Raw genomic sequence first — 134,239 nt, 5'->3', positions numbered from 1 at the left:
TTCACCATCTTCCTCTGATCAGCTCTGCTCAACAGGGTCAGGTTGCAGTGCTGTATTAGGGGAAAAAAGCTAGACATGCTTAGGCAAAGGCACAAAAATTTAAAGAAGTGCAAACTTCCCAGCCTAGCTGGCTAAATCTGATTTTTCTAGGCTTTGGTAACCAGTGAGCCCTTTGTTAGAAGGTGAAAAAAGATAACTGTAAAGGAGGACAGCTCTGAAGACACAACTGGAAAAAGGAAAACCCCACACTTTTAACAAGGTTTGGCGCACACCAGTGGGCAAGCCTCAAAGAAAATAGCTCCCAGAAAAACAGACCTGGAGCAGTGGAGAAAGTGAAGTGAAGGGTTAGGGAGAAGAAAGCTCTGCCTCTGCCCCTTGGCAAACAGCAAAGGACCTGCAGCTATGAACTGAGGAGAACTGTGTGTCTCCATAGCTGCTAAATCCTTTGTGTCTAAAAAACAGACACAGAGGCCACCTTTCCCCCTTGTTCATTGGTGTCTTCGGGAGCAGTTGAAGCCCTGGCTGCTGACCTGCAGGCAGAAGAGTTAGTGCAGCAAAGGCTGCTCTCAGCTGTAGGCAGCACAGCTCCTGTCCCACAAGTACTCTGCCCAGCAGTACCACTCAAATGTACAATTTCACATGAATTCTTCCCTGCGTTATACCCTGCAGAGTCATTTACCAATGAGAGTGAGCTGAGGTCCAATCTGGTTCATAGTTATCCATAGAAGCAGAAACTATGGTAATTCCAGTGCAGAAGCTTGCAGATCCTGGGGTGCCGGCCAGGCTAGCAGTTGAAAAAAAAGCCTTTCAGTCTCAGATGGGATTCTTCAGCACCTCAGTTCAAAGTGTTTCTAAAAAAAAAAAACCTTCTGGACTGAACTTATATACATAAATTGTTGTTTATGTCACATAGAAACACACCTTTTCCGTCTCCTGCTGCAAATCCTAGGCTTGTCCGTACTCAGATGCCAGGGCAACCTGTAAGTCAGCCATAGCATTGTTCCTCTGTTGTTCTCTCCATTAAGAGACCAGCCAGATCAGTATCCGCAGCAACAGTTATCAAGCTGATATGCAGGTTTTCAGCCCAGGTGAAGAGCTCTAGAAATGCTCTTTTTAGTCTTGGCCCAGTCCTGCAGAGTATGTGTCCATGACTGTGTATCAGTGGAACATGGCAGATCACAACCAGGAAGAAAATACGTGGAATTATTCCCATATTAGTTTTGAAATCCGCAGATGAGTCTTACTCCTCTCAAAATTGTTCTCCAAATCAAAACTGAAAATAGGACCTTGGGAAGAGTGAGGGAGCCCCGAGTTTCTGATGGTATATGGCAGGAAGGTGAAACTGGCCACCTGAGCCCAACAGATGTACCCTTTCCATCACTCACTGAGGCAACAGAGTGGCAAGGTCATCTGTCCTGTGGCAGCAGTTATCCCAGGCTTGAACATGACCAAAAGATTGCCAAGTGTAGGAATACAGAAGATAGGATTTCATATAACACATCAATATAAACTCTTACAGTCTAGCATCCTGCTGCACAACAACCTGAAGTCCTAAACTTCAGAAAAGGCAAACAAACAGAAACAACTACACAGCAAAATCCACAAGCTACCACCACCACCTTGTCCACGAGAAAATTTCCGCAGGCAATGCACTGCCGTGGGCTGAATGTATCGTAACTGTAAATCTCAGTGGTACTTCCACCGGTGTCACGGAAGAGGCATGGTGTCCATCTCTAGCTCTCGCATGACTCTGGATATCCCAGACCTGTTGTAACAAGCTTCTCCTAGCAGGACAGAACCCCTCTCCTTGAGTACTATTATGCACTGTAGCCTCTGGCATTGGAGGCAGAAGATACAAATTCACAAATGGCTTTAAATGATCTAACTACAAACCATTGCCGAAAGCAGCAGTCCTGCCCTAGACTCACAAGAAAATGACTAGCTGTTCTCTGACATGCAGTTGTGCTTAAGCTGGATCACGTGATCGAAAAGTAATTTCTACCTTCACCCAGCGTTACTTGGCTTCTAGGGCTGTGATTTGATCTGGTTCTCTTTGAAATCACTCATGCCAATGCAAAGAAACAGGCTGGAGTAAGCCCCACAGCAGAGGACAAAACCATCTCTTTCACTGTCAGCCTTGCCTGGAAATTCACACAATGCAAAGAGGAGCACTGAGGAACTTCCTAAGTTGCATTTCAGGCTGCCTGGAGGCATCTCAGAGAATGTTCTCAAACCTGCCATTCACCAGCAAAGTCTGCTTTGTGAAGGCAGAGCCAACAGCCAAGCCCCAGAGTCCCCTGGTGCTGAGCCCACCTCCTCTGCCTGCAGCACATGCTCACACACCCAGGAGTGTTCTCAGAGCTGAGCCATATTCCTCCTCACCAGCTCTGCCAGGTCTGACATCTCCTTGAGGTACTTCCTTCCTTCCTCTCTCGTTGCCCCCCATTAGCTTTTACTGTGCCTTTTCTCATACTCTCAGTCTCTATTTGGCCCTCTTTAGCCACTCACCGCATTGTCACCTGCCCCTTCTGAAGCTGCCTGGCAGCAGCAGGCTCTGCTGGGGCTTGTGGAGCATCTCTTCCCCACCTTCTTGCCCCTCTTTGACTGTCTGGGTGGCAGATGCCCAAAGTAGCTGCTAGAGCTCCTCACACAAATCCAGCATTTTTCTCTGCCGCAGAGGTGTGCAGAGGGGCTGGATTTGCAGAGGGACCCTAGCTGCAGAAGTCCAGCAGTGGCCAAACAAGTTGGAGGGTCTCTAACAAACCCCACAGTGTCACGTGCCCCCACTTCAAAGAGATCTTCCATTTCTGGGGTCCTTTGCCCTGTGCTGAATGAATCAAGTCCAGGATTGTCACAATTTCAAAACCTCAGAGAAGTAACTTTTAAAGTGACTTGCTCTTGTTCTGTTAGATGTGTTTAAAACCAACTTAGTCTGAAAAACTGTTATTCTTTAAATAAAGCCGGAATTGGGGGTTTGATTTTTTTACTTTAAACTTAATGGATTTTTCTACAGGAAATAAAGGTATTAATGGACATTTCAGTGTAAAAAGATCAAAACCTGAAAAAAGTATTGGCAGGTTTTACAGATTCACAAAGGTCATCTTGCTGTTTTGCTGATGTGGCTTTCCTTTGGTATTTACCACCCCATCTTCTCTCATACTCCCATTTTTCTTTTGAAGGCTTTTGCTGGTTTTGGTGCAAATGTAAACGTAGCTGACCACACAGCTATGAGCCGGGGTCGGGGGGGAGGGGGCGGGCGTGTCACACTGAGAACCTCAGCCTGCCACCACCACCATGTGGAATGCAGGAGACAAACTTGAATACCAAGACCCCTTGACCAAAATGGTCAAAAGCTCCTCCATCACCCATCAGACTCATCTTCCCCAACTCCCCTCCCTGAGACACGTTTCTGGAGTGAACAATCTCAGCGTCTTGCCCCACTTCAGGCTCATTGGCCATGCTGATCTCAGCAGGAGGCTGTGGGATTCGCATCAGAGGCAGAAAATAAAAGAAAGGGGTAGACCCAGACCTTCAAGCTCAGTTCTAGGCTGGGAAGCTGCTGAGCTCCGCCAGCATTGCAGAGCTCTCTATGGGATATTGACGACAATGACTGGCCAGTTGTGGAATGGTTACACAGTCAAAGAGAAACAACAGGAGTTTTTGGGGCAGAAATCCAGGCCATGCTGACAGCCATAGGTAGGCCCCAAATTGTTCATTCCCATGTTCCCAGCTTGCTAAATGCCTTCTTGGGCAGTTTGGGCTTCCATGGGTATTTGAGTGAGCACCCTAGCCGTGCTAGTCAGCCTGGTCATATCTCCATCATTTGCCACAGTAAATCAGAGACTTCCATGTTATGCCCTGGGTTTACCTGTCAGTGCTGCGAGGATGGGCTCCTGTGAATCTCTCCTCTGGCCTTGAGAGCACCAATAAATCTCCCTTGGATGCATGTCCTGACCAAGAAGGCAACGTATATTTCCTGTAAGTGGCTGAGAGAGGAGGAACAAGGAAAGAATTAGGATATTCACACATGTCATTACACCTGCTTGCATGGAAAGAGAAATCCTGGCACCTGGGTCTGGCTCCATTTTCCACCCAGCCATTGCTCCTTGCTCCAACGCCACGGGCTGCCCTGCTCAGTCCTGCTGCATGCCTGCTGCCCTCCCAGTGCCGCCCAGGCACTGCTGTGCTGGGGGTCCCTGCTCACCCCTGCACCTCCTCATGTGTGTACAACCCTGCCGTGGCTGCCTCCTTCTGCGTGGGAGCTCACAGAAGAGGGCCCTGGGAGCTGCAGGCACAGTGTTCATTCTGCTCCCTGCCACTCTTAATTCCCCAAGTACTTTTTTCAGAGAGACAATTTACCTCCATACCACACGCTCACCTTCTCCTCTTTTCATCCCCAAGTTGTTTTATCCCCCTTTCATCCTCCTCAGCTGTATGAATGGTAGTTTTCTAGGGTCAGCTGCCAGGTCTTCTGTGCCTTTGTAGCACTGCCCCAGGGGGATCTGGCCTCGCTTGGGGTTTCTGTGCTGCCCTGTTGCACAGGATAATCCCGGTAAAGCTGCAAGCCCGCTGCTGCAGAGGAAGGAGGAACACTGTCACTGAAAAGCAGGTTCAGGTGAGGAGCAGCGTTTTCCTCGAGGTCTCACACTGACTTCAGAAGATGCGCTGCTGGCTCCCATGACTCCCGTTCATGGAATCCTGTCCTTGCAAAGACTGTCCCCTCCCTTGCTGCAGAGCTGGAAGTCAGGCTGCATTAGGGCACGAGCAGCTTTCCAGAGGTCCCTAGGACTGCAGCACTGACTAGCCACCTGCTGTCAGCAAGCTTTTGGTGGCTTCATCCCCAAAGCCAGCTTTGCCAGTCCTGCAGGCTGTAAGATACCTGTAAAAAACCCCAAAAGCGACCAAAACATGTACGCATGCACAGCCATTTATTCAGTTGTAATTTCACTTGTTCTCAGCTCAGCCTGGTCAGGTCCCCAGGGGACATGAGATGGGAGGCCAGAGGTGACACAGCCACTTCCCTTTCCTCAGTCTCAGTGCCAGGGTGACAAAGGGCAGTAAAGTACATGACTGTTAGAGGACAGAGGGCAAGAGGTACACATGAGCGCAAGGGGAGGGGTCCCACCAGGAACCCCCCAGGGATCTGTGCTGAGACCTGAGCAGCTCAACACATGTAACCTGAAAGAGTCAGACCTGGAAGGGACCTGGAGGAGCTATTCAAAGCATTTTGACCAGCACAATCAAGTAGAAAATAGCTTTTTTTTAATTTTTTTTTTTTAACAACAGAGTATCTGAGATGCTCCAGCCTGGAAAAGACATGGCTGTCATCTGAAGCCACCAGTGATCTGGGGAACAGGAAAGGGCTGGTTGTTCTTGTCTCTCCCAGCACAAGAACAGCGGCACCCCAAACAACGCTAGCCTGTGACAGCTTCAAAACAAGCAAAATGACTTCTCCACCCAATGTGTAATTGGGGACTCAGTGACACAGGAGACTGCAGGTGCTGACAGTTTACAGGGGATCAGTTGAAGACTGTGTAAATCACACATGGATCCACTGACGTTTATTAAACAGACAAAACCCCTCTCTCTTAGGCAGGAAGTTCTGGTGCCACAAAGGAAGGAAGAACCTTAATGGATAAGGGACATGCAGCGCTCGGAGCAGCCTCACAGTCAGGGATGGAGGGGTGGTGCATGCTGCCGTAAGGATTTTAAATTCATTGTTGCTGAGGGGTCACAGCCTGGGGTCAAGGTGAGGCAAAGAATCTCCCAAAGTGGGCACATCCCTGGAAAGGCATTCCATCTGCATGTGGACTTTGTGAGTGAAGATCAGGGCCTTGCATAATCCGGAGATTATGGCAATTACCAAATCCTTTGGACAGGACACCTCCCTGGCTCCCCTGACTATCACCTCTTTTGTCCCACAATGGAACTGCTTTGCTGAACGAGTGAGAGACATGTGCTTGAGAGCTGGAAGAAGCAGGTGGCCTGCTTCCATAAGGTCTTACCTAGCACACAGATGGCTCCTCACTACACCAGAGAGACCGATCCAGTTCACACAGCCCAGTGAAACACAGAATATTGCAAAGCATTTGATTTTTGCTGGGGTGGGCAACAAAGCAAGCCCTGTCAGTGCACCTGAGTGATGCAACTACAGCACTAAAACCACCAACTGCAGCACTTTTTAGCCAAGGGAACAAAGCCACTTTTAACACCAGCCTGGCATCCGAACCCTATCCCTGCAGGCATCCCTGGTGTAAAGCTGTTACTGGGCTGCCTGCCTTTTGGCTGCAGCCAGCAGCTCTACCGCCTTTTGCAGGGCAACAGCACACAACACAAAAATCAGGGGAGTAAGCAAGCACTGATGCAGTGCCCATCCTGCAGCAGGAGCAGGCTCTGTTACACCTGCTACCTGCATGCTCACCAGGAGCAGTCCTTATCCAGGAAATACCAGGGAAAGCACCATTTTCCTGGGCTGGCTTTTGGTTGAGGACATGCCACACCAATCCAGCACCTGCTCCTAACCACCTCCAGCCTTGCACAGGGCCAATGGCCAGGCCCAACTCCTGGGATAGTCCACCTAAAGCACCTCATACAGAGCAGCCAGTGGGTCTCCAGAGGGCAGGGGAGACTTCAAGCAAATTCACAGCATCTGGCTACCTCCAGAGAATCCTACCTCCTATCACTGTGGGATTTTAACATTCTTTTTCCAGGTTACTACAAATTCTCAGACATTTCACTGAGACTCTTCCCTGTCTAAACCAAGTTCTGGCTACAGCTGTCCACTCCACCCATGGCCATCTGGGTCTCAGGAGAAATCCCTTCCCCAGCCCCAACCAGTACACCAAGGCCCTTCTATAAACCAGCCTGTGTTGTGTTATGGGCCAGCTCAGCTCTTTTGGATGCTCCCAAGAGTGGAAGTTGTCTTTCCTTGCCTTTTTAAGCATCTCTGCCAGCTCAGCAAGCAGCTTCATTCTTGCTGTGTTTGGACAGTGACTAAACCATGGATAGCTTGGACAGTGAGCTTGGACCACAAGCTCTTACATCTCTGCCCAGATGTATACAAAGAGAGCAGCTGCTCAGAGGGATGCTGTAGGATCCTCCAGGTGCCCAGAAAGGTGAGGCAGAGCAGGCTGCAGAGACCAGCCAAGATCAGGCACCCAAGTAACACTCAGCCACAGAGCTGCCCCGGCCCTGGCCTGTCTCCACTCAGAGCAGCACAGCAGCAATGGGGAAACCAGCAAGGCCAGGCTGGGCTGGGAGGTTAGTGCTAAACAGTTTGATAAGTCAGTTATCCAGCAAGTGACCAGGGACATCTCAAATAACACAATGAGATGGTTTTGCTGTGATTTGCCTGCATCAGGAGTGTCCCAAGGGTGTGTTGCCAGGACACCGCCCTAGGACAATGCATGGCCTGAGACATGGAGTGTGGGGAAGGTGAGGATGCCCTGTGCATCCAGTAAGCACCGGCTGGTGCACACGCTGCTCTGTGGTTAGTAAAAGGCCATGGCACATGGAGCATGAGGGGTTTACACTGCCTGCCACACTGGTGGTTTAAAAACCTCTATGGTGAGAAACTACTAATCTCAGTGAGGTCTGTGGTGTAGGTGTGCTCTTTGAATGTGTGTGATTTCTTTGCCCAAATGAATCTCAGAGAGGTGTGTCAGCACTACCTGGTTGGAAGTGCCATGGCACTGGTCTGGGAAGGTCACTTGCCAGGTGTTTTTTATGCATCCAAAATCTTTTGGTGTCATCCATGACTTCTTGTTCCCTCCACAAGCAGGGAAAGAGGGGACTTCAATCAAGGACCTGGAAATGCAAATTGTTGGCTAGAGCAGAAGGCCAGGGAGGACAATGCAGGCAGTTTTGGTGCTGCTGCTTCTTACTGGCTGTGCAGAGGTGCCAGGCAGAACTGCACTCTCTGATCCCACGTGAGTTCAGGTGTTGCAGATGCCCAGCCTCTGCTGGAGACACTCAAATCTCATTCCTGGAGTTTAGGTTCGGCTCTTGGACAGGGCACCACAGCTCTGCTCCGAGCTGTGTACCGCGAGCCCAGTCCCATCTGCAGCATGGCAGGGAACCTGCAAAGGCTGCAGGGTGGCTGGGAGGATTGTTCAAGAGCAAAGTGGTGTGAAAGTGATGTGACATGGATGAGAGCATGAGAACTCTCATTTTGTCCCCATCTACAGCTGGCCTGCAAGCTGCAGATGCAATTCCTCTTTGCTTCAATCCTCACCTCCCTCCAGCCTTGTTTTCTGCTTCTGCAGGCTCTGGCAGACAAAATGGCTCTTCCATGCTGCTTTTTTATTGCAGTTAGCACCCTGGCAACAACAGCTGTGTATGAGGCAGGTCTGGGGCTGTGGGGCAAAGGCTGGCTCAGAGCAGAAGTGAGACAGAAATACCCCAGGTGTTAGTGTGCTGAAGGTAGAACTGAAAGCAAGAGGCCAGGCTGCATGGGCAGCAGGGCCACCCAGCTGCTCGGGGACCCACAAGAACAGGGCTGGGGAGCCAGGCATCTTCTGCCACTGCACCACAGGAGCCAGCCAGAGCTGGTCAGTGAAGCTCGCTGGCAGGGACAAGCCAGTGCAGGAGGAGGAAGTGATTCACTTGAAGTTGTAGCCAACCTTTGTTTTGAAGAAACAAACAACTCTGTTTGCTATATCCACACACACAGGCTAGGAACACGGGTCAGATGCCCTGTAAAGTGGGTTTTCTGGGGTTTCTAAGATACCACTGAAACAAACTCTGACAACCTTGAGATGAGCTAGCACACTGCCAGTCTCTATGGGCATCTAGCCCTTCCACCCTCTGGGTTTGCAAACGCATGAATTAAATGTGACCTGTGGGCACATCTGAATCAAGATCCTTATACTGTGTGCCTGCTGCAGCCTGCAGAGACTCCCAGCAAGATGCCTGTGGGTCTGGGGGGACTGTGAGGGTCTCTTGGCAACCTCCCTGCATCCACAAGCATTCCTGGACAGAAAGAAATTGGACCCAGAGCCCCTTCTGGACAGCTACCCCCTTACCCAGTCTGGCTCTACATGGAGGCTGTAGAAGACCATGGTGAAAGCTCTGCTGAAGGGAAGGTTCTCCCTTCACCCACGTGGCCAGTTACCTTCTCCCGTATGGCACCCAGGCTGGTCAGGTGTGATGTGCCCTTTGTAAGTCCCTGCTGGCTGTTCCCTGCTTGTCCTTCAGGTGCTTGACAGTGGTTGCTGGGAGGATTTGCTCCATCATTTTCCCAGGGACAGAGGTGACACTGGGCAGGCTGTAGTTCACCAAGCCCTCCTTCTTCCCCTGCTGGAAGCTGTGTGATGTTTGCCTTCTCCCACAAACCAGGAACTTCCCGACTGCTACAATCTTCCAAAATTATGAGAGAAGAGCCTTGCTGTGGCTCCAGCCACCTCCCCCAGCATCTTCATGTGCATCCCACCCGGACCCATGGGCTTGGGTATGTGTAGCCTAAGACAATCTTCCCCCAGGGTGGGTAATACCTCACTGCTGCACTCTGCTGCTAGGACAAGGGCCCTGCAAGGCTTGAGGGCAAACCTCAGCAATAACAAGAGAGTCAAAGAAAGCTTTGACTACCTTGGTGGCTCTGGCTCTGTGGTCACTAGGACCAGGGCTCTGAGAGGCTCGAGGGCCTCACTGGCCAGCAAAAGCCCAGCTGCAGGAAGTCGCTGCTGTGTTGCCAGTGCCCATGGGCACTGCCTCCTGAGCCAGCATCTCCCAGAGCTGCATGGGGTGGGGGGATCCACAGTGCTGTGAGTCACCCTCTTTGCTAGAAGGAATTGCTTCTGTTTTGCCCCTGGAAAACTGCTGCAATTAAAAAATTAAATCTCAATATATTCTGGTTTCCTTCCTCATTCCAGCTCGACTCCACCCCACTATGACCTGAAGATACCTTGGGGCTTTCCAAGGGTGTGAGCTCATGGATGTTGAAACCTGCCACGTCCACCCACTACTGCCCAGTGCCTGGATTTCCTGTGGGCTGAGAGACCTCATGGGTGCCCTGTGTGGGAGGGCTTTAGTGCCTTCTGCAAGCCGCCTGCAGCTTTGATAGCTACTTTCATTTTCATTTTTGTTTTCCTTGGTGCTGGGAACTGTGCCGCTCCATCCGTGGCACAAAAAGCCTATGCAGTGCAGAGGCTCCAGTCTCTGTCTGTGGCAGCAGCCTCCAAAAAGAGCTGTGGCTGCCTGGGCTGGGGCGCAGAGCCCATTAACCGCAGCGCAGGAGACCCAGGCAGCATCCAGTCTCACAGCTGGTAACTGCTCTGGTGAGTACGGCAGGAAAAGCGATGGCCCTGTGGCTGCAGAGCAGCGGGGCTGGCGTACGGTTGACATCGATTTGGGGATGGGGTGGCCAGCCAGGCTCTGTCTTGCCAAGCCCATTTGGGCACGGGGGGCAGCCCGGAGGTGGCCTGGGCAGCACACAAGGATGCCACCTCAGAAGTGGCTGCATTTCAGGAACTTGCAAAGGAGTGGCTCTGTTGTGTGCTTTGGGGTGCTCAGTGAGCACTGTGTGTGCATGTGTGCCCCACTTCTCCACTCCCTACTGTGCTGCTGTGGTCTCTGGGGACAATAGCTGCTGCTGACCCACTCTCTCTGCCACAGATGTGTCAAGAATCACGGCAGCCAAGCCACTCCACTGCCTTGCTCATCCCCAAGGCCCAGGGAAGGCGAGCGCAGTGTGCCATGTACCTGCTCCTGGCCCTGAATGCCACAGTGCTGTACCTTGCTGAGGAGCCCCTTGTGCCCACCACCCGTGTCTTCACCTTCCACTTTGTGGCTCTGGAGATCAAGGAGCTGCTCAAGGGCACCTGCTACCTGGCTGAGGAGATTTTTCACCTCCAGTCCAGGTGAGCTAGAGCGGTGGTGGCTGTCTCTCTGGCTCCTGGGACCACCCTGGGGACAAGGACACAGCAACCTCTGGGTGTTGGGGGGGGGGGGGGGCAGGGATCTGCTCCTTTTCTCTACTCCCACACCTGTCCTCTGCGGCACAGGGTGTTGGAGACAGCCTCCCCTTGCTGTCCAGGGTGACTTTGTATCTGCTCCCCTCTGATGTCCATGGGTGCTGCAAGAGACCCAAGTCCTCTCCTGGCTGAGGGCACCCAGGGTGCACTGAGCAGGGTCCCACAGAGCTCCCTGGCTCTGTACTGCTCTAGAAAGTCAGTGGCACTGGAAGGGAGGTGGGCTGACCAGTGCCCTGTGGGCTGGTCAGCCTTTCGCTTGTCTCCCTCTCCCATCCAGGTACCGCGGAGCCTCTGGAGGGCCCTGAGTGCCTGCCTTCCCCTGCACTGGCATGGGCCCATGCTGCTCATCTGTGGCTCAGCCTGCATGGCTCTTCTCGATGGAGACGGGCAGCAGCTCAGCCTCCACTTCAGCCTGGCCGGCCTGTACCATCTCCTTGTCCTTGCTCTGGGGCTCCATGTAAGACACCAACACCTCTAACCTGGCCAGCTTCCTGAGGAGCACTTCAGCCCTGGGCACGTGGCCCGGCTTTGCACGGCCCCTGCAGTACAGCCATCCACACGCAGCCCTGCAGCGGGAGAAATGCTCTCCTTAGCTCAGCCCTGAAGAGCTGATCTCCTCAGCCCCACATTGCCACACTCGGCAGGAGGGCCAGGCTGCCTTTTAATGAGCACAGCCACCCTGGGGTTCTGGCAGCAGCCCCGCCACAGCCAGAGCCCCGCTGACACAAAAACCAGCTATTTTTAAATCTGTCAGCCAGGCTGATGCTTGAGGGAAAAGGGTAGCCTATGCGGTCTACAAAGGGTTAATTATCAGGCGTGCTGTGGGAGGCAGAGCCAAGCTCTAGGTACCTCTGCAACACTGGAAGGGCTCTGCTTTACCCCAGCAGAGCTGGAAGGGGAGAGGGGTCATGCAGGCTTTGGGGAGGGCAGCCATCAGGTGCCTCTGGGGACTGAACACCCATTTCCATATAAGTGAACACACAGAGCCACTGGTGACCCTGGAAATTCCACCATCAGGTGCAGAGATGTCTCCTCCCACATGTTTGCAGCGCTGGGCAGATGCACAAGTTGCACAGGGACATGCAATCCCAAAGGAGGGTGCAGCCAGAGAAGTGCCTAGCTTGCCCCAGCATCAGCTTCCTTATCCACAGGAGCCCTGCTGCCTGACACGGTGGTGTGAGGGGGCAGCAGCAGGGCTGCTCACTGTCCAGATCTCTTCAGAGAGGGCAGCTGCTCTGCAGTCCCTGTAGAGAACTGACTGCTGCAGAAGAGCCCAGGTGGCTGCTTTCATCCCCACTGGTCTGTCTTTCCTTCCCTCTGCAGAAGTCCTCAGCAGTGGAAATGTCTGAGATGTCTGAGAGGTCCAAGCAGAATGTTGCTCATGGGCTTGCCTGGTTTTATTACGTTGGGTACCTAAAAATAGTCCTGCCACATACGTAGCTGCTCCCCTGCATTATCGTGCCTACAGCTAGAAATAGCTCCTAATAACAATCCTCCCACTTTTACAGTGTTTGCAGGGAAATGGGGAGCAAGGTAGAAAGCATCTCTACTCACGCCAGGCACCTCTGCCCAATGCTGTCTTCCACCAGGGGTGAAAGAGTCAATGGAGGAATTCAACAAGGCCAACTGCAACATGCCAGCATGCAGGAAGACCTGGAAGCTCCACATATTGGTCCCTCTGAGCTGTGAAATCTATGATGACCTGGAGAAAGCTGACAGCAATATCCAGTACCTGACAGACCTCACTGAAACCACCCTGACCCGAGCTGGCACCAAGAACTGGGTCTACAAACACAGCCTCTACACAGTCAGGGATGAAGACAACAAGGTATACTGAGTGCAGAGTCAGAGGAGCAGTTGGCATGCCTCAGCCCAAAGGTCTTCCCGGCCTCACACCCTGGCCGAGAAGTGGCCATAAGGGCAGGACAGTGTCCCTTCTGTGAGACACTCCCAGCTTACAGCAGGCTTCCACGAGATGGAGAGGTCCTATTCGTGGCAGCCAACTGCACCCCTTCCTCTTAGCTGCCTCCTCCCAGGCTCAGCCCTTGCAGGGATGCTGGGCTCACTTAACCGCTCCTGGAGTCGATTTAAGTCCAGAAAACAGCAGAAAACTCAGCAGAAAAACAAAGCATATGTGGGGTACAAGACCTTCCCATCACTTCCCATGAGACAAGTGAATATTTCCTTCTGTTGGGAAGAGGTGCTTGAAAATGTCTGTGTGTCACTATATAAATTGACTCTTGCATTCCCCCAGTCACCTCTTCTCTGGGCTGATGAGCCCTAAATCTCTCCATCTCACATTGCATTCATCTCCTTCCACATCTCCAGACAGATGGGCTCCTGCCCCTGCACCCTTGGAGGAGGGAACACACTGGTCCTGCCAACACGGCTGTGGAAGAAGGCATCAGCAGAGCAATGCTTCTCACCTGGATCCGCCTAATTTGCCTTTTGATGGTGGCTTAGGGCTGAGCCGCTGCTTTTAAAGCCCTGTCTACAGGGACTCCAGAGACTCTTTCCTGGCCCTGCTCCTGGGGAAGTACAGTCAGCATCAGGTTTTTCCCACTACGATGCATGCACTGATGCTGTGTTTCACCTGCCAGTCTCCTGCTGAGTCACTCACCACCAAGTGAGCTCCGGCAGCTCTGCAACCTGGACCCGTCCAGACCCCCTGCATCTTATCAGTAAAATCTGTCCCTCAGCTTGCTGCCCAGTTGCTAGTGAACACGTGCATGGCAGCGATGCCAGCTCCCGTCCTTGGCATCTGCTCTGGGTCATTGTGGCAACTGCCTGCCAAGGCCGGTAGCTCTTCCTGCTGCTCCACATTTACCCAGGGATCCCATCCCTCTTCCTGTTAATACACTTTAGCAAGCTTTCCAGTTTACCCAGTATAAGACTTACTGGCAACACTGCTCCTCCTTGGAATTTTTAAGGACTTAACAAATCCCTCATTTGTTTGATCAGCCTCCTCCTAGCTATGCGTTCATCTTGCCAGCGTTTATCCTCTTCTCTGTTCCACTGCCCATAAGAATGCTCAGATTCCCCTTGTCTAGCAGAAAAGCCACCAAGGTGTGATCAGACACCGGCAAGGTGTGTCTCCATAGGAGACCAAATTCCATAGAGAAAATTACCCCCAGGTGGGGCGCTGGCAAAGCCTGGGGCCCCACAGGGGGAAAGCAGCTCCCCGAGCCCACCCGGCACACGGGGCACGGCTGTACTGGCCAGTGCTGCTGCTCCTTTCCTGCTCAACACAGCGTGGGGGGGTGCTGGTGCCAGAACTGGTGCTCCTGTCCTGGTGGCCTAGCACAAGGCACCAGTGCAGGGCAGGCCAAGGAGCCACCAACGGGTCCTGAGGGCTCTGCCCAGTGCCAGGGTTCCCCAGCAGCCCTTTGCCGGGTGTTCAGCCCTCCTGCCCCCATGTCTTTTACTTCCATCCCTGCAGCTCTGGCACTGCGCAGTGGAGTATGCCACCCCACGGTAGACCCTCTACGCCATGTCCCAGGATGAGTGTGCTGCCTTCAGCCGGGAGGACCGCCTGGAGCAGGCCAAGCTTTTCTACAGGACCTTGGAGGAGATCCTGAAAGGCTCCAAGGAGTGTGCGGGTGCCTACCAGCTCATTGCATACAAGGGTGAGTGAGGAGGACAAGAGGGTAGCATGGCAGCTGTACACTCCCAGCTTCTTGAGTGGCCTCAGATCAGGGCAAATGAGGGGAAGTCAGCAGGATCTGTGCAGCACTTGGCTGATATGCCCACTCAGATGGCCATGGGGGTCCCTGCTGCAGCGGAAGGGGCTGCCTCCTGACACAGAAGGACCTTTTGCTGTGCGTCTCAGAGGAGCAGGGAGGATGCTAGCAGAGGTGGTCTCTGTTGAAGTCTCCAAAGGCACTTCAGACAAGCAGTCTTCCACATGGGCAGCCAGAATGCTCCCTTCAGGGATTAAGTATAACGATGGGCTTTCCAGGGGAAGCAACAGCTCCCTTTGTGGCTGGGGCTGCCAAGTCTCCCCAGCAGTGGGATGGGGGTACAGGTGTGTGCTGGCTCAGTGGCATTCCTCCTGATGGGATGGGAAGGAGCGAGGCTTTCCCTTCTTCCCATCTTCCTTTCATTTCCCTTCTCCTCACCTCCACCAGAGCAGCAGGGCTTGAAAACAGCTTGCTGATGCTTGCCAAAATGAATCTCATTGTTTTACAGAGGAAATTCAGTGCTCTCCCTGATGGGGAGAAGCATTTCTATCCATTGAGGTAGTTCTCATCACAACAAGCACTGCTGGGAACCCAGCACATAGTGCCTGTATTTTACTCTCCTTCCTGCACTGTGTGCTTTAATTTCTTTCTTATGGCATGCTGAAGGGGGGAAGAACGAACCATATTTTGACTTCTTGGGAAATTCTGCATAATTTGGGGCATCTCCCAGAGTTTTCTTCCTGCCCAGACCCCTGCCTCAGGCCGGACCAGTGAAGGTGGGTTTTATCTGTGTTCTGTTCCAGAGTCAGGAGAAGCAGAGACCCACTTCTTGTCCAGAGAGATCCTCTGGCACCGCCAGCAGCAGCGTCACGAGGAATATGCTGTGTAAAAGGGAAACCACCTGCATGCTGCATCCACGACCCTCAGCTCAACAGAGCTCAGCCTCCAGATAAGTGAGCCAGACCTGCCGCAGCCTCTGTGAAGTGACTGCTTCTAAAGCACCAGCACTGCCCAGCCCTGCACCTCCACCCCCGAGGTGCTCCAGACCCCTTCACCAAGCCCCCTCCTCCTGCAGCAGCAATCCCCAACCTCCAGCAGGAACTGCCCATCAAAACCTCCTGTGCATTATATTTACTGGTAAAGCAGCTGACTCAAACCACAGTCCTGTGACATGCTTCCCATTTTCTTTGTCATGTATATCAAATATTAACCAGTGGGTATCTGGGTTCTTTTTATCTGCTTCAATTTATGTCATATAAAGCATCTTCCTCTGGGGCAAGTTGCATTATCCTGAATCTTGGGCACGATGTGCTGTCTGCCCTTGGACATCCTGTGGTGTTGGATGGGGCTTTGGAAATCCCAGCCACAACTTTGTATGTGTGTGCTTGGTCCAACGCACCCAGACAGTGTGGCCTGACTAACCCAGTGGCTTCTGCAGGCACAAGGAGTGTGTGCAGGACCTCCAGGGTACCCTCCAGCCTGATGGACCCACTGTACAGTCATACACAAACATCCTCACTTTCCAACCATTTGGGATGCAGAGGTGGAAGGAGAGGTCAGGCCTGGGCATTCAGTGGTCCCACACCGCAAGAAACCTCCCCGCCTTTGCTCCATCCGGTAATTTCACACTGAGAGCCACCTGCGTTGCCTGCTGATGCCCTTCATGCTCACATTCCTCCCAGGCACTCTGCAGAAGTGTTTCTCCAGCCCCAAAGAACGTGCCAGACTGCCTGCACCTCTGAGAAAGGGGCAGGGAGCAGTCCTGGGACAACTTGCATGGGGTTTTCAACACAAGACATCACATGCTGGGCTGCTCAGCCCTCCATGCCTGGGGGTGAGGTACCCCCAGCCAGCCCAGCAAGCCAGGCCCTTCCTGCCTACTTGGGCCCCTTGCGGTCAGGCAGAAGCAGGGCAGAGGATGTGCAGCGAGTCTGCTCAGCATGGCTCGGAGATGTATGATTTCTTGGCTCTGCCCACCTACCTGCTCCTCCAGGATCTGCCTGGAGATGCCTAGGCTGAAAAAGAGGCCGTTCCCGGGCCAGCCCAATGCCTGGGCACCCCACACAAGGCCACACTTGCTGAAGAGACCCAGCTTTCAAGAGGATGGAACCTGCTTCCAAGGGGCTGCCAGGGCCAAGGAAGTGGCTAAGGAATACAGTCCCTTTGGTGGGCTGCTGCCAGGAGCCTTCCCAGCCAGGAAGGCAGCAAAAACCCAAAGGTGCCCTGTATGACCTGGGCCAGCCACAGGGCCAGCAAGCCAGCCAATCCCTCAGGCAACCCAGCATGAGTGACACAGTGTGTGCCATGGGGCAGGATGGTGACCACAGGGCTTGTTGCTTGCCAGGTTACCAGAGACTGTGGCAGAGCTTTGCTGTGGTGCAGCTCGGCATGGCCAACCCAGACGACAGCACTGCTTCAGCCTTATTTGTTCCACAGGGAACTCCCTGGGCTCATCTCAGAAGCCCAGCCACACCACCCAGTAACCCCCTCTGAGTGGAAGAAGAAAAATCTGGGCATACTGTTTTGAACAGTGGGATGAAAGCTTGGCTGACTGCAGTTTCTGTTGGAAGGAAGGCAGTCTGGAAAACCCTCACCCTATAGTCAGCCACCACAGGCCACCAGTGGCTCAGCCACGTGAAGCCTGCGGAGCCCAGTGCTCCCCAGCCACCCAAGGAGACCCGACAGCTCAGCTGGCACACTGAGGCACAGACAGCCTATGACCCAGCTCCTCAACCACCTTTTGAAGCCTCTGGGATTCAAAAGGCCCTGAGGACCTGCTCAGACGCCCAGGCAATATGCAGCCCAGGGCCAGCCAGCACCCAGATGTCCTTCCTCTCACACAGTGCCAATGTAGCAAGGCTCCAGGGATGCCTGAGAGGCCTGTAGGACAGCATTTGCTGGCCCTCACGGGCTGGTACCACTCTCCTGGACTGGAAATGCTCTCTGTGATGAGACCTTCTGCCCTCAGTGTGACCTGAGTAAAGAGGGATCAGCTATAGCTTATTCCTCTCATTTAACTAAAGTCACTCATGAAACAGCTCCAGTTCCTTGTGTCTCTCCCAAGCTTTCCTTCCCAGCATAAAATTGTTGTTACGTGGCAAAGCACCCCAGGGCAAGTATCAGGGCTCCATCTTTTGTGTATATGGAGAACAGAGTGGGAAATGCCTCTCCCCAGCTCTAGCCCAGCAGGCTTTCAGAGATTTGGCTGTACATTTGTCCCGCTGGGACTGGGAGTTGGAACCCATTTCGGGATTCAGTAAAACCTTAATCTGCAGCCTAATCTCTGAGTACTGCATCTGCACAAAAGACAAAAACAGTAGATGAAAGGGCTGTTAAGGGAGGGTTTGTGACAGCAAAGGCCACTACAAAGAGCCAACTCCTCTCAGGCTGCTGGTTTGCAGAGGTGTCAGGGCTCTTTGCTGAGGCCTCCAGGATGTGCTGAGTGCCTGGTGCTGCACTGGCTAGAGCAGGGAGAGCTGTGCTGCTGTAGGTGAGGGACCTCCTGCTCATGGTAGGAGATGCATACCCCTGGGTGCAGGGAGCCAAGCACTGCGCCCGAGGGATCTGGCCCTGGGGCACGGGCAAGTGGATGTGGCTCCTGATCACCCACCTCGTGCTTTGGAGCAGTGTTCCCAAGGGCACCGAGCAAACACTGCAGGCACTGCTGAGATTCAAGGTAAATGTATGGCATCAGGGCTGAGCTCAGCAATATGGAACAGCCAGAAGCAGCTGCATGAGCAGCAAAGCCAATTCCGCTGTAGTCCCTGAGGGCTTCCGCCTCCAAATCCACCGGAGATCCTCATGGGGCACAAACACCTCCTTCCTGGCCCCCTGCTCCCTTCCCATGTGAGTCCTTCTTATCTTGCCCATCACCACCTTCACTCAGGTTTGGCTGAAGAAGGCTGATAAGTTCAGCTTATATTAGCACTGGACAAGTAGAAAGACCGGCACAAACCCAGTGGAAACCTGACAGCACAGCCTTGTTCCAGCAGAAACCGTGCTGCCAGCCAAAGGCTTAACTCCTGCCACTGGTCAAGGGCAGAGCCAGGGCCGAGCAAACAGCAAGGTGAAAGCCTTTGCTAGCAGAGTGAAATCCAGGCAGAGCTGAATCAGAGGCAGGAAAGTCAAGCCTCAGAACAAGTTGAAGCTTGTCACCCAAGCTAGCAAACAGGATAACCAGATTCCCCTTGAGGTCCCCCAACAGCACACATAAGCTCAGTTTTTGCACTAACTGCAGCATCCTACATTAGACGTGACTTAGGTCTCTCCAGCTTCTGGGGCAATTGAAGGTGCCGCAGGGTGTCAGCAGCACAGGTGCAGCCTGGCCCACTGCTGGCATGCACCAGCAGGGCAGTGGCATCCTTCCCGCAGCCCCATGCCCACTGCCATGAGCGGGCAAATGCCCTGGATGTCCCTGGCCATCACACAGTGCTCAGGCACAGCCTTGCTTCAGCAATGCTCCAGTGCCACGGCTGCCAGCAGGAGCCAGGGGTGTGCAAGTGACACGGGCACTACCCCAATCTGGAGCCCAGTGTGCAGGGACCGCCGGGCCCATGAGGGGTGATAAGCAGATTTAAAGGGCATCTTCAACACGTGCCCCTGGAGCACAAGCTGTGGGGGACAGCAGCATGGCCCCAAGCTGACCATCACATGTGTGACGCCTGACACAGTGCTACAACCCCCAGCTATTGCTCACCGCTAAGGCAAGCACAGAGCCACAGAGGGCACCCTTAGCAGTGAGAGGTGGCACTGCTCTTGCCCTACCTTTCCTTCCCTCCACTGCTCCTCCACTCAGGGAAGATGTAAGGGATGAGGAGCTGAGCTTTGCAGCCAGCTCTGCAGTGGGATTGATGGGTCCCAGACCTCAAAGAGCTAAAAACAAAGCTAGCCACAGCCATCAGTCCCATCAGCAGCAGGGTGGTCTTGCTGAACATTTTTCCCCAACACTCAGACTGCTCCAGAGCCTGAGAAGCTCTCCCCTGCCCTCAGGATGTAGCAGAGGCGTTAGGGAGCAGCATATCCATATGTGAGCCACAGAGAGCAGCAATGCCACCATACCTCAGTAAGGTGAGCTGAGCAGGTCCAAGGTCCATCACCATGCAGTGACAATGAGGTAGGTCCAAGCTCAAGCAGGGAGGTAGGTTCACAGTCAGGGTCCAGGTGAGCAAGGCAGAGAGCCAGCCACAGCATGGCTGTGCCCTCCCTCCAACCAGGCCTGAGGCCAGGGCTGAGCTGGGATGTAGCAAGAAGGAGGCTTCTCACAGCAGTTCCTCACACCTCAGCTCTCTGCCCATCAGCTTTTGTTAGTGCCATTTGGATGTAAATAAGCCCAGCTCCTGTTCATTGCAACTACAGACCTAGCCAGGTCAGCGGTCCTTTCTGAGGCACACATTGGTCTTTTCTCCTTCCGAGTGACCAGAAAACACTATCACTGCCTGTAGTGATGCATCCATCCTGCTTCATACAGCAGACATTTTTTGACCTCAGGGTGGCTGGTATGTGAGTTGTCTCAAAGACCCACTGCAGAGCAGGTGCTTGGGCTTTTGCCATGAACTTAGAAAAACTGATCTTCAGTTCTTCTGCGTGAGATGCATGTGCCTGTTACAACAGTGTCTTTACCCCTGCTCTTGTACATCTTCTCCTTTACCTGGAATGAAAAGACACCAGTGCAGTCTGACGCACTGCACAAATACAGCAATTGTCTGGGTCAGATGGATGGGGAGGATGGAGAGAGTGCTCCCAAATTCTAGCCTTTTGGTTTAGGAATTCTTTTTATGGAACTTGCATTTCTATTACAGCCCAAAATCTCTCTGGATGGATGCGTATATCACTGTACTGGAAGTCCCAGAAATTTTCAGGCTGACTTCAGCTACATGGACCAATATTTAAAGAAGAGAATGGAGCTGAAAGCTGCCTTGCCTTTGCTAGGTTTAGGATGAGAAATGTTTTTGGCTTAGGAGCCATTTCCATCCCACAGGGGCATGGTGGATGGCAGAAGTCAGCAGGAGTGCTGGGCACTCACCACCAGCCTGGCATCAGGCACATGAGCATCCTTTGGGAGGACAAACACATTGCCCATGAGGCTGCAGTCTGCCAAAAGCAGGGCAGCAGCTCTAAGGAGCTGCCTTTCCCAGGTGTTCTTTGGTGGTTTTTTTTGGATCCTACCTCTTTTGCACATAACTCCCTGCTGATGCTGACATCTTTGTGACTCTGGGTTTAAGGCTAAAGGAGAGTTCCTCTGTTATACTGCTGCATTTTGGGGTTGAGAGGTTAGTGTCTATATCATTACCAAAAGCCTGTCCCTGTAAATGACAGTGGCAGCAGGCACCATCATTCAGCTCATCGGAAGCTTGACAAGAGCTAGAAAGATTTACCAGGACTTACTTTTATTTGTATCTGTAAATCTTGTATCCATGTAATTCCCAAAGAGCAAGTCAGTCCGGTTAACTGTGCAGAATACTTTGAGCATGATGATGCTTTACAACAGACTTGTGCAACGGTGGTCACTTCATGAGGCTGAACTAAACCAAATTATCGGCAAACAGGCGTGCATGCCAGCCAGGCAGGGTTGCGTGCCTCAATGGAGAAAAATCCGCACATGGCCTTGCTGCAGAAAAGTGCTTGTGAGGTTGGCACTTTCCCGAGGAAATAGCTACAGCTGAGCAGCAACGACTGTTCAATAGTGCTACGCTGCCCTCAAGTGTTGCTTTTTAGCACCATTCACATTTACGAAGCCAGCCTGCACTTCCCAAGTTTTGTGGTTGTGCTCCAAGACAGACCCTTGCAATCACACCAATTATTTTTTTTTCCTTTCATGCAGTAAAACACCTGCTTGAAAGTGGGCTTGTTTGAAGTGACTGAGGAAAACGGCAGGTTCACGAAGTTCACACTTATCTATGGTTAAATCTTGGCATCCTGCAAAGCAAGGAAACCAGTGACGGTGGGATGCTCACATCTCTTACTTAAACTGGCTATTAATTAACTGCCTCTGCTTCATGCTGCACCTGCTACTGACTGCACAGTCCCTTTCATTTCCTCTTCTCAGTGGGAGCAGTATAATATAAATGGGGAATGTGTCTAAATTAATTTTGAGAGCCAGCAGCCCAACAGCCCAGAAGCCTTCACAGGGCTGTCTTGATGCTCTTGCACGCTTCCTGTATTAGTGCACAGCTCTGAAAATTCACACCTAAAGGTGCAGCATCCATGGGGGTACCATGTACATAAAACCCAACATCCCAATTTTTAACAAAATTGTTACCCAAGCATCTGAAACATGCATTTGTCACAATTCCTGCGGAGTGGCAAGTCCCAGCAGCCTGGGGGCACAGCTGGGCCCTGCCAGCCTTGACAGTGCTTCCTCTGAACCGCAGCTCTGGACTTTCTCTCTCACTCAACTGCCTTCACTCCATGTGGTTCCCTGGCATTTTTCTTTACATATCCCCTCTTCTGACAGCAGCCCCTGCCCACAAGCAGATGACAGCATCTTTGGGAGGCTGTAGGTAGAGGCAAACAGACCAGCAAGGGATTCCCTCAGCCACAGCCCTGTACAACTTGCTGTCACCTCAGCTAGCTTCTGAGCTATGCTGAAAAGCCACAGCAAAGCACTCACAGGCATGAAGCACAAGGGCAGAGGAAGACTAAAGTTTCCATCATCAGGGACCCCCCATTGCTTCCCTCTTCAGCTCAGGAAGCAGGAACAAATGAAAGGCAGTGGCCCTACAGCTGGGCTCAGCCCGCTCCTGGCCCTCTGTGCAGCAGATAAAATGTTCCTGCAGCAACCTCTGCTTGCCAGAACTGTCCCTGTAGGGCTCACAGAAGGCTGTTCCCACACCGTGCTGCAGCTTGTCCCCAGGGCAGCAGCATCCCATCATCACTTCTTTCTTGCACCCCTCACAGGCCCCGCCCCCGCTCATCTTCTGCTGCTCCCTCCTCAGACCTGAACAAACTCAGCGTCAGGGTATGTCGTTCCCACTAGGGTGTGACTGGCACCCCAAGGCAGAGCTTTGCCTGGGTGGGGAAAAGGGGCAGGTGGGGTAATCAGAAGTGCAACAATACGTGGGGCTGCCCCAGTGCCGCAGCCAAACCCCAGCACCACGGCAGCACCCCCTGGGACAGAACCAAGGGAGCTCCCAAACACCGAGCCCAGCTCAGGCAAGTCACTGGGGTCCCCTCTGCCAGCCTGCTGGCCCAGGGCAAGGAGCACACCCTGTGCTGGCCAGGGCGAGCGCCAGCCCGACCCACAGGCCCTGGCAGCGGGGGTCACGTGGAGCGATCCCTCTGAGAACGGGCATGCATGTGCACACCCACCCAGGCCGAAGGCCCCTATGCCCCAGCTAGGCCAGGCCACGCACCCCCTGCGCCTCCCACCTGCTGCTCAGGGCACAGCTGGGCCACAGGCACAAGCAGCTGCCCCCAGCCCCACTCCAGGGCCACTGAGGCCGTTCCCTCCCGCGCACACGGGGCCCAGCGATGCCCTTGGGGTCTCCTTCCCCAGCACCAGGCACCACTCCGTGGGGCAACATTAGCAGCAGACAGAGCCACCCCACACGGCGGGAAGGCAGCCGGGCCCTGAGGAGCCCAGACCGCGGCCGTGAAGCTCGGGGAGCTCTCGCTGCTCTGCGAGACCCGGGAGCGGCCCGGGGGCCAGGGCCGGGCCTCGGGAGGAAGGCGGCAGCCCCCACCGTGATGGCGGCAACCCACCCGCCCCCGCCCCGCCTCAAGATGGCGGCGGTGAGGGGTGCGGCAGTGTCAGGTGACCGCCCACCGCCCAATCAGCGGCGCCTGCGCGGCGAAGATGGCGGACGATAAGGTGAGCGGGGCAGCGGGGCAGCGGCGCGGCGGGAGGGGCTGGGCCAGGGGCTGAGGGGGCGCCGGGTGGGTCCCCGGTGCCGGGGTGCTGCCGAGGCGAGACCGGGCGCAGCTTGCGTGTCTTCCCCAGGACCCGCTGCCCAAGCTGAAGGACCTCGCCTTCCTGAAGGACCAGCTGGAGAGCTTGCAGCGCAGGGTAGAGGACGAGGTCCACGCTGGTGTGGGGCAGGTAACGCGCGGCTCCTGCCGCTCGGCCCGGCCCCCCGGCGTGAGGGGGCTCGGTAAAACCCCCCGCGCTGTGCGTGCCCCGCACAGGCCCGCCCTGCCCAGCAGCCTCCTCACTCTGCTCTTCTCCTCAGGATGGTTCCCTGCTGGCCTCGCCCTTTCTCAAAGGCTTCCTGGCGGGCTACCTGGTAGCCAGACTTCGCTTCTCGGCTGTCCTGGGATTTGTGGCTGGGACCTGCACCGGGATATACGCTGCTCAGAACTACAGCGTTCCCAATGTTGAAAAGACAGTCCGGGACTATTTCAATTCACTGAAAAAGGGTCGGGACTAGTGAAAAGCCCTTTGGCAGCAGCGATTGTAGGAATGGCACTCCTTAGTTACAGGTGCGGAAGTTCCTAGGGCTTTCAGAGGCACGTCACGTACAGCGTTCTTTTCCACTGGAAAAGGGCTTTACACCACTTCGTTGTGAGACACCAGTGGGTCTGGTTATGGGTATTTATTAGAGCATCGTGGCAGTGGATTACTCTGATAACTCACAGTGGCTTGGAAGCGCTGGTGGCTGACAGTTTGCCAGCTGCCTTTTCCCCTCATCTCTCTCCCTGTGCCGCTGCAGACTGAAAGGACATGCCTGGGACATGCCATCATGCTCACCACCTGTACGCCCTTCCGCCAAGTGCGTGCTTTGCCTTAGGAACATGCTTTGTGTGGCTTCCTGGGGAGGCTTGTAGTTCTCTTCCTAATGAAAGACAAAACCATTCTCTTCTGCAGCATCATAAATGTAGCAGGTGACATCCTGTTTTAATCAGGCTCATTAAATTCATGGTATTTGGTCTCTTCTTGAATGTTCTAGGGTGCAAGTCTGTCTGGCTTCCTCTGCACTGATAGCAGCTCACCCTTGCTGGCTACTGCCTGAAAATGGTGATGTTTGGTAATGCTGCTGGCTCTACAAACTGGGTGCTGCGGAGGGGGCTGTGGGGACTGATGCTGGTCGCATCCATAGCCATATATGGCTCTCATGCTCCCCTCCTGACCCGATGCAAGGTGGACGGGAGGATCCCCTTCAGCTCCACGTCTGTTGTGGTTCTCGTTGAGCTGACAAAGCTGGTGTTCTCCCTCGTGTTCCTGCTGACCTGGGACCGGGAGCTGCTAGGAGTTACTGTGTCATGGCACCATGTTGCCCCCTTCGCCCTCTCTGCCCTGCTCTATGCTGCCAACAACAACCTGGTGGTTCATATGCAGCTCTTCATGGATCCCAGCACCTACCAGATCTTGAGTAACTTAAAGATCGTCAGTACTGCGCTCCTCTACAGTCTTTTCCTGCGACAAAGACTGAGCATGCGCAAATGGCTGGCTCTTTTCCTGCTGGTGGCTGCTGGGGTGAGCTACAGCTGTGGTGGCCTGCAGGATCCTGGCAGCCCCTCCAAGATGCAGCTGCACATCACGCTGGTGGGTTTGCTGCTGATCTTGGTGTACTGCCTGATATCGGGCTTGTCAGCTGTCTACACGGAAGCCATCCTGAAAACCCAGGCACTGCCTCTCAGCCTTCAGAACCTCTTCCTTTACTTCTTTGGGGTCCTACTCAACTTAATCGGCTACTTCTGGAGCAGCACAGAGGGCAGTTTCTTGGAGGGCTTTTCCTCCTGGGTGCTGGTGATTGTGGTCAGCCAGGCCTTGAACGGTTTGATCATGTCCGTGGTTATGAAGCACAGCAGTAACATCACCAGGCTCTTCGTGATCTCCTGCTCTATCCTGGTCAATGCCCTCCTGTCTGTCACCCTCTTCAATCTGCAGCTCACCCTCCTCTTCTTCGTTGCTGTCTCATGCATTGGCCTTGCTGTTCACTTGTACTATGGGGTGACGTAGCTGCTGCCTTCCTGCCCCTGCATGCTCCAGGGCAGCCTTTACTTGTTCCTCAGGGGTGTTTAGTGTTTGTGCTGGGGCTGGTGTTAGAAGCAGGGTGGTGCCCAGGCCACCGGCCTCCCCACACTGGTGTTCATGGGGAACCATTACTGGTGGGTGCACGCACAACTAGCAGGGACCTCCCAAAGGAGGAGGGCTGAGGAGGGGGGTGCCCTGGCCCTGTTTCCAGGGGGTAAGCTGGGCCCTGCCCCAGCCCAGCCAGGCTTTGTGCCCAGTCTCAAGGGTGGGTCCTGAGCCCCTTGTTCATATGGCGTGTTACATTCTCAGGCTGTTTCCCCCCTCTTCCCCACACCAGAGTGCACCTGCTCTTGTGGCTGTAAATGCTCCAGCAGCAGTTAGCTCCACTGTGCTACAGGCTCATCTGTGTGCAGGCAGCCTTGCATTGGTCTGACACCTTTTTGGCTCTTGTGGATGGTGCTTCCCCCCACTGTCTGCACGAGGCCAGGTGCTGCCGCCTGGAGACCCTCGCACTGTGTCCAGGACTCTCTCCCACCTCTGCAGTTTTCCAGCCCTCTCCTTGCTGCAGCCTCTGGCTGAAGGGCTACTGTCTTCAGGCTCCGTTTCCCCTTCTTGGGCATGGTGTCATTGCCCTGTGTGGAGCAGATGGGGAATGGGGGGATGTGGGAACTGTTTCAGTGGGAAATGGCACCCAGATTTGTACTGATGCTGAGCTGGTGAGCTCCTGGCAGACAGAAGTCACTGCTGGTTCTGGCCAGGGTTATTAAAGTTACGGTTCAACAGCATGTGTGTGTGTCTGTCCTCCCTGCAGGAAGGCATCTGTTGCACTTGACAGAGGTTTGGGGGCCAGGGGCACATCTGAGACTGACAACACATATTGGTGAGAGGCACCTGCTTTATTCCACATGGCAGCAGCTGGGGGCCACCAGCCCTCCCACTGTGCCTACCTTGCTGCTCCTGCAGGGCTGTACCTGAGCCTATGCTCCTGCAGGCAGGTGCCCAGCAGCAGAGCGTGGTTTTTCCTGTGGGAGCAGAGGGGTGAAGCGCTCCCCTCTCTTCTGATAGCAAGCCCCCTCCCTGGGGCCAGATTTCTGCAGGGATCAGCTCTCAGCAGGCAGGGTGGGAGGCCCTGCCCTGTGTAACTGCTGTAGCTGGGCCTGGCTGGTCCCCTGACATCAGGGCTGGGGCTAGTGGCTCACTCCAGGAGTGGGGGTTGAGGTGGCAGGGGTCTGCAGGGATCCCAGCCTGCCTGCTAGGGCAGCTGTCCCCACCACCCTGGGATGCTGGCTCAGCGTGTCTGTGAGGCAGCATTGGCCAAGTCCAGCTGTTGGGCATCCTGCAGCTGCTGGTTGTGTGCAGCAAGGTCTGCAATGTCCTGCAGCAGCAGCCTGGGCCTGCAGTCCAGGGCATCCCTCTGCTTCTCTGCCAGGCACTGCTGGTCCCGAAGCACCTGTGGGGATGCCTGGCATGGCCCCAGCAGCTTGGAAATGAGTCCCCAGCCCTCCCCTACCACCTGCAGCAGGTGCTGCCTGCAGGCCTGCATCTTCTGCTGGTGACCCTGCAGCAAGGACTTCTGGTCCCACTTGTCCTCCTCCCACCTCCTCTGCACTGCCTCCAGGCTCTGGCCAAGTACAGCCACCTCCCGTTGGCAGTGAGCTGCATCCCACTGCAGGGAACAGGGATGAGGAAAGGGCAGCTCTGGGCTGTCTCTGCTCCCTGGGGTGTCCTACATACGGAGAGCAGTGCCAGGGAAGGAGGGGAACCTGAAGCCCACAATGATAGGCTCTTTTCCTGTGCCCACCTCTCCACTCATCTCCTGGCCCGGCACTGCCCAGTACCTGAGCTCTCGCTGGAGGAGCAGGCAGCGCTGAGCCTGCAGCTGCTGCTTCAGTGCCTTGGGCAGGGCGTACTGGGCCTCCAGCGATGGGCACAGCTGGCACAGGCTCCCAGTCTGGCAGGGAGCAGAGTGGGCTCAGACAGCATCCAGGGACACGGTGCAGAGGGCTGCAGGCCCTGGGCACTGCTCTCGCTCAGGAGCAGCAGGCAGGAACCCAGTGAGCCCCCACTCACCAGTGGCTGTGGCGCTTCGCTTGCCGAGGGCTCTGCCAGCAGACCCTGCCCTGTGCTCGCCAGGGCTCAGCTGCCCCCCGCCCTGGCTGCTCTCACTGGGACACTGTCCCATGGGGGGAGAGGGAAGGGGAATGATCATGACGTGGTGTGGCTGAAAAAAGCAGTTTAAACAAAGGACTGAGGCCTCTTCTAGCCCAAGGGAAGCCTTTCCCCAACATGTGAAGTGATGCTCTGTGCCCACATATCAGCCACCCCGGTGTGGAGTGCATGCCTGTCCCCATGCTCCAGACCTGCTGGCTCCAGGCTGGCAGTGATCAGGGGCTTTTGGGTTCCAGGCTGCTGGCCCAGCACTGTATTCCCTGCAGAGACCCGGTCCTGTGGGAGAAGGAGATGTTATAGGGATGCAACCAGGATTCAAGGCTTCTTCACCTGGGTTGCCCCTGGATGAGGGGTTCATGGCCTGACCTGTGCCCACCTTGGTACTGGGTTGATGCATCTGGCACCTGAGCACCTCTGCCGCTGCCTGCTTCTTCTCCCGCCTTTGGCTCTTTAGCACCTGGAAAAGGGGGCTAGGGGTCCTTGCTGGGCTGACTGAGACCTCCAGGCATAGCACAGCTCCAGGGACACATCCCACCCTCATGATCTCATCTGCCAGCAGGCAGCCCCCAACGCCTGCCCTCAGTGCTGTACAGGAGCTTTAACACCAGGACAGAGCCCAGAACTGATCTGACTGGGGGATATCTGTGCCATCCTGGTCCCATCTGGTGGCCAGGGGCATTCTCCCACCTGCAGCTCCTGCAGGGCTCTCCGCAGCTGGGCCACGGCCACCTTCTGCTCAGGGAGGCCAGCTCTAGCCAGCAGCTCCATCTGTAGCCCTCAGATCTCCCTCCAGCGTGCTGCCATCTCTTGCACAGGGTCCCAGAATGTGGCTGAGATGGTCTTAGCCAGCCCCTTCACCCGCTCAGCCAACCCCAGGGCCGCCAGGATCTCTTCTCTGGAGGTGTCTGGGAGAGCAGCAAGCCCTGGGCAGGGGCCACAGGGGTCCACCAGCACAGGGACATGCCGGTGCCTGGCCCAGGGTTAGGGCTGATGGGGATGAGTGGAGCTGGTGTCCAGCCTCCAGTGACTGCAAGTATCCCTGGGCAGCAGCCAGGGACCAAATGCCAGGCAGGGGGTGGGATGGGGGAAAACCTCAGGGAGGGGGCACCCAGAAGCAGTGTCCCCATCCCTGGTGCTACCTGGCAGCACCACACAGGGCAGCAGGAATATCAGGCTGTTCCCCTCCAGTAGCCGCTTGACAATCCAGGGCAGGCAGCCAGTGTCAGGCAGCGGGTGGCCGGTGGCTGGTGCCCTTGTGCATGGGGTGAGAGACAGCCCAGGAGAAGGATGGGGCTGGGACCCATGTGCCAGGCAGCTGAGCCCCAACCCACAGGAGCTCGAGGACAGGTTGGCCATGCTAGGATCAAACCCACATTCCCAAGGGGTGGTGGCAACCCCTTGGCTCCCAGCCATGGGCTCCCACTGGGGTGTCAGGGTCCCTCCTGCTTCGCCTCTGGGTACTGAATCCCCCCAATTCCACAGCAGGTACTATGGGGGTGCCAAAGAGGTGACATGGCTCGGTCCCAGCTCAGAGCCACAGCTCTGGTACGTACAGCTTGGGACAGAGCCCGGTGGCCCCAGGGGATGCCAGGATCCTGAAGGCTGAGCGCTGGTACCTGCCACCCTCCAGCTCCCACTCCACGGTAAGAGTGAAGAGGCTGCCAGTGCTGGGGAGAGGCCAGCGCAGGAGTTGGGTTGCAGCGGTGCCTGGAAGCAGCCCCAGCACTCCATGGGCCAACCCTTCCTGACCCTGCAGGATATCTGCTGAATCCCTCACCCCTGCATGGCTGAGTGCCCATCTGCAGGGGGCTGCTGCACACACCCCTGGAACAGTGCTGGGATAGCACCAGTTGTGGACACTGGTGGCAGCTTGGGCATCAGACATGGCAATTTCTGTTGCCTCCTCCACTATCCTGGAAGCAGAGGGAGACAAGGGTGAGCGAGGAGGACCATGTCCAACCACCTCCTGCATGCCTGGGCTCCCTGGCTGGGCACCATGCTCCCTGCCCAGCCTCACACTTGACATTGGGGTACCAGCCCCCTAGGAGTACCGGCCCGACCATGGGGCATCAAGTACCTACAGGCCCAGGGCTGTGACATCCATCACTTGCAGGGCTCATCCATCAGGATGGAGCAGGTCCCAGGCTTTGTCATGGGCACAGACCTGGAACAGGGCTGTATTAAGCAGGGGGGCAGAAAGAGGGGGCTGCTGGCATCCCACGCTCACCAGGGACCCAGATTGCTCATAGCTATCTACAAGTAAGGCCTGAGAAGGGAGAGATCTCAAGGTCAGCTCCCAGCTTGGTTGGAAAACACCCAAGCCCTGTGTAGAGCTTGGCAGGTCTCTGGCAGCATCCTGGGGCCAAAGGGCAGGGCCCAGGCTGCTGACAGGGGCTGGCATTACTCCTGTGCCAAGCAAGGACACACTGGGGAGACCTTTAGGTCACAGGGAGCAGTGGTTGGCAGGAAAAGCCCAGCCGTGAGACGGGCAGGAGGGTGTTAGAGGGCTCCCCTGTTCCCACCGTGTTGCTGGAGCCTGGGAGATGCCCCATGGGCAGCCGAAGCTTCCCATGCCTGGGAAGTCCTGCAAAGAGGTGAGAAAACCTGGGATCCAAAGGTCTCCAGCCCCTTGTCACCCTCCGGCATAGGGGACTGGATGCTAGTACTGGGGCAATATATGCCCCTCGGCAGACCAGGGCCTGGCTGGTGGCAGAGAGGGAATGGGACCCCCACCCCAGGGCACCCTGGCCTGCCCTGCTCCTGCCCTACCTGGACCAGGCTAACAGTCTGCAGGCTCTGTGCATCGCCCCGCAAGGCCTCCAGCTGTTGGAAGATGGTGTTAATCACCTGGGGACAAGCCAGTCAAGCTGGCAGCCATTGGTTCTTGGCAGCTGTGGCTGGGTCTCACACCCATACCAGCTGGAATGGGGTCAGCTGGACAACCCAGGAGCCCAGCAATGTGCGGTTGTACTGTCACCTGTGCCCTACCATGCCCTGTGCCCTCACCTGCCAGACGATACTCTGGAAGGATAGCTGAGTCGCAGGGCCATGGGGGTCCCACAGCAATAGGGACATGCTGTAGCCAAGGGGAACCAGGGTCAGCTGGGGTCTTGCCAACCCCAAGACCTTCTCCTGGTAGGAGAGACGTAGCCAGCAGAGCAGGGATGGCATGGCACAGACAACATGGTGCAGATGGCCCAGCACAGAGGGCATTGGCATGGATTGGGTAGCACCACACAGGTAGTATGGCATGGGTAGCACAGCACAGGTAGCCCAGTGTGGATGGCATGGTGTAGGTGCACAGCATGCATGGCAGGGCAGGGCACAGCACAGTGGTGCACAGCATGCCACAGAGAGCACAGCACAGGCAGTAAGGCACAGTGTGGCAGCCATGTCCCAGCACCCAAGAGGAAATAGGGAACAGGTGAACAACACCAGCAGAGCCAGACATACAACTCAGCCCCGGGTCCCCATCGCTGCCTGTGGCACCTGAGGAGCTGGAAGAGGTGCCCAGTGTCCCCAGACAGCAGCGGGGTGCCCCAGCCCACAGCTTGGGCCAGCATGTCCCTGGCTCATCTGGCTGGGGACAGGTGTGCAGAAGAAGGACCTGGGGCCCACAATACCTGTCCTGCATCCAAGCAGAAGATGCCATCAACAGTCAAGCAGCTGTCCTGGCACAAGGGAAGGAGAGTGATAATGCTCAGCTTTCCCCTGTCCCAGTCTGACCAGTGCAAGGTAGAGGTGGACTGGGCACACTGGGGTGGAGGTGGCAGGGTGCCATGAAGGACTTTGTATAGGCAGGGTTGGGGGAAGATCCCCACCCTTCCCCTGCTATCTGGTAACCCCTAGGAGCCCCCCACAAGAGAGGGGCCCATAGGGGTGTGGGGCAGGATCAGCTTAAGACCTCAGCACCCATCAGGGTCCCAAGCATGGCAGGTGGCTAGGACAGAGCCCCCTGCTTCCATCTGCTTCCCCAGGGACCCTCATCCCATCAACACCCACATCCCTGCCACTCTCACCTGGACCTCCTTCCCAGCAAAGAGAAGCTGCATGGGGTCTTCACTGCTGCCCACCCAGCTTTCTCCCAGCCCTAAAAACACTGGGAGTGGGGTGGTGCAGGGGGGTCAGCCCCACCTGCCCCAGCTCTGTCTACTCCCTGCAGCCTGCGGCCAGGTCCCAGAGCTTCACATCATCCCCAAGCCCTCTCACTATGACCACGGTCCTCAGAGTCACCAGGGCGGACAGGACACCCTCTCCCCGTCAATACTGCCCAGGACAGGCCCACCAGTGTGGCCAGTGGTCCCAGTGCTACCACAGCTGTGGCTGCCACCCTGGCCCGGTTCCCTGGCATGGGTGTTCAGGCTGAAGGCACTTGGGATGCTGTAGGTGCCTGAAGCTCCATTGCTACCTGCTGCCTGGTGCGGTCCCACAGCTGCTCCTGAGCAGATATCCTGCTTGGCCTGCTGGGACATGGGGCAGCAGGGGAATGAGCCATGTCCTGCCCCATGCACCCAGCACCTGCTGGGAGCTGGACAAACCCCTGGGCATTGCAAAGCCATGCCGCACTGGAGGCAAGGGACAGATCCCTCCAAACCACCCTGTGACGTCCCCCATGATGGCACTCACCTCTCCAGCATCCATGGCCAGCTCAGCAGCAGCAGCCCTTAAGCTGCTGTTTCAGACAGGGCAGGGGATGGGGTTACACGGGAGGATCCTGTTTCCCTGTATTATTAATGGGTGTTGAGCACAGTCATGTGGGCAGAGACGGGCAGAGACAGGCCCAGCCTGGAGGCACCGTGTTCCAGAGGATGAGCCCTGCTGGCCAAGGAGTTAGTGGGACCATGGGAGCCAGGTGGGTGCCTGGACCTGCTCACATCATTAGCATGCTCCTGGCTCCAAGAGGGACATCTTTACAAAGCGGGGATGGGAGATGAGGGACCTCGGACTATCACAAAGGTTTTCTATGCACAAGAAGCAACCACAAACCACAGAATCACATTTACTACTGATCAGTCATACCAAGAAAGCACAAAAGGAAATCCTGAAGCTGAGGATCTCTGGTCTGTAGAAACACAGACTGTTGGAGACAGGAGGTGCCAGGACAGCCCCTGCCCCTTGCACTTGGACAGGACCAGGCACAATGAGGAGATGCACGTGTCCCTCTGTCTGCCACCATTCCCTCTATAGAATGAGATTATAACGCTGCCCCTGCCTCCCTGAGCCCCTGCCTGCCCAAATGTCTTCAGGCACGAGGGTGACACCAGGCTGGACATGAGTTGTCATTGCAAATGGAGCAAGCCACACTGGGGGCTTCATCAGGAGCAGAGCAAGGGGTGAGGTTGTGCTTCACATGGGTGCTGCTAAGGGAAAGTAAATCCTATGATTCAGAGGGACAGGGATTTCTCCTTCTTCATCTATTAGACAGGAGAGAGCAGCTGCTGCTCCCTCTTCCCAGGTCCAGCCAGTAGCACGGCTGAGCGCAAATTCCCAAGATGCAAATACAGACACATGGTGTACACATGTCCACACATGTCAACACAAGCAGAGCAGCGCCTTTGCTAGCACTGTCTAACCACCAACGGTGCTCTCATGAGCACAAGCACACAGGCAGCACGGCCCCATCCCTCCTCTCTAGCTGGTCAGGGCTGATGTGGGCTGGTGGCACAGCCCCACAGCCCCAGCCTTGGCCCAAAGGCAGGTGCACACACGTGTGCCCTCGAACGCATGGCAGACCCCAATGCCATCACAGACCCACAGCTGGACCCTGGGCCCTGTTTAGCCACTCTCCAGCTCCAGCCTTGGGTCTTTCCACACTCTGGTTTCTCATCCACCAGCTAGCCCAGCCGGTGTTTGCTCTCGGGTGACAGGTACACGTGCACAAACAGAACAGAGAGTGAGCTGACACAGAAAATACCCAGGAATAGATTTTAATGAGAAGGCAAGACAGACCATGGGGACAAAGTGCAGGGCTTGGCCAGGCAAGCATTGCCTACCTATGACCAGCCCCCTTCTCCCCCATCCCTGTTTTCCCATGCTTGTTCCTTCCCCACCCACCCACTGTGATCCTCCCTTTGATCCTTCCTGTAAGCATTCCCCAGTAAGGTTTGCATGCCCCCGATCTCCCTCAGCATCACATAATCAATGCTCTCTTTCCTATGAGACATTTCCTGAATCACCTGAAATGCAAAAAAACCTTTTCTTCTTATCACTTAAGAAGTTTCTAGCTAAACCTCTTCAAGGTCACACTTGGGGAGTTCATCCGCCAGTGCCTTGAGAGCTCAGGTCTTGGTTGCTGCCTCTGTTACCTCCCGCTCATTAGCATTTGTGTACGGGGGTGTTTCATTTATTCTTGTTCCTGTCTTTTGTGGGTGTTCTCTTATGCTGAATAGCTGTTAGGCAAACACCCTTGCAAACCAGACATCCTCCCCACCCATGGCCCCAGGTGAGGATAGGTGGAGGGTCAGCAGAGAGGCTGTGGAGGCTGCAAGGGTGTCTGGGCTTGGGGGCACAGGGATACAAGGCTGCGGGGTGCTCTGGATGGGGACCACCAGACCCCAGTCAGGCCTGGGGCATCTGAGTGCTGCCTGCAGTGGTGCAAATATGATAGAGCTGAACTCCTCCTGTCCAGGGCAGATGATTCACAGGGGCAATAGGTGCGTGTTCAGGCTTGAGGAGTCATGGATGGCCATAAGGAAAAACCCTCTGGGAGGGTGCAGTCATGGGACAGAGTATGGCAAGGGGCTTTGCTTGGGGGTTTCCCCAAAACTTGGATGGGCAAAGCCACATCCACCGTGGGATAATGCTGGGAGACAGTCCTGCACCACAGGGGAGTCTGGGCTGAGGGGTCTGAGAGAGCTCCCCACCAGCACTTGAGGGGTCTTGTGAGACTTCCCATGGAACTCCTGGCCTTGCAGCCCCTGGAGCTGAGCCCCTGTGGGGAAGCCCTGGTGGGAATGGTCACATGTCCCCTTCACACTCTGCATCAGGGCCGGATGAGCCTGGGCCTGGATCTGAGCAAGCAGATGACCCCAGCCACACCAAACAGGGCAAGGGCAATGCATACAGGGGCAATCACTGCAGCACTGTTACACTGCAGCACCGAGACCTGCACGTCCTTCACCAGCCTGCCCTGGTAGTGAGGTGGGGAGTGACACGTGTAGTCCTGGGGCCAGCCCTGCCCAAGGTGCCCCATGCTCACCAGTGCCTGGAGCCCCCCGGCCCCGGAGCATGAGCAGTTGTAGGGATTGTTAGCCACAGCCACATCCCGCAGCTGTCCCAAGAGCTTCACCTCATCCCACGGCAGCTCTCTAATCGAGTTATTGTCTAGGTGGAGGGTGTCCAACATGGGACAATTCCTGATGGAGGGGGCAGCCTGCAGCATGTTTTGGCTCAGGAATAGCTTCTTCAGGGAGCTGAGGGAGATGTCTACAGCATGGAGGTGGTTGCAGCTCATGTCCAACACTTCTAGACTGGGAGGCAGAGGTGTGAGGACTTCATCCAAGCCAGTGTTGGACAAGTTAAAAATTTGGAGGGACACTGGCCACTGACAAGAGGCAGACAGGTCTGCCATGAGCTGGTTCTGGCTGAGATCTAGATGCTGGAGCTCATGCAGCAGTTGAATGCTTCTGCACACACCATGGTAGGACGTTAGGTTATTGCGTTGCAGACTCAGTACCTGGAGCTGAGGGAAAGCCCCTTTACAGAAGGCGGGCATCAAGCTCTCATCCCCAAGGCTGTTTTGTGCCATGTTCAGGTACCGCAGAGCTCTGAACACCCTTCCGATGCCACAGGGCAGGCTGGTGACATGGGACCCAGTGACAGCCAGCTCCTGTAGGGTCTCCAGCCAGCTGCTCAGACTAGAGAAGTCCTGCTCACGGCCTGTCAGTGGGGCAGATGTCACGTTGTGGAAGTGCAGGGACAATATGGGCAAGTTCTGGCCATCCATTTTATCCCAGTTGCCTCTCCCATCGAAAATGCAGTTCTCAAACACCAGTTCTTGCACCTGGGTGTAGGAGAAGAACCTCAGGACTTGGGCAAGGAGTACCTCAGGCACCAGGAGATCACCAACAATTATTTTCCTGATGACAAGGGAGCCCAGCATGTCAATGGCGGAGGGGTCCAGGTTTCTGATGGGGAAGTCTACATATGTCTTCAGCTCTCCCCCGTAAAACTCCACGACAGAGGCTGGGAGGCACCGGATGATGCTGCTTAGGCTTTCCTGGGACAGGCTGTAGCACACACAGTGCTCCTGAGTGCGATTGAAGAAGCACCTGCCTTCTGCCTCCAACAGCCACAGCCACAGGACAGGGAGAACAGCCACATTCATGGTGAACAACCTAAAAAGGAGGAGAGCAACGGTGAAAGGCAGAACTGTTGTGGAAGCTGAGTGGACCGTTCAGATCTAGCCAGCTGGAGGGCTGGTTTGGGCAGGTTCAGCCCTGGAGAGCCACCCCTCAGGGACACAGTGCTGCCCTCATGCCTCCTGTCCAGCTGCCCTTTGTGTGGGTTCAACGCACACCATCGGCACCTGCCTGGCTACTCAGCCCTGACTCAGGACAAAGTCCAAATCAGCAGTGAAACACCCCAGAGCTACACCTGTCACTGCTCCTCGGCACAGAGCCGGTGGCACTGGTGTTTCCCCACCCCAAAAGCAGGGTTTCAGCAAGGCAGGGTGGCTCCTCCTGAGGCAGCAGCCGCTGGGCTCTGCGCTTTCCTGCCGGTGCTGCCTTGCTGCAGACTCCCACTCCTAAGCAACCAGGAAATCCCACAGATGAGGAGAAACTAGAAATGTTGAGTTGCAGACAGTAAGCCTGATATATCCGTCTGACCACAGGATGTGAGAGCCACAGCTCTGATTCTCTGTGCAGCTTGCTCTGTAATCTGGGACAGGAAATGGCAACAGAGGACTTCATATTTTCCTTTTTCTCAGCCAGTGACATGATTCATTACCAGCCTCCAAAGGGACAGTAGAAAATAATTTCTGAGGGTCTGTAAGCATTCCTGTCAGCACCAAGTACTGCTTTGCTGTCCAGCTGATGGGAGAGTCTATCACCAGATTGCAAAAAAGCAGCAAGCAAAAATTAAAGGCTTCTAAGAACGTGCTGACTCAACTCTGCCCGAGCACCCAGGCAGGGCAGCGGTGAGGAGTCTTTGGGGGTCTACAGCCCAGCCTCCTGCTTCGAGCAGGTCTGTTGCCAGCAGTAGCCCTGATCAGCCACAGCTCTTTCTGGCCTCACCTCAGAAACCTGTGGGGACAGAGGTCTCCCTACCTCTCTGTACCGTCACGGGGCTGCACCACGCTCCCAGGGAGAAGCTCACCTCCAGCACTTGCAGAAAGTCCCTCTCCCGGGGGTGGCAGCACAAAGCAGGGGTGCGTTTGTCCAGTGACTCACCAGCCAGCTCACACCAAAACGTTTCCTCGCCCCAAAGCTGCTTCCTCTAGCTGCTGCCAAATCCAGGGCTTAGGTGCCAAAGGCTATGCAAGTGCTCAACTCTCTCCTGCGCCTGATCCTCCCCTGCCTCCAGCTGGGGGAGACCTCGGTGCCTGCAGGTGTCTTACAGCTGCCGTTGGAGCTTCTGCAGCCCGTCCTGCTTCTGCTTATTAGATCGACGGGGTCGGGGCTAGTGGGGACCTGGAGGCAGGCTCCCAGGCACTGCCTTGCTCCCACTGCGTGACTTCCCGAGCAGCACGGGGCTGGCTGTGCCACAGGAAGCAGCATGCCACGCAGCAACCACCCAAGTCACTTCTGCTTCGCTTCTCTGCAGCAAGGGCTCTTGCGGCTGCCTGTGGCTGCAGGCTGGGAAGGATTTTGGTCTAAGTAGCAATGCTGCTCGCTTTCCTAGGAAGGATGAGGTAAGACAGTGTAAGACAGGGCCCTAAATGCACCCTCAGGACCAGCCTAAACACACCTTTGCTTCCAGATGCTCCGGGTTTGTTGTGCCTCAGAGCTGACTGCGTGCTGAGCACCCTGCAGGAAGTAATGCAGAGGGGTACAAGACTGTCATACTGGTATCCAGACCACCCCAAGATGCCTGTGTCCCATTTAGGATGGGGACAGGACAAATTCCCATCCAGTGTGTGCTAAGCTCAAAGCTGCAAAAGGCACTTTTTCACCCAAGGTCAGCTTCCTTGGCAAGCTGGCTAGTTTGCCTGGCCAAGGAACTCACATCACTTGCCCTGTGCTCCTTTGGCAGGTGGTGGCTGTGCCTACACCAAAATAGTAACACTCCTTGTCAGCAAGTGGAAAGTACCAGGCATTTGGAAAGATCTGTCAGGGATTTTTTTCTTCCCTGGGGATTTCTCTGCCTGTGTTGAATTTCAGGGAGGGTTTCAGAAAAGCAATGTAACTGTATGGCTAGAAGATGCAACTCCCAGTTTGTGGATGTTAATGCAGCATCACAGAGAGACACTATCAGTGTGACAACAGCTGGGGCTGGAGCTGCCTGTCCCCCGCACCCTGGCACGCTGCTGCCAGGCTGGGTGAAGGGAAGGTCTCCTTCTGGTCGTTACATCTACTACAGCTCATTTTCTTGTTCCTGGTGTCTCAGGTGGCATGCTGCACTGCTTTGCTGCCTTTCCTTAAGCAATTCCTTGTGCAGAGGGTTTCAGCAATTCCGTGATTCATCGCCTCCATCCTCGGGTTACACAAAACTGCTGCTGTGTGTACAGTGGAGGAATCAGCTTTCCGAGTTCTCCTCACCACTCCTTTTGATGAGGCCGGTGGCCCTGTCTGGGCCTGGTGCCTTTTGATTGTTCATTCCTGGCCACCACCAGTAAGTTCCCCAAAATGCCTTTCTGTGGAGAAGCAAGCTCTTCAGCCAGCCGCACCCCACTTCAAAGCCACGTGGTTTTGGAATGATCTTTCGGGTGATGACTTTCTTGTTCTCATCGCCACCATGGAAGATCCCAGGATACCGAGACCTGTTGTCTTGACGTTTCTGGGAGTCTCTGGCCTTTTTCGGCTTCCACAGACAAGCAGGCCAGCCCGCTGGCTCTGGGTTCGTCCCCTGCCCGGTTTGTGTCGCTGCGCCAGGGCCGGTGCCCGCGGCGGGTGTCACCGTGTGCTCCGGCCACCCAGCCGGCAGCTCGGCCTGCCCCGGCCGCGCTCCCCTGCAGCTGCGGCGGCAGCGCGGCGTGGGGTGCCCGGCACTGCCCCTGCCCCACCGAGGGCTGGTCCCGCTCCTCCTGTGCTGCGAGCAGGGGGGACCGGCCCCGAGGCTCCCCGGGCGGATACGCCGGCCGGGCCCTCTGGGGCACAGCACGCCCCGGGCCTCGCTGCCGGGGGCTGCTCACCGCCCCCGCGATCCGGCCCTGCCCGCCGCCCCGCCCCGGGCCCGGCCTCCGCCCGCCCCGCCTCTCCCCGGCCTCCTCCTCCTCCTGCCGCCGCCATGTGGGGCCGGCGGCGGCGCGGGGCCGGGCCGAGCGGCCGCGGTGCGGAGGAGCTGCGGGCCCGGCGGCGGGAGCGAGAGGCAGGTCCGCGGCGGGCCCGGGCCCTGGGCCCAGGTCTCGGGGCCGGGCGGGTTCATGGGTGGCGGGGCCCCAGGTGGGAGCCCCCATGGCGGCCACGTCCGCCCCACAGCGGGGCCCGAACGGGCCCCGGCACCTGCGGGCTCCCGGCGCGCTCGGGGAGCCCCGTTACGGCCCCTTTGTTTGCAGCCCGGCTGGGGATCCCGCCCTGGCTGCCCCGTGTCCTCGGCCGCCTCCCTGTGCGTTGGGGTCTCCGGGGTCTCGCCTATGCAGAACCAGGCTTGACCCCCGCCCGCGGGGCCGCCCCGGCCCCCCCGGCCCCCGCCCCGCCGGCTGGCCCGGCCGTGGCTCCCTGCGTGCCCGACCCGCAGCCCTGCGGCCGCTGCCGCCCTCGCTGGCTCACTGGGGGTCTGGCAGTTCCCCTGTCAGGGCTCTGTGGTGGGGTGGAAAAGCTTTTTGACCCAGGCAGGCGGTGATGGGGACCGATTCAATCGCAGCTCTCAGGAAAGCCCGGCGGCAGGAGCAGCTGGTCAGCAAGCGGCTTCTGCGGGAGGACGTTGCAGCAGAGGAGGGTGGACAGGATGGAGCGGTGGTTGTGCCGGACCCTCTCTCAGTGGATGAGGTGAAGAGTGGGATGTTGTTCTCCATGCTGATGGAGGTCCCTGGAGTCTTCCCCAGCCTCTGGGGCATGCGGAGGAGCCTGGGTGGAGGTGGGTTTGGGAATGTTTTCTGAGTTGCTGCCAGGCATGGTGAGAAGCAATAAGGTTCTTTGTGACCATCTTTGCACCCTGGGTTTCTTTGCCTCCAGGATTAACGAGATGAAATTGTAACGTGGCTTTATGTTCACTCATCTTTTAATTTTCGGGTAGGTTCTTGAGCTGCTCAGAGACGTGCAGAGGGGCTCAGAGGACAGGAAAAAATCGCTCAGCCGCCTCCGCTGGGCTCTGCAGAACAAGGAGACTCAGCAGAAGTTTGTCAGGTCAGCCCAAGTCTGGCACTGCATGGCTGTTATCAAGTGCATGTCCAGAGTGGCCCTGTGGCCCAGTCATGTGGGTGAGCGGGTGTGTGGCCAGGGGTGGGGAGGCAGGAGGTGACAGTGCCCTTTGGATTCCACCAGGCTGGATGGCAGCATCCGGACACTCATCGGGCTCTTCACCAGCAGCCTGGCTGACATGCAGATGGAGGCAGCCCGCTGTCTCCATGAGCTGTCCCACTCCAGTGACCCTGATGTGGCTGAGGCATGTCTGCCAGTGACCTCCTATCTCCTTACCTACCTCTCTGGACACAGTGTTGAGCTCACAGTAAGATCCATGCTTGCGTTTGCCGGGGCTTATACTTCTGTAGTAGTTGGGTGTTGATCTCTTTTGGCTAGTCTTAGGCTAACATGGCTTGCATAGGAGTGCTGGTGGGAAGGGGCCCTCTGGAAGTCTCTAGTACAACCTTCCCCTTGGAGCAGAACTGTCCCCAGTGCTAACCCAGGGCAGTGAGATGCAGTGAGGCTTTGTCTTGTCAGGTTTTGCAAATACAGAGAGCCCTTTCGCTGTGCCCTGTCCTGACACCAAGAGAAATTTGGCTCCATTGTGTTTGCACCTCTTTCCAGGTAGCTTCATGTTGCTCTTAAATGCTGCCAAAGCTCGCCTGGGCCAGAGCAAACCCTCCTGCCGCAGCCTAGGATGCAGTGGTTTGCCCCATTTGTAACGGGTGCTTCCTCTTCAGCTCCATGCTCTCTTTGGGGAAGTGGGGATTGCAGGCTGTGGCAGTTGCCCTCCATCATCAGATGTGTGGTCCAGCCTCTCAGCACCAGATGGGCCTGCACAAGGGGGTGCCTTGGTGTCTGTGTGGTGAGTAAAGCAGAAATACTAGATGCAGGTCAGTTTAAGTGTTTTAAAAGATCTTGGAGAGGTGAAAGAAATGAGCAGCTGCAGGCTGGGATGCGGGAACAGGTACTTTGTCAGCTTACTTTCAACAAGCAACAAGCAGGCAGGCTTTCATCCAGGCTGGAAGGAAGAGCACTTGTGGCTCCAAGCTGTGCAGTTTGATCCGGGCAAATGAGCGAACAGTTGGAGTAGCTCTGGAGCGCCTGTGTGTCTCGACTTGTGCAGCACGCTGTGCACCTTTGAGAAGCAGACAGGATCAGAACTCAGGAACAAGATGGGGAGTAATCCCAAGGTGATGATCACATTTTAATGTAGCACGAAGAGAGTCTCCAGAATACTGTGGAATTAGAGAGGTCTCAGGGAAGCGTCGTAGCAATAATTAGAAGACTGAAAAACCTCCAAAGCAGAAGGGATCAGATCCCAGCCTCAGCCAGATAGAAAAAGGGTAAATTGAAGCTGATACAGCTGGAATGGGGGTAGCTGGAGTGTCCAGCAGTATCCATCCATGTTTGCCCCTCTGAAGAACAGCTTATGCCCTGCTCAGGGGAAGTGTGTGCCCCAGTCCCTGGAGTGCAAGGATCTAGAGGCCTTGCTGGCTGCCCAGGCTGGCCAGAGTCCTGCTGTGGAGTGCGGAAGAGGTGACCTCCTCTCTCGGGTGTATTTCAGGAGCTGTGTTTGTACACACTGGGGAACCTGGTAGTAGAAAGTGAAGCTGTGAGGAAGCAGATTCTGCCTCAGGGCATCATTCCAGTGCTGACATCCTGCATCCAGGTGGGTGAAATAGCTCAGCCATATTCTTCCCTTGCTCTGCCCCAGAAAGGCACCTTTTCTTATGCCCTTTAAGACACTGGCTGACAGCACTTGAGTTATCAGCCTTCCTTCCAGCTGTGGCCACAGGCAGAGACCCTCTTCAGAGTGCTCTTCCCTTGAGAGTGAGGGTCTCTCATGGATGCTCCTGCACTCCATTTTTGGGGCTCAGGTCACCACCTTGTGCTCTCCTCCACCTGAATCCCTCACATCTGTAACTGCGGCTTGCTGTTAAGTGGTCTGTAACATGGGGAGCTGCAGGCTTCTCCCCTCTGCCCAGCTTGGGTCCAGCAAGCATACGAGGCCAATGCAGTGAGCAGAGCTGTTGTTTGTAGATCTGAATGCTCAAAGCTGCACTGCTGCTGCGTTTGGGCTCCTGGATCCCTACAGCTGCAGCCCATGTGAGTGTGGGGAGGGGGGACAGCTCAGCTTTGGTGTGGCCACGGGTTGCTGTATCACTGCCAGTCTGCTGCTGTGTCCCCTCTTCTCCAGGCATGGAGAGACTGCGCCACGCAGCTGCTTGGTTGGGTCTTACAAAGAGGTATCACCCCTCTCACCAGCACAGCGGCTGGCACCCTGGCGTCCCCTGGCTCTGTCATGTGGGATTAGCTTTGTTCTGTTTGATTGCAGTCCCCACACGAGGCTGTGTTGGAAGGTTTGGGCTACGTCCTCTCGCAGCTCCTCCAAGCCAAGGAAGCCCCCACAGAGATCATACCGTGAGTCCAAGCCTCTTAACCCTGCATCAGGATAGGCCCTGGGGTCTGGCGTGGTATTTGCATGCCAGGGACAACAACGCCTATCCCATCCCTGTGATACTAATAGTTCAGAGCAGAATCCTACCAGAGCTACAGAGGTTTTGTTGCAGATCAGGGTGCAGGACTTTACTCTTTTCCCTCAGCCTCATCTGAACAGACAGCTGTGGTATTTCAGTAAAGGACAGTGCTGAGCAGGGTAGGCTTACAGGGAAATTCTGACTGTATTCCTCCTGCGAAGGAAAAAATCAGCCTGACAGTCCCTAGTGCCAAAAATGTGACCCCAGCCAAGGTGGCCTGAGCGTCCCCAGGCCCTGCCACAGACAGAGCTTGTGCTAGGCCTTAGTGGGGCCTGAGACTGTAGCCTTTTAATAGTCTCTTCAAGGTGCGTTTTTGGAGCACACAGCCCCCACAACATGGGAGAGCAGCTCCCTGCTCAGTGACCAGGGCTAGTGTCTCCCTGTCACTTGTCTGTCCTGCTTGTGCTCTGGCCTGTGCCTCCATTAACTCTGCTGTTCTGACCCTAGCTTGGTTCTGGACTCTGTTCTCCCCCAGTACATGCTTCGACTGGTTTGCTCTGGCCTCCAGGCTGGGGTAGGAGTGGCTGTGGAGTTTGCATGGTGCCTCCACTACATCGTTTGTAGGTAAACACACTTTTCTCCTCATTTTGAGTTCCCTTGGGGCAGCCAAACAGAAAGGCACAAAGGCTCAGGGTCCAGTGAGGGGACCTGGATTGCCTCCGTTGCCCCTTTCCCTTGGGCAAGCAATTTCCCTGCTATCCTGGGCATTCCCACTCTTGTATCTGAGCACACACATGCTGTTTGCAGCATCACTGGGATCCTTTACAGGGTAGTAACAGGTTATGAACCTGAGGAGGGAGTTCCTAGTCCTCTGAACCCCCCCCAGTTGCCTCTCCATATCTGGAGTTGTCCCCCACACTGCTGAAGGCAAGTTCCCTCAATCCTCATGCTTCTGGGGTTGGCCCAGTGACACCTGGCAGGGCTGGCTGCTGTCAACAATCTGCCTGCCTTGGTGCGGCTGCTGCAGTGCAGTGCTCTTTCAGCAGCCCCAGCAGAAAGAAACGTGTGGGTACCAAAGAAGGATCCAGGGCTGTTACTTCCAGACCTGCAGAGATAATTCCAGCAGATCTGTTTTCTATGGGCTTTTAAACTTTCTTGTCTGCTCAGAAGCAAGCTGCTAGTTAAACGTGAAACAAGCCCTGTGGTGGTTCAGGAGAGCACTCTGAATTTCCAGGCCCCATTGTTTGGCGGGGGCTGCAGCAGTTTTCCCTCTCTGAGTGCCAAGAGCAAGCATGCTGTCCCTTCCTTTTGCAGCCATGCAGCCAATGCGGTGCTGCTGTCGCTGGGGGCCTTGCCAGCCCTCACCTCACTCTTGTTCGACCTGGCTTCTGAAATCCCCCAAGATGCTCCTGAGGGCCTGGAGCTGGTAAGATGTGGGCAGGGTGCTAGCCATTCTTCGCATTGCTGTGGAGATGCGGTCTGGTTAGAGGGCTGTTTCCCATCGTTGCAGCTCGTCTGTCCAGTGCTGCGGTGTCTCAGCAATCTGCTCGCAGAGGAGACGGGCTATGAGGTCCAGATCCAGGACGAGCGCCTGCTCATCGCCCTCTTCCTCGTCCTTCAGTGCTTCCTCCAGCAGCACCCGTTCATCGTACAGGAGTGTCTGTGGCTGCTGAACAACCTCACGGGTGAGTGTCCTGTGGGGCTGTCAGCAGAGGCAGAGCTACTGCTGGGACCTGCCTTGATGGCTGCCAGACTTGTGATGTCTTGTCTATAGAGACCTCTGAAACTGGTTTTATTGACACATTCCTTCTCTGCCCACCCTAGCGGACAAGTCCTTCTTCTGCTCTGCTCTGCTTTCCCTGGACTTGCTCCCAGCCCTGCTGCAGCTCCTGCCCTGCTCCCAGATGGCCAGTGTGTTGGTAAGATCTCACCTCGTGCCCCAGGGCTGGGGGGAAGCACTGGACTTACCAGGAACACGAATCCCCGCCGCCCCCCCCCCCCCAGTGATAAAGCTGGAGGATGACTTGGGGCAGTAGCAACAGCTTGGTGGAAGGTCTTGTGTTGTGGTAGTGTCAACATCCACCTCCCCTCAAGTCGCTATGTCTGTATTTACCCTTGACAGAGTCTTGTCCTGGCAGAAGAGGGGTCCCAAGGTAGATGTTAACTTGAGACCAGGCCTGCTGGCACCTGGAGCAGGCCTGGGGAGGCTGCTGCCAACTTTAGGGAAGACCCCAAAGTTTTAGGGGGTCCTGGGGGGATGCTTTGACAAGGGGTGCATGGTACAGCTGTGTTTGCTTGGCACAGGGATGACCAGCACCTTGGGGTGGGGATGGAGGTGGCTTTTAAAGAGCACTCAAAATCCAGCCAGCTGGTGGGCACATAGCTTTGGGGAAGCGCCTGGCAGGACTTCCACGGAGGATGTGGGGAGTTCTGTGGAGCTCTCCTAAGCCTGTCAGGAATTGGCCCACTAACAAAGTGTTCATTGCTCATTCCCCTCTCATGGCTTCTCTATCCAGGTCCTGACAGTTCTGTGCAATATAGCAGAGAAGGGGCCAGCCTACTGCCAGCAGCTGCACTGGCAGCCTGCCCTGCCCCTGCTGCTGCCTACCCTCACACTGCCCGACCCTGAAGTGGTGGGGCAGTGCCTTGAGCTGCTGCACCTCCTCTTCCTGCACTGGCCAGAGGTAAGAGAGGGGAGTGCCTGCCCCAGAATCAAGCATGAGATTTTAAAGCTGGTGATGATTACTATTATTGCTTAAATAATACTGCCTTCAGTCATTGGCAGGCTAGTCCCCTCCCCCTCAGCACCAGACACATGCCTGTAGGGAGCCACTTGTGTGATGCAGAGGGTAGAAGCCCTTCTTAGGTCTCTGGGGAAGCTCCTTTTCATTGACAGTGAGTGTTTTTTGGGCAGGTTGTTTGTATCCTTTTGAGGTTATTATGCAGGGATTCTTTTGGTTCAGTTGTACTTCAAATTGACCTGGCTTGGGACTTTAGTGTCTGATAGTGCTCTGGGGAGTTTCTTCAACCTCATTCCCTGGGCTGTACAGTGGTGTACACGACAAGCTGTAGCAGCTACTCAGATGGCAGCCAGCCAGCTCTCACCCCTCTCCTGTCACCCAGGCTGCTGCTGACTTCCTCAGGCAAGGGGGACACCATGCCCTTGAGCAGCACCAGAGCACCCCAGAACTTCAGGAGCGGGCACGAGCGCTGCTGGACATGATCGGGCAGCCCCTGGGAGCCTCTGCCTTCAGTCCCTGCCATGCCACACTGTCTGCCTTCTCCTAGGCCACACCACCTCCTTTCCCTGCACTCCAAGGAGTAGTAAACATTGTTCACCCTGTGCCCTGCTTTCCCAAGGGCTAATTAGGGGTCTAACTGCCAGTTACGCCCCAGCGCTAGCTGCACGGGGATGCTGGTCCTTGGCCAAGATACAGCTGTTTCAGTCCTTTTCACCACCTCATAGCTACCAGCAGGCTGCCCTGTGCCTCCCCAGAACTTGGCGCAGGGGCAGAGCTGAGCTGCAACCCAGCCAGACGGGCTCTTGGTGCGAAAAGATGATGCATAAATGCTGCTGGATCGGCTGTTCCCCCCAGCATTTCTTTTCGGCTTTATACTCAACATGTGAAGCTCAGGGTAAGCACGTTGCATTTATGTAATTGATAAGTTAAAGATACACATTTTACATTAAAGATTATTAGTCAAGTCTTCGGCACATGCGTGTTTACTGTCTTTACACCTTGCTTTTCACAATGTTCTCCAAGGCCTTGGCCACTTCATCCACAGTAAGGTTGTTCAGCGGCACACTTTTCTCCTTGCCAAACTCTGCAGGAAAGATAGAGGGTAAGAGAAGGGTCAGGTGCCTCAGTCTTTTTCTGGTGCAAAGACAACTCAAAGCTCTACTTCAGGTTTCCCAGGTGGCACTGGCATCCACAGCCCAGGCTCCCATCACCACCCTTTTGCATCCACCGCTCCCCAGTGAGCCTCCCTGTGCCTAAGCTACTGTTTCCACCTTCTCTTTATTCTCAGCCTTTCCACTGGAAATAAACCAATGTAGCCTACCACGTTTCCTTGCCTCTTTTTATTAACTTCTGCTGCACAGCAGCTGGACAGAGGCCATGGCCACATTCCAAAGCAAGCTGGTGGCCTTCAGCCTGCTCACATCAAGATGCTAACCAACACTTCAGTAAAATAATGCTGAAAAACTGCCTATTCCTACAGCAGCCCCTACGCAGGGGTGTATTTCCCTGCAACATACAGATAGAAGACAGGCACTATACCAACTGCTCTACTGGCCTGTGTGCTTGCACTGGGAAACTTGTGCTTAAAGAGTCATTTAATCTCTTTGACAAAAAGTTTCTGAATTTTTTTTTGTCCAGGCCAGGTGGCTTTTAGGAAGAAAACAAGGCCTTTACAGGGGAGCTTTTTCTACTCCCTTTTTGGCATTTTGCTAAAGATGCCGTAAAAACAAGCTAAAACCAGAAATGTATTTCTGTATGGGCATCCTCCAGGGGTGGGAGATGACAGCCACAAGCTGGCAAGCCACCTTCTGAACGGCGGGTCCCTTTTTTTGCCTCCCACCGGGTCACGCAGCCGTAATGCTCTCCGGAGTCAGCCCCCACCTTGCCCCCGGGGCAGCCGCCTGCCTCCGCCGCTGTCCCCCCTCGTGTCCCCACCTGCCTCCCCGCTGCGGGCCGCGAGGCCTGGTGCTCGCCCCCTGCCGCTGCTGCCCGGCGGGCCCCCTACTCACCGTACCGGGCCCAGAGCTTGGGCTGGACGCCGGAGCACTCGCGGATCAGGATGGGGAAGTCGGGGTTCGCCTTCTTCAGCGCCACGTAGTGCTGCTCGATGAACTCCCTACGGAGAGAGGAAGGAACGGCAGATCCCCGCCGGGATGGGGCTGGCTGGGGGCGGGCCGATGCCTGACTCCCGGTGCCGCTGGCTCACCTGACGCCGCGGCTGCCCGCGGAGCTCTGGCAGAGGTGGATGCGGAGCTCCCGCAGGCTGCGGCCCAGCCCGCCCCCGATGCCCCTCACTGCCGCCGCCGCCGCCATCTTCTCTCTGACCCTGACAACAACATGGGGGCGTGGCTGCGGCGCCCGCCAATCGCGGTGCCCGCTGGTCGTCACCTCCGCCAATCACAGCGCCCGGCGCGGGGGTTCTGGGAAGGGAGCAGCGGTGACGTGGGGCGGCGGAGCGGAGCGGAGCGGAGCGCGGCCGAGGAGCGGGGTTGGGCGGCGGAGCGGGGCGCGATGCCGGAGCGCGACAGTGAGCGGGGCGGGGGGGCTGCGGGACACCGGGGGGCTCCGGGACGTGCCGGGGGACAGGGCATCGGGCCCTCGGGCGGGGCGTGCCGCGGTACGCAGGGCAGCGGCCCTGGCGGGGGAGGGGCGGCAGTGTAGGCCCACCCTGGCCTTGGGGTAGCGACAGGGGCGGGGAAGCGGAGGTTCCCTCGGGGGGGCACAGGCACGGGCACATCCCCAGCCTGGTGACGGGAGCAGCCCGGCGCAGGGAAGGTGTGCGGTGACGGCCTTAAGAGGCTGAGGCGGGGGACATCCTGGGAGGGGACCCCGGGACAGCCCGGCGGGAGGGGTGATGCTCGGGGGACTGCGCGGGGGCTTACCCTAGGGTACGCTCACGGCACTGGGACATTTCTGGGAGCGGAGGGGATGTACAGTCAGTCCTGGGGCGTGTAGGGGACGGGACACCCCCGAGGAGGTACGGAGGCCACGTCCTGGGGGAAGCAGAACATCCACCGAGAGGCTGCGGAGTCGGGCTAGGGGGTGGCACAGTCTTGTGGTGGGCAGCGACACCAGGACCCGTTCATGCCATGTGCCCTGGCAAGGCCACCCCAGGGTGTTAGCGGCCTGGGCTTGGCAGAGGAGCAGGGTGGTGGGTGACTGCTGCGCCCATCCCTGGTTTTGAGCAGGGATGGGGGCTGGGAGGATTGTGGAGGTCGGAGAGGGGCTGAACCCACTGCAGGCAGGCTCTGAGGGCTTTCTTTTCTCCTGTCCCCCAGATGAACCGTTCTCCAACCCCCTGGCCCCTGATGGCCACGATGTGGATGACTCGCATTCCTTCCACCAGTGAGTATGAAAGTGGGGTGCAGGGGCAGAACTGGAGCAGGACTGTGGGGCCCAAGGCTGGTTCCCCCATCTAGAGGCTGGGAGTGACTCGTGTAATGCAGCCTTTGGGCTCCCTCCACGGGGACCCTGTGTCTAGCTCCATTGCTGGAAAACCCTCTGTCTCTTCGGAAGCCATTGGGCTGTCAAAGCTTGTTGGGGGATTGTTTCTGTTTCCTCTCTTCCTTGCAGGTCTAAGCTAACCAATGAAGACTTCAGAAAGCTTCTCATGACCCCGCGGGCTGCGCCAACATCTGCGCCACCATCCAAATCTCGCCACCATGAGTGAGTAGGACTCTACACTGTGGGACAAAGCATGTCCGCTTTCCCTCTGGGGCTCTGTTCCTGCCTGACTTTCTGTCTCTCCTCCTGCGCTTTGCAGTGGGTTTATCTAAAGGGGCTTTTGCTAGTGAGCATGCAAACAGGGCCTGAGGAGCAGACCTTGGCCTTGCTTTGTGCTTGGCTCCATGTAAGCTATATATGTGTGTGTTAAGAGGAGAATCAAGTGGGTCAGGCCTGCTGTAAACAATAGAGCAAGTCTTGCATGACTGTTAAGACACTTTGTGCAGGAGGCAGGTTTTGTTCTGTGAATATCAGTGCTTTTCCTTCCTTTCCCTGCTGATAGAGTGGAACTAGGGACAAATGGGCCTGTACTGTTCCCATCTTTGAGCCTCCTGTGTCTGGGGGACTGTTCTGTCTAGCTGCCTGTGTTTTCATGGTTCTACGTGTGGTTTCTTGCTCTTTTCTAGGATGCCCCGGGAGTACAATGAAGATGAAGACCCAGCTGCTCGCAGGAGGAAGAAGAAAAGGTAAATGGAGAAAGCAATGCATCAGGGATTGTCTTCATAAATCTTGTCCCTCCCATTGAAGCAGCTGCTGAGCTCCTGGGCTACCAAAGAGGACCCTGAGGGGCCTGGATTATTTGGGGGGTTTGAAGCTGAGCAGACTGAGGAAGATTCAGACTGAGTGACTGTCACTGCTTGTGGAAACAGATGTGGGAGGGTGGCAGCAGGTTGTGGGGGTGAAGCTTCACCTCTGAAAGAAGCAGGAGAGGCTCTGCAGGTGTCTGGCAGAGCAGGGCAGTGCTGGGACATCTGCACACAGGTGACTGTCTTTTGGGGCACATCTGCACAGCAGGACTGCGCTTGACCTCTTCCCCTTGGAAGGGAGGACTGAGCTCCTCTTTACTTAACCTCAGTACAGCAGTTTCATCTTGTCTGGTGTCCTCCAGGCATGTTGTATCCCATGGTGCTTTATTACATTTTTGGGGAAGGGGTTGGGACCAGGACAGGTATGTGTGGGGCCTCAGGGGCTGTTATTTGACCAGTGCATCAAAAGTGTGGACGTGTCATGCTAACACTGAGCTGTTTTTCCAACCCCAGCTATTACGCAAAGCTGCGCCAGCAGGAGATAGAACGTGAGAGGGAGTTGGCTGAGAAGTACAGGGATCGAGCCAAGGAGAGGAGAGATGGTGTGAACAAGGACTACGAGGAAACGGAGCTGATCAGCACAACTGCCAACTACAGGGCTGTGGGTCCAACAGCAGAGGCGTATGTGAACCTGCAGCATGGCCTTGTCTTGCCAGCCTGCTCCAGAGGGACTGTCCTGTAACTGGCTCCGTTTTTGTTGCACAGGGATAAATCTGCTGCAGAGAAGAGAAGACAGTTGATCCAGGAGTCCAAGTTCTTGGGTGGTGACATGGAGCACACTCACTTGGTGAAGGGTCTGGACTTTGCGCTGTTGCAGAAGGTGAGCACAGATGTCACTGTGCTGCTGCCCTTCTACCCTGTCTGCTCGCACAGGTAGAGAGGGTGGGCAGAGGGTAGTAGCTGCCACTTAAAGGGTGCTTCCGTCTTGTCAGCATGGGTTTCTCTCTGGGAAAGATTTATTAAGGACTGGGGAGCTGGTGGAAGTGGGTGTACTGGTTCTCATGGGCAACAGTGGCACAGATTGGTCTGGTCTGTAATGCATGGATTTACTCTGTGGCCAGGTACGGGCTGAGATTGCCAGCAAGGAGAAGGAAGAGGAGGAAATGATGGAGAAGCCCCAGAAAGAAACGAAGTGAGTGGTTGAGGATTTTGCACTCTCCTGTGTACAGCTGCCTCCCAGGAAGGGGGGTGCAGAGGATGCAGGCACTTATCATAATGCTTCTGTTTCTTTTCTGTTTCTGTTCAGGAAAGACGAAGATCCTGAAAACAAAATTGAATTTAAGACCCGGCTGGGTAAGACTGTGTGGATGTGGCTATTCCCTACCTTGTGTTGTGCCGTGAATGTGGGAGAGATCCTGGAGGGTGAATGGAGAAATGAAAACCTTTAGTCATTGGAGGGGGGAGAATCTGAAGTGTAGGCATTCTGAATTTGAGGGCTGGAGGAAGCGTGTCTCTTACGTGGTGGTTTTGATGTTTCTGATAAACCAAATATGCTTCTCTATGGGTGTGTCCATTGCTTTTGTAAAAGCAGCTCTCCCATGCGTTTACTTCCTCTTCAGGTCGCAACATCTACCGCATTCTGTTCAAGAACAAGGCCTATGAGCGGAATGAGCTGTTCCTGCCAGGGAGGATGGCCTATGTGGTAGATCTGGATGATGAGTATGCTGACACCGACATCCCAACCACTCTGATCCGGAGCAAGGCTGACTGCCCCACCATGGAGGTACCCAGACAGTGTCCAGGTTGCTTGACCACATTGGTCTGAATTGGCGAGAGCGAGTCTTGCCAGGAGGGAGTCAGACAATTCCTTGGGGACTTCTCTTTCAGGCGCAGACCACACTGACCACCAATGACATCGTCATCAGCAAACTGACGCAGATCCTCTCCTATCTCAGGCAAGGGACCCGCAACAAGAAGCTCAAGAAGAAAGACAAAGGTAGGAGCTGAAGGGAGCCAAGTGGTAGGACTTAATGCTTGAAGATATCCAGAGAGAATAAGATGCGTTTTGATTTGCTGCATTCCCCTGTACCATGAGGACAGCTTCTCAAGCAGTGCCCTGAAGGCAGGCTGTTCTGTGGCAGGACCACAGGGGACTGGCTGCAAGGGGTGCCTTGTGCTGCTCTACTCTTCCTGGTTAAGGCTCAGTTTCTTGGGGAAATGTCCCCTGTTAGGGAGGGATAAAATGGCTTCCTGAGGGAGCTAGACGTGATGTGGTAACCAAAGAGGAAGTCAGGACATCCTCCAAGCCTGCCACTCTTGGGGCTTGGAGACCAGATTGTGGACAGGGAACAATGCAGGAAGCAGAGTGGATGAAGTGCCTCTCACTGCTGTTGTGTCCTTGCAGGGAAGCTGGATGAGAAGAAGCCCCCTGAAGCTGATATGAAGTAAGTGCCCCCCTGCCTAGGCTATGGGATCACAGCTGTCTGCCTTGAGATATGTCTTTTTGGCCCACCACATTTGGAGAGGGCTGGGTTTAGTGCTTCTGGAGTGAGCTGCCTTTGGACCTATGGTTTGTGGGACAAGGCTGGAGGCAAGCTCTGATTTTGACTTCAGGATTGAGGCAGGCAAGGGTTTTCTGTTGTTCTGGACCACAAGGAGCAGGTCCAGGCAGCAGAAGAGAGCCGAAAGGCAGTGGTACTTCTGACAGATGTGGAAGCCAGTTCTAGTGGGCATCCTTAGCTCTCTGTGTTGGCACTGCATGACCCTTTATCAGATTCCAGTTCAAAGGGAGGTGGTTGCAGTCTCTTTTCTTGAAGCACCCGTAACTGCAGGTTCTTTCCTTCTTCTAGTATCTTTGAAGACATTGGGGATTATGTGCCCTCTACCGCAAAGATGCCACGGGAGAAGGAGCGGGAGAGGTACCGCGAGAGGGAGCGTGACAGGGACCGGGAGCGTGACAGAGACAGAGAACGTGACAGGGAGCGAGAGAGGGACAGGGAGCGGGACCGGGAGCGGGAGGAGGAAAAGAAGAGGCACAGCTACTTTGAGAAGCCCAAGGCTGATGATGAGGTGAGCCTTGGTTTGTGAAGCCTGGACTGCCCCACCTGATCTCTTCCCTTTGGGGAATGCAGCTGTTGGGTTGGTGGGGTCACACTGGTGGCTTTGGGGATCTCTGGTCATGCTCCCACACATACTAGTGTTCAGCTCTTGCTCAGCTTTGTCCCTCCAGCCAGGGGCTGGTAGGTGGCTCTGTGCTTGTCCTCTCCTTTAGCAAGTAAGGCAGGACTAGCACAAGCCAGTAGTTTTTGTGGTTCATCCCTGTGTGCTTGCCACAAAGAGTCTTAAAGTGGAGCTGTGAGTCATGCAGCACTGTCACTTGCCTGCTTTCAGCCCTCCTGGTGACATGGTATCTCTCCCTCTTCTTTGCAGCCTGCAGACATCGACAAAGGTGAGTCAGGTGGTTTGGACACTTGAATGAGGCTGGATGTTTGAGTGAGGCTGTACAGGGTTGCAGATTTCAAAACTGCTTGGCTTGCTGTCCTGCATGAGTCGCGTGCTCTAGAGACTACTGTGACAGGGTGAATTGCTTGCTGTGAGGGTTTTGGGGTGAAGAGTCTTGCACATACAGGCAGCTGCGTGCCAGCCTGGGTTGAGTGTGTGTGCAGATCTTTCCCTGGCAGCAGACTAGTTCAGACAACCTTATGCTGGCTGTAAATGGAGGAGGATTCAGGGTCTCATAGGATCAGCCTGCCTTTTCTGTGCTTGAACTGTTTTGCTGCTCCTCAGTGTTCTCCTGGCTCCTCCTCTTCTACCTCATATGCAGCCCATCCTTCTGCTTGTTACCCCATCCCAATGAATGGGTCCTGCAGAAGGGGGCTCTGCCCATCCCAGTGTGTATTGCGGTGATCTGTTCCTACCCCAAAACTCAACTTGCTGCACTCTCTACTCCAGGACCCGGCTCAGCCAAGGAGCTCATCAAGTCCATCAACGAGAAGTTTGCTGGAGCTGCTGGCTGGGAAGGAGCAGAGTCATATCCTTGTTACTGTCTGTGCCAGCTTGGTTGATTGCAAGGATGGGCTTCCCTTGCAGGCAGGCCTTGCCCAAGCATGGCCATGTGGCTGTCCTCCCTCACTTGGGAGGGCTCTTCCTCCTGTAGCAGAGAAATGCCGCCCAAACCATGCAGATCATATGCAGAACGTAAGCTCTGCAGCATCCAGTTCAGTTGTGCTGAGGCAGGAGATGGCTCTTTGGCTGGCTGTGCTCAGCCCTTAGCTGTAAGGCTACATGGTAGTGCTTTCCTTGACCATTGTCACATTGAAGAAGCCAGAAGACAAGAAGCAGCTGGGGGACTTCTTTGGCATGTCAAACAGCTACGCCGAGTGCTACCCTGCTACGTAAGGAAGCAGCAAGAAGCTGTGGGTTGGGAGTAGGGTGTGCAAAGGAGCACAAGAGCTGTTCTCTGGCAGCAAGAACGCGAACGTCAGTCCCACTACTTGTTGGAAGGAGTGGGCCTGACTTTGGGGTTGCATCCTACTGTTACAATGCTCCCCCAAGTCCTTGGTTCTGACAGACCTGCCTTTTTCTTAGCTGGTCTCTGCTATAAATGGCTACCTGGAGTCAGCTACCCCTCAGTGCTAGGGGAGAGGGTGAGCGGGCTGGGAGTCTGCCGTGTTCCCTGGTAATTCATGTGCTTGTTGAGCTCTGGCCACAAAGTAGTCCCTTGGCAGAAGAGGAACAGCTTTCAGCCTGCCATCATCTTGTAAACATTTGCAGCCTTGGATGCCCTTGTGGTACAGCTCACCTGCAGGCCTTGCAGCTGGAGGAACTTCTCTCTGGTCCAGGAACTGAGTGTTTTCAGTCTGAGGCCACAAGAGGTGGCTCCCACCAGCCTGGCTCCAAGGCCGTGTCCCATGGACGCACTCTTTGCTTGCTTTTCTTTACAGAATGGATGATATGGCTGTGGACAGCGATGAAGAGGTGGACTACAGCAAAATGGATCAGGTATGCCATCACCAGCTTTTAGGACCGGCCAGTGAAGTAGACATTGGTGCAGGCTGAGAGGATCCCACTGGAGAGAAGCAGGCTTGTGCAGAGGGGTTGTGTGCCCCAGGGCTGGGTGTTGAATGTGTTTCGGAGTTTGCTCATCTGCTCTGTGCCTGGGGCTGGATGGGATCCATCGTCACAGGGAGAAAATGTGCAACTGGCACTTGACCAAGAGGTGCTGGGGAGGTGTGCTAGTCTGTCTCAGCTCCCTCTTCCACAGAATCTCCTGTCTGGGGCTTCTCGGGGAGGGGATTTCTGAGCCAAGGCTAGACTGGGGGCTGATGGAGAGACAGATCTTGGCTGGGTGCACAGGGCTGCATGAGAAGCCCTGGCCAGTGTCAGCTAAGGAGCTGCTCTGGGTTCTTTTTGCTGCAGGGTAACAAGAAAGGACCTCTGGGCCGCTGGGACTTTGACACCCAGGAGGAGTACAGTGAATACATGAACAACAAAGAGGCTCTGCCCAAGTGAGTGCGGCCCTTACGAAGGGCTGAGCAAGGATTCTGTGTGCGGGTGGCCGTGCTGGCCAAACGTGCGCCCTGGGGGTTGCCTGATGAGGACCTGAAGAGGAGCTGTGGATCCTGGGTCTTTGCTCTTAGTATCACTCTTGAGGACTCCTGCTCAGCCGCTGCTTTCAGGGGCCCGAGCCAATGCTGGAGTACGGGCTTATGGCTGGGGCAGATGTGTCCGTTCCCCCGGCAGGCCGTGGATCCCCAGCAAGCACTGAGCTCTGTTGTGTTCCTTCCCCAGGGCAGCCTTCCAGTATGGGATCAAGATGTCTGAGGGACGCAAAACCCGTCGTTTCAAGGAGACAAATGACAAGGCAGAACTGGACCGACAGTGGAAGAAGATCAGTGCGGTGAGTGCTGGTACTGGCGTGTTGTCAGCTCAGAGCCTAAACAGACAGCATAGCCCAGGAGAGCTCCCACCTACCTTATCCTTCCCTTGCTGTCCTAGTCACAGCTTTTCAGCTCAGCCTGTGTCCTGGCAGCTGGGCACCGCTGGTGTGCGTATGCACCAGGGCTGGCTCTCTAGAAGAGGCTCCTTGCAAGAACATTGGCTGAATACTCAGGGCTTCAGGACTGCAGAGGCATCTGGAGCTGCATTTGGAGCTGTTGCCTTGGGAGCAGTCCCCATCAGGGGCTTTTTGCTCTGAGCTCTGCAGCAGATGAGCGTGTCCAAAGCTGGCAGCTCAGAGCCATCTAAAGAGGCTGGGGGGGACAGGGCATATTTAGTGGTTCCCTGTTTTATAACCAGCAGAGCTGGGGGTTGTCCTGGCAGGGTGAGCTGGCCATGGGCACCCCGGTGGTATGGGATGGGCCAGGGGAAGGTGAGAAGAAATGGTCTTTGGTGGCCAAAATGGAGCAAAGGAGGAAGAGGCCAAGCTTCTCCAGACTTTGGGCAGTTTGTGGACAACTGTAACTCGCCTTAGCTTGCTCTGGCATGGCTACAGCTCTCCCTGGGTGTATCTTGCACCCTACAGACCCTCTGCTGCGATTATGGGCAGCCAGGTACCCTGAGGGTAACTGGACTTTGTGCTTTCTCTACAGATCATCGAGAAGAGGAAGAAGTTGGAGGCTGATGGGTTAGTGACATTTCTGCTCTTGGCAGAGCTGCAGTGTGGTACTGGGGCCTGGCTGTCTCCTGCCACCTCCCGCAGGGGCTGCAGGGGGCAGGGACCTCCCTGCCAGCCCTTGGCAGAGTGGCTGGGAGTGGAGAACACTTGGTCCCATGGGGGTGCTCCTGTCCTGCTCTGTTCAGCTAAACCTGCTGGGCACCTCTCCCCTGGGCCATAGGTGGTGGGTGCTGAGCAGACCCCAGGACCGTCTTGAGGCTCTCCCTTGGTCAGGTGGTTTTGCCCCAGCTGGCTGGGTGTCCCAAGGAGCTGTTGGGGGGGCCCCCTCACACTGGTCTGTGGGGTGAAACTGTGGAGCTCAGGGTCGAGCTCTGGATGGGAGGGTGACAGAGCTGTCTGCCCTGCATCCTCACCGTTGTCCTGCCCCTCTGTGTCTTCCAGGGTTGAGGTGAAACGTCCCAAGTACTGATGCAGTTCCTGGAAGCCTGGTCTGTTTTCCCCGAGCTGGCTGGCGTGCTGCCCTTGTCCCCCACGCTGTCCCCTCTCTGCTCTGGGCGGGGCAGCACAGCACCCCCAGCCTCGTGCTGTGGGGTGTGCCGAGGCGCTCTCCTCCAGTGTTGGTTGTATAGCCTGTGACGTGTAAATGTTGTAGCTGTAATAAAACTGCATTAAATTTGCATAAATACCCGTTTGTGTGGAAGGAGAGGAAGCTGTGTTCTGATTAGCAGAGGTGCCACCTCCTGAGCCCCCCCACCCCCGCCTTGGGTCGTTTATTGGGGGAGCGTTCTGGGGTGTGGGGCAGCAGCCTCTGTCAAGACCTGGATAAAATTTGCAAATGGGCCTGTTTGAGGGAAATGAGCCCGCTCCACTGCCTGTGCCTCAGACTTGCCGCGGCCGGGGGCAGGTGGGGCTGGCGGCCAGCAGAGCTCGTCGCCAGGGTCTGGGGACATGGACCAGCCCCTGTGGGTCCGGACGGGGACGTTGCGGGTGGCCCCTGGCTGGGCGGGGGCCGGGGGCAGGACGTCGCGGGGCCCTGCCCACCCGAGATCCTAAAACTACCGGAGCAGTGCCGGGCAGCCGGGGCGAGAAGCGGAGGAGCCTGCGGGGAGAGCAGGAGGAGCTGCCGGGCGAGTCCCGGCGGTACGGGCCACGGGGGCCCGCGGGATCGAGCCCCTGGCGGCCGGTGGCGCCGCGCGGTGTCGCCGGGCTGGGGCGGGCCCGCGCGTGACGCGGCGGGGCGGGGCCGTGCGCCGGAGCGGGGCGGAGCACGCGGGGGGCGGGGCCACGCGGAGCACGCGGCGCGCAGGCCCAAGCCGCCATGGCGGCGCCGGGAGAGGGGAGCGCGGGCGGCGTTAGCGCGGCCCGGGCCCAGTGCCCCGCTTCCCCGCAGGGCGGCCCGGGGCCGGCGGGGCGGGAGCCGCGGCTGCGGGACACCCCCGAGGACATCTGCTTCGAGGCGACGGCCAACGCCATCGCCCTGCACCCGGCCCGGCCTCTGCTGGCGGCGGGGGACGTGGACGGCGACGTCTACCTGTGAGTGGGGCCGTGGGGGCCCAGCCGGGGCTGGGGGCGGGTCCCGGCGATGGGAGCCGCGGGGCACCGGCCGTCGAGGCTCCCTGCGAGCCCGGCCCGGCCCCGCAGGTACTCGTACTCCTGCACCGAGGGGGAGAACCGGCAGCTCTGGTCTTCGGGGCATCACCTCAAGTCGTGCCGCGACGTGGCCTTCTCCCAGGACGGGCAGAGTGAGTGCGGGGGGCGGGGGGTGGCAGCGGGGGGCGCCGGGGCCGGCCGGCTGACACGGCTTTCCAGAGCTTTTCACCGTGTCCAAGGACAAGTCCATCCACATGCTGACGGTGGAGGAAGGACGGCTGGAAACGCGCTTCCCCAAAGCCCACGGGTAGGTCAGCACGGGTGGCTCGTCCCGGCTCTGTCCCCATCCCTCTCCGGCCACAGCCATGCGGGTGGAGGCTGGAGCATCGTCTGGTGGCCGTTCACTTGCGATGTGAGCCATGACTGTGCCGGCGTGGGGCTGGGGTCTCTGCAGCTCGGCCCTCAACTGCGTGCTGCCCATTGATAACCACGTCTTTGCCACGGGTGATGATGCTGGCGCGCTGAAGGTGTGGGACCTGCGCAAGGGGGATGCCATCTTGGAGGCCCGTCAGCAGGAGGAGTACATCAGCGCCATGGCTGTGGATGGAAATGGGAAGATCCTGCTGACCGCCAGGTACTTGGAGCTCTGGGGCCAAGCTCTGCCATGCCCTTGTGGGCCTCCCCTTAGAGCTGGGGGAGGCACACCGTGCCGTGCCCCTTGCTCACAGCGTGCCCATTCCATCCCCTGCAGCGGTGATGGCACCCTGGGCGTCTTCAACGTGAAGAGGCGGCGCTTTGAGCTGCTCTCAGAGCCACAGAATGGGGACCTGACATCTGTCGTGCTGCTGAAGGTTGGCACCTGGCGCTGCCACAGAGCAGGGTCCAGCGGATCCCTCTCCACGAGCGAGCTGGGTTCCCTGCTGTGCCTCTGCCTTACTGCCCTCCGGCTTGCCTAGAGGGGGAAGAAAGTGGCATGTGGCTCCAGTGAAGGCACCATCTACCTCTTCAACTGGGACGGCTTTGGGGCTGCCAGTGACCGTTTCGCTCTGAGGGCCGAGTCTGTTGACTGCATGGTCCCAATCACAGACAGCATCGTCTGCGTGGGGTCCCTGGATGGAGTCATCAGGTCAGGGGGTGGGGGGTGTGGAGGGGGTGGGGGGGCTGGAGGGGGTGGGATGACATCGGCCTGGTTAGGGCCAAGGGACCCCTTCCCTTCTGACATGGGCAGATGGGCTGGTGGTGGAGCAGGCCCTGCAGGGTCCCCACCAGCCCCCCTGTCCCCAGGGCAGTGAACGTCCTGCCGAACCGGGTGCTGGGCTGTGTTGGGCAGCACCTGGGGGAGCCCATCGAGCAGCTGGCGGTGGCCCCGGGTGGGCAGCTCCTGGCCAGCTGCGCCCATGACCAGAAGGTCAAGTTCTGGGACGTCTCAGCCCTGGGAGGGCTGGTGGTGGACGACTACCGAAAGAAGAAGAAGAAGGGAGGGCCGCTGCGGGCCCTCAGCAGCAAAGCGGTGGGTGGTGGGGAGGACTTCTTCGCCGACCTGCAGGATGAGGCCGGGCCAGAGGCAGCAGCAGCAGGGACCGACAGTGATGGTGACAGTGACTGAGGGGCCGGGGACGCCCTGGGAGCAGGGCACAGCCGTGTGGGTGGGCGCTGCCACCACTGTCTGCAGGTGGGGGGGTTGCCCCACCGTGGGTCCCTGGTACCACCAGGGTGGGCAGCACATACGGGGTGTCAGACACCTGGGGGGAAAGAATGCGGGGGTGGCCCCAGGATGGGGGGCAGGCTGGGAATGGTATGGCTGAGGGTCCCAGGGGAGGGGGGGTGTTTCTGACATAGGGGAGACCCCAGTATGTGGGAGGTCCTTGGTGGGAGGACTTGGCTGGGGGTTCCTGGTGAGAGGCACTGGCAGGGGGTCGTGGCTGACGGTCCTTGGGGTGGAGGGGGCCCAGGGATGGGGGCATGTGACTGAGGGTCCCTGGTGGAGGGGTTTGGGGGGCGTCATGACTGAGGATCCATGGTGGCTGGGAGGGGGCTGAGATATCTGGGTACCTGGGGGCAGGGGGGCTCTGAGGTACAGGGGAGACATGGCGGGGGGGGGGGGGGGCGGCTCTGGGTTATCGGGGGGACATGGCTGGGGAACCCTGCTGGGGATAGAGCTGGGGGGCAGGGGAATGTGTGTGTGTGGCTACAGCTGGGGTTTGCTGGTGTATTTGGGGGTGCTGGGCTGGGGAGGAGGCAAGGCAGGGCGTTGCTTAGGGGGTAGGGGGTGTGACATGGGCTTCTGGGGTGCCTGGCCTGGGCAAACGGGTCTTCATCCCTTCCTGAGGGCCTGCCTGGCCCCTGCTGTGCCTGCACTGCTGTCCAAACCGGTGCATCAATTAGCCTTTGTTAATTACTTTAGACATCAGCTCTATTACAAATAAACCCAGTGCCTTTCAGTTCCTAGCGCCTTGTGCCGATGCTTTGGCTCATTCCCACTTCCCTGGCACGCCTGGGCATGTCCAGGACCCTGCAGGGCACTGGGGATTGGGGGGGCCAGGGGGGAGAGCACCCTGCACTGGGGTGTTGTGACTTGTGGCTGGCGTTGGGAGGGAGCCAGGGCTCTTGCCCAGGTGGTGGGGGATGCCCAGCCTGGCAGAACAGCCAGCGCTGGCTGATCCCTGCTGGGCTGGGTGGCTGGTGGCCTGGGACAGGCTGCAGGCAGCATGGACCAGGGCAGGGGCCCGACACCCCCTCCCACTGCCATGGGGAAGCCTGTGGGCTGGGTGACATCTGTGCCCATGGTGTGGCCTCGGCCAGATGCAGCACTTTCCCCACAGCCCCTTGGCACAGCATCATGCCACCTTCGAGCAGTGCCCTGGGCAGGGGAACCACATGTGCCCAGCAGTTGGGCATCTCCAGGCACCTCCAGCGAGGGGGTCACTGCCAGCACCCAGCTCTCCTGCTCTCCCCCCCTCCCTCGCAGCCCACCCCTCAGTGGCATTGACCTCAACCCTGCAAGGGTCTGGCACACGTGGGGAAGAGCACAGTGCTAGTGTGAGCAGTGAGAGCAGCCAGCGGCATTTCAATGCCAACATCAAGCCCAACCTGTCCTGGCGTGAGGCAGGGACCCTGGGAGACCACAGGTTAGGGGGTGGCAGAGGGTGGCCCATGTGTCTCACTGCTGGCTGACTGGCAGCACGGACCAGGAGAAAGGGGCACGGGCGCGCAGGGCTGCAGCATTCCCACGCTGGCTTGTACCTCCCACAGCCTGTCAGTCCTGGCTGAGGGCATGGCCACCTTGGCCTGGGGACCCCTGACTGTGTCCTTGGTGGCAATGAGGCACCTGAGTGGCAAAAGCCCACTGAAACCCCCAGCATTGCTGTGCTGGTTGTGGCTGGGCTGCAGTAGTACTTAGTACGAGGCTATGCTTTGGATTTGTGCTAAAAACAGAGTTGGTAACACAGGGATGTTATAGTTACTGCTGAGCAGCGCTTGCACGGAGCCAAGGGCTTTTCTGCTGTTCACCCACCCCACAGCGAGCAGGCTGGGGGGACACAAGGAGCTGGGAGAGAACACGGCTCGGACAGCTGACCCCAGCTGAGCCGGGGGATATCCCAGACCATATGGTGTCATGCTCAGCATATAAAGGTGGGGAGCTAGAAGGAAGGGGGAATGTTTGGAGTGATGGTGTTTGTCTTCTCACATCCCTGTCACACGTGACAAGAGCCCTGCTGTCCTGGGGATGGCTGAGCACCTGCCTGTGTGGGGAGTGGGGAATTAATTCCTTGCTTTGCTTTGCTTGCGTGTACAGTTGCTTTGCTCACTTGTACGGTTTTTGCTTTACCTATTCAACTGCATTTATCTCAAACCACAAGTTTTCTCGCTTTTTCCAATTCTGTCTCCCATCCTGGTGGGGGGAGTGAGAAAGCTGCCAGGGGGCCAAGGGACCACACTTGTCCGGGCTTGTTGGTGCCGAATGCAGAAGTCAGTGGCAAGCAGCCGGGTTTGACTTGAACACTGTGCTTATCTTGCAAAATAGTCATGATGGGTTGCGGTCTAACGCTGATATTGACTGAATGATGCCCGGGATTAGGCAGGGACCTCACAGCCCCACGTGGCTGCAGCAAAACCAGAAAGACCCCCCCATATGTCTGCACTGCACTCCCTGCCCGTGCTGAGCCATCGGGCCCTGCTAGCCTTCCAGAACTGAGAAGCCTTGCGAAGGGCCAGCCGGCACACAGTAGCTGACAGTCCCACCTCGCCAGGGGTATAGAAGTGGCATTTAGAATCATCCGTTCTGAGGATGAGAGCTCCAGCCACCGGGCGGGTGGGCAGCCCTGGGCTTCCTTCCTCCCCAGGCAGGGATGCTGCTTCAGTTAAGACTCACGCTTCTGACTACATCAGATGTTACCTGGGAAAGTATCATTAACAAAAGGGCTGAACTGTTTAACTCGAGCTCCATTTTTGCAGTAAGTGTATTTTTTTACAGCAGTTCCAAATTTTTTTGTATCTTGCCTTAATCATCTATCTCTTTGACTTGGTGAAGCTGTCTCGGTGAAAGTCCTTGAGAGGGCTGACAGGCAACCATTGACTTTGGTCAGTGGCCATGCACGTAATCCTTTAGACCTAAACTGTTGACCAACTCTGGGACTAGGATTGGATCCAGCTGCACCCAGGCTCCTCTCTGAGAAGGCATTAGAAAGCAAGGGGGTCCTTTCTGAATCTTGTGACTCAATGGTACGGCTTCTCCCCCCCTTAGCCATGCATCAGACTCATACCTGTACTGACAGTAAACTGTCATCATGGACAGGGTTGCCGTGGATAAACTGCTGCAAAAGCTTAAGTGTACACCATCCCAAGTGGGGATAGAATGGGCCCAAAAATACTGGAAAGCTGAGGAGGGCCAAAGTGGTAGGGCAGACAGAACAATGTAGAAGTGAGCAGAGCAAAACATTAAAAGAGGTAAAGGCAAAGGCTTTTGTGCCTGCAGGTACTCCAAATGCCAGATCACACCCGAGATCAAGGACTCCCCTAGACCACTCTGGAGTGCCCCAAGGACTGCTGAATTTTGTTTGTTGGGCATTTCTATTTCTAATCCTCATACTTATCTGGAACCCAAAATTTAATATGGCCACAGCTAAGAAACCTGTGATATTGTTTGGGGCCATAGCTGAAGTAACTTGTGTGTATTAAGATGTTGATTTGAAACTTACTCCAGGCTTAACTGTACTTGCTGCTGTTGTTCTGTTTGTACTATTGATTGTTAAGTCACAACTGGAGTTCTGATCAACATGAGCCTATTATGTTTGAGTAGTTTTAGGAAGATACATGTAAGTTTAGTATGTATATGTGTGGTAATAATAATAGTTGCAAGAAATAATCATAATGACAGATTTTTTAAAAATAAAAAGGGTATCCCTGCTACCAGTAATAATATGACCTATGCCGTGATACAGGGATTTTGTAAAATGATGAGTTGGAGACAACGCACGCCTTGCATGTCAATGCCAACTACCTGAGGAAGAAATTCCTATTTTTGTAATTCCATTAAACATATCAGAAGCCCTTTTAAAACTATGGGAAACAAATCGCACTGTAAGGGAAGTTAGTGTGATCCCTGTGGTGCCTGCTCTCCTTCACTGATGGCCCACCAATTTGACATATGAAGATATATGGCATAAAAATTGCTCTGTGTACTCCGCAACCATGAACAATTCACCAACCCATGTATCGTGTACCCTCACTCCATGGATGACCAATCTGGATCATAGACCACACTGGGGAACTCCGATTACTTTCAAACACTTTGGTGCCATTAACGTGGAATGGTGCTTGGAGTTCCCTGCAAGATGTGGTACAGGTTGTCCCATTGGCAGCAAAGAGGCCTCTTGCGTTTGGTCTTCAGCTGCACGAAAACAAAATGCCAAATGGCTCAAGAGCCCTCTGAATACCTGGGCTCCGACTCCCGTTGAGAGTCGGAACTGCACAGTTGTTCTAAATGGCACCAACATAAACGAACACCCCTGGGCGTGGATGGCTGCTGGCAAATATTGTGCTCTAAGGACAATCTGTTTATGCCGTAACTGTAGTGCCCCCATTCCCAGTAAATGCAACCAGCCCAGCTGCAACCCCTCTCTCAACCAGACCTCTGTAGGTACGTGGGCGATACGGAATGGACGAAAATGTCACTTCCCACTGAATCATTATCATCGTGGCCACTGGAGTGTGGGAACTTTTAATGCCACGTGTAGTTAAGTTCTGATTCCTGCACCACTGTTTGGGCTTGCTCTGACGGCAGAACCTGTGACTATATTGAGCTCTTCTGGGATAACTTATTGTACTTTAGGACTCCCTAGTTTATGCCCTTTATATGCTTTTGATTATGTTCAAGGGTTAGCTGATAGAGCAGGGCACAGAAACCAAGAGCAGCGTACTGCCTCCTGTGCCATGGCTAAATTATTATACCCCAGGAATGGAAGTAAATTCAGCAGTGAAATCATTTGGGGGGTTTTGGACACAGATAGTTTACAATCAACTATATAGACAGAATTTGACAGGGCAAGTGGAATCTTTGTCAAACTGAACAAGAATATTTGTAAGTGCAATAGATGCACAATTGCAAGGGACTGCTAAAATAGTTTTACAGAATAAATTAACACTAGATATGGTATTATGAAATAGACAAGGTCTTTGTGGGTGGCTGAATACCACCCATCCCAAGGAAACCTGTTGTGTGTCAATTCCGAATGTGGCTGCTACCTTGTATCATGCCACAAACCAAATGTGAAAAATTGCAGCCCAGACCCAGGAGCTCCGTGAGCAGATGAAACCGAGACACGACAGTGGCAACAGACTGGGTGGATTTCAAAGGTTTTCAGTTGGCTTGGATTAGAATTAGTGGATGGATTCAGAATCTAATCCTGCATGCGTTAATGTTTATCATACTGATTGTTATTGTTAGTATTGCATTGCCTTGTGTGAAATCTACAAATCTCTGACTCTGGTCAACGGCTGCAGGCATAATCCTTTAGACCTAAACTATTGACCAAGTCTATTACTAGGACTGATCAGCTGCACCTAGACTCCTCTGAGAAGCGTGTTTAGAGAGCAAGGCGGTCCTTGGTGGGAAGAAAAGACCTGGCTGCTTCGGGAGCTGGGGTGACCCTTCTTCCAGCCCTGCTCCTGGGCACGCACAGCCTCCCATGTTGCCCCGAGCTAGGACACATCCCCAGGGCCAGCATAGCCCCTGAGGTCTTTGGGGTACCTCAGACAGCACTGGTAGATCTCTGGGGGGCACAGACACTCACATGGAGGTCCCAGAGGAAGGCGTCACCAGAAAAGGCACACTGAAGCTCCTGCAGTGCAACAAGAAACTCTCTGAAGACACCAAAATTCACTTGGAGGCTCTTGCAGGTGCACAGACAGAGATGGTGAGGGTACTGGTGTGCATCAGGAGGGACAGGCAGATCTCTGGGAAGTAGAAGAAAAGCACCTGGCAGCACCTGGGGGTGCATCAAAAGGCACTCAATCCTCTCTGGGGATCACCAAAAGCAGTAAGGATACCACTTAGGTGCTGCCAAAGGGACTTGGTGGGTCCAGGTGTGTGCCAGAAGGTACCGGTAGAGCTCTGGGAAGCACAGATAGGTGTGCAGGCCATGCAAGTTGCACCAAATGGACTGAGCCCCCATGGGCCACATCCCAAAGCTCTGGGAAGCACTTGGGCACTGCAAACAGCACTGGTTCATCAGTACTGAGTGCAGAATGACTGTTGGAGGACACCTGAAGGCACTGCAGAGTCTGTTGTGCTGCAGTGCAAGGCACCTGGAGGCACCTGGGCAGCATAGAAAGACATGTGAGTCCCTTAAGTGCATCAGAAGGCACCTGGGACCATAACAAGCCCCAAAAGGCCCTTGGAGACCACTGGTGGCAAACAGCAAAGCACCCAGGTCCTTTGCACAGAAAGGACTACCAGAGCTCTGCGCTCAGGAGGCACCCAGGTATGCCCTGAAACACACTTGGAAGCCCCGCAGAGCTCATCAGAAATCACTTTTACATCACTGAGCATGCTGAAAGGTGCTTGGAGGCCCCAGAGAAAAGCATGATGGTGTTATGATGTCCCAGAGGTGCACCCCCAAAGACCACTGGGGCATCATCAAGGGGGGCCTGGAGGAGCCTGGGGCACACCAAAAGTCAGGCAGAAAGACTCCCATGACCCCAGTGAGAAGCTGGGGACACAAAGCTCTGGGTGCCAGGGGCTGCTGCTTCCTACAGGAGTGACCGCTGTTTCCAGGGGCCCAGCAGGCTTTGGCTCCGGAGCCTGGAAGCTACAGGATGGATCCAAGTCCCACACTGTCCCTTCTCCTGCCACTGGAGAAGACAGGCTGCCTGGTGTGGGGGGAGAGCATCGAGCAGGTGCTGGAGAGGCAGGGAGCCAAGGATGTGGGAGCAGAAGACAACACAACACAGCCAGTCCCTTCCAGGCTACTTTAATACCAAGTGAACAGCATGCGGCCGGACCTCCTGGTCTCACGGAATCATTCATGTGCAGCCAGTAACCCCACAGCTACTTCCCCGCAGCCCAAAGAGCCCTGCGCCCCCCAGAGCCTGCAGGCACTCCCCTCATTAGAAACAGCTCCATCAGCCCACGGAATGTCCCCTGTCCACCAGGACAGTCCCCACGTGTGGCCTCGTCCTCACCTGAGGCTGTTCCTCAGGAACCAGGCATGCCAGCAGAGGTGAGATGGCCCCCAGAGGTGCCCAGGTGGCCCCCACTGTCCCCTCTCCCTAGCCACTGCTGGCAGTCTTTCCTAGCAGCTTCTCCTTCTCCCAAGACCTGCACCAGGCCTGTCTCCACCACAGCAGAACAACACAAACCAATGTAAAAGCCAAACTGGGCAGGTAAACCTTTGTCCCCAAAAAACAGAACGAACCCCAAAGGCTGGCAGGGGACAGGCAGCTGTCACAGACCAGAGTAGCAGGCCTATCCTCCACACCCAGCTCTCAAAACAAACTCAAACAAACTGAAAGCCTGGAACAGGACCGGGTCCCCAGCAGGGCTCACACACTGCTCCTGCAGCTGGCGACACTGAGGCTGGCAGCTCAGGTTCAGCTCCTGGTTTGGGCAGGACACAGCTGCCTATGTCAGCTGGCTCTCTGCAGCGGAGAAGAAAGCATCAGGCTCTGTGCAGTGCTGCAGGGAGCAGCACCCCAAAACCCCCTCCCCTTGTATCCCCTGCTGCCAGCCACAAATCCCACCCGGAGCTCAGAGCCACTGGGGTCACATCCAGCAAAGGAGTGACTCCTTCAGCCCTGCCCGCCAGGCTGGCTCCCCCCATGCACTAGAAGCACCATAGCTCCACACTCCCAGAGACACTCCAGGACTTTGGGAAAGGCAGGGGGTTGGCACTGGCACCGCTCAAAGACTCACCTAGCATCTGAAGAATGCGCAGCGCCGCTGCAGCCTTCGCCTCCTCGTGCCTGCTCCTGCCTGGCCCATTCTGCCAGACCCACGTGAACCCACTGAAGGGCACAGAACACCCTGGGATCACCACTTGGCACCAGAACCTCAGCCACCCACTGGGGTCTGCCTGGACACACTTGGTGAGGAACATGGGGGTCCCCCGGTACTGCCTCCAGCACAGCGTGTTCAGGCGGTCCACTGCGCTGCACAGCAGCGGAGACAGGGGTGCCTGCGTGGGGACTCCCAGGCACTTGTCCCCTTGGACCTGGCTGAATGATGGCTTCTCCCTGCATGACTGCAGTTTCTTCTTCAGGTCGGGGTTCAGCCAATCCACCCTCACATATGGGCCACTGAGCCTGTTCCCTAGGAGAGATGGGCAGCAGCTGGCAGATGTTCAGACACTAGCCATCCAGTACCACCCACCCCCCACCCTGTCCTGTCCCCCACCACTTGGCACAGCGACACCCTGCCCACGGGTGGTCTGGCACCGACCCACACTGTATGAACTGCACAGGACCCTTTCCCCTGCCTGCACAACCACTCACACAGCCACAGGATGGTTGCTTCTCCACCCCCGGCTGCTGCCAAGGTGGCCTTGGGGCTGCAAAGCTCAGGGAATTTTAGGGGCAGCCTGATTTTAGGGACAGGTGCAAAGACGTCAAAGCCAAGCACTTCTCTGCTGGGGCAGAACCAGGTACAAACCAGGACTCTGGAGGTTCTGGTTCTGTCTGGGAAACACATCCCATCACAGGGCTGTGCAACCGCCGGACGGGGCACTGAGGGGTAGGGCATATCCCCGAGGAGGGTTTAATAACTTGGTCAACACTCTGCATGCACTGGGCTGGTATTGGTGATGCTCCTGCTCTGAGCAGGCAGCTGCCTGATGACCTCCAGCAGCCCCTTTACCTCAGCACCACTTGGTCTGCAAAAGGGCTGCCGGGGATCTGGACCACTGAGGACAACGGGCCTCCCATGGGACACAGGGAGAGAACAGGGGATGTCTCAGGGCTGAAATCACCTCACAGCTGAGTCTGGAGGTGGGATCGGTCCTTCCTTAGAGATACCAGGAAGACCAGCATCCCAAGCAGCGTCCCACAGCACCCCAACCTCCCACTTACCTTCCATCAGGGTTTTCTTGGCCATGGCAGCAGCCTGGTGTGAGCTGTATTTCAGCACAGCAAGCTGTGCCCATTTCTGGCAGGGGCTGGTATGCAGGGTGACCTTGAGAACCCCCTCCGTGACCTGCCGCAGCATGGCCTCCACCTCCTTCCGGCTCACCGAGGTGGCCAGGCCATCCACGCTCAGCTCGCACTTATCCGTGCTCTTGCACACCATGATGGCACAGCCCTCCCGCACCTCAAAGTTGTTGAGGGCAGCGATGGCCTCTTTGGCGCTGCGCCGGCTACTGTACTTGGCGTAGGCAAAGCCCCGGTTCAGCCCACTGAAGGTCATCATGAGGCGGAACTCGTAGAGCTTCCCCGCGCTCTGGAAGAGTGGGATCAGTGTGTTCTCATATATGTCCTGCGGCAGCTTCCCAATGAACACTTCCGTGCCCGCTGGTGGTGCGTCGCCCACCCAGCCTGCAGGCACACAGCAACACAGTGCACGTGGGTGAGATCCACCTCACCTCCGTGCCCGCCAGGCACCCTACGTGCTGTGCTCCCAGGGCACCATGGTACTGAGATATTCTTCTCACATACCTGGAGGGGGGCCACCATACCGCCTCTGCCCGTTGGTCTGCACCAGGTTGATGCCGGTTTCTTTCGCCCAGGCAAGCAGGGCCATCTTGTTGGCCTTATTAACACTGGTAATCCATGCCTGAAGAGGGAGATGATACTGGGGCTTGCTGGGGCAAAGAGTTTCCAGCCTCCCAACTAGGGGCATCCCAAACCCACGAAGCAACTGCAAGGCCTAGCACCGACCGGCACGTGGAGAAGCAAACACTGAACCCCTCTGCCCTGAGGAAACCTGAGGGGCCTCTCAACACTGCACATCCAAGGAGTACCATGCCCACTGCCCAAGCCTGCTCCACGTGACTAAGTCCAGCAACTTCAGCAGAGCACAAGGACACCAGCAGCTCCCCTGTGGCTGCCTGCAAGGGCTCTGAGAGCCAAGGCCCAGATGGCTGCTCACTGGTGCTGCAAGAAGGGGCTGGAGCATGGAGTCAAGGTGACCATCAGGCCGTGAGATCCCACACAGGCTGGGACCCCAAGACAGCCAACTCTCTTCTACCAGCATCTCCTCAAGCTTCTGAGGCCATCACAGAGGGTTTGGAGACACCATCTGTGTGCCAATGCCATCAGGGTTTAGCTCACTAAGGTCTCATCAGGGCCTGTGAAACCGTGCCTTCACCTCGCCCATCACCCCCGCATCCCCAGGCACCTCTCCCCCTCCAAGGGGTTTCATCTTTCCTGAAGACAAAAACCCACCTTTGGATGACAGTGGGGGTCAAACCGAGGCAATCTTGCTGTGAGGAGCAGGAAGGCCAACAGCATCCCCCGCCACGGCCCTGGGCTCCCAGGGCCGGGTCCCAGCACAGGGCACCACCTGGCCCCCCCGGTACCGGGGGCTGCGGGGGGCGCCAGGGCTCTGGGGGAGGCATGACAGGGCCGAGCCCAGCTCAGGCCCCACCGATGCGGTGCCAACACCCCCCCGGTCTCCAAGCGGCACGGGCTGCCCCGGGCCACCGCGGCGGGCGAGGGGCCGGACCGGGCTGGGGGCCGCACCACCCGCCCGCGGGTCCCACAGCCGGGGCTCGGGGGCTCCGGCCCCCGCCCGACAGCACCGAGGGGAGCCGTGCCCCGCACCGCGGCTCCCCTCGCCTCCGGGCCGCCCCCCAAGGGCGCTCACCGTCTCCACCGTCTCCATCGCCGCTGCTCCTCCTCGCCGCCCGGCCCGCGGCTCTGGAAGGTTCCAGCGCCGCCGCTCCGCCCCCCACGCCACGGCTGCCCCGCCCCGGGCAGCGCGGGAGGGACCCGCCGGCAGCGCCCGCCCCGCTCCCGCCGCCCGGCCACGGGAGGGAGCCCCGGGCTTAAAGCTGCCGCCTACGGGGAGAGGGAGCCGGGGAGGGCGGCTCAAGTCGCCCCCGGGCGGCCTCGCTGGCTGGCGGGTCTCTGCTCTGCCCAGGGCGCAGGGGCCGGCAGCGAGGGGGGCGCATCGCAGCTGAAGAAACGTCCCCCCGCCCCCTCCAGGGCAGCTCTCGCCCCACAGCAGCCGAGCAAACCCCTGCCCTGGGTGGGAAGTAGGGACAGGAGCCACGGCCTGGGAGGGACAGATTTATTGTGTTTCTGGGAGCAGCGCCTTTACATTTTACCTTGGATAAGGTCACCTCCCCGCAGCCAGAGCAGCGAGATGGGGTGGGATGATTATTCAAAGCGACGGGAACAAGAAGCTGTAGCCAAGACCCCGGGGCCTGCTGACAGGACCGGGCTCCATGTGTCACCACAGTGACAGCGGATGGGAGGCCAGCATTTGCCAGAGCCACTTGCAAAACATCTTTGCAGCGAAGTACTAGAGAGTCAGGGCGTGTCCCAGGGCTTGGTGCTGCCTCTCTGCTCCCACCAGGAAAGGAGGGGCATGAGACAAGAATAAATACAACTTTCAAAAGCCCCCCCAACCCCGTGCCCACTGCTGCGTGGCCTGGTGAAGGCATTTACAGAAGGAAATCTGTCATCCAGAATCCAACAAACAAGCAGACATGTCCAGAAGGGATTTAAGGCTGGCTCGTTCGCATCCTGATCTCCTCAACCAGGCTCTCCCTGCGAACGTTGACCTGCACAGGGGGAGCACAAAGTTGCTTCAATACAACACAAGCAGCTTGACATAGCACAACCTTCTCTGATGCCCAAGGGATGGCCTGCACGTTTGTGGCCCTGTCTCTTGGGAGATCACAGCAGTGCTGGCAGCAGTCCCTCTGTGAGGACTGAGTGGGCTGCAGCACTTGTGGAGCTGAATCTGTGAGCGCAAGAACCTGCCTGCAACCCTGCCAAGCACTTTCCTGCCCAATCATCAGGAGTAATACTCTTCCCACTGTTTCCTACTGGTTCCAGAGCCAGGACCAGTATGTAGATCAGTGCTGGTCCTGCACCCTGGATGGAAAGCACAAGCAGCCATACAGCCCACTGAATTGCCCCTCCATGTTCCAGGCTCCTGAACTGAGGAATAGCTAGGGATTCAAGGAGGCCACACAACTGGAAACTCTCCAGAACTGGAGACAACCATGCTTCATGGCTCCAGGAAACCGCATGGCGTAAGGAACCGGAACATGAGCTGTTACAGAAGTTCCTGAGGAGACCACTGCTTGAAAAGATCAATGAGCAAGCCATACTGAGAACCTGTTATAAGGGGTCTCGGTGGCAGGCTGACATGAGGGCATGTGCTCCACAGCAAGTCAAGATGGGCTGAGGAAACTCGCCTCGCCCAGTCTCCAAAAGTGCACCCACAAGGCCACCACCATCAGTCTACAGGCTTCACCTCAAGTCTGTCAGCCCTGGTTTGTACCTCTCTGCCTACAGCGTGGAGAGCTTTCCCTATGCCACACCTTCTGTATGAGCAGCTTTGTTATGCCTTGGAGGCTTTTCACATCAGGTGGAAGTGCCTTACTCCTCTGATCTCCCCTTTGGGCACTACACTGAAAATGTGGGCCAGCAAAGCCACCTTGCTGTGCACACCCTGACGGCACTGCTTCAGAGCACAGCACAGATGGGTCTGGAGGGCTGGGATCAAGTAGCCAATTCCCCTCACGCCATGATGAGCCTCACCTCCTCCCTGGTTGCCACGACCCGCAGCTTGACAACTCCATCCTTGAGCTCCTGCTCACCCACAATGGCCACAAGAGGGATGCCCGTGTCCTCACAGTACTGCAGCTGATTCAGCAGCTTGGGATTCTTCTTGTACAGCACCTCTGCCTGGAAGAGAACCAGAGCATACCACCATGATCAGCAATGACCTGTCTCTCAGCAGACTGGCTCAGCAATGCCTGGTTGGGGGAGTGCAAACTGCCATCTGGTGAGTGTGGTGGTGCACGGTGGAGGAGAAGATGGGCTAATGGAGAAGGCTGGGCATTACAGCTAATAAGTAATGCAACTCAGCTCAAAGATACTCACAAGCCACTGCTTATCCTCAGGAAATAGCAGGTCATTAGTTCTAGTCCATGTCAGACCAGGGCCAAACATCTGTGGTGTCCCTACAGGGTCAGGAGCCCGGCAGAGCACCCAGGCACTCTCCTCCATTCAGCCATCACGGGAGTCTGCCCGCAGCAGGCAGGGAGCAGGGCCCTGCCACACAGCTTGCCTTCAGCCTGCAGAAAACAGCCCAGGCTCCTCCCTGGCCTCACTCTCCCCTCCTTGAAAGGCTCCATAGGGTTTTTTTGCTTTTTATTGGAAGTGGCATGGTATCCCTGGTGCCACGCAGCAGGGGCTGGAGTGTGGCCTGCTTTGGGAATCTGTCCTGAGATAACAGAGTAGCCACTGCAGTGTTACAGAGATAACCAAGCCATGCTGCCCAGCCCTTCCTGGAAAACACCTGACTCAGGACACTGAGAAAAGGCAGGCTCCATTCAGGAGGGCAGTCTGCTGCCCACCTTCTCCCCGTGACTCCTTCCTCCCAAAGCAAAGCCAGATCTCATCCATTCCTTGCACACAGTGCAGGCCAGGCAGCCCCTGACTTTGCTATCACCTGGTCATACCTTGATTCCAGCATCCCACAGCTCAGAGATGAGCTTCAGCCGCTCTTCAAGGAGCTTCTTCTGGGCAGAGGCCACCAGCACCTGTGTCTCTGTTGTCCTGATCTTTTCCTCAGAGGCCTAAAGAGGGGACAAGACTCAAAAGATGCCATGGACATAACAGAGATATCCGATACCCTACAAGCAGGATGGGTCACCACCCCAGGGCCATCAATTTAGCGGTGAAGACGACCAGGCTCAGTGGGATGAACAGCATAAACTCAGTAGATTCAGGGAGGCGCCCCCCCCCCCCCCCCCCCCATTGAAGCAGAATCATCTTCTGCAGCTGTTCTATGACAGGGGATTAACAGAGCCTCCCTCCTGTGCTGCAGGTATGTGCAGATTAAGACACGCTGAGAATGAGCAATTTCCCTGCCAGCTTCTTCCTGGAGGCTGTCCCTCCATACCAGGGGCCTCCCAGAAATCTGCTCCAAGCAGATCCAAGAAGCTGGATAGAGGCAGTTGCCTATTCTACAGCTGAGCTAGCAACTGTGGGTTAGATTAACAGCAGCAAGCTGAGATGCTGCAGCACTGTCAGGAGCTACCTGCTCCCATGGCAGATGCTGGATATTGAAAGCAGCATTTTCCTGCTGCCCCTTTCGCTGAAGGGAGAAGCCTTTAAAAGGTCACCTGCAGAGAAACAAACCTAGCCAGAACTGCAGGTGGTAGGGAAGAATACATTCTCCATTTAGAAATCCCAGTTGTGTCTAGATGCTAAGAGAGGACTCCACACAACAGGTCTCTGGGGGACAGAAACATGCAGCAGTGTTTTGCAAGCCTACAGAGACCTATTTAACATCAATTGAATGGGACAGAGGACAACACATTGGTACAGCAACCCTAAGGAGGGAGGAACAGGAGAAAAAAACCAAAACAATCAAAAGGATCTGGGACACTTTGAACATTTGTTCCCCATCTGGTCTCTGTAGCACCTTGGGCAGGAAGACTAGGTGTGGGGGGCTGCCACCTCGCCAGCCTTGCAGAGCAGAGCTGCCTTGCCAAGGAGCATGTGGCGTCACGCGATGGCTAATGCAGTGGGGAACACTAAGGCACCTGACCTGGGTATCTGGCACTGCTGAGGATTAAAGTGCCCCCTCCAGCTGCAGCTGAACAAGCCGTGTCTGAGGGCTGCTGGAAGAAGGGTCTTGTCTCCAGTGCGAGTCACAGAGACCATCCTCCCAAGCCAGAGAAAATTGGAGCTTATATCCTGGTTCTGACTCCTGCTGCAGAGCACAGTAGAGGCCCAGCTGGCTTCTCCATCAAAGACTGCAGCAAGGAAAACTCACCAGCATCTGCTGGACTGGGGGTACATGGGGAAGATGTAAATTCTTGCTCTTTCTCCATGCTTAGTTGAGCACCAAAGGCACCTACCTGCACTCTCTGCTCTAGGATGGAGAAGATCCGCTCAATCCCAATGCTGACTCCCACGCAGGGCACCTTCCGTCCTTTGGGATCAAACATCCCCACCAGCCCGTCATAGCGACCACCTCCAGCCACGCTCCCAACGCTGACTGGCTCCTCCACATGGTCATTCTCCTGCTGCAGCAGGACGGCCTCAAAGATCACCCCCGTGTAATAGTCCAGACCCCGCGCCAGGCTCAGGTCAAAAGAGATCTGTAGGACACAAGGGAAGCCCCGTCACTGCGTGCACTCGGGGGGCCCAGGCTGCCCAGCCACGAGGGCAGCCCCCCCCCTCCTGCCTCTGCACCCCCTCACCTGCCCTGTGATGCCAAACAGGGTCAGGTACTCAAACAGCAGCTTCATGTCCCCCAGCCCCTCCTTGGCCAGCTTGTTCTGTGACAACTTGGGGTCCTGGAGAAGCCGCTCGATCAGGTCCAGGCCACCTGTGGGAACGAGCTGTGCCTCACATCTGCCAGTGCAGCAGCACCCGCAGCGATGGGCCTGGCCAGCCTCGTGCGCGCCTCGCACCGCTCCGCCGCTGGCCCTCCCTGCCTGGCCTAGAAGAACAAGGCCAAGGGCTCCAACCCACAGCGCTCACCGTGAAGCTGGACATACTCCCCGATGCGATCTGCAGCCTCGGGAGAGAGCCCCTTCTCTCCTACCATCTCGCTCCTCACTTCTTCCCACGGCATCTGTGAGGGGAGAGATGAACATCAGCCACTGCTCCAGGGATGTGGTCTCTCCTGGGGAAGGTCTCTGCTGGTTCTGCCCAATACAGGTGACCATCTGCCCTGAACAGATCTCTACACAGCAGAACCCCATCAGTGTCAGCATGGTTAAGAGGTGCACGAGAGAAGCAGCATATCAAATGCTCTCAGACCACGGCCATATATATAGTCACAGCTCCATTTCTTGTACCTCTGCACAGTCTGTTTGTATGCCAACGCTGCAGTCAGCAAAGCCGTCCCCCAGGCCAAATACTTTGGTTTTGATTTCTGGCCAGAACTGAACATCCATACTGTAAAAGCACCAAGTTTGAGAGATGTCTTGCTGCTGTGGTTTCCCTGGTTAGGTACTCTAGTCATAAATACTAGTCAAGAAAGTGTTGCTGGTCATGGCTACCACCTGGAAAGGTGTGAGGACATGCAAAAGCCCAATGTAAGCAGAACACACTGCAGTTTTCTCACCGACAGAAGGGTCAAAGAGAAGTAGAGTCTTGATCACATGCAGCTGCACCGAGATAAATCACAGTATTTCCATATGAAACCAAGGCAATTATCCCATTCTAAAAAAAATCAAATCCTCCCTTCCTATTGCTTTTCCATGCACACACAGCCCCAAAACCTACACTTTGGTCATGCCTTTGCAATTGCTGTCACTACTAACAGGACTGTAAGTGAGCCCTTCCTCTAGCTGATTTCATTCAATCATCACACGAGGCCTCCAAAGGAAAATGCTGTTCATCCTTGAACAAAGCAACACAAATACAAGACAACGTACAAGGGTGCTTTGTTAAGGGTTTTATAAGAAGGTTAGGAGCGCTCCTTTAAGGAGTCAGCCCACAGTGTCCCCCACATGACTGAACATACACAGAAATTCACCTCCAAATTCTACTGTGAATCCTGAGTGAAGAAAAGTGAATTTTTAAATTACACTTAATTTTAAGGTTCCTCTTCCCTAGCCATTTAGCGGAGGACTATATATGTATACATGTATATACTGATCTCCAGCATCTTTATATCTGACTAGGGCCTACAGTCAAGACAATCAGCTGCAAAGAAAAAGCTGTACCTAACACAGGCACCTTTCCCTCTTCCCAAGGGGCCATATAAGGGCCTGAATCCCTTACAGATCTTCACAACAGCCAGTGCTCTTGAGACAGCTTGCTGAGCGCAGTCCTATGGGTACCTGCTGCCTTGTTGCCCTGATCATGCTGAAACAGCCTAGCCAGCAACATGCACATGCTGTAGAGTCTGTGGCATGATCATGAACAGCACCAGCTTGCAGGACAGTATTTAAGAATAGGGTCCTGGACAACACAACAACTCTAGCAGCCTACTCACCTGTGGATTTCCATTTAACTCCACTCTGTCACCTGCAAGCCAACCATCTTACAGACTATCATTTATGATTGCACTTCTCTACTCCTGCATTACCACAGAGATTTACTGTTTATGTCATGTTTGCCATGCAGCTGAACCAGATGATCTTTTGAAATCCCTTCCAAACTGGGCTGCTTTATGATTCCAGGACACAACTGCGATTCCTCACAGCACCCAACTGAACCTGATATATTTTAAAAGGCTTTTCAATGTGCTGGCCCAGACTGGGGGCAGGCTTTCATGATCCTGGTTCATAAGCAGCAGCACCTTAATAAGGCTAAGGTTTGGGATGTTGAACCTCCACATGAAAAGCTTTTTTCCTTCCCTCCTTTCCATTTGTCAGGACCTCGTGGGATACTGGAGAAGAAAGCACAGAATCCAGTTTGCCTATGTGACTGTGCCCTATGTGCCTCACCTCCAGAGAAAGACAGAAATCAGAACTCAAAGTTTATCAGCATTTTCCAGCCAGTTCTCATGGACCATGGTAAGAGCAGCCCAGAGGGACAGAGACTCACTGAAACTCCAGCAGCAGCAGTTGCAGCCCAGGGCTCCAGCCCGTACCTTATCCAGTTTGTCAACACTGGAGCAGATCGTTCTGAACTTGCTGTCTGGGACACCGCAAACTGCAAACATCCCATCAAGGATGCGCCGATCGTTGACCTGAGGGAGAGGGACCAAGTCATTAACTATGAACTCAAATAGATGCTTCAGCTGTGTACAGTTTCTCTCATCTGTAGTTTTAAGCATGAAAGTGAAACTAGCAGATAACTGCCAAGATTTTTTGTTGTTTGCAGTTTCTGTCTCTTCCCATTCCTGTGGAGCTAAGCTGTCTCTCTGCCCACAGCAGACCAGCTACCACAACTGACTCCTACAAAGCCTAGGTAGAGCTATCACATTCTCCTTCTAGAGCTACAGACACCTCCACGCAACAGAAGAAAAAACATCAAGGTCTCTGAGTCCTCTCATGTGGACATGTAAATACAGCTCAGGAAAAGATCACGGACAAAGGAGATTAAATCAGTGCATTACCCTGCTCTCTCACTGTAAGAACAAAAGGACATCTGGTTATGTTAAAACATCAGTAAGGAATTATTTATTTTGTTATAGTATAGTGAATTCCATAGTTTAATTATGCTTTGTAATAGTAGGTAACTGAGGCCAAAGGCTCACCTGGATTCAACATTTCGAGAACATTTACAATTAAATTAGACAGAAACAAAATATGCTTGGGAGCTTGTAATCTTCCAGCATCAACATGAAACAGACAGTGGCTCACGGAAGACAAGAATAACTGCAAGCAGGTTATTCTGCTGTTCCCCACTGCAAGGGTGTGTTCTCATTCTCAAAGGCATCCGCTTTCACCACAGCCCAGACACATGGTAGCTGGGCAGGCTGTTCCTGTGCACAGCTCTTCAGCTCATCCCAGACAAGTTCAAGGTCTAACTGCCCCGCTAACCAGTGGGGGCTGCACACAGGAATGCAACACTGAGCTTGCACTGCTCAGCTCCCCTGCAGAGCCCAGCAACAACTCGGCTCTGGGTCCCCCTCAAAGACCCCACCACCCTCCGGCACACTGGGCACTCCTACCCATCACTCTCCTACTGGTGTAGACCCTTCCCCATCCTGCCTAATCTGCACATCCAGCACCATTCACAGCCACACCAAGGTAACAGCCATTTTCAAGCAAATAGCAAGCTCAACCTATAGCAGGGCATGACCCTTCCTGAAAAGGCCTCAGCCCCAGAAAGGACCCGGGGGGAAGGCAGAAGTCTGTGAACACCACAGCGCACATACTGAGTGACTGTCCCTACTAAGGGGGGAGCTGGGGCCAAGGGCAGGGATCCTGGGCCAGCGCCTGTGTTTTACTGCAGGCAGGGAACATGACCCGGCTGCTGGACATTTTGCAGGGGACCGTAGTTAGTCCTAGAGAGAACTCTGCTAACTGCAGCCTCAGGAAACCTCCTTGCATTCCCAGCTAAAGGCAAATCTGAGCTGAGGTCCAGCCTTTTAGCATATACACCATGAGGAGCCGGGATGAACTTCTGGATCAGACCTTAGCGGGCACTGAGTAGCAACAGGTGCTGCTGCATAAAACTGCAGAAACAATGACCACTGCTTCCCACCATGGCACAGAGAAACCCACCCAGTCTCACCTTAATGAGAAAGTCCCCAAGCTGCAGGTCCCTCAGGATCTCGTGCACGATCTTCAGGCACTCAGCATCGGGAATCATGGGGTCAAACTGGCCGGCGATGTCAAAATCCTGGGGCACAGGAAAAAGCAATTAAGCACCACTGGCACAGCTGCAGCAATACAGCTTCAACTCCGCCAACAAGTTTCTCTACAAAAAGCATCAGTAACCTGACATAAGGGAGCACTAGCCCTTGCCAATAGGATGCAGAAAGGATGGAATGTGGGTTATGACCCTCTTTTAGCAAAGGTAGTAGTGTGCTCATGTCCACTGCATTGCGAAGAGTTTGTATACTGCATTGTGGCCAGCACAGACAGTTTGCAAGACACCGTTCTGCTCCTCCCTGCTTTCTGCTTCTGGAGTTGCATGACCTGCTCCCTGCCTCTGACACAGCAGTTTACTATGTGATACACTTTGAAACAGCGATCTTTGAAAACAATAAAGAGGAGACAGCAGAGCAATCAAACAGTAAATAAATAGAACAAAGGAACCAGGAAAGGAGGAGAAAACTGCTTATTATTTGGTACGACCTAAATGCCAAATGTTTCACCTTGATTCTTAGGAATTAGTGTTCCTTTTCTTAATACACATGCCAATCAAGTTAATGATCAGGGAAGAAGACAAGAGAAGTGATCTCAGTGGAGGCAAACCAAAGCTTCAACTGCCAAGACAGACAAAGAAATCGGAAAGCCTGAGTGGTCTCCACCAGAGACTACCAGATGAACTAGCACACAGAACTAAAGCCCAACAGCAAGATGTTTTAATAGGCTGGTACCTCATGACTGGAAAATAACAAAGATAATATCAATGTTCAGAGAAAAATAAAACACAGAAGTAACAAGAGACCTCTTATTTGACTCCCATTTATGAATCCCAAATGCAAGGCCTTTTAATGAGATTTTGAGCACAAAACAATTTTAATTAAGTGGATAGATTTCAACAAGGCTTCACCAAGCTTCCAAAATAAATTGGTGCAATGGATTAGGAAAAAGATCACATCAAATAATCCCATTAGCTGAGTGCAAGAAAGGCTGATGCAATCCTCACGGAAGTTGAGCAAGGTCTGGTACAATCAGGAAAGTGCTGCTACCACTCTATGTGGCACAGGTGAAATAGAGACCGGTGAATTATATTTGAGAAAAGATGCAGAAAAAGCTACTAGGCGGAGCAAAGAGGCAAAGCATCTCCCAGGAGAGAAGGTAACAGAGCTTTATTTATGTGGCCTGAGGGGAAGATTTCTTTTAAGTATTTCACAAATGTTTATCTGACAAAGGGGAAGAATCCAAATCAAGGGATGACGGCTACCATTTAAAAGAGCTGCACTGGCACAAGGTGAAGTAAATAATCAGACAGAAGTAAGTTTAGCCTGGATATTATAAGACTATTTCTAGCTATCCTAGGAGTAAGATCTTGAGTAAGTCTTTCAGGAGAGACAGCAGGCAAAGACCCCAAGCTGCCTGGAAATAGGAATTCACCAAGCTAGAGCTGGCAGGTATCCATAGGGGTTGTGTGATAAAACAGGAATGTTCTCAAACAGGAATTTGTTTGCAATATGAGGCCTGGGAACTGTGTTAGTACAGCGGAACATAAGCCATTCCTCCGGGCTACCACACTCATCTGAGAAAGCCACAAAGGAAATTGCTTTCTTACCTCTTCTATAATTTGACCTCTGGGTTTTCCCCTTCCTTTGAAATAAAGACTGACTATGCATGGGACAGAAGTACCATATGCTACAGCTGAGTCACATGCTCACCTGGTTCATGTGTCCTGCTGACACTTCCAGGAGTTCAACAGTTGCAATTTGGGATCAGAAGGAAATTCTTCCTCTCCACCAGGCTGGCAAGCACTGTGGGATGGAGCAAGGAGCTGCCCTCCTCCACAGTGCACAGCAGGCCACATACCTGGGCACCTGGGAGCTGTATCACAAAGTTCTCTTGACACACCAGCAGCCTGTGTCACAGCCACTGTCCTCACTCTCCCACTCTCAAAATGGTTTTCATATCCATAAGGGGATGCTAGGGAGATTAGAGGATCCTCCTGAGCTTTCCACAGCCCAGGGAAGGCTGCTGCAGGGTAACACAGCCTTGCTCCTGTTTTCATGGTGTTATGTCCCCACAGGTGCTGCCCAGCCTACAACCTCATTCAGCAGCATCCCTGTCAATGGCCAAACTCACACACTGGTAGAACTCCCTGTAGCGGCCCCTGGTCATGGCTGGGTTGTCTCGCCTGTACACCTTAGCGATGTGGTAACGCTTAATATTGGTGATCTTGTTCATAGCCAAATAGCGAGCAAAGGGCACCTGAGACAGTAGAGTCAAGGATGGGAACGGATTTGGATCACCCCACCCCATTATCAGTCACCAGCAGCGCTGGGTCCCTACTATCTCCCCAACACCCAGCACAGTGTGGTGCACACCCCTGGGGCGAAGCAGCTGCCAAGAGACAGCTGGGCTCACCACAGCTCCCCAGGGTCTCCACAACTGTCCAAGACATGGCCCATACATGCTGCCATTAAGTGTCCCCACAGGCATCTTCCAGCACCACCTTTGGCTGAATCTCAAGTTTCACGTGGGCTGTGTACCACAGCAGCCTAGCGTGGGTACCCTGCTGTAAGAGAAACCCCACTCAACACAGATCTTCCTTACCTCCACGTACAAGTGTTACTTCACTGAACAGAAGCATTGTACAGTAAATAACCGAGTGGGGGTTCTGCACCCACTGAACCACACTGCCTGCTCACGCCCTCCCTGTCAGTACAGGGTCAGAGCCAAGAGACTGTCCTCCCTCCTCTTCCCTCACCCTCTGGACAGCACCGCCCCAGAAGGAGGGCAGCAAAGGTGACAAGACCCCTCAGTGCTGGCTGTGGCAGGATACTGTCAGGTCGTAGCGCAGAGACAGCAGCTCCCCTCCTTGATCTTTCAGATCGTAAATGAGCTTCGAGTCTTCACCGTACTTCCCTGTCAGTGTCTCCTACAACAAAAGGACACACGAACAAACAGCATCTTCAGTGACAGGGGATCAGCCCTAGAGCACACAGAAAACAAGGAGAGAAAGGGAGGACACTAGGAGGTGTAAGATGAAAACTCAGCTCTCAACACATCACAGGCTTTCAACTGCAGTATCTTCCTCAGCTCAGCCAACTTGCTGTGTCCTCACTCACCTTCAACTCAAACACCGGTGTATCAATGACTTCTGCTCCATGGCGCTTGAAGCAAGTGATGATCGCATTGAAGACTCTCTCGCGAATGGCCATTTGCTTGGGACTGTAGTCCCGTGTGCCCTGGGAATAGGAAAAGATAAAAAGATTCCTGGGATAAGGAGAAGAGCAGCAAAGGATGTAGGGCAAGGCCTCAAGGACAAGAGTCCAAGCACCGTTAGCCTGATGAATGGAGCCTGTTAGAACTTGTAAGGCATAAGCCCTGGGAACAAAGGAACAAGTTAACCACAGGCTCTTGAGCCATAGCGGTTGAGATGACAACCAGACAGACAAAGAAGAACAAACAGCAAGATAAGGGAATGGGTAGTGCTGATGAGGAACTTTGTTATTCACAAAAGTCACTAGGAAAAAAAAAACCCTAATCTTAGAATAGAGAATGTTGCTAGGATAAGATAAACTTATCGGTACCTATTGTTTAAATGATGTGTCTTAGAAGATAACCAATCAGTGTAGTTCACGCTTAAGATTTAACCAATCAGTGTGTAACATGCAGAAGGTAGAAACATATATAAATATAAGAGAATCACTAATAATTCCACATCTTGCTTGCATCAAGCTACGTCCTGTCTCTTCATTCACCACAAAAGGACACATTGAGTTAGAGGCACACAGTAGGACAGACGTGAGAGGCAATGTGAAGCTATCGTATTGCTAGCAAAACCAGAGATCAAGTCCAGACTCCAGATATCGGGAGAGGCAGTAAAAAGCAGCACCAAAACCCACTAGAATACATCAGGACACAGCTCAATCTGCCACGGTCTGCAGAGGTAAATTTAAGTCAGGAGTTTTACAATACAGGAGACAAAGGAGCCGACACAGATCTAACAGTCAGCGAGTTCAGTGCTTCTGAGCATGACAGCACAGCCAGGATCTGTCCACAGCTCTGATTCAGACATATTAGCCAGACCTCTGCACAATGAGCCACCCTGAGAGGTGGAATCAGAGGAAAGGTACACTTTGAAGCTGTGGAACAGCCAGCTGCTCTACTATGTCTAAACATACATAAAGAGATATCATCTTCTCAAAGTGCAATACCTGTGAAGTGCCCATCTACTGTTCACTGGGATGTGCTCCCTTTTAATTTCTTTGCTGTTAAGAGTCACTGAATTATTTCGATGGCATAATTGAAATTTAGCTTTAGGCTCTCAACAACACATAAATCACTGTTAATTAACTAGACCTTCCACTTTCATTTTCTAGGGACTGGCAGTTAGGCAGGAGGAAGCAGGGAGCTGGCACTTCGTGACACCCCACCTGCAGGTCGCACAGCAAAGAGCAGCTTTCAACAGTACGCTGACATGGCTGAAACAGGCTGGACACCCAAGCCGTTTCCCTGGCACTCACAGAGCTCCAAAATCCTCTCTCCGCATCTTTAAACAGTGAAAAACCCTTCCACTTTCCAGACCTCACACCACAATTACATTTACCAAAACATAAAATAAAGGAAATGGATAACTGAGAGTTTCGAGACATTTCCTAGTCAGTGGCATTAACATAACCTGTTTTATTTGTCAGCAACACTCACAGCTGTCTCCCCCACCCAGCATGGAAGCACAGCTGGTCTCCAGTCAGCTGCTAGTGATGAAACATTCAGGTTACAAAAAATTTCAGCATAAATTGCATTACGGACACTATTCTCAGATGCCTGGAGACTAAAAAGCTACCCCTGAAGGAAGGGTCCTTCTTCAAGAGAACAGAAATGTCAGCTGCTGGCCAGACCTGCTCAGTAAATGGGATTACCCACCCCCACAGACTAAGGCAAGATCAAAAGCCACGAGACCTTTCTTGCTCCCCACATTTCAACATGTGCTGAACGTTCCTGGCAAACACTGCTGGGCCTCTGGGTTTCTCTGGCTGGCTTCTGCTTTGCAGCTTCTCCACAACGGGCCTTGCACCATCAGAGCTGCACTTCCCAGGACTCCGTGCTCACCCAGCCTACCAGGCAGCTTCAGCCACCCTGTCCGGGTCAACAGGGAACAGGACCAGTCAGAGGATCCTCAATCCATGAGAGACAATGTCTGCAGGTACTAGTGGGGTCAGCGCTATAAAAGCTGAAAAGCCCTAGCCCTAAACTCATTGGGGCAACGGAAGTCACGACCTTACTTCAAATACTGCAATCCAAGAATACAGGAGACCTCTCATGCTGGGCAGCTACAATAAAGCTTGACCAAAAGGGAATTTAATTTCCTGACCACAGCAGCTAATGGGTGGCTTGCCACAAAAGCACAAAAAAGCCTTTAAGTTAGCAGGGTATCTGGGTTAGATGCCGTCACAGACATCTTCACCCCTCTCCCCCCTGCTGCTAAAAGCAAAAAGGGAAACAGAAATGAGGACAGGTGAGTCTGTGCTGAGCCTCTGCACACAGCGGTGCGTGGGGCAGGCTCTGTGCATGCACAAGAGTGGGCTGTGCGTACAGAGGGGCATGCAAGTGCGTGTGCTGGGGGAGCTTACCTTTGGGGTCTTGAGCACAAACTTCTGTTTCCCCTCATCTCCCCCTAGCTGCGCCTTCATCTCCAGCAGTTTTGCCACCTCCTTCGCGATCTAGGGAGGGACCGGGGAGGGAGCTGAGGGTAAGCTTACCTGCCAAGTCCAGCCCGTAAGCTTTCCCCAGTACCTTCAGCCTCAGCATTACTTCAGCCAGTACATCCAGACTTCTCGACCTCAATACATCCACTATCCCCAGTCTTGCACAGCAACAAGAGGAGCACTCCCTGCTCCTCTCCAGGACTCACCAGTTCGGCCAAGCACCCCAATCTCAGCACCCCCAACAGCCCCCCATTCTCTGGCTTCCACAACCTCCACTGCCCTCAGCACCTGCCTCCCCAGCCCCCACACCTCTCACCCTGTGCACCGCCTCAGGCCCAGCACCCCCAGCTCCTGCCACGCATGCCCCAGCATCAGGAGCCTCCAGCATCCTCCTCTCCAATCTACCACCAGTATCGCCAGTTCCCACTTCATCTCCCACAGCCTCTCCCCAAGCACCTCATCCTTCCGCCCAGCACTCCCATCCCCCGCCACACTCCTCCCAGTGCCACTGCCCCAGCCCAGCAACCCCTTTACCAGTACTCCCAGTTCCCCACAGCACCTTCCCCCTAAGCACAGCAACCCCAACCGCACCCCGATCACTTCTGCAACGGCTACACCTGTACCCCCAGTTCCCCCCAACCTCTGCTTCCCCATCCTAACGCCCCCCGCGCCCCACTCGCCTCTCCCCGGGCCGCCTCCCCCCGCCCCAGTCACACCAGCCCGCCGCTCCCGGCCCTACCCCAGCACCCCGCCCCCAGGCACCCCCGCGCCGCGCCGCCCCAGCCCCGCACCCGACGGCCCCCAACCCCTCCCCAGCCCCGCACCCGACGCCGGGGCCCCCCGCACCTCGTCGGGATCGGCCTTGTCCTGCTTGAGCCGCCGCACCGCCTCCGCCTGCGCCCGCACCGCCGCCTCCTCCGCCATTGCCGGCCCGCGCCTGCGCGCTGCGCCTCGCCCTACGGCGCCTGCGCTGCCACTGCGCCTGCGCGCTGCGTGTCACTGCGCCTGCACGCCACCCACCCATTGCCACAGCAACGCCCGCGCCCTGCCGCACCGCGAAGCCAAAATAAGGGCCCGACGGTGGGTTTTTGCGTTTTGTTTGTTTTTTTAATATATAAAAATATAGAGCCCCCCCCTCCCCGCGCTCGCCCAGCCGGAGCCTGGCCGCGCAGCTGCGCCAGCCCGCAGGCCGCACCCCAGCAGCAGCCCCGAGCCCGGCTGTGGGGCAGCCCCGTGCAGGCTGCAGAGGGGCGCGGGTGGCCTTCGGCTGCCACCCTCCCTGTTCTGAGCCTGCGGGCACCCGGCACACCACGGCTTCCCCCCCGGCCGCCACTGCTCAGCCTGATCCTGCTTGAGCTGCACCACATCCATCGTGCCCGTGCCGTCCCCTACGGTGGATGGAAGTGGCCGTACAGCTACAGGTACTGCAGTATTAGGAACCCACAAGGTTGACCCATCCTGCAGAGCAGTTAACCAGAAGGTTAACCTGGTGACTGCACTGTCCATATCCTTTCCAAGCAGATACTCTCTGTTAACACTGCCTCAGCCCAGGCAGATGAGCCTCTGGTTAAGATGGTCACCAGACCAGTGGAAAGTGAATAGCTAAGGGTGCTGGGGGGTCCCGGTTGTACAGCAGTTCAACCAAGCAGCACTGGCCAGAAAAGTCCTAGGGCTCCAGCCGCCTCCTGATCTCGTCAACAAGCTTTTCTCTTGGGATATCAACCTACAAAGCAAACAGAGAGGAGGAAATAACAGCACTGGAACCCTGAGCAGAGCATGGCTCAATCTGGCCCTAGGGGTTTGCTGTGGATACCAACACAGCTTGTGACTGGCTTTCTAGAGCAGTCACCTGACAGATCTGTGCTACAGTTCCCCAAAGGAACAACATCACTGAGGGAAAACCTTTCGGTAATCTAGATTTTTGGAAGCACTTTTGAAACCTGGTGTAAAAATGCATTCTCACCTCCTCTCTTGTTGCGACATTTCGCAGCTTGATGACTCCATCTGTCAGCTCTTGCTCTCCTACAATAGCAGCAAGGGGGATCCCTGTGTCCTCACAATACTGCAGCTGCTTCAGCAGTTTAGGATCCTTCTTGTACAGCATCTCTGCCTAGGAGGGAGTAGAAAGGGTGAATCATTAATGCAAAATTTGCTCTGATGGATCTTGGAACAAAACAGCCAACACCAAAACCTGCAGCAAGCAGTTGCCTTTAGTATTCTCAGCTGTTCTCCCTCTCTGCCTGTGCAATCTCAGACAGGCCCAGATCTTGAGGAGACAAACAACTAATGGAGTTGGCCTTGCTGTGCTACAGCTCCCTTCAGGCTCTCCCTTCCTCACCCATAGCAGTGCCAAGCCCATGTCCTTACTTTACCTTGATCCCTGCATCCCACAGCTCGCAGATGAGCTTCAGTCTTGCAGCAAGTAAGTGTTTCTGAGGTGTAGCCACCAGCACTTGTGTCTCAGTTGTTCGAACTTTCTCCCCAGAAGCCTGCAGGGACAGACACACTCATGGGAGTGACTGGCTCTAAGGGAATCTGCAGCTCACAACAGAAGTTTGTCTTCAGATCTCAACTTAGCTCCCCAAAACAAGTATACTTAAAAGCTAACCATGACCATTCACTGAATGTTACTCAGCAAGGCTAACCTTCCAGAAGCTAAAAGTGTGCGCAGATAAGACAACCTGGGCACATTTAATGACTGCTCCAGAGAATATGCCTTGTGACATGCTACTTTGTTGTGTCCTGCTGTTCCCGTGGGACCTTGGCCTTCCTCCATCCCAGGTGGGACCTGGACAGCTTTCCAATGTCTCCTTTGATTCCTTAGGTACAAACACATCGCCTCAACCCCACTTGCTATGAATCACAAGCTCAGAACTATACACAGAGTGATTAATTTCCTCACAGGCTTTCCTAGGGTACTCAGTACAGAACAAGTGCAACAGCTGTTACCAATCCCAGGGACAGAAATCACAATCTCAGGGACAGAAAACTTCACAGGTGAGAGACAAGAACAAAGTGACTGGAGCACAAAGTTCAGAGCCAGTACCAGAGCTCTGGGGCTGTCTTTAATACTTCCTTGGTGTCTGCTATGAAATGCTGGCCTCACCTGCCCATACCTGCATCCTTATGGGCCGCAAGAAAGGGCTCTGTCTCCTGTGCATGGACATTCAGCCATGAGAGGAACCACATTCTACCCCCAAAATTCTTTTCCCTCAAACAATGGAGCTGTAGAGCTCTATAATAGGCAATAGCTGGCTCCTAGAGCCCTCTCCCATGCACTGCCTGCAGCACCTACCTGCACTCTCTGCTCTAGGATGGAGAAGATCCGCTCAATCCCAATGCTGACTCCCACGCAGGGCACCTTCCGTCCCTTGGGATCAAACATCCCCACCAGCCCATCATAGCGACCACCTCCAGCCACGCTCCCAACGCTGACTGGCTCCTCCACATGGTCATTCTCCTGCTGCAGCAGGACGGCCTCAAAGATCACCCCCGTGTAATAGTCCAGACCCCGCGCCAGGCTCAGGTCAAAAGAGATCTGTAGGACACAAGGGAAGCCCCGTCACTGCGTGCACTCGGGGGGCCCAGGCTGCCCAGCCACGAGGGCAGCCCCCCCCTCCTGCCTCTGCACCCCCTCACCTGCCCTGTGATGCCAAACAGGGTCAGGTACTCAAACAGCAGCTTCATGTCCCCCAGCCCCTCCTTGGCCAGCTTGTTCTGTGACAACTTGGGGTCCTGGAGAAGCCGCTCGATCAGGTCCAGGCCACCTGTGGGAACGAGCTGTGCCTCACGTCTGCCAGTGCAGCAGCACCCGCAGCGATGGGCCTGGCCAGCCTCGTGCGCGCCTCGCACCGCTCCGCCGCTGGCCCTCCCTGCCTGGCCTAGAAGAACAAGGCCAAGGGCTCCAACCCACAGCGCTCACCGTGAAGCTGGACATACTCCCCGATGCGATCTGCAGCCTCGGGAGAGAGCCCCTTCTCTCCTACCATCTCGCTCCTCACTTCTTCCCACGGCATCTGTGAGGGGAAGAATATGTATTCCTGCAGGACATTCTCATCACCCACTGTCTCCACCAGCCCATGTATTCACAACAGGTGCAGGAAGACAGCAGTCAGCAATCTCATTAATGATCCACGTCTCTCTCACAGGAACTGTTAACAGAAACCACTGGAAACACCAGGCTTTACCCTTAACCACGCCCAAGAGCAAGAGCTCCCCAAATCCTTTACAAACACTAGTGGCTCAGCTGCTGTGAACCTTTTTATGATAAGAATAGCCACAATACTGCCCAGCCCAAGATACCCACCTCTTAAGACTGGAAGTGATCTCCCCATGAGCACAATACTTACTCTGTCCAGCTTGTCCACAGTAGAGCACGTAGTTAAAAACTTGCTCTCTGGGATGCCACAGACAGCAAACACACCATTCAAAATCCGACGGTCATTGACCTGGGTTGGGAGAGGCACACTTAGCTCAGGGGACGCCCACTGCAACACCGTTTCTTCTTGTCCCAGAGGTGCGGGACGCTGCAGCTGTTGGTGTTCCCTGGTGCCTTTTCACCAGTGCCTCAATCCCATGGGAGGCGAAGGCACACAGGTATGAAACCCACTTGGCTCTGATCTCACCTTTATGAGAAAGTCCCCAAGTTGCAGGTCACTCAGGATCTCGTGCACAATCTTTAGGCACTCGGCATCGGGAATCATTGGGTCGAACTGCCCAGCGATGTCAAAATCCTGGGGAAAGAAGCAGCAGAGGCTCCTGGCACAGCTGAGGCGCTTCAGCTCCGCAAGGCACGCCACACAGCCCTGCAGCAGCTGAGAACAGTCGCAGCGCCCCACATGGTCTCGGCCCCTCGCGTGGCAGCAGCCACAACACTCACGCACTGGTAGAACTCCCTGTAGCGGCCCCTGGTCGTTGCTGGGTTGTCCCGCCTGTACACCTTAGCGATGTGGTAACGCTTCATGTTGGTGATCTTGTTCATAGCCAAATAGCGAGCGAAAGGCACCTGGAGGGCCAAGGAGTTAAGGACAAGAACGTGGAAAATCCCTGCGCTGCAGAAAGCTAAACCTCAAAGCTCCCAGTCTCCCTTTCTCTTTGCCAGCCACTCCACGATCTCCAGGGAGATCATCAGCCCAGGCTGACGATGAACCACGCTGTGCTCCTCCGACACTAGGACAACCCCATTTTCCTTCTTCTGAACCACAGTACATCAACACCTCGCAAACACCAACCTTTGCTAGGTCATTTTTCCCTCTTAAGGTGCAATCAGAGAGAATTCAACACACAGCACAGGCATATGGACATTAAAGAGAAGAGCTCTTTAGTGAGACATGGAGACGGATATGGCCTGCAATGGACACCTGCTGCATACCCACAGCAAACAGGACTGCTCTCAGAGCTACCAAGGTACTGGAAAGGTGGGATGGGCAGGACAGGAATGCAGAGGTGGGGACTGTAACTGGGAGGAGGCGAAACCAGTACAGTGGCGCATACTAGTGGATATCCACTACTCACGGAAGAACAGGCTGCTTTGTTGCAGATTCTGGACTGGCTGTGTGGTGGTTTGAGGTGAGGTCACACCAACAGCAGCCACAGTGGCTGGGTGCCCACTGCTCGGTGGGAAGGGGGTTTCCATTGCCCTGATGGGATTTGCAGGCAGGGCAGGGCAAGAGCAACCCAACAAGGCAGAGGTGGTAGGACCAGGGCATGGCACCTTCCCCTCCACCAGAGCTGCTGGGACAAGTGCAGGATACAGTCAGGTCATAGCGCAGAGCCAGCAGCTCCCCTCCCTGGTCTTGCAGCTCGTAGATGAGCTTGGCGTCCTCTCCGTACTTCCCCATCAGTGTCTCCTGGTGAGAGGGGAAGGGGCTGGTGGGGCAGCAAAGGAGCAGGGTGGCTCTGGGGCACAGGGTCCCTTGGGATGGGGGACAGAGCACGGAGTCTGGCCCCCCACCCCATCCCAGGAGTCGAGCAGAGATCGCCAGGGAGGGCATGACACATCCCCCCTCCAGCTCCCTCTGACATGGGGCAAAAGCAGGGTCCACATTCACGTCCCCCCACGCCGTGGGGACCCAAGAGGGACTGGTCACACTTGCCTGTGCCCCCCGCCATGACCCACACGGGGGGACCTCCCAGCCCTGCCCCAACCCTGCCCCTTCAGCCCCAGGGAAAAGGGACGCTCCCCAGTCTCGCAGAGGAGGGGGAGAGGGGGAGGTATGTCCCGGCGCCACCTCACCCGCAGCTCCAGCACGGGAGTGTCGATGGCGGCCGCCCCGTGCCGCTTGAAGCATGCCACCACGGCGGCGAGCAGCCGGTCGCGGAGCGCCGTGCGGGCGGGGGGGTGGTCGCGGGTGCCCTGGCCCGGGACGGAGAGCGGCCGTCAAAGGCGGGGCGGGTGAAAGGGGAGAGCGGCCGGTAACCGCCGACACAGCCCCCACTCCCGCCGTTACCTTGGGCGTTTTCAGAGCCAGGCCCCGCCCGCCGGTGGCCGAGCCCGCCGCCGGCCGCACCTGCCGATGCAGCAGGCCGCAGTCACCGACCGGACGAGGCGGCCAGGACCGGGAGAAGCTCACCGGGCCCGCAGCGAGACACGGCAGCCCGAGGCGAGGGCCCGCGGGCAGCCAGCGCCCAGCAGCGGCGAGCGGCCCCAGCCGCAGCATAGCCGGTCGCGGGGAGCGTGGCAGCGGGCGGGCCACGTGATCGCCCAGCGCCGCCGCCTCGCGGCACTCTAAGCCAGAGCGGCGGGCACTCGTTGGTACTTGGGCGGACTGCCTCGCTTTACGGCCCGGGCGCCATCGCGCGACAGTTTCTGTTCCCTTGTCGCCCTCACCCTCGACATGGCGTCGGGCAGCGGGGTAGGTGCTGGCGGCCGCTGGGCCGCCCCTGTCGCTTTCTTTTGCTCGGTAGGCCCTGGGCCGTGCCGAGGCTGGAGCCGCGACGGCTGGGGCCGCTCGGGAGGGGCAGGTGGCGGGAAGGGCAGCGCCGCTGGGGCTGGGCCGCGCTCGGGACCTGCTTGCTAGGCCGTGGGGTGAGGGACCCCTCGACTGGGGACGGAGTGGGGTTGGGTATGCCCGGGTGGGCAGGAGCATGTGGGGAGGCCACGTCCCTGATTTTTGCACTGCTGAGCTCTCCGTGTGTGGGCGGTGGGAGTTCTGGGACTCGCCGAGAGGCCCTGATTCCTTCAGGGCTAGGGGGGGGGGACCTCGCGCCGATCTTCCCTTGCTGAGGCCAGGCCTCCCCCGTGGGAGCCCCTGTTCCAGCCGGGTGGCGTGACTAGATCCGAACCTGCCCCAATGCCCAGAGGGGGGGTGCCCACCTACCTTCAGTTTCCCGGGGGGATCAGCCCATCACAGCGGTCCCCTGGGGCTGGGCAATAGCTCGTGCAGGCAGCCTCCTGCTCCTGTTCCCTCTCTTGACCTGCCCTGTTGCTTCTCGGCTCCTCTGGGAAAGGGTTGCCTGTTTCCTGCCTGGCTCTCACGCTGTCCTGCTGAAGTTGTTGCTGACTGCTCTGCATGGAGAAACTGCCCTTTCTGTGACGCTGATTCTGAAATCTCCAGTGGTTCCTCTGTAACTTGGTTATTTTATTGGCGTTGCTGGTTTGTGTAGTGTGGCAATGAGGTCTTTCTGCCTTTATGGATCCCACAGGATTTGCTGTTAGGAATGCTGAGATCAGATGCCATTGGTGTAGCCTGACTGGAGAGCCAGACTGGTTTAAACACCTCCAGTAATACCTCAGGCAGCTGTCAGCACTGGGGGAGGCTGTGTTTTCCTGCCTTTCTTGGCCAGTCTTTCCTTCACTTGAAGCCGCCGGCTGAGAAGTGAGCAGTGCTGAGAGGGGTCAAGAGCAGATTATCTGCCTGGGCGTGAGATGGGGCCTGTGGTTCATTCTCAGCTGCTGGTGGTTGTGTTCCTGTTAGATTGAGCCAGATTTGAGAGTCCTTTGGTGAGCTTTGATGCTCATATGGGGCAGATCACTTGTTGTCTGACTCTGGAGGGAACAGGAAGCTTTGGGGCACTTCTGGCTTTTAATTATTTTTACTTATTTCATCAATACTTTCTGTCACCCAAAGCAGTTTTTAGATAAAGATTTTAGGGCTTACTGCCACCCCTGCCTCCACCAGACCAATTAAGAAGAGTTCCTTCAGATAATTTCTAGCCAGGGTCTTGTTACACAGTTGGGTTTGATTTCTTTGCCTGTCCCTGGACAAGAGAGGTTGGTAAAAGAGCAGCAAAAGACATTTCCTTTTATTACAACAGAAGAGTGAAGCAGCAAGTAAATTGCTTCCTCTCCAGACTCTCACCAGCTATGATTTGTGATAATACACTGGTATGCAGGAATGTCTAGATTCTGGAAAATACCCCCAAATGTTAATTTACAGTCGGTGATATTTTCTTTTCTTTGGCTCAGGGTGGTTAATAAAACCTGTTATGACATGCTTAAAGTGCTTAAGAAGCTCTGGGAATAAATGAGAATTTTTCTATACCTCCCTAGGGCTTTTTCATTCCTATCAGTAGTTGTTTGTTCCATTTGAAGGATTGCCAGAGGAGAAAACATTAAATGATTGCTGCTGCTATAGCTTCAAATGGGATTTATTTCCTTTGGATTGTGATTGGATTCTTGATTTGGCTGAACGGAGAAGGCAGTGAGGTGTGAGGGGGTTCCTTCCTTCCCAGAGGTGTTTTAAAACACATCCATGCTTTTTCTGATATGAAACTGAGAGCCTCTCACTGCAGTGCCAAGTTAAATGCAGCTTCTAACCACAGGAGAGTTATCTTCTCAAGAAAGTAACAAGTGTCTGAGTTACAAGCTGTGACCGATACCAGGTGCAGGGGCCTTAACTGCAGATGGGGCAGACACTGGGAAGAGGCTGTGCTCATTTGGTGAGAGTAGACATGAAAGGAAGTGGGATTCTTGTCCTGTGACCTCTGCCCTCAGTGTTGGTGACTAGGTAAAAATCCCCCTGAAAAGAATAGTCTTTTGTGTCTATAGTGCCAGCTTCACCTGAATTCAGCTCCTCTTCATGCAATTTATCCTGTTGCTGCTAGTGTAGAGTGCTGTGGGGAGCTGCCGAAGGGCCGGTCTGCCTCAGAGGTGTTTCTTCCCTTCTCTGCATGTCAACAGCATGAAGCTGCAGGAGCAGGACAGCTTACCTTGCATTTGGTGCAGGTGCTTCCCTGATATCTCCACACCCTGCCTTGACAGATGGAGTTTCAGAGTTTTTTTTTTTCTGAATTGCTTGTACACGTGTCTCACTTGAAAAACCCATACTAGTTCCTATGATTTCATAGCAAACTTGGTGCTTTGATTCCTGCAATGTGTAGACATGCTGCTGAGAGTAGGCATACACAGCCTTCCGTGCTCCTGCGTTTTAATCAAACTCTTTATAGCTGGTGTTGTGTTTCACAGCTTCCTCATCTGATATTTGCAACTTGGGTTTAATTGACTTTTGGAAGAAGTATGTGTGATGTGCTAATGACTGTGCTGTGTTTGCCAGGTGGCACTTCTGAGGTCTTAGGTCAATCAATTTAAATGCCATTTGTATCTGATTTTTAAACCAAAAGCCTGGGTGATCATCTCAGGAACTATTAAGATAAACTCATTACTTTTCTCAGTACTTTGAAATCCTTCTAGAAGAAGTAGGTGTAGGCCTGCTGAGTGTTATTATCTTAAGCTGCATCTTTAATTCCTAGGTATGAAAACAGAGGATATAGGGATATAATGTAGTGCCCCTAATTTACTGCTGTGGATGCACAGGCCAAGTGATTCCACCTCTTTCCCCAGTCTCCCCTCAGAGGTAGTGAAACTATATTATAAATGTTAATACACTTTGTTTCCTTCTCAGACTAAGAACTTGGACTTCCGCCGAAAGTGGGACAAAGATGAATATGAGAAACTTGCAGAAAAGCGGCTCACAGAAGAGAGAGAAAAGAAAGATGGTGCGTAGTGTACTGACTCCAGGCAAACTTTGCTCATTTGGCAGCGAGTCACCCAAACCCTTTGAGTCTGAGAGGAAGAGAACAGCTAGAAGTGAAATCCTGAAGGGAAATAGCAGCAGTTCAAGGCTGCTTCCTCCGATCCTTTTTCCTCCACTTGCCACTGAATATATGTTTTTGTCAAAAGTAATTACTGAGAACCTTTTCCTCTATCTGCCTGTTACTTTGGGAAGGAAGAGGAGCAATCAGCCCTTGGAAACAAGGACCTCTCAGAATACGACCCAAGTCAGAGCTGGAGGTAGCTCACAGACCTACCTGGTTCTAATAGGAACCAGGAAATAGTGAGGAGGAAATTATATCCTTTACTGACTTACGAAAAAAAAAAAAGGTGCACTTTCTGCATGAATCAAGTAATTCCCAGGTCATGGCAGGTCCCTCTTCAAGGGCAACATGAAATCCAACATGTCGAACTTGACCATCTTTTGGTAAATGCTTTGCTTTTTTGTTTATATTTTAGGCAAACCAGCTCAGCCTGTCAAAAGGGAACTTCTGCGGCACCGAGACTACAAAGTGGACCTGGAGTCGAAGCTGGGGAAAACCATTGTTATCACCAAAACTACCCCTCAGTCAGAGATGGGAGGGTAGGTTGTGGTCTTTTTGTTAGTCTCAGAATTTTGGTGGTGGGACTGGGGGTCTGTTACACAGCAGGGAGCCCTTACAGTGCACCAGGTGGATTTCCCCCTGTGTTTTGAGCCTGGTGCAGTGGTGCTGCACTGTATTACACCTAAACTGGGTCTTCTCAGGTAACATATAGAAGAGATGGCAGCTGGCTGAGCTCCTTCTGACATTATTTCTTGATATTGGTGTTGCCCAGCTGTAGAAACAACTGAGGCAGATCTCTGCTGTCCACTTGAGTTTCTTTAGCCAGAAGGCCTGTTTGCAGTGAGAGCCTATCTGCTGTTGATTTGAGTTTCTGATCTGGATATATGTGTGCTGGGAATGGGAGAAACATCCAGATACCTGTCCTTAGGAATGGTGTTTGGCCACTGTTTGTGTGGATTGTGTTTGACCAAAGGCTGAAAGGATTCTTAGCTCACCCTAAGCCGTCAAGAGCTTGAAAAGAATGCACTGAGTTTGTGTCATCTCAAGGGTAAGCCTGTTAGTGTCTCACTGTCGTAGCCTAATAGCCAGCAGTGCCAGGAAGATGCACAGCCCTGAACAGCATCCAGGGATGGAAGTGCAGACCCTGGCTGGATTTTTGCAACAGCTCTTAAGATGGGCAGAAAGCCCTGCTATATAAATCAGGGAGTTGTTCCTGTGAGGTGATAGGGCCAGGAGGACTCACCTTTCAACCAGGTGAGAGCCTTCAGTAGGCTGCAGTCCAGAAACCAGGGCTGCATGGCTAGCGCTGCCTTGGAGGAGGGCAGTCGAGCCCTGCAGTGTCACAGAGTCCATCCCACCCTGTCGGTTTTGGACTGGAAGGGGAAGATGCTGCGGCTCACATATTTATTACAGATCAGCTCATAATTTGGTTTCTGTCATTTGTCAGAGTGTTGTCAGCATAAGAGTTGGTACCTCCAGTGTTAACCCAGGCAGCTCTGTCAGTCAGGTGTGCTCTTGCACATTTCTTTTCACTGGAGCTCTCCATAATGGAAGTAGCTTCCCTCTTGATGTGGAGAAAGGACCCATATGTCAAGCAATATGCAGATTACACATTGTCGATTATCTCAAATAGTAGTTCTGTGAGATGAGGTTTGTCTCATGCTTTGGAGTTAATTTTTTCTCTCTCCTGCCAGGTACTACTGTAACGTATGCGACTGCGTGGTGAAAGACTCCATTAACTTCTTGGATCACATCAATGGCAAAAAACGTAAGGAGAATTTTTCTGCCTTGTTGGAGGGCTGCTGCAGTGCTGTGGGCTGTTCCCTCCGTGCACCACCAGTGCCTGAGGGCTGGATGCTTATACATGTATGAAAGTGTGCTTTGGAGATCAGGATGTAGGCAGTGTTTGCTCGTGAGAGCTGTGGAGGTGCTGCCTTTATCTCCTGGCACCTTCCAGGTTGCTGGACCATTTTTATGGAATAAGCCCAGAAGAAACAGTGATCAGTGACTCTGGTTAGGTTGGTCATGTTTTTCCCTCTCAGAGTGCCTGTGCTGCAAGAAGCCCAGAGTCAGCAAATCCTGATGTCTCCTCTGCAAATCTGGAAGGAGGCTTTTTTCGCAGCACCAAGGCTTTAAAGAAGTTCTTAGATAAGTAAAAGGTATGGGACTAGCCCATTTTTGGATTGGAAGCTTCTCTTTGTAGAATTTGAGTATGAAGCTCAAAACTAGCTAGCCCCTGAGCTCCAGAGTACGGATAGAGTTGACAAGGATGGAGGCTGTGGTTTGATGAGGATGAGGATGAGTGGGAATAGGAGTGGGGCAGTTTGACCCTGGAGTTTAGCAGTGTGGTGATGTTACTGTCCTGTACCTATCTGTGGTTCTTCTCTCCATTGCTGTAATGATGCAGTCAACCTAGGCCAAGATAAAGGCAAGAGAAAATAATTCCTGGTTTATCAGTCTGTTCCATTACTGTGTTTAACTTGAAAAAGAGGACTGTACCCTCGTTGAGCTGACTCTCATTTCACAAATGTGGGTGCTGCTTCTCCTTGACATGTTCAGACAGTGGGGAAAGTGGAGAAAGTAAAGGAGCAGCAGGACGCACTGACACACTCCTGCGATGTTGTTCTGCTCCTGAAGGTGATTTGGCTCCCTGTGGAAGTCAAGGAATGGCCCTTTTACAAAAAGGCAAACCAGACCTGCACACTTGGCTGTTTGAACCGTTAAGACATGTGTGTGTGTGTGTGTGTGAGAAGAGGACCTGAGGGCCAGTTTTCTGTAGCTAGGAAAAGAAAAGCCAACGTGTTAAAGCCCTGTGCTTTTATGTGAATGGGAGGAGGATGCTGAAATGCCTTGTTTGCCATGTTGGGAGATCAGTAGTAAGTCTGTATGAGAGCATCTGGAATCAAAAATCCTGGCATGACTTTGTGCATGGGCCTGAGATGAAGAGTTAAGCTGGGGTTGGAAAGTGGCTTCAGTGTAATATGATTTACAGAATAAGTTTGGGAGCTTTTGATCCAGTCTGTAAATCTGGCTGAAACCTGCTTGTTCTTGGTAGCTCTCTTACTCGTTCTTGGTGTGTAGGTTGAGCTTCCAAGGACTGATGCATCCCTGGGACAATGTGCATGGCTGCTGGAGACAACAGCCTGTTTGGATTCACCGGGCAGTGCGGGCTGGACACATTGCAGGGGGGGGCCCTTCAACCTAGGCTTACTCATGAGCAGTAACCTGGGAATCTGCTCTAAAGAGCCACTGAATCAGAGGCCTGGCTTAAGATTTCATGTCTCTGCTTTAGCTAGAAATGTCCTGTGTAATCAGGATCTCTGAGTGAGTGCCACTGATGACTTGTTTAGCTTCTCCCACAGCTGAGTGATGCCAGCCTGTCAGTTTTATTCCGGCTCCTCTTTCCACACTCCAACCCTTTTTTTTCCCCCCCGTCTAAGATTAAATTTCCTGAAGTGTCAGAACATCAACATGATGGGGAGCATCCTAACAAGGAACCTTAAAAGAATAGGCTGCATTCTCCTTCTTGTTACAAGTGATGCACGGGTTGTTGTAGTCAGTGGCTTGTTTAGGTTATGTTGTCTCTTTAAAGCCCATCCACTCTGACATAAGAAATCCCAGTCTGTGTAGGAATATGGGATCAGATGAGGACACAAAGTGTGTGCCTCTCTGTGAGAGGAGGCACTGCTGTGTCACACTCCCCGGGCTGGCTCTGGGTTACCTGGCACGTTCGTGGTGAGATATGGTGTGGAGTCCCTGAGGGCTGGGCTATACCAGGCTCTGCCACTCGGGAGTATGGGGGGACAGTGCTGCTCCCTGCACTTGGAGTGGTGGGCAGCCCGCGAGTCAGTGCAGTTAGGTCAGGTTGGAGCACTGAGCCTTGTGGGTGTATGGCCATGTGCGTGAGTGTAGTCTGGCCTGGAAGCTGCTTTGAGAGGATGGATCATGGGCAGGAAGATGCTGCTGTACTGAAATGCTTAAATTGGCATTGGGGACAGGGACTATGTGCAGACTGTCAAAGGCTCCAAGTATTGCTGCACATGGCTGATTCCACTCCTGTTCTCTAGACCAGAGAAATCTGGGCATGTCCATGCGGGTGGAGCGTTCCACACTGGATCAGGTGAAGAAACGCTTTGAGGTGAACAAAAAGAAGATGGAGGAGAAGCAGAAAGATTATGACTTTGAGGAGAGGATGAAGGAACTCCGCGAGGAGGTGAGTCTGGGCAATGACTGATGAAGCAAAGCTCCCTGGAAACATTTTTTGTGAGGAAATCAACCCTCGTTCCTAATCTTGTTCCACGGAAGCCTTGTTGTTGGTATCATGGGCTTATCTGCTGCTGTGAGTGGGTTTTGTTTCTTCATTGTTTGCTTTTTAAAAAGTTTGCTGCTGCTGTCCCTGGAAACCTTTTTCCCCTATTTCTGTGTGAGGATAACTTCTGATGCTTCAGGTTTCCACTGAGAGCAGCACAAACCTGACAGTGGACCCATTTTTTGTCTCCTATTGGCTGTGTTTGAACTTGTGTGCTCTGATAAACAGACCTGTGTCTTTGTCCCTTATCTTTCATGGTTCTTAGGATTGCTGTGATCCTCCACGTGGCACATTGCTTCTGTGTAGCCTCCCTGAATGTGGAAGGACTTCATGAGCATTGTGCTGTGGTGTGAGATGTGCATAGAGGCAGTGAAAGACAGCAGATTCCTCTCAAACCTGGGCTTAAGTGTCAACTCCCTGACATGAAGATCAAGTTTATTTGAAAACCTGACAAAGTTCTGACAGTTGAGGAGCTTCCATGGGTGCTTCTCCTCCATCAGCAGTCGCATAACAATGAAATGTTAAATATTGGGGCCTGTTTGGGTGTCTCTGCTCAAGCCCTAAGCTTTGCTTCACTGCAGAGGTGCTCTGTTGGGGTGCACACAGAGCAGCCCTGTGCTCTGCTCTCGAGCAGTCTTTGGTGCTGCTGAGCCTGATCTGTTTGGGGGAGGCAGAAGACGGGTGCCTTGGCAGGGCAGGGAGTGCTGTGGGTTGAAAAGTTACTGCTAGTCGATGTATGGCAACAAAGAAAGCAGCAGCAACTTTAGGTGTAGGTTTCTGCAGGGCATGGCTGTCTTCGGTAGCTGCAGTGCAGCGGGCGGTGATGGGAATGGCAGGAGCAGTTGCTAAGTTGGGAGCCGAAGCCATGCTTCTGTGTCGCCCGGTACAAGCCTGGCGCTGTTCCAGGGCTTGTGATCCTTGCAGAGCAAAACACTTTGATTAGAGCAGCACAAACTCTTTGATGCCAAAACCCCCCAAAGCCGCTCAGAGCTTCAGCTTCTGTTCCAGTGAGCAGCTGTCACTCTGCCAAGCTGAAAGCCAACAGACAGCAACATTCAGCATCACGGTCACTGGAATGGGGCATTGTATGAGGGAAAGGCCTGCTGCTTTAAAAACAGCTCCTTCTTGCCTCAGTGTTGATTCCAGACGAAACTTCTGAAGTTTGTTTGGAAGAGAGCATTCCTTAACGCTTATTTTTGGCTACATTTTGTGTGTGTGACTCTGCTCTTGGGTTGGTAGGTAGAGTGGTCTGGAAACAGTGGGAAGCCTCCTCCTCAGAGACTGCAGACCAGGATTTCTGCTGGCTATTTTACTTCCTCAGACACGGCTTGGGTGCTGTTGGTAGGACTTGGGTTAACTGTGCTGTGCCAGGTGTCTCAAAAGCTTACTTGGCTCCGGAGGTTCAAATTGTTTTGCTGTTCTGTCCCTTGCTGCAGGAGGAGAAAGCCAAAGCCTACAAGAAGGAGAAGCAGAGAGAGAAGAAAAGGCGGGCAGAGGAAGATTTGACATTTGAAGAGGATGATGAAATGGCAGCTGTGATGGGTTTCTCTGGTTTTGGTTCAACCAAAAAGAATCACTGAGCAGCTCTGGACTCTCCTCTTTCTTGAAACAGATTGTTTTTACCAGGGGACTCTGGATAACTCTTAAAAAGACTTGATTGAGGACTTGTATGTAAATCTCCCAGTAGAAGTTGGCTGGAGGAGTCAAAAAGCGATTCCATGCTCTACCTGTGCTACAGAACGAGCTCCACCTGTCATTAGCTTCCTATCTCCTTCTGTGTCCTAGATCTGGCTGCTCATCACTGCTCTGTGGCCTTGTGCGTGCAGGGAAGTGTTCTGCTGGGTACGTTTGTGTGTCAATAAAGTGCAACAGTTCTTTACAGGTGGCCTGGTTCAGGATTAATCTAGTTGTCAACCAGGCATTGTTGTTCTGGGCCCTAGTTTTTCTAGTTGTCAGTTGGGCTGTGTGTTTGAGACATGGAGTGATTCAGTTTCTTTTTGGATCACATAACTGAAGGAAATGTGCCACAACAAGCGGTGTTGAGTGGTACAACTGCATCTTTATGGCTTGTGCTGATCAGAGCTGGTGGCTGCATGGAGCCTGGGTTGCGGAAACTTTTCTGTGTATTTTATCTGCAAGGGATACCTCCCCGCTTTTCTTTGTGTTTCATCCCATAACTTTGGTATCTTTAAGGCAGGGGAGAAATTCCTCCCCACAACTGATCTAGGATAAAGCGAATGAAAGAAAGGTGTGTGCAATTTTCCAGAAATAAATGGATCATTTTAATGGGTCCTTTGGTGAGAGTTTGATTCCTTCTTTGTTTCGAGAGCTTCTGCTTCCCACCTCCCAAGCTGTGCAGAGCTGGTGGTGGCAAAGGCAAGGTTTGTTGCCCCCTTCTGTCATGGCTCTGACGGTTGCCCTATGCAGACAGTTGACATCATTCTTGGCTTTTTTAAGTAATTATGGAGATGGCTGTAACAATGTGGAAAGGGGAAGGGAAAGGGAGGACAGCACTGGGGACCTGCATTTCCAGCAGGTGATCCAAAAGCAGGCTGGGCTGCATTCCAGATTTTACCAGCTTTAGTATATTAGGGGCCATTTTTTTCCTGTCTACTGGCTATCAGTGTCTTTTCACCTCTGCCCTTCCCTAAATCCACTTCATTTCTGCTTTTATTTGCCTCAGTCAAACCTTGTGTGACTCATTTCCGTCTACAGTTAGGATTTATATCTTGCGTGGCTGGGTTTTCATAGCTCTGTCTCACTCTCCTCTCTGTTTATGTATATTGATGAAATCCTTGCTCTTGCCCTTCTCTGTACTCGTATGAAATTTCCAACCCAAGGAAGGCTGCAGTGTGTTTAGCCTGCTCTTTCTAATACATCTAGAACAAATCCTGTAATGTTGTGCTGCTGTTTTAATTCCTTAATCTTAGACTGCTGACAGCTTCATTGCCTCAGGTCTTTCCGCTTCAATTCAGATTATAATCCCCGTTGAAGATGCTATTGAAATGATATATAGCCAGTCAGATACAACTGTCCTTGGAGGTTTGACCCTTTTAACTTGGCAATCCTTTGACTTCGGCAAACGCTCTCTGAGCACACGAGCTGCAAGGGCAACTTTCATTCCAGCCACGTACCTAGCGCTGTTCAGACTGCAGCACGTGGCTCTGGCTGAATGGGAGAGAGGAGACGCTTGTGCCTTTGTGCCCTCCGGGGTGCGAAAGGGATGCTGCCGTGGTTTCATATGCATTAAAAGTTTAGGACGTTTCAGAGAAGATTTAGCAGCAGCCATTTTATCCCAGCCACCAGCTCTGCAGACAACCAGAGCCTTGCTGCAGCCTGAATTTGGTTTGCGCTGCTGGGGAAGGGGCGGAGGCTGCCCTGCACCCTCCCTCTGTCCTGGATTGTGACCTTGGAGCCAGTGGATGCTGCCTTGGTTTCCCTACAGAGCATCCTGCCGTTCTTGTCCATTCTGGTGCACCTGAGGGGTGAGGTTTGAAATGGGCAGCACCCGAAAAACCTTCCCGGGTAGGTGGCTCTGTTTGTGCAGCCTCTCGCTGCTGGCTGGAGCCTGCCCAGGCCTGTGCCCACTTTTCCAGGGCCTGCTGCTCTTGGTCCCTGCAAGATGGGGAGGAAACCCCTCTGCCATACAGCAGCATGGGAGAGGGCTTTTATTACCGAGATTCCTCTTTGTTAAAAAGCCTGTCGTACCTGCACTCCGTCTGGAGGCCATCTGCATCCTCTGGGCTTAAGCCCCAGCCCCAGCATCTCCACGCTGCTGCTGCCTGGGCCCAGCACTGGGGAGTGCAACTCTTTGTCTCGGCGGCTTGCTGGGAGCAGTGGTGTGTGCGGCAGCAGATACAAGCTCTTGCTGGACTCCCAGCAGCGGGAGCTGCCTCTAGCCAAGGATGAAAAGCTGGTTTCATGGGAGGAAATAGTATTTAGAGAAGAGACAGATAACATTCCCTGCACCCACCGCATTAACCCTTTGCTTCCACCGCTGCTTAGTGCTGCTGTGGGGTGTTAACCCTTTGCTCATGGCCCCCAACGCTGGAGCAGTGGTTCTCCATGAGTCTTCGCTAGCACTCGCCATCTCCGTGCTGAGTTGTAAAGGCTGTTGGTGCTGAATGTGCCCGTGTGGGTCAGGGCTTGGGGATTTAATTGGAGAGAGGGAGCCCCAGCCCTGCAGCTCTCCTTGCTTTCCCCCACCAGCAAACAGGGCTGGGGTGCTCTGTGCCTCTTGCCTAAAGGGGATGCAGCCCTTCCACGAGTTAAAACTGGCATCTGGTCGGGTAAGGAGGGGTGTTTCTCATGGTTCCCACATCAAGGCTGGGGTATCCTGCCTGGTCTCACCATGAAAGTGTTTTGAGGTGCCTGGAGCTAGCTTGGTCATTGTTCTCAGTGCCTGGGCAGAGGGAGGACTCTGCCCCTGTCACAGTGCAGTTCCTCACTGTGTGCAGCTTGGAGGACCTGTAGGAGGCATCTCCCAGTTCAGCAGACCTGCCTGCACCCCGTCTGTCCCAGCTGGGCTGGGGACCATGCTCAGCCTGCTACAGCCCCTTCCCATTGAACATTGATGGCAATGCTTTGGAGAAGCACTTGGGTGGCACAGCAGACCCTAGAGCAAACAGAAATCTCTCTTGTTCCCACCACTTCTCTCCCCCACCACTTCACTCCCAGCTGCTGTCTTCCCTGGCCTCATCCTGGGAGGGAGGGCTGAAGCCTCATGGAGGGGGGGGCTGAGCGCAAACATCCAGCTGCTTTTCCCCTTTCCTTCCTTCAGAGGGACCCGGGAGGCTCTCGGGCAACCTGCAGCCTTGCCCTCTCCTGCTGGCCCACCTTCCTCACTCTCTTCCGGTCCTGCTGTGGACTAGAGCAGCAGCAGCTGGATCCAGCCCAGCATTCCTACTGTCCCGGTAAAATGGCTGAGATCAGGGACCTGGAGCAATTCTGGAGAAGGGGTCCCAGCCTGGCCCTGTGTGTTACTCTGCCTTGGCCAGCTGAATCATTACCTGCTTCAGTGACTTTATTAGCAAAAAGACCCAGCTTTTTAGCAATTTACACCAGCTTTACATCCCTCCCTCCCAAAAGAGAGGTTTAAGAGCTTGGCAGGAGCTCCAGTCCTCCCACTGCTGAGGCCATAAGCTACCGTTGCCCCACTTAGGCAGCCACTCTTGCCATTTGCCGTCATTAAGCTAAAAAACATCCATAGGCGATATCCCCAGAAGCCCCTGCTTCTGCTTCGCTCTGACCCGGTACAGCAGTGCCAGGGGATGTACCACCAAAGCCCCGCTCCGCTGGGGATGGGCTGTGAGGCTCCTGGGTCCCCCAAGCCTGTCAGATGACCTGCTGCTGCAGCACCATCCCACACAGCCCTGGAGCCAGCACTGCTGCTGCCCCCAGCTCTGCAGACACCCGGTTTACTAAGTGCCACCCCGGTCAGGCAACCCTTGGCCCAACCTGTAACCTGTGCTCATGCCGAGGGACAAGGTGGCTGCAGGGGAGAGCCTGATCTGTGCAAGGGCTGGTTGGAGCTGGGAAGGGATGGAAGGCTGGGTTAGGGGAAGGTAAAGACTTGGGGGGGGGTGTGGGGTGTTGTCCCTGGGCTGGGAGGTGTTTGCATCCCATCTGGAGCTTGGATGGGAAACATGGACACCCATTTTTCAAGAAGGGCCAAGGAGGGAGTGGGGGCACCTACAGTGAAGTGGTGCCTGGCCTGGAGGACTCAGCAAGTGCATCTTTGTTCATTCATTTAGGGCTCAGCCAGGTCAGGCCACAGATGAGGCAGGAGGGAACAAACAGTGCTTTTGAGTGTTCCAAACTGGGAGGAAGGAGACAGCCCCAGTGGCTCCCCCCATCCCTGTTGGAACTGCTGCCACAGCCACATTGGGCTGGAGGGTTGCTGGAAGAATGGATGGTTTTCTGCTGGGCTCGGTGGTTGGGCTCCTGAGCAAAGGGGAGGTATTTCTTTGTCACAAGTAAAGTAAAAAAACATTATCAGCCACAGAATAAACAGCTCCAGGCTGCAGAAGGATCAGGGAGAGGGCGAGATGGGGAGGGTGATGGGGAGGAGCAGAGGGAGCACAGGGACAGGGCATCACAGGAGGTTTTTTGGGGACTTGTGATCTCTGAGCAAATTTCTACTGTTTGCTGCATACCAGCGGCACCATTTCACCAACTTGTGCCTGCCTCCCTGTCACCAGCTTCGCGGTGCAGAGCGCCTGGGGAGGTCAGGGCCGCTCTGTGGAGGGCTGTGGGAATATGGTCCCTGCTCGAGAGCGGAGATCTTGTGATCTGCCAGGCAGCCGGGGAGCCCCGGGGGCACTGCCATGGCTTTGTTCCTCCCTCTCTTTCTTTTCCACCTTCAGATTTTTTTTTTCCCCCACTGTTTCCAGCCTGCTGTGTATGCAGCACTCCCTCCCCCTTTCCACCCACAGTTCCTGTCTTGATTTTCCTTCCCCTCTACAAATATGTGTTCCTTAGGGCTTCTTCTCCTCCTCCCTGTCCAGCTCCCCCCATCAGCACTGCCTCCCCAAACATGGTCTTTTTTTCCTCCCTTGCCCCCTCTCCCTGTTTTCCCACAGGCCCTTCTCACCCCTTCCCCTGCCCGCTCCTCTCCCCTTCCCTCCAGCCACTCAGGCTCCCGTTCACTCACTCTCGTCTCCCCTTCTCTGACAGTTTGGGGGAAATCTGTCTGTGTCAACACACAAATTCCATTATTTATTGGCTGAGCAGAGCGAGGTCCTACACTCGTCTGTAATTGTCTGTAGATCAAAGCGCCTGCTGATGGCAGCTTTGCCTTCTCGCAGCAGAACACCACCCCCAGCTTCACGCTCCCCATCCTCCCGGGGGAGTCGGGTGTGTGCGTGTCGACACCCTCAATGACTGATCTCCCAGACGGAGAGGAAAGAAGTAGGGCTGGTGGGGGAGAAAAGGGAGACCTGGAGGATCTACAAAGCTCCTGGGAGCAGGTGGGGATGTTGGGGGGTGTCTCAGGGGGCCACACAATCCCCAGCAGGGTCTAGGGGAGGGTGGGAAGGTAAAGGTGGTCCCTTCTTGGGAATGGGGAAAGAGAAATAAAGTGATGTGGGGGACAGAGAAGCAGAAAACATCCCCATATCTTTCCAGGACTAGAAGAATTGGAATTTCTTCTCCAGAAATGCATCCCCAGAGATCCAGGATGGCTCCATACAAGCAGATGGCTAAACCCCAGAAACGGGGACAAAGGAGAATGTGCCTTTTTCTACCTTTTCCTTCTGAAACCACCAACCTAGCCCAGGGATGTGGGACTTCAAAATGAAATGTGGGCATCCATTTGCTGTTTGGGTGTTATTGCAAAGAGATGTGTGTGGGGAGAGGAAACATCCACCCCAGCTCCTGCCGCTTGGCCTCTTGGCTGGGGTCTCAACTCCAACATTTCCCCCTGCTGTTTAGCACGTTGCTAGAGGAGAGGAGAGGAGAGGCCAAGGGAAGCTGTTAGCCTTGTGTTTGGGTTGTGTTAGGGTTATAGCCCCTTCCCTGGAGCTCTGTGGAAGCTGACAAGGTACTCCCTTGTGGCTACAGGACCTTCTTATAGGAAGGAGCAGGTCACATTGGTCACATTTCTTGTAGGACCACCCACATGGAGGGGACAGCTGCAGTAATTTCTCTGCTGGAGGAGGTGAGGTGAACTGGAATCCCTCTCGCCAGAGCCAGTCTTCCCACTTCATCAAGATACACTGGGGAACTTGGGCTTGGCAAACACATCAGCTGTTCCACATGGATCTGCAAACACCAAAAGACATAGACACCATCAACAGTTCTGACACCTTGATCCGCTCTCACTGCCCAGTGTGTGAAGCTGGCTCAAGCCGTGGGTCTGCAAGCCTTTAACTGTCCTGTCATCCTTGTGACACCTCCCTGGCTCTACCATCAAACCTCCTCCAGCTTCTTTTTGCACAGAGTTCAGACAGTTTCACTTACACTTCTCCCTGTAACATATTTTTCCAAGCCTTAAATCAGTTTTTTAATCTTCTTTCAAAACTTCAGGCGCAGGCGCTGTGCACAATATTCCAAGATCAGTCACACTGGTGCCTGACAGAGGCGAGGTGTTACCTCCTCTCTTCCAAGGCCTCTGCTTTTCCCCCCATGCAAGCAACACACCATTGCCCACCTTTACTTTCCTGCTTAGTGACCCCCCTTTCTTCTCAGTCCTTCCCGGAGGAAAGGAGGCATTCCCACAGGACATCTTAGGGGAGAGTCTCTAAAAGGATGCCCACGGCAGCATGAGGCCCAGCTCTTAGGATAATAGGGAGACAGCTCTTCTTCTTCTTTGAGTCCAAGGTTTACTTTCCTGCTTAGTGACCCCCCTTTCTTCTCAGTCCTTCCCGGAGGAAAGGAGGCATTCCCACAGGACATCTTAGGGGAGAGTCTCTAAAAGGATGCCCACGGCAGCATGAGGCCCAGCTCTTAGGATAATAGGGAGACAGCTCTTCTTCTTCTTTGAGTCCAAGGTCTCTTTCTTCAAGAAGGACAAGCCACCAGCTGTGAAAGCAGCTCCCTTTGCAGGCTTGAGTTTGCAAAAAAAAAAAACCCTGACTGAAACAGGAGCAGAGACCTTGGCTGCTGGAGCTGCTAGTGAAGTTTGTGTCCTACAGGGAGCCAGAACTGGCTCACCTAGAAGCTGAGCAGGACTGGCCCTCCCATGTCCTGAAAATGCTCAGACATAGACGATGGCTACAGAGGGTCTGCTCAGAGCTGAGCCTGTGTCTCAGCCTCCATCTGCCCCAGGCAGAGGGGTTGTGCACTTGTTCCCATGTGTTGCTGGCCAGAGGAATCCAGTGTACTGTACCAGTATTGGCCCTTGCATTGGTCACCACATCTTCTTCTCACCTACAAACCACATGGGACTTCAGGAAAACTTTACTGACATCCTCTGAGTCTAAACCTGCCTGGTGCAAAAGGTCTACCTGCACTGCTGCCAAGGAATACAAGGGTGCTGAGCAACTCAAGCACCTTGCAGGACAGAGCTCATGGACCAAGACTTCCAGTGCAAATGGAGCTCCAGCATCCTTCATTGCTCCATACCCCACCTCTGGACAAGGCGTCTGTGAAAAGAAATGGCTCCTTGACAAGCGCGGGACCCACAATCTCTTGAAACCAAGGCTCTCCGGGCAGTGAACTCCCTCATCTTGGTGACCACTTCCCCTCTGCTTAGTTTGGGTTGCTACAGATTGGGGCTTTCCAAATCACACAAAGTTTTTAATCCGTCAGGACCTCTGGAGGTCCCTGGTGCATCCCTGCTCAGAGCAAGGCCAGTAGATCGGGGTGCTCAGGAGGATCTCCAAGGATGACAATTCCTGCCACAGTCTGGTCCCTGCACCAGTGTTTTACCAGCCTTGCAGTGAAGATTTTTTCCCTAATGCCTAATAAGAATTTCCCTTCTCCAACTCATGTTCGTAGCTTCTCATCGTGTCCCTGTGCTCCTCTGAAAGGAGATGGGGCATGTTTCATGTTTTGCATCCCAGCACCCAAGGGTAGGCAGAGTGCCCCACCAGCCCTGATAAAACACACCAAGACGGCCACTATCCCTTTCAGGGCACCACTTTGTCCTCCCAAGGGAAGACAGCCAGAGCTTCAGAAGGGAAGGAGCACTGATCAGGGCATCCTGCTGCACAGAGCTTTGCAGCTTCAAAGAGAGAGCCCCTAGCACCTGACCCCGCACAAGCAACCAGGGACTGACTTACCAGCCGCGGGGCCAGGGCTGCTCTCATCTTCACTCAGGAGACCCCCGCCTCCCACTGTGGTTGCCCTCTTGGGCACTGCAAACTATAACTGCTCTTGCTTTAAGCAAGAAAGGAGCAGCCACATGCACGGCTGGGCAGACGGGCGCCTTGGGGAGGTGGGGGAAGGGACGTGTGTTCTGGCAGGGACAGCTTTTCTTACGGACCCTTCTGCTGCCCCAGAATGCAGTGGACAGGAAAATGGAGTGATGGTGGTGGCTGGGCAAGGTTTGTTGCCTGCAGGCAGCTGGGTGAGTCCCCCAACCCTTTGCTCTCTGCGTGGCTTTTCCAAGGCGGCTCAACCTGCGGCATCTCCTGCTACATCGCACCCTGATCTCTCTGGCTGGCCTTGCCAAGGCACATCAGTGCTGACCTGCGGCAACCGGCCACCCGCCTGCCTATGCCAAGACATCTCAGAGACACACACACCCCCCTCCTTCTTCTAGCTTCCAGCGTCTTCCAAAAACAAGTTTCTAGCTGCGTCCTGATTCCTTATCCCAAGAGAACAGGGCTGGCAGCTGAACACTCCCCTGCATCACAAGAGGGGACTTAAGATCTGCAGGACATAAAGTGGGGTGCTAGCTGGAGTGCTAGACTGTCCCCATGTCATCTCCCCCATCCTGCTGTTCACCCTCCTCTGCTATGTTGCTCCAAACAAGGCTCTTTTTTGCATCCCACATCCCTCTGCAGCACCCCCAACCACCCTCAGCCTGTGCTATTTCCTTCAGGGAAGGGATCCTCGAAACAAGCCTGTACCCACTCTCAAGCCCCCCACTTTTGACCTTGGTCCCCTGGAATCGTGGGGGCTGGGGGGAGGCAGGAATGGACCCCAGGGTTGGGGGAGGCAGGAAAAGGAACAGGATGGGACTATCCTGTGACGTCCCTCGGGGTGGGGGGAAGCAGGTGAGGGGGGACACGAGGATGGATCTCCCCCCAAGGAAGCAAGCAGCCATGGAGAGCTGGGCAGGGGGAGTAGGGCAGGGGCCGCCAAGCAGGAAAAGGGCAGGCAGGACCGGGCAGGGGGCGGGGGGCACGGATCCTGCCGGAATAGGTTGCACCTGTTGGGGGGCGGGGGGCATGAATATTTTTATCTGAATCAAACAAAAGGGCGAGAGTCTCTCTGAGGATTTCCCACAACGCTCTTCATCAGGGACGGGGGAGGACTGAAGGGAAACGAAACCCTCGAAAATCTCTGTGTCCAGTGTGGTTAGTTCGTTCGTTCCTCCACCCCCACGCCCCCCCCACCACCCCCCCGATCCTCCCTCTGGCCTGGCCAGCCCTCGGGGGACTCCCGGAGCAGCCCTGCCCCAGCCTTCCCACCTCCGGGGTCCCAGCCCCGGGTAGGGCTGGGCGGTGAGGCAGGGCGCGGGGGGGGTCAGATCGGGGATGGGGGGGGGGTGGTGGGATGAGAAAGAAACGAGGGGGAGATGACTACGACGCCGCCAGGGGTGGCCCTGGCGTGGGAGACGGTGCGGGGGCCGGGCCGGCCGTGATCGGCGCTTCCCACGCACCCCGGGCGTCACTTACCGGGAGCCGTCCCGATTCCACCTGCGAGCGGCCGGGCCCACGCGTGACCCGTCCGCACCGCTCCCTCCCGCGGCGCCCCCCGCCCCTACCCGCGCCCCCCCCGCTAAGCGGCCGCCCCACGAGCGCGGCACGTCCCGCGTGGGTCGTGCTGCCCTCCCAGGGACCAAACCCCCTTTCCGCAGCCCGACGAGCCCCTCCAGCCTCGCCGCCTCTCGCGCCCTCTGGTCGCCCCTGCAGCCTGCCTCCCCCGCGGGTCCCCGGGAGGGGGGAGCGTTGAAGCCGGCGGTTCCCTTCTCACCGGGGACCGTGAGGCAGAGACAAAGGCGGTGAAATATCACTGCACAGCTAAAGCCGCTCCGAGCCCCGCCGAGCCCTTAACTAGATCGTTAGAGGATTATCCGCGCCCTAAGCAGCCGCGGGGCGGGGGGGGAGGCGGCCGCCCCGTCCCGTTACCGAGCGCCCCCGGGGACGGCGCCGGTGGGAGGCGCCGCGCGGAGCTGCCCGGGCACGACGGCGGCTGGAGACGGGTCTGCGGGGAGAACGGATCGGCCAGCGGAGGGACCGCGATCGGTACCGGGCCGGGGCGGAGGGGGGGCGCAGGGGGCTCCGTCTGCCGCCCTGCGGGGGCCGGTGGGGGACCGGAGGCTCGGTCCGAGCCCGCCCCCACCTCGTCTTCCGCGGGGGTCGGAAAGTTTGTGCCCGTGGGGGGAGCTGGGGGGTGGGGGGAAAAGGTCCTCGGGTCTCTGGCGGGATCGTGCCCCGAGAGCACGAGGGGGCTGACAGCGGGCTGTCCGGTGGGGGAGCGGGATTAGCGGCGCGGTGCTGTGGGCAGGCGGGGTGTCGGGGGTGGGAGCAGGCGGGGAAGGAGGGGAAGGGAGGGGGTCTTTCTGTGCCTCCGCACTGATGGGCTCAGCTTTATCCAGGGCTGTAATCCCCCCTGCTCCGGTAATTAAAAACTCCGCATTACAAGGAAAACGGTGTGCAGGGAAATGTAATCAAGTCTGGAGGGGCTTAACCATCTGGTAAAGGTTAGGACCAGCGCGGCGGGGGACGTGGCCGGGGGATTTGGCAGCCGCCGCGATCCGGGCTCCTCTTAATCTACCGCGGGGACGAGCGCAGCATCTGCGGGGTTATACCGGTGCCCTCGGCAGCGATCGGTCTCACGGGAGCTTCCACCGCCGTTAACGGGACCTCCCCGGAGCGAGCCCCCTCCCCAGGTGCGTCCGTCTCCGGTAGACCTATTCTGGCTATTCTGGTGTGGCACCGCGGCCCGGATTGCATCCCCTCCCCGCGCCCAGCAGGCCAGCAGGGAAAGGGTTAAGTGGCCGCCGGTGGCCGCGGCTCGGCCCCCCTGCTCCAGGCAGGGCCCCCACTCCGCCGCCCCCGGGGGCCCGAAACTCCTTGGAAGTGCGAGGGGCGAGCGAAGGCGAGGGGGGGACGCGGGGGCGCGGGTGGGACCCCGCGCCCCCGACAGCGCTGCGGGGCCATGGGTGCCTGGGCAGGCTCCGGGCGGGGGCAGCTTTTCCTCCGCTGCCTCCTGTTCCTCCTGCTGGCCGGGCCCCCGGCACCGCGCCCGGCGGGTGGGCAGCTGCGCTACACCGTGCCGGAGGAGCTGGAGCACGGAGCCTTCGTGGCCAACCTGGGTGAGGACCTGGGGCTGGACGTGTCCACGCTGTCAGCGCGGCGGTTCCGCATCGTGTCACGGGCCGGGGCCAGGCAGCACCTGGAGGTGAACCTGGAGAACGGGATCCTCTTTGTGAACGAGAGGATTGACCGGGAGGAGGTGTGCGAGGCCGGGGGGACCTGCCTGCTCCACCTGCAGCTCCTCGTCGAAAGCCCTCTGGAGCTGTACCGCATCGAGGTGGAAGTGCTGGACATCAATGACCATGCGCCCACCTTCCCCTGGCAAGAGTATGTGCTGGAGGTGGCTGAATCCGCTGTGCTTGGTGCCCGCTTCCCACTGGAGAGTGCCCAGGATCCTGATGTGGGTACCAATTCGGTGCACACCTATCGGCTCAGCCCCAACAGTTTCTTTTCGCTTGAGGTGCAGACACGCAGTGATGCCAGCAAGTTTGCAGAGCTGGTGCTGGAGCGTGCCCTTGACCGCGAGCAGCAACCCGCGCACCGGGTGCTGCTCACTGCTCTCGATGGCGGTGTCCCCGAGCGCTCAGGCACAGCTCATATCCTCGTCATGGTGCTGGATGCAAATGACAATGTGCCTGCCTTTGACCAGCCCTCCTATAGCGTGAGTCTTCCTGAAGATGCCCCTGCTGGAACCCTGGTCATCCAGCTCAATGCCACTGACCTGGATGAGGGCCCCAACGGGGAGATCGAGTACTCCTTCAGTGGGCATGCACCCCCGCGCGTCCGGGAGCTCTTCCACATAGAGCCCCAGAGTGGGCAGGTGCTGCTGAAGGGCCCTCTGGACTATGAGCGGGCAAGCCTCCACGAGCTCTACGTGCAAGCCAAGGACCGTGGACCCTCAGCTGTGGCCGTGCACTGCCGGGTACTTGTGCACCTCCTTGATGTGAATGACAATGCACCAGAGGTGACCCTCACCTCTGTGTCCACACCCGTGCTAGAGGATGCCCCACCAGGCACTGTCATTGCTGTCATCAGCGTTCTGGACCGGGACTCTGGGGACAATGGGCGTGTGAGCTGTGAGGTCAGCCCTGATGTACCATTTGAGCTCCGTTCTTCCTTCCGCAACTACTACACGCTGGTCACCACACAGGCACTGGATAGGGAGGTTGTGCCTGAGTATAATGTAAGCATCACAGCACGGGACATGGGCTCTCCAGCGCTACTGACACGCAGCACCCTCACCGTCCCAGTGTCCGATGTGAACGACAATGCCCCACGCTTCCTCCAGCCTTCCTACAGCGTCTACGTGTTGGAGAACAATGCACCAGGTGCCTCCATCTGCTCTGTCAGTGCACTGGACCCTGACTGCCAACAAAACGCCTATCTGTCCTACTCCATTGCTGATGAGCACATCCATGGCATGCCTGTGGGCACCTATGTGTCCATCAACTCAGACAGTGGGCACATGTATGCCCTGCGCTCCCTCGATTACGAGCAGATCCGCAGCTTCCAGATCCAGGTGCAAGCACAGGATGCGGGTTTCCCCCCACTCAGTGCCAATGTCACCGTCCACATCTTTGTGCTGGACCAGAATGACAATGCTCCAGTCATCATTTCCCCTATGCCACGCAATGGTTCCGTGGCCACCGAGCTGGTGCCGCGATCAGCCAGGCCTGGCTACCTTGTGGGCACGGTATCCGCAGTGGATGCAGATGCGGGGCTGAACTCCCGCCTCTCCTACCAGCTCCTTCAGGCCACTGACTTCACCCTCTTCAGTGTGGCACCAGACACCGGCGAGCTGCGCACCCTCCGCTCTTTTCTGGAACAGGATGCAACCCAGCAGCGGCTGGTGGTGCAGGTGCGGGATGGTGGGCAGCCAGCTCTCTCTGCCACCGTGTCCCTCCTGCTTTCTGTGGTGGAGACCATGCCTCAGACTCTCTCCGACTTCAGCGAGTTCAGCCTCCCCCCTGAGGCCTCCTCATCCTCCCCAGTCACTCTCTACCTCCTTGTCTCCCTGGGCTCCATCTCTTTCACCTTCCTCCTTGCCATCCTCATCCTCACAGCCATTCGGTGCCGCAGAGAGCAGCACTCCTGCCAAGGTGACAGCTGCTCACTGTCCCGCTGCCACTGCTGCCCCAGGTCCAGATCCTCCTCTGATGGCCTGAAGACATCCAACCTGATGGTGCAGCCCCCTGCAGGGACCACAGCTGCCACCTGCCTTGATGTGCCTGGGACTGGCCCCCCAGGCTACTGCTACAAGGTCTGCCTTGGTCCTGAGTCTGCCCAGAGTGACTTCATGTTCCTCAAACCCTGCAGCCCCCCACGGAACAACGAGAAGGACCCCAGTAAGCGGTCCCAGCTGGGCCACCAGCTTCAGGTCTCCAAGCAGGTAACACTGTGCCTGGCAGTGTTTATCGGCACTCTGCGGGTCCCCCCAGACCCTTCCCTCAGCCTCTGCCATGAGAGAAACCAGGCACGGATTTTCCCAGAGAATAACTCGTGCCTTTGACCAATGCGGGAATTAGGAGCTGTCAGGCAGTGGGAAACTCCACCACTTCCTGACAGGGCTAGCTGAGGTGAGAGGAAATCCCTTCCCGCCACCTTTTGCACCCATCATAGGCAATGGAGGTGCTGCAGTGCTCTGGGGAGCAGGTGGGGTGGTGGGGGTGGCATCTCCTTTGTGTGGGTGAGCAGTTCACACTGCAAAAGCCTGATTGCAGTGTCCCACTGCTTCAGCCGGGGCTGCTCCTGGTCTTGCCAGCACTGCTCATGTCCCCAGTTCTGGCACCTAGGCCTGGCCTGTGCTGCAGCAGGCTGTGCTGCCAGGGAGGGGGGTGGGGTCTTTGGGGTGGGATTTTGATGTCAACATTTGTTAGGTATTGAAATGAGGAATGCCTAATTTTCCCGATGAAAGACTCTTTCATCAAAACACGATTACAAGGATGGAGAGTGATGAGGCGTCTAATCCACTTACGTTTGACTTTAATAAAACAGCCCTTCCAAGGAGAGCCCAAGATTCGCTGCCAAGAGGCTCTCCCCACATGTCTCCTCGAACTGCTGGACTCACTTCTCTAATATGTTAATGGGATTTCCCCCTAGTTGTTTGCAATCCCCCTGGGACATCGCGTATGCAGCCAAATTCCGTACCTCTCACCCTTTGGTGCCTGAGACCTGGGCTCACACCTGCAAAAAAGGCTTTTTAAAATTAACAGAAATAGGAGAAGCCCCTCTCCCTCCCCGGAAGGACAGACTTTGACATTTAAACTCCCAGACGCCCCAATATCTCAGGAGGGTGGGGAAGGTCCAGAACTGAGGCTGGTTCAACACTGCCTCAGTTTCCTTAAAATCGGAACATGTTGCTTGCTTCTCCACAAAGGGCATGGAGAAAGAGGCAATGGGGTCCTGCATCCCTGGCTACTGAAGCCTTGTGCTGGCAGGTCTGGGCTGCTTAACAGAGGGTCCCAATAACCACCCTTGCCCTTCCCTGTGTTTTCCAGATCAAGCAGCCCAACACGGACTGGCTGCCTCCAAGCACACAGCAACCTGCCCTGAAGAGGTACCAAATCCAGCACTGCAGGAACAGAGGGAGCAGGTGGAAGGGGGCTGTGGGGACAGGGATGTTATCTCTGATGCAGCTTTGAGTTGGTCTCTTCTCTTTAGCTCCCAGAGCCTGGAGGACATGGGGGAAATCCGCAGAGCCCTCCAGAAGGAGCATGAGAGGCTGTGCACACTGGTGACCCCTGTCTCTGGTAAGTATTGGGGCACCGGGGCTGGGAAAACCAGACCTTCTTGTCACTTGGTGGAGGTGCTGTGGGGGGAACACATCCCTGTTACTAGCAGCGGTAGAGGTTTGTGGGGTGGAAAGGGTGTCCAGGCTCAGAGGGGAGGTCAGTGACATATGGGCACAGGCTTGCATGCTGGGACATGGATGTTACTGTCTCACTGAGCTATGGGTGTGACCTCCCCTGAGCCAGTCTTATGCTCATCTTTCCTCCAGAGTTTCAGAAGGCTTCAACAGGCACCAACAGCATCTGGACACCCCAGTACAGCCCCTTGTACCCAGGGCACATCGAAGCCCTGGATTATCAGCACAATGTCTATATCCCTGGCACGCCCACCCTACTCTCCAGTAAAGACGGGCCCCTCTTCCTGAGCCGGGAGAACAAGAACAGCTTCTCCACCTTTGGCAAGAGGAAAAAGATGACAACTTACAGTGACATGCATGACAGTGTGGTTATCAACAATGACCTGAAATAGTGACCAGCACTGGGCCTGGGTGGCTCTGCCCAAAGCCCTGGGAATCATTCGCATTATTTCAGCTGCTAGGTCCACCCACAGCACACTCCATGTATGGACCACTCCGGACTTTGTGGGGCTGCTGGGATAGTGGCTCACCAGAGTGTGGGGAAAGGATTTAAGGACAAAAGACTGAAAAGTGATGGGGGGGGGGGGGGGGGGGCAGGAGGGCATTACTCCCATCTCATTCTGCAGAGCTATGTTGGCAGTAAGTGCTATGGGGAGTCATATAACCAGATTTAAGCAAATATGCCTTGAGTTTACCTATTCCCATGTCCCCTTAGGGGTTGTCCATCTCTGTAAACATTGTCACTTCTTTGTCTTGTTTGGCTGTGTGAATGTATTGAGCTGCATGTCTGTATTTCTGTCCCAATAGGCATGGAAAATGTATGCAGACCAAGCCTGGTTCAGTCAAGCCTGACCTTATGTACTGGGACAGAGACCGTTTCTCTGTCCCTGAGATCCAGTGGGATGTGTTGCATGACCAGAGCAGCCATTGGTGTCTGTCTTCTCCAGGAAATGAGTGCAAACCCCAGCCATTTTGGGTGCTGCCCTTCAAACCATGACCCAACACTTGCAGGGCTGGAGACCCAAAGCCTAGAATACAGGACCAGCCTTTGCTTCAGGAACAGCATGGGCTGGAGGACACACAGGTTGGATGGCCAGAAGAGCTGAAAGCTTAAGCAGCTGAGAGATGAACAAGGTGAGGCCCTGCTGGATAACTCTCTTAGTTCAAGGCAACATCATCTGAACAAAAGACAGTTTCAAGCCATTGGAGAGGGCCCCAGCGCAGGTGACAGTCCTCCTCCTTCCTCCCCCTGCCCTCACCTGGATCTCTGTTTTCCCCAAGTCCTGAACACCTGGGGAACCCCTGCACTGCACAGGACAGATACCTCCTGCTGTGCCCTGCTTCTCTTTGAGGACTTTTAGCTGGCTGTCAAGAGCCCTCCAGGGCAGAACTCCAGCCCCAGAACAGTCTCTCCCCTACCCTGCCCAGCCTACACCTGTCCACCCAGTCTGTTTGCCACCATTGCCAATTGCTCCTGTCATGGGACAGTTCATTTCCAATCCATCTGTGCAGAACATGACAGCTTTTTCTAAACCAGGTTTGTTTCATGATGTCTGATTTGTACCAATAAATTGTATTTTAATAGCTCACCCTGGCTGCTGGCTGTCCCTGAGCTGCATATGACAGCAGGAATTGCTGTCAGCTCTTGGAGCAGAGCTCTTGGCTCCAGGAGATGTGTCCCCCTCTGGCCTCCTTAGTTGTTGGAGCATCCCAGAAGAGCTCACTTTATTCACTTCACCTGGATACTGGGGGCTCAAGGTCCCCTTCCCTCTTTCCCTGGATGCGGGAGAACTTTAGGGTCCTGTCCAGGAGAAGCTGTGTGCTGGAGATGTCATGCAGCATCTTGCTCTATGCTCCAGCTTGGGCAGAGACTCTGCAGGGATTGGCAGCAAGGTATGGGCATAAGGAGCTTTGAACTGCTGGGGAGAGGGGCTGGATCTGGCAGTAATGGTTTGCTGTTGGTATTGTGCATTGCTTTCTATGGTTCACTTAAGCTTTCCCCTGGATGCTCTCCACCCACCAGCTTGTCTCGGGAGTCACAGAGATAATCTGGATGTGTGCCAGGTGTAGGGACCAACTGCCTGGGAACAGGCAAGTCAGTATCAGCTGGTGGGATGGCTCTCAACTTGATGTGGGAAGTGGTTCAGCTTTGGGTGAAGCCCTGAGATGGCCACACCATGGCTGTCCTTCTCTTACCCCCTGCTTACTCAGCGACTGGCTTGGGGAGGCTGCAATGCGGCTTTTGGGATTAACCCAGAAAAGCCCTTGTCTACAAGTGGGCAACGTGCTTGTGCTCTTTAGTGGAAGCAGGAGGCAGGGAGCACTCAAAGCAGCCCCCTGGGAGCCAGCGACTCAGGAGGACAGTGTCTTTGGACATGAAAGGGACCTGGCTGCTTCTGGTGACTTCAGTCCCAGCTCACATGTGCCTGGCTGTGAGTAGATGAAATATTCCCTGTCCCAATTAGTTGGTAGGATGAGGGATCTTATGCTGAGTGCATTCTTCAATAGCCTCTGCAGAGGGTAAAAAAAAAACCAAAACCAGACAGCCACTGCCTGAGACCTCTGTAGAGCGTTAGCCTGTTTTACTCCTTCAAAAGAACAAGAGAGTTATGCAAAGTGATATAATAAAATTAATAATTGCCTTCAAGAAGTAACAAAAGCGTCAAATAGATCAGATTCCCTGTGGGGCAGCAAGCAGCTCCCTCTCCTGGATTATCTCTGGCGATATCTTCCCTGCCATTTTCAGGTGAAGCTGGTCAGGCATTAGGAGAGGGCTGCAGCACCTCTCCTGTGAGCCCTCAGCCGTTCAGCCACAGCCCCTTTGCAGCAGAGCCAAGCCATTAGCTATATTTTAGCTTACAGAGCAAAAGCACCTGGTACATGTACTTCATGGTATCCAGGAACTAAATGAACACATGGATCTGGCATTTTTTATCAGATTCCCAAGTGTGGCTTCCCATAGGGAAATTGGTCTCAAAATTGATCCCCAAAGCCACAGGTATTTGAAAGTGATGCTTTACATTTTTGTCTTCGGAAATTCTTGGGGTGGAGCAACCAAGCAGCCAGCTTTTGCCACCTCCCCACAAGTGTGTCACTCTCCAGTGTATTTTCTTGGCATTTTTTTAACCCCTACTACCACGGCTCAACTGATGTCCAGTAAATTGCCTCCCTCTCCTCTCCATTACTCCTGGCCATCCCCAGCACAAGAGATGAGATAGATACGCACACGTCTGTGCCTCTTGCTGATCCCCAGGTTTGCATGTTCAGGTCAGGCCTTTTCCAAAAGAGATTTGAGGGTCAATACAAAGCCCACCTAGCGTCCTGACACCCCACGTTCCCTGATGATCTCCTTTTACTTAGTTGAAGGAAATCCTGGGCTGACAAGAGCTCAGTTTCAATCTTTTCTCTCAATCAACACATTGATAAAAAGGAAAATAAAAAGGAGCTTGCTTTAGCAGAGAGAGGATTTGCTTAAACCTAATTCAGCCACACTACTATCCCTTCTTCAAAGGGCATGCCTGGTCAGAATCGTCCATCTAATAGATGAGATCTCTTCTGAAGAGCTCCCATAGGTACAGGGTGTCATTAAAAATGCAAGGTCTTTGCCCTATAACCAGTTATTTTTACAACTCTTCCTGTGCTTACAGTCCTGCACAGTTCATGAGCATTAGCAAGGTTCTGTAGTGTGGTAATGCACTGGGCATGAGAGCTGCTTTGGAGACATACTAAACAGAACACTCTCTGTATGCCCCTCTCATATATTCCAGATCTCTCAGAGATCCAGAGGCATATCTGGCTTTCAGGGACCTGCCAGCCAGTGTGAGATTTGCTTCTACAACAACGGGAAAGCTGCCATGTGGTGCACTTGGCTGAAAAACGCTGCAGGCCATGCTAGGCAGGCCCATAGTGCTTCTGGGCAACAGCACAAATAGGGTTTTTTCATGCTCTTGCTATTGTTGAAGAGACTCTTTGGATAGACTTATCTCTCTGTAATGACTTGAAAATATGTACCAGAGAGACAAAATTAATCCAGAGGTAGAGAGAAAAGAGGACAAAGAGGAAGACCTAGAGGGGCTGGTGCTCAGCTCTACTTCGGTCTGCCATGCATGAAGTCAAGTAGCAGCTGGTGAAGCTCCCAGAAACCTTAGCAGGGACACAGCACTGGCATACAGTCAGGTTAGGCTGGGTAGAGCCAGGGATACAGGCAGTTTCAGCTCCCCAGAGTGGTCAGTATCAGCAGGACAGCGCTAAAATCCATGGGGACCACTGGAGTCTGCTCATTGACCTTGGAGAGTCCTGATTCCAGCCTGAAGTCTGTGGCACTTAGTGGCTAATTACAGTCTCCAAAGATGGCAGGGCTTTGTTTTCTTCTCTTCTCACTTGCAGATGATGCCAGAACAAACACACCTTAATTTAGCCAAGACGGGGTCAAGGTCCATCCTGATTTCTTTTCAAATTGCCTCAGTGTCTTAAATACCTCCCTGCACTCACTGTACAGAACTGCCTGCTGTTCTTGGCTGGATCGCCTCCTCCTGCTTCCTTTTTGAGCTCAGTAGATATTTTGTAGAAATAAATATCCTTTAGTTTTTGTCATAATAATTTAGCCTCTGCCACACTGAAAAATGGTCTGCATGGTTGTCACGTGCTGATTTTGCCTGCTCCTTTGCACCTCTTCTTTTCTTACTGCTCTGAAAAAATCAGTTGCCAACTCCTCCACAGAGATCAGATGAAGAAACAGGCTGGGGCTAAGTGAAGCTTTTGCCTCCCTGGTTTGCCTATAATGTGTTTTCAATCTAAGTGGTGGAAATGTCACTGACTCTGTTTGCAGTGTTCACTCAAGTGAAATTAATGCTTCCTGTTAGTGATAATATGACTTAATCAGCTTAATTATTGTGAGACATAAGTAGACACCTTTGTGCATTGAATAACTTACGACATACTGGACCAAAAAGCACGAATGAAGGCTTTGAAAATAAATTAAATATGACCTCTAGTGCAGTCTGCACTTTGACTAATGATTTGCCTCCTATGAAATTTAATGATTTACAAATCTTACATTTGAATAAATGATACATTTTTGCATGTTTTAAACAATAGCAGTGATTTTTATTTCAGCATTCGGAATTCAAAGTGTTTCTCCAATGCCAGGAAGCAGGGCAAACAAGTTCATGTTAAACGGATTGAAAAATAAAACATTTGTGCAGTCAACCATCAGAAATACATCCAGAGGAACTGCAGGCATTTGTGATAAGATATTTATTTTAATTCATTGCTAGGAATATCTGCAACAACAGGTGAAAAAATGCATCAGAAGAAATGAAGAGAGCGCAAAGATTCCCAGAAGGTTCACTAAGGTCTTCATATTAAATCCGCTCATTTCAATAATGTCTACAACAGAAAATATCATTAAATAGCTCCAGAAATGTCTTATCATACATTTTGCCTGCACAGAAAACAGATCATACTTATACTTTTTGCTTACCTAAAAAGAAGTGGGAAAAGCAACCATCAATCAAGAAAATTATTACGAGCATTAGTAGGATTTATGATAGGCTGGGATGCAGAGACTCTGTGATAGCAGACTGCACGTGAAATAGAAAAATTGGGGTTAAATTGCTATGTGAACCCAGAGAAAAGAGGAGCTGTCTGAATTTGTTCTGTTCCATTGCAATGAGTCACTGAATTTCTCTATCCAAATCTTCCCCTAAAAAGCACTGGAAATCATTGTGGCGCAAAGACAGATCTCTACAGGGTTTTTTTCAGCCCAAGTCTATCTGAAATTCAGAGGTTAGAGTCTAGCATCACAGGGAAGCCTGACTAGTCTGATGAGTCTCCTCTTAAGTCCATGTTCATATTTGCTGGTGTTTTAACTAAAAGCAAATATTTTTCATACTGACAAGGGTGAGAGCTGAGGGCTCTAGGCTTTATTTTTCTGTTAAAGAGCTGCTGCTCTTTTGCACCCGGTTTATCACTGCTCTTGTGCTGCAGTTTTTCAGTCTGTATTGACTAAATCTCCAAAGTTCCCCTAAGTACAGATACTCCATCCAGGTATCTAAATGTAAGGAGTTTGACCTGAGGCCGAATCCCAACTGTAGGATCCCTGTTGTCCCCAATCTCCTTCTTGATCTTTCTTTAATATCATTTACCAGAAGTGGAGATAAAGCCCTATGTGCCCAGCACCTGTCTGTCAGTGGCATTTTATCAGAGACCAGAGGAACATATTTGGTATTTGCTTTGAGTCTCCTCTAGAAGACCAAACTCAGGAATGTAATCCTGAAATCAGACCCTGAAACTAAAGCTTAATTTTTCTATTGCCAGGAAATGCAATGTTATATTCATTTTGCTTACCTAAACCATCTTTTCTTCCCCTTAGTTTCCCTGTGCAAAATAATCTGGTAGTTGTCCCAGTATGTAAGGAGATCTACAGCTGGGGTTCAACTTTTTCCCATGTTCCCCAAGAGTCCTCTGGTCTGGTTGTGCCACATGACATGAGCCACTTGACTTCCCCAGTGCCTGTCAGATGACACTTACCATGATGGTTGTATTCCTTTGATATCTGAACAGACTTCAGCATGCTCCTACTGTAGTTGCAGGGTCCACCCTCATGCCCTCTTTTCTGCCACTCTTTTGGCTCAAGTTTTATATCTGTTATAGTTTACTGGTGAGGATGGATCAAATCTGACCCTGCTGTGAACAGAAAGCAGACCCAGTCACTTCCAGGCATCCCTTTCAGCCTCAGTCATCTTGTGAAACAATGAAGATCCCATGCTGCAAACTGCCAAAGCCCCAGTAAAAACTGTGCCCTGTCCATGTTACCCACATGCTGCACAGCACCACCAGCACTCAGCTGGGATGAAACCATCCTATCTGCTGCTGCTTGTGTCTACTGAGCCATTTTGTGTGCAGTGTTGTGGTGTCTGAAAACCAGGGTGAATTTACACCTGATATCCCAGCTGACCAGCAAGACACTTGCAGTCTTGCAAGGGAGGAACTAGAAGATCATGTCTGCTCCTTCTGTCTTGGAGACCATCAGGGATGAGTCACAGACTTTGGTTTAATGTTATATCGTCTTTTAAAAGATGAAAAAAATATTAAAACTTGGATCTGAGCTGCAGGGACAAATCACAGCACAGAGCCTGGGAACAAAATGGGGACAGTCCTGTCTTCCCTCAACCCTTCCTTATCTAGTAAAGCACTGTCTGTCTGCTAAAGGAATTAAGAAGGAAGACCACTCTGGCAGCCACTTGTGAAAAGCTTGATTCTGTTGGCATTGAAAATTGTCCTCACAAAGAACATCTATATGCATACAGTAAATGGAGGTGGAGTGGGAAATGAGTCCAGCAAAAAAATCATGGAAGTTTTTGTTGTCTGAAGGTGGAATTCAAGTGAAAAGGAGTGGGGGGGAAGAAGAAAGAAAAATGAAACAGCCTTCTCTCTGTATAGATTGCATTTCTGGAGAAGTTCTGAATCTTGCAAGGCATAACAGTTGTCTGCTCAGAGGTTCGTTCCCCAGGGACTTTGCCTGGGATAGTTTCATCCATTTATCCCTGACTCCTGGCATCTGCATAACATGCTCACAGAAGAGAGTTATTAGTTTAATTTTCTTGTGAATTACAGCAGAGGCAGAGAGAATTAGGAAAGACTTTTTTTATTGTTATTATTATCATTACTTTTTGTTTTCCAGTTGAGAGATTGTAAATGAGGCTATTCATCCTGCTAACATCAGTAGGGACCCAAACCCAAGCCTTTCTGGGGTAATTGGTTTCTGATGAGCAATCACTTGTAAAACCAATAACAAAAGAAAGAAGTGAAATATAAATTCTCCCTTTACATGCCGAGCTTTTCATTAGGATTGTGTCTGGTTTCTTTCTGGAATTCAGTGGAAAAGCCAAGAAATGGTAAACAAGGCAGTGGACTAGGAGACTATGTTAGCAAAAAATTGGGAGAACAGCATTTGCCTGACATCCTTGGGAACAAATAAAGCAGCTGCAGAATCCCTCAATCTACAGCTTTCTAGTAAGACCTTTGGCCAAACTAAGGCCTTGGGCAGCAACCAGAGACAGCAGATCTCATAAGCGTGTGTTTTCATGTGGAGCGGGCCTGAGTGTGCACCGGCCCAAAAGAGACCAAAACGTTGAGGAAAGGAAAAAAATTAGAGACCAGGGAAAGGTGTGCATGCTGCCACCAGGGTGGCTGATGGAAATTTGCAGTTCCTGGTATCTTGCAGTTGGCAAAACACAGTGGACTGTGTGTTATCTGGATTTGTTACAAGGGCTGAGACTGAGAGTCAGGCTTCTGGGGTTTTTTTTGTTTGTTTGTTTGTTTTTAACACCAGTTCCAAGTGAAAAGGCTGCTAATCTGCACTAGCTTTTGTTTTCCTCATGAACGTCATTGGTGCTTAAGGCCTGATTTATTTATTTATTTGTTTGTTTGTTTGTTTGTTTATTTAATTTTGGTGGCAAATTATGTCCCAATCTAGATGCAGCTTTTAGTGTTTTCTAGGTTGGGGTTGTGGGGCTGTCATTCATTGGCATTTCTGGATTCACTGGATTGCTTGCTGCTTTACAGTGGATTTTTTTCAGTAAAATCTTTTGGTATGCATACTGCTGGTTGTTGCCTTAAAGATGAGTAGAGAACAGCAGGCTTGACAAAGACAGAGAATGTTTTTAAGCTCATGTACATAAAAAGGCTTCCAAAACAAGAATGATGCAGACACATCTCTAAGAAAACAAACCAAGCAAAACTCTTCAAACAAATCCACTTTTTCAGCTTGCAAATGCTGAAAGCTGATCCCAAAGAATCAAACACGGGGAGTAAAATCAGTTATAGGACAGAGTCCTGGGCAACCTGCTTTGAGCTGAGGGGAGTGGACTAGATGTTGTCCAGAGACGTCTTCCAAATGCAACTATTCTGTGATTCTGTGATTACATGTTTTTCCTTTCTTTAACCTAAAAGAGATGGACATGTTGCTGTGGCCACAGAGAGAAAAGAGACAATTTGGACATTTCCCTTTTTGCATTACATTTGCTTACAACATATAGCCCAATGCAATATTCTGCACAGCTATCAAGAAAACCAGTTTGTTTCACTCATTTGGAACCGAGATTCCAGGAGCCTAGCAAGGCCTGGATGTACCCTGTACTAACCATGCCTTGCTACTGGTTGCACACCAGCCAGGCTCTGCTGACTGCCCCAGCTTTTTGAACTCCCACCTCAAACATAGGCAACCTCGTAATTTTGGTACTGCTTGAGCAGAAGTGTCTTTCCCTGACAATGCCCAGGATCATTCATCTAACCTTAAACATCAGAAGTCTGGGGAATATAAGGCATTGAGAAGAGCTTTTGCTAAGTTTTTGCTAAGACTGTGGTATGACCTAGGAGAGGTGGAAGAGGACCAGCTGGTCCTATCAGTTTTCCAAACTGCCCAGGCCTTTGGGAATCACTGATGACAATTCACCTCTTTCTGCTGGCAATGTGGGCAGAGGTTTGTACTGGATTTGCAGCTTAGAGAAAGCTTGTGCAAAGGGAAGCTTGTGCCTTCCTGTCAAATTGTACAAGGACAACCCCCAGTGCCTAACCCTGCACCCTCATCACTACCAGTACCTGCTTAAAAATCTGTACCAGCAGAAGCAGAGTCTGCATGCGGGTAATGAACATTTTTTTCCTGCTTTGAATAGTGGCTCCCTCCACCCTGATTCCCCACCTCTTTCTCTCTTCCCCAAACACTTCTACATGCCTTTGCTCTGGGGAGGGCTGAGTTCTCGTCTGCATGTATATCTGGCTGATCTTTCAGAGCATGCTTCCATTTTGTCTTTATGGATGTGTCCTCCAAGTGATGAACAGTACAGCTGAGCTTTTCACTCTAAAGGCAATTATGGTGGAATAAGGGAAAAAAATGAGGAAGTTAATCCTTCTGGCTTTGCTTATTTTGTTAGAAGGTTCTACTTTGCAAGTTTGTTATTTTGGATATGCCTTATATTTCCCTTTTTTGAGTTTGTTAATGAGGAGGTCATCACTGAAAATTAGCAAAACAGCAACAGATCATTTCATTACACATTCCTTTAAAATGTGTGTGTTATTTTAAAAGATTTGCTCACTGTGGTGACAATTTGTCAGGGGGACAAAGTGATAAGTAATTGAAGAACACTTATCAGTGCAGAAAACAATTTTGTTGCTGTTGTGGGTTTTCCTCATTCTCTGCTTTATTCTGTGACCTGGCCTAGGAAACTCATTGAGGACATATGTGTTTGGGAGGTCTGTGAAAGAAAAAAGAAGATGGCCTTCAGGACCTGCACAGCAGATGTGCAGGAAAGGAAAGTGAAAGAAAAAACTACGGTGTATGGTGAGAGATTTGTCCGATTTAACGGTCTGTAAGAATTTCTGCTGTGCGATATTTGTAGTTGTTGTTACAGAAAGAAGGAAGAAAGATGGGCAGAACACTGAAAACTGGATAAACCAGCCACTATCTGACCAGGAACCCTGTACCAGTGTTGGAATTTCCCTTCATTCCCTTTCTGGTGGGCATTTCAGGAAATCTGTGTTATTAGGGGAACCTATGGGTAGGAAAGAAAATTGCTGGGGGAGCAGGGTGTGAGGTTTTACATGGTTTCTGCCTGAAATTACAAAGACCTCCATCTCTGATAGCCCACACACACACCCCTCACATTATGCTCACTGGCCATCTTAACACAAGATCCCCCACTTTTACAACCTGATTCTCCTTTCTGTGGCAAGCCATCATTTCACACAATTCTCCCTACTGCAGAGCAAGGAAGAAAGAATTCTTTTTCCTGCAAGTGCATAATTGTCTTACTTTATTTACAGAGGCTGAAATGAAGAAAACTCACCCCTGCACTAAATCTGTTGGGCATGGGAAGCATGGTGAATGCAAGGAAGTGGAATTATATTGTAAATGTCAGGAGCTATGAAAAATGTAACAGACTTTAATATTCTTCTGCTGTTATTGCTGAGAGTGTCTCTCACCTGCATTCACAGAAGTGCCTTTTACTGAGCCCAGCTGCCACTGAGCAGAAAAGATTGCCATGCTTCCTATTTCTTTTTTAAAACCACACTATGGCATGCATCCTAATAATAAATGCACTTTCCCTTCAGACTCTAACAATTAACCTTCAGCTTCAAGACTTAATTTAAGCCCTTAGCCTTTAGGGTTAACTTTTATATCATGCTCCACTAAACTGCAGCCCCAAATGTCCAGCTGCTTATACCTTACAAGTTATTTCTACATTCCAGATTATAACCACAGCCCCTACCTTTCGTGATACCTAATGCTAGCTGGTGCTGAGCCAGCCACTTGGATGCTGCTCTGAAGACGTAAAACATTAACCATGCATCCCTTCATAGTTCACCTTCCCGTGGGGTTGTGTTTCAAGGTAAGTGGTTTGTGTAAGATCCCTCAGAGACCTGCATTTAGTTTATTCAGTAGTATAAACAACCTGTTGCTTTTGTGCTTCTCCCTACAGAGCAAAGAAAAGCCCATTTTATACATTAAAATTGAACGCAGTGTTGCTGAAAGGTCTGTGATGGCTTTTTCTGGAGCTTAAAGCATCGTCATTAGTTCCAGGACAGGTCTCACAGGGCGTAAGCAGTTTCTCCCTGTACATACCCTTCCTCTCTTAAGACCCTGTGTCAGGGAGGAAGGTGTGGGGTCACTGGCCCTCAGCTCTGCCTGTCTCGCTGCCCGTACTGCCCAAGGCTGGGGGAGGTTCGTGTCAAAGGCAGTATTGCTTTTCTTCATGGGGTTCTTTTAATTTCGCCTCCATACAGCGATTGCCACAATTCAGAAAGCATCTCCGGGAGGGAGAACCTGGATCTCCGCCACCCAGTTAGCATAACCCTTGGAAATAAAGGGTTTAAATTCCAACTCCTGCTGTTTTACTAGGAGTCACAACATGTCGCTCCCTGCCAGGCACCCACGCGGCGGACTGCCAACGGGCGAGGTGGCTTCCAGCCCCGCCGTGGGGAGCAGCATCGGAGGGCCCCGACGGCTCGTCTGTGCTGTGCCCGCGGGGAGCGGGGCGGCCCCGGCAGCACGCAGCGCCGGTTCCCTCCGGGACACGGGGCTGGGAGGACCGAACCCGGGCTAGCAGCAGACCTGGTTCGGTTCCTGTACGCTTATAGGCAGGATTGGAGTGGGGGGCGGTGCGGGGCGAAGGACGGGCTTCAGCCTTTCCCTCCTTGTCAGGTCGGTGCTAGTAAGGCACAAAAAGGGGCCGTGGAAGATAAGAGAGCAGCTCCCCCACATCGGGATTTGAGCAATCAGGAAATATAATCTGAGCTGGAAAGTGCCCGAGCATCTGTTGCGTTATTAATAAATTGTATGCAATCTGTCCGGGATGAACCTCGGGACAGAGGCGAACCATCTGCTCCCAAGCGGGAGCTCTAATGGTGTCTGGGGAAAGAACTTAGCAAATGAAAGGCGATGGGATCGGGCAGCCGAGCTCCCCGGGATGCCTGGTCTCCGCACAATTCTTCCAGGGGGGTACAACATGGGGGCTCCACCCCCCGGGACAGGATCCCGCACGAATGTGCGGAGAACTGGGATTCAGGCCGGGCATGGGCACCATCTCTCTAGCCTCGCAGGCTCGGCCAGCTCCCGGGGAACTTGCGCCTACCTTCGAGATCCTCCACCCCCGGGGGGGAGGAAGCTGATCTCGCCCGCCTTTCCCCTGGGTCGGTGCTAACTGCCGCCCATAAATATTACTCTCCACGTTTTATCCTGCACCTCTAACGGTACCTGGTGTGTTTTCCCGGAGCAGCTGGCGAGCTTTCCCAGCTCAGCCCCTCCCAGGGCCGGGCAGCCGAGGGGGCGGGCTGGCTGTAACAGCGCAGCTGCCTGTGGGGCTCCGCAGCGGTGCGGGCAGGGCCGCTACCCTTCAGCCCGCCGACGGGCCTCGGTGCCCGCTATCACCCGGGAAAACGGGTTTGTGAGGTGCTGCGGACACCTCGCTGTCAGCTGCGTTAATTGAGGGCGGTGGGGGGCGCAGAGGGGTTGACAACGAGCCTCATCACGGGGTGAATAGCAAAAACGGGTATTGCAGGAGGGCGTCTCCCCTTGCCCGCCCTCGGGGGGGGGGGGGGTGTTGGTGTCTGTGTGTGAGCAGACGCGCCTTGCCGTAGCGGAGGAACCCGGGGTCGGGCAGCCCGGGGGCACCGTACCCCTGAAACACTGAAGACGTGAGAAAGCCCAGACGGCCCATAAACCCCGCTGGGAGTAACCCCGGCCGACAACCTGGGCAGCTGGGGGTGAAGCACGGAGCGGCGGCGGGGAGGGCGAGGGCCTGGCTCCTCACAGCCCCACCCGGCCGCGGCTGGGAACGGGCAAGCCCGGCGCTTCCCCCATCTACGGGGATGAGTGAGGGGCCAGGCCCGCGCGGCGCGACGGCTGCTGCGGGGCAGCCCTGCCCCGGACCGACCGCCCCGCTGCGGCTCCGGCCCCGGCCCGCACCGCCGCGGCGGCAGCAGCAGCAGCAAAGGCCGCCGGTACTTCCGGCGGCGGGGCGGAAGCGGAGTGCCCCGCGGTCGGCCGGTGGCTCCGTTCCCTGCCGGGGACGGGCGCGCTGCCTTGGGAGCGGTTTGGAAGTGGCTGGGGGTTTTACTGTTTATTATATTTTTTTAATGCGCTTTCCGAGTGGGACGGCTATTCGCTTCCCGCGGAGGGCGGCGGGAGGGCTGCGCCGAGCCGAGCCGTTCCCCGGGCGAGCAGCGCCTGGCTCAGGGTGCTGGGCCCGCAGGAGGCGCTGGGCTTGGCGGGGAGAGCCGGGCAGCAGGAGGCCTGCGGGGGGCTCCCCCGGACCCCGCCGCGGCTCCCGTCACCGCCTGGGCAGCGGGGGGTGGGGGGGGAACGGCACACGGCAGCGGGCACCGCCGGCAGCTTTCTGAGAGGGGGCCAGGGGACGGAGGCTCCCACTCTGCCAGTGTCCTGAAGGACAGAGGTGGAAACGGGCGGATTTGCTGTCCGTTCCCTGCTCTCCGAGCCTGCCCCCCTTATATTCGGCGGCTGCCGAAGGGAATGTGCAGAAGCGGGGACTGAACCCCGCGGCGGTGCGTGCTCCGGCCGCTGAGCGACCAGGTGACCCCCCCTTCCCGGCCTCTCCGCCGGCATCGCCCAGGGCGGAGCGCCCCGCTGAAGGACCGGTGGGACTCCGTACGGGCGGTCCCTCTCCCGGTGATTAGGGCACTACTGAATGGTGGGGGAGACTGGTCTAAAAGCTTTCGGTCTCAGGAAGGCTTTGAAACCAGACCTCGGCTTTTCTGTGCCCTGCTCTAACTGCTGAACTGCATTAGAGACGTGAAGGACCCGCTTCGCAGGAAACCAAACTCGACAGCGTGAGCTCGGAGCTCGCTTGCCTCTCAGGAGGGGACGGGCTCTTCTTTCCGCATCCCTGTCGATGGGGACAGTCGCCCTGAGCGGGATGATCTGGAGCTGCAGTGCGGCACTTTCCATCTCGAGGATGGTTAAAGCTGGAAGCGCCCTGTGTCACGGGAGCGATTCTGCCGGAGCTGCTGCTTTTCTGTTTCTTGACGATTCTCCTCTACTTGTCTCAAAGTGTAACTGAAGTCATGCTTTGAGTTCAGTGGACGTCGAACTAGAGCTTTCCAAATATGCCAGGAAAAGTCTTGCCCGTCTCTACTGTCTAAAGAACGGCAGAAAAAGCGAACCTTTCGGCTGGTGTTTGCCATTCGGCTGTACGTGTTTATCTAGGAATCCAGTGTTGACTTCATGAGCTCTGATGGATAAACTGAACTTGGGATGTCGAAACTCGTGGGATTTTTTTGCAGCAGTTTAACTAGGCTTCCACTCCTTCCTGTCTAATGAAAGAGGCTCAGGGTAATGCTCAGACAGTTGATGAGCTTTCAAGGTGTAAAGGTGAGTAGTTCTTACTGATTTTTCTGTACAGATTCTTTCTTGATGTGGATCACCACTCCTCATGTCTTACTGCTTAGTGAGAGGCACAGGGAATACTCTGAGACTGACCAAAATTGGAGTAGCTAAACTAAGCCTTCCACAAACCTGGAGCTTTTTTCAGGATCATCTCAGCTTTTTCTTATGACCTTTGTAGCTTCTTGCTATAAATGCAGGTGTTATAAAAGACATCTTAGTTGTACATCTGTGATAGCATTAAAGTGCTTAAGGATTTGCCAATGCCACCCACTATCCTACTGTTACTCGGGTAGTAGCTGGATTTCATCAGAATGCGAGAATCTCGCATGCACTGGATTTGAGTAAGCAAGAAACAACTCTTCCAACATGTAGGTTATATCGGATTCTTTAACTATTTTTTTACATGTAGAAACACTTTGATTCTTCACTAAAGCTCAGATCACGGACCATTTATTCAAGCTTCTGCTTGGTGGAGATAGAAACGATGCTGACAAGTGTTCAGACCACAGGAAAAAGGACACCGTGTCCTGTATGCTTGACATCAGTGCTTGTCATCTCGTTAACAGCTTTTTTACTGATTTAAAACATTCTAATACATTTTACAGCAAACTTAACTTAGATCCTAGCACAGCCCTAAGATACTTGAAAATAAAATGGTGCTCTTTTTACTGACATCAACATTATACTTTCATCCCTATTAATATGGCATGAAATATTTCTCCAGTGAAGATGTACTTATTCTAGGTAAGTGGATTAATTTAGCAAGCTGATAAGTGGAGAGTGGGTGTGTGTGTGGAACAAAACCAAAACCTATTCTGATTAAACACTTCTCATCCTGGATGCACATGGAGCGAGCATGATGAACTTATTGATGGAAGATGTTCCAGCATCTCTTCCTATGCAAAAGTCAAGACAGTGATCTCTACCCAAACCTTTATTTTCTTCAGCTACACGAATTAAAACAAACTGATGGAAAACTCGAGGAAACTCAGAAGCCAGAAACTTGTCTCCAGATTAACTTGGCAAAAATTGTGCTTTGTAGAATCTTACTTTTCCATCCTCTGTTATCAAAAATATCAATTCTGTTGTGTGCACCTGGAAAAAGTTAACAAATGGTGTTCTGCTTGGTAGGATAGATTTGTTTCTGTCCATTTACATGTGGTCTATAGTAATAATTCTGTGAGACTGCAGAAAATCCCTGTGGAGACCTAAACAACAGGACAAAACCTGTGTGGGTGTTACAAATGCAATAGAGATGTGCTAATGGCCTTAATAAGTCAGTCCCCAGCAGCAGCAGTGTCTGCCAAAGGTCCTTTCTGCTGTTTACTGTGGGTTGCTCTGCTCAAGAGCAGCGGTGGAGGGAAAGGCAACTCTTCAAAGGCTAAACTTCCACAAGGATTTGGGATATGAAATATGATCAGTCTGTCTTCCTTGGGGAGAAAACACTGTCACTGGTTGAGATGAGGAAACGCAGGTAAGTTACAAAGACGCAGTAGGAAGAGTTAATCTTTGTGTTTTGATGGCATAGGCCATATAAAAATGGCATCAAGGATGGATCTGGAATCAAGACGTCATTGCTGTCAACAGAAAGCCTGACTACCTTCAGCAACAGATTTCCATATAAACCAGCAGCACTGTGGAGATCAGGCAGCAGGAATACAAAAAGGTCAGTAGGCACAATCATGTTCAATAATCTTCTGAATCGTGGTCTGTGTACATGAGCTGCAGAGGTAATGGCAGAAGTTACTCTCATCCTTAACCCAGCTGTGGGAAATGTGGTGGCTGCAAGACTTGGTGTGCTGCACCTGGCTGCCTGCGGGAGTTCAGGGCAGGTGATGGTGAATGTGAATGAGGGTGGACGAGAGCTCTGTGGGCAGGTGGTGGATTTTGCCCTGAAGGTTCAAATAGTTTTTGAAATCCTCCCACAGCCATGCACCTGGCTTTGCTAAGGTGGGAGATGGTAACTTTTTCTTCTTTAAAAAAAAAAATGTATTACTGTTGTGGTGGAGACCTGTCTGGGTACTGTGGCAGCGAACTTCTGAGTGGCATGGAGTAGAGCTTGGGGCACCTACCATGGGAAGGGTGACTGAGTAGGGAAGAGTCTTCCCTGAGGAAGTGAAGATGCTGTGTAGAACATGGACTGTGTCATTAGTGAACTGGAGAATGTCTGTTTAGCTGGAGACCTCATTTTCCAGTGCTTGGGATAGAGAATTAAAGTAGAAAAACTTGGGATGGTGCCTGGCGCACAAGATTGTTTACCTGGGATCCTCTCAGGACTTCCAGAAGTCCTGCATATCCTCGCACTTTGGCAAAACTTGTGTTTCAGTATGGCAGAATGGGATCCTTTGGTTATTCTCTCTCCTGTTATGAAGAACTGGCTTCCAGTGTGGGTGATGGCTTTTCCAGTCTTCTGTGCTGAGGTTGACACTGAAAGAATGTCCGTAGTTTTCAGGTGTCACTCCTGCTTCCCTTGTGATAAAGTGCATAAGGGACCACTGTGCACTGTCCAGTGATACCAAGGCTTTAGCAGAACGTGGGTCATTTTTTCCCATCCATCTTCCCCAGAAAGCACTGATAACACAAAGGGGAATTGTCCTTTTTAGAATCAGAACCACTTCCCTTCTCCTGAAAATCTTTTCTGAAGAAGCAACCAGTGATGCTACAGGTAAGTCGCTCATGAATTTGAGAGACGGCTGTACTTTTGTTCCTGTTTCGTTATGGTATCTTTATCTTGGACGGACTGAATGTTGCCTGGATTGGGAGTTGGACTCGATAATCCTTATTGGGACCCTTACAACTTAAGATACTCTATGATTGGAGCACGAAAGCAGCACTGCCTGCTGTCATTCCTTTCTTGCCGCTCCCAGGCACAGTGTGAACAAGTGACAGAGAGTATGGATAGAGGAAGGACCCTAATGCGTTTCTTGGAGTGGTTGTATTGAGAGTCAAGGGGATGTTCTCAGTGGTAGTGCCATGGTTTTAACTCCGTTGTGAATTTTGCATGCTGAGGGGTAAGAGGTATTATGTGGGGACTAATGCGCCCATGTACTGAGGTTCTTGCTGTGTTGTGCTGAAAGAGCATGCCTGACTGAAAGAAGCAAATACCTTACATGGATCATGCAGATGGAAATAGACTGTAGGGAATCAGGAAGGGTGTTCCTTGTCTGAAGAGATGGAAGTGGAACAAGACTAGGGAATAGGAATGAGAGCTCATGCCAAAGGGCACGTCCGTGCTTCATGGTGAGAGTGACGTAGTCATACAGAAAACTTGTTGGTTAAGCAGACAAAGCAGAGTCGAAGAGAGGAGCAGAACAGAAGGGGAAGCAGAACAGGGAAGAGGAGACACAGAGAGAGGAAAGAAGAGAAGGAATGAAGGAACAGTGCAGAGAAAAAAGCAAATGAAACCAAAGTAAAGCAATAGAAAGAAGAGAGAGAAAAGAAACAAATAAATTCGTTTACTAGCATGTCACCAACGCTATTGCTGCACACAGAAATGTGGTGGGGGAGAGAAAGGAGGAAAGGAAGGAGACAAGATGACAAGAGGAAAAAAGGAAGAAACCATGAAGGAGATGAACAGGATGCACCAGATCATCTTATTGAAGGATCCGGGAGATCCAGAAAAGAAAAAGGCAAAGAAGGACTGTATGCAATGAGAAACCAGGGAAAGAAGAGGCGATAGACCGGATTTACATAACGCAAATATGTCGCCTCTAGACACAAAACGGAGCTGGTACCTAACAGCCTACCTGTTGCTTAGAGTACCGCACTCTGGAGCTCCTGTCCTCTAATTACCCTGATGGCTCCGA

General features: G+C 54.2%; 13 protein-coding genes across 20 annotated transcripts; 8 read left to right on the top strand and 5 right to left on the bottom strand.

The window, feature by feature from the left end:
- The first annotated feature begins 10,035 nt into the window (after positions 1 to 10,035).
- STING1 (stimulator of interferon response cGAMP interactor 1) lies at positions 10,036 to 15,929 on the top strand. Its single transcript, XM_037398558.1, is given in 7 exon segments — positions 10,036 to 10,274; positions 10,612 to 10,856; positions 11,259 to 11,427; positions 12,294 to 12,402; positions 12,560 to 12,798; positions 14,410 to 14,596; positions 15,454 to 15,929. Coding segments are annotated over 6 exon segments (1,143 nt in total). The 5' UTR covers positions 10,036 to 10,274; the 3' UTR covers positions 15,648 to 15,929.
- A 7,443-nt stretch (positions 15,930 to 23,372) lies between these two features.
- LOC119152780 (SLC35A4 upstream open reading frame protein-like) lies at positions 23,373 to 24,520 on the top strand. Its single transcript, XM_037398445.1, has 3 exons — positions 23,373 to 23,459; positions 23,589 to 23,687; positions 23,818 to 24,520. Exons 1-3 carry the CDS (start codon positions 23,445 to 23,447, stop codon positions 24,013 to 24,015), a joined length of 312 nt encoding a protein of 103 aa, XP_037254342.1. The 5' UTR covers positions 23,373 to 23,444; the 3' UTR covers positions 24,016 to 24,520.
- Positions 24,521 to 24,579: 59 nt separating this feature from the next.
- On the top strand, positions 24,580 to 26,347 carry SLC35A4 (solute carrier family 35 member A4). The gene has a single exon (XM_037398444.1). The coding sequence runs from the start codon at positions 24,600 to 24,602 to the stop codon at positions 25,545 to 25,547; it is 948 nt and encodes a 315-aa protein (XP_037254341.1). The 5' UTR covers positions 24,580 to 24,599; the 3' UTR covers positions 25,548 to 26,347.
- Positions 26,348 to 33,642: 7,295 nt separating this feature from the next.
- CD14 (CD14 molecule) lies at positions 33,643 to 38,719 on the bottom strand. Of its 2 annotated transcripts, none has more exons than XM_037398646.1 (2): positions 37,050 to 38,719; positions 33,643 to 36,067 (listed from the first exon to the last, which is right to left on the bottom strand). In XM_037398646.1, the coding sequence occupies exon 2, from the start codon at positions 36,055 to 36,057 to the stop codon at positions 34,714 to 34,716; it is 1,344 nt and encodes a 447-aa protein (XP_037254543.1). In that variant the 5' UTR covers positions 36,058 to 36,067; positions 37,050 to 38,719; the 3' UTR covers positions 33,643 to 34,713. The 2 variants fall into 2 exon arrangements, with proteins under 2 accessions (XP_037254543.1, XP_037254542.1); XM_037398645.1 differs by having other exon boundaries at positions 37,124 to 38,719.
- Positions 38,720 to 39,119: 400 nt separating this feature from the next.
- Positions 39,120 to 46,364, top strand: TMCO6 (transmembrane and coiled-coil domains 6). Of its 2 annotated transcripts, XM_037398269.1 has the most exons (12): positions 39,120 to 39,204; positions 39,696 to 39,820; positions 40,068 to 40,177; positions 40,316 to 40,499; positions 41,742 to 41,846; positions 42,513 to 42,598; positions 43,162 to 43,278; positions 43,969 to 44,080; positions 44,165 to 44,339; positions 44,479 to 44,573; positions 45,171 to 45,338; positions 45,778 to 46,364. In XM_037398269.1, exons 1-12 carry the CDS (start codon positions 39,120 to 39,122, stop codon positions 45,940 to 45,942), a joined length of 1,527 nt encoding a protein of 508 aa, XP_037254166.1. In that variant the 3' UTR covers positions 45,943 to 46,364. The 2 variants fall into 2 exon arrangements, with proteins under 2 accessions (XP_037254166.1, XP_037254167.1); XM_037398270.1 differs by lacking the exon at positions 43,162 to 43,278.
- Positions 46,286 to 47,733, bottom strand: NDUFA2 (NADH:ubiquinone oxidoreductase subunit A2). 2 transcript variants are annotated; one of them, XM_037398271.1, is made up of 3 exons: positions 47,602 to 47,733; positions 47,405 to 47,511; positions 46,286 to 46,479 (listed from the first exon to the last, which is right to left on the bottom strand). In XM_037398271.1, the coding sequence occupies exons 1-3, from the start codon at positions 47,706 to 47,708 to the stop codon at positions 46,388 to 46,390; spliced, it is 306 nt and encodes a 101-aa protein (XP_037254168.1). In that variant the 5' UTR covers positions 47,709 to 47,733; the 3' UTR covers positions 46,286 to 46,387. The 2 variants fall into 2 exon arrangements, with proteins under 2 accessions (XP_037254168.1, XP_037254169.1); XM_037398272.1 differs by having other exon boundaries at positions 47,410 to 47,511.
- Positions 47,734 to 47,867: 134 nt separating this feature from the next.
- Positions 47,868 to 56,961, top strand: IK (IK cytokine). Its single transcript, XM_037398323.1, has 20 exons — positions 47,868 to 47,922; positions 48,674 to 48,740; positions 48,969 to 49,061; positions 49,526 to 49,585; positions 50,159 to 50,326; positions 50,411 to 50,525; positions 50,767 to 50,837; positions 50,952 to 50,998; positions 51,265 to 51,428; positions 51,533 to 51,641; positions 52,050 to 52,089; positions 52,495 to 52,714; positions 53,075 to 53,093; positions 53,597 to 53,675; positions 53,959 to 54,039; positions 54,589 to 54,646; positions 55,064 to 55,152; positions 55,436 to 55,544; positions 56,236 to 56,270; positions 56,703 to 56,961. The coding sequence occupies exons 1-20, from the start codon at positions 47,907 to 47,909 to the stop codon at positions 56,728 to 56,730; spliced, it is 1,668 nt and encodes a 555-aa protein (XP_037254220.1). The 5' UTR covers positions 47,868 to 47,906; the 3' UTR covers positions 56,731 to 56,961.
- A 588-nt stretch (positions 56,962 to 57,549) lies between these two features.
- Positions 57,550 to 59,821, top strand: WDR55 (WD repeat domain 55). Its single transcript, XM_037398694.1, has 7 exons — positions 57,550 to 57,794; positions 57,903 to 58,003; positions 58,071 to 58,158; positions 58,306 to 58,485; positions 58,603 to 58,702; positions 58,808 to 58,977; positions 59,136 to 59,821. The coding sequence occupies exons 1-7, from the start codon at positions 57,580 to 57,582 to the stop codon at positions 59,455 to 59,457; spliced, it is 1,176 nt and encodes a 391-aa protein (XP_037254591.1). The 5' UTR covers positions 57,550 to 57,579; the 3' UTR covers positions 59,458 to 59,821.
- A 6,485-nt stretch (positions 59,822 to 66,306) lies between these two features.
- Positions 66,307 to 70,449, bottom strand: DND1 (DND microRNA-mediated repression inhibitor 1). Of its 2 annotated transcripts, XM_037396471.1 has the most exons (5): positions 70,147 to 70,449; positions 68,997 to 69,114; positions 68,415 to 68,876; positions 67,264 to 67,659; positions 66,307 to 66,989 (listed from the first exon to the last, which is right to left on the bottom strand). In XM_037396471.1, the coding sequence occupies exons 1-5, from the start codon at positions 70,162 to 70,164 to the stop codon at positions 66,973 to 66,975; spliced, it is 1,011 nt and encodes a 336-aa protein (XP_037252368.1). In that variant the 5' UTR covers positions 70,165 to 70,449; the 3' UTR covers positions 66,307 to 66,972. The 2 variants fall into 2 exon arrangements, with proteins under 2 accessions (XP_037252368.1, XP_037252367.1); XM_037396470.1 differs by lacking the exon at positions 70,147 to 70,449 and having other exon boundaries at positions 68,997 to 70,051.
- A 108-nt stretch (positions 70,450 to 70,557) lies between these two features.
- On the bottom strand, positions 70,558 to 85,403 carry LOC119151993 (histidine--tRNA ligase, cytoplasmic). Of its 2 annotated transcripts, XM_037396466.1 has the most exons (13): positions 85,300 to 85,403; positions 84,379 to 84,468; positions 81,871 to 81,990; positions 81,585 to 81,680; positions 80,885 to 81,010; positions 78,675 to 78,782; positions 77,083 to 77,181; positions 75,018 to 75,111; positions 74,735 to 74,862; positions 74,390 to 74,632; positions 72,983 to 73,099; positions 72,057 to 72,203; positions 70,558 to 71,068 (listed from the first exon to the last, which is right to left on the bottom strand). In XM_037396466.1, the coding sequence occupies exons 1-13, from the start codon at positions 85,375 to 85,377 to the stop codon at positions 71,009 to 71,011; spliced, it is 1,506 nt and encodes a 501-aa protein (XP_037252363.1). In that variant the 5' UTR covers positions 85,378 to 85,403; the 3' UTR covers positions 70,558 to 71,008. The 2 variants fall into 2 exon arrangements, with proteins under 2 accessions (XP_037252363.1, XP_037252365.1); XM_037396468.1 differs by lacking the exons at positions 70,558 to 71,068; positions 72,057 to 72,203 and adding an exon at positions 74,077 to 74,241 and having other exon boundaries at positions 73,021 to 73,099.
- A 183-nt stretch (positions 85,404 to 85,586) lies between these two features.
- Positions 85,587 to 91,140, bottom strand: LOC119151994 (histidine--tRNA ligase, cytoplasmic-like). The gene is made up of 12 exons (XM_037396469.1): positions 90,903 to 91,140; positions 90,689 to 90,808; positions 90,207 to 90,302; positions 89,333 to 89,458; positions 89,079 to 89,186; positions 88,803 to 88,901; positions 88,376 to 88,469; positions 88,093 to 88,220; positions 87,749 to 87,991; positions 86,826 to 86,942; positions 86,417 to 86,563; positions 85,587 to 86,176 (listed from the first exon to the last, which is right to left on the bottom strand). The coding sequence occupies exons 1-12, from the start codon at positions 91,110 to 91,112 to the stop codon at positions 86,120 to 86,122; spliced, it is 1,545 nt and encodes a 514-aa protein (XP_037252366.1). The 5' UTR covers positions 91,113 to 91,140; the 3' UTR covers positions 85,587 to 86,119.
- A 71-nt stretch (positions 91,141 to 91,211) lies between these two features.
- Positions 91,212 to 101,098, top strand: ZMAT2 (zinc finger matrin-type 2). Its single transcript, XM_037396472.1, has 6 exons — positions 91,212 to 91,307; positions 94,296 to 94,389; positions 94,904 to 95,027; positions 96,183 to 96,256; positions 98,556 to 98,701; positions 100,234 to 101,098. Exons 1-6 carry the CDS (start codon positions 91,290 to 91,292, stop codon positions 100,375 to 100,377), a joined length of 600 nt encoding a protein of 199 aa, XP_037252369.1. The 5' UTR covers positions 91,212 to 91,289; the 3' UTR covers positions 100,378 to 101,098.
- An 8,822-nt stretch (positions 101,099 to 109,920) lies between these two features.
- LOC119151992 (protocadherin-10-like) lies at positions 109,921 to 117,120 on the top strand. 3 transcript variants are annotated; one of them, XM_037396464.1, is made up of 5 exons: positions 109,921 to 110,652; positions 111,111 to 114,055; positions 115,164 to 115,258; positions 115,327 to 115,415; positions 115,664 to 117,120. In XM_037396464.1, exons 2-5 carry the CDS (start codon positions 111,569 to 111,571, stop codon positions 115,921 to 115,923), a joined length of 2,931 nt encoding a protein of 976 aa, XP_037252361.1. In that variant the 5' UTR covers positions 109,921 to 110,652; positions 111,111 to 111,568; the 3' UTR covers positions 115,924 to 117,120. The 3 variants fall into 3 exon arrangements, with proteins under 3 accessions (XP_037252361.1, XP_037252362.1, XP_037252360.1); XM_037396465.1 differs by lacking the exon at positions 109,921 to 110,652 and having other exon boundaries at positions 110,958 to 114,055; positions 115,164 to 115,222; XM_037396463.1 differs by lacking the exon at positions 109,921 to 110,652 and having other exon boundaries at positions 110,958 to 114,055.
- Positions 117,121 to 134,239: the final 17,119 nt, after the last annotated feature.

This window comes from Falco rusticolus, chromosome 8, assembly GCF_015220075.1.
Source record: "Falco rusticolus isolate bFalRus1 chromosome 8, bFalRus1.pri, whole genome shotgun sequence".
Classification (NCBI taxonomy): Eukaryota; Metazoa; Chordata; class Aves; order Falconiformes; family Falconidae; genus Falco; species Falco rusticolus.
This window is presented reverse-complemented; position numbering and strand designations above follow the sequence as displayed.

Coding starts and splice junctions, on each gene's coding strand:
- ZMAT2 (XM_037396472.1), top strand. Junction 94,390..94,903: donor AGAGAGAGAAAAGAAAGATG/GTGCGTAGTGTA, acceptor TTTATATTTTAG/GCAAACCAGCTCAGCCTGTC. Junction 96,257..98,555: donor TCACATCAATGGCAAAAAAC/GTAAGGAGAATT, acceptor CCTGTTCTCTAG/ACCAGAGAAATCTGGGCATG.
- DND1 (XM_037396470.1), bottom strand. CDS start 69,180: ATGCCCCTAGTTGGGAGGCTGGAAACTCTTTGCCCCAGCAAGCCCCAG. Junction 68,877..68,996: donor GTATGGTGGCCCCCCTCCAG/GTATGTGAGAAG, acceptor GTGTGCCTGCAG/GCTGGGTGGGCGACGCACCA. Junction 67,660..68,414: donor CAAGAAAACCCTGATGGAAG/GTAAGTGGGAGG, acceptor CATCTCTCCTAG/GGAACAGGCTCAGTGGCCCA.
- CD14 (XM_037398646.1), bottom strand. CDS start 36,057: ATGAATGTGGCTGTTCTCCCTGTCCTGTGGCTGTGGCTGTTGGAGGCA.
- NDUFA2 (XM_037398271.1), bottom strand. CDS start 47,708: ATGGCGGCGGCGGCGGCAGTGAGGGGCATCGGGGGCGGGCTGGGCCGC. Junction 47,512..47,601: donor GCGGGCAGCCGCGGCGTCAG/GTGAGCCAGCGG, acceptor CTCTCTCCGTAG/GGAGTTCATCGAGCAGCACT. Junction 46,480..47,404: donor CAAGCTCTGGGCCCGGTACG/GTGAGTAGGGGG, acceptor TCTTTCCTGCAG/AGTTTGGCAAGGAGAAAAGT.
- WDR55 (XM_037398694.1), top strand. CDS start 57,580: ATGGCGGCGCCGGGAGAGGGGAGCGCGGGCGGCGTTAGCGCGGCCCGG. Junction 58,004..58,070: donor CTTCTCCCAGGACGGGCAGA/GTGAGTGCGGGG, acceptor ACGGCTTTCCAG/AGCTTTTCACCGTGTCCAAG. Junction 58,978..59,135: donor TCCCTGGATGGAGTCATCAG/GTCAGGGGGTGG, acceptor CCCTGTCCCCAG/GGCAGTGAACGTCCTGCCGA.
- LOC119151994 (XM_037396469.1), bottom strand. CDS start 91,112: ATGCTGCGGCTGGGGCCGCTCGCCGCTGCTGGGCGCTGGCTGCCCGCG. Junction 90,809..90,902: donor TGGCTCTGAAAACGCCCAAG/GTAACGGCGGGA, acceptor GTCCCGGGCCAG/GGCACCCGCGACCACCCCCC. Junction 86,564..86,825: donor TGTGGGATGCAGGGATCAAG/GTAAAGTAAGGA, acceptor ACTCCCTCCTAG/GCAGAGATGCTGTACAAGAA.
- IK (XM_037398323.1), top strand. Junction 50,526..50,766: donor ACTTTGCGCTGTTGCAGAAG/GTGAGCACAGAT, acceptor CTCTGTGGCCAG/GTACGGGCTGAGATTGCCAG. Junction 55,545..56,235: donor AGTGGAAGAAGATCAGTGCG/GTGAGTGCTGGT, acceptor CTTTCTCTACAG/ATCATCGAGAAGAGGAAGAA.
- SLC35A4 (XM_037398444.1), top strand. CDS start 24,600: ATGGTGATGTTTGGTAATGCTGCTGGCTCTACAAACTGGGTGCTGCGG.
- LOC119152780 (XM_037398445.1), top strand. Junction 23,688..23,817: donor TCCACGCTGGTGTGGGGCAG/GTAACGCGCGGC, acceptor TCTTCTCCTCAG/GATGGTTCCCTGCTGGCCTC.
- LOC119151992 (XM_037396464.1), top strand. CDS start 111,569: ATGGGTGCCTGGGCAGGCTCCGGGCGGGGGCAGCTTTTCCTCCGCTGC. Junction 114,056..115,163: donor AGCTTCAGGTCTCCAAGCAG/GTAACACTGTGC, acceptor TGTGTTTTCCAG/ATCAAGCAGCCCAACACGGA. Junction 115,259..115,326: donor TGCAGGAACAGAGGGAGCAG/GTGGAAGGGGGC, acceptor TCTTCTCTTTAG/CTCCCAGAGCCTGGAGGACA.
- LOC119151993 (XM_037396466.1), bottom strand. CDS start 85,377: ATGGCGGAGGAGGCGGCGGTGCGGGCGCAGGCGGAGGCGGTGCGGCGG. Junction 74,633..74,734: donor TGTTTGGCATCACAGGGCAG/GTGAGGGGGTGC, acceptor TGTGTCCTACAG/ATCTCTTTTGACCTGAGCCT. Junction 71,069..72,056: donor TCGTGGCAACCAGGGAGGAG/GTGAGGCTCATC, acceptor CCCCCTGTGCAG/GTCAACGTTCGCAGGGAGAG.
- TMCO6 (XM_037398269.1), top strand. CDS start 39,120: ATGTGGGGCCGGCGGCGGCGCGGGGCCGGGCCGAGCGGCCGCGGTGCG. Junction 42,599..43,161: donor GCCCCCACAGAGATCATACC/GTGAGTCCAAGC, acceptor TTCTGACCCTAG/CTTGGTTCTGGACTCTGTTC. Junction 45,339..45,777: donor TCTTCCTGCACTGGCCAGAG/GTAAGAGAGGGG, acceptor CCTGTCACCCAG/GCTGCTGCTGACTTCCTCAG.